Here is a 138,523-nt window from a genome sequence, read left to right on the forward strand (position 1 = left end):
CCTCGGCGTTAGGAGCATGGCGCTCCAACCACCTGAGCCCGGACTAGCCCCTCTATTGCTCCTTGAATCAATTTTGGCACCTTGTGTTTTTCTAGGAATTTGTCTATTTTATCTAAGTTATATAATTTGGGAGGGGCATATACTTGTTTATAGTATTTTCTTATATTCCTTTTTATTTCTGTATTATCAGTAGTAACGTCTCAACTCTCATTTTTAATTTTAGTTATTTGTATTTTCTCTCCCTTTTCTTTGTCATTATACCTAAAGGTTTGTAAATTTTGTTGTTCTACTCAAAGAACCAACCTTTGGTTTACTTAATTGTATGGTTTTGCTATTCTCTATTTCATTTATCTCTAATCTTTATTATTTTCTTTCTTTTCATAGCTTTGGTTTAATTTGCTCTTCTTTGTCTAGTTCATTAAAGTGTAAAGTTAGGTTACTGATTTGAGTTCTTTCTTCTTTTTTAACATACACGTAGGCTATAAATTTCCCTCTGAGCACTGCCTTTGCTGCATCCCATCAGTTTTGGTATGCTCTATTTTCATGTTCATTCTTTCTAAGTATTTCGTAATTTCCCTTGTGATTTATTCTGTGATCTGTTCGTTGTTTAAGAGCATTTGTTTTAATTTCCACATACTTGTGAGTTTTCCAGTTTTCCTTTCGTTATTAATTTCCAGCTTTACCCATTATAGTGGGAGAAGCTAATTTGTATGGTATCATTCTTTTAAAATTTATTAAGAATTGTTTGTGGCCTACCATATGCTCTGTTTTAAAGACAGTTCCATATGTGTTTAAGAAAAACATGTATTCTGCTGTTGTTGGATAGTGTTTTAAAACATGTCTGTTATGTCTACTGATTAATAATGTTGTTCAAGCCCGGTGTGTCTTTACTGACCTTCTGTCTAGATGTCCATCCAATATTGAAGGTAGAGTGTTAGTATTAAAGTCTCCAAATAATATTGTAGCACTGTTCATTTCTTCCTTCAATCATGTTAACAGTTTGCTTCAACTATTTGGGGACTTGGTTGTTTGGTGCATATATGTTTTTAGAGCATACATGTTTATAAGTATGTTTGTATATATCATTTATGTTTATACTTATCTTCTTGATGAGTTGGCCTTTTTCCCCCACAATATCTAGTACCCTTCTTGTCTCTTATAATAGTTTTTGATTTACAGTTTATTTTTTGTATTAGTGTAGCCACAACATCTCTCTATTTGTTGCTATTAGTAGGGGTATCTTTTCGTATCCTATCCCTTGAAACTTATTTATGTCACTGGATCTAAAGTGAATCTCTTGTAGATATCATCTGGTTAGATCATGTCTTTTAATCCATTCTGCCAATCTCTGCCTTTTAATTTGAGCGATTAATCCATTCATATTTAAAGTAATTGCTAATAAAGAAGGACTTAACTTTATTTACCATTTTTCTGTATGTCTTATACTTTTCCCACTTAGCCAAGATTTATTTCAAAGCCTGAAAGCATTGAGATTAATCAGAATGGTACTACTGTAATTTCCTATAATACCTTTATACTTAGGATAAACTTTATTTAAATGTGGACATAATTACCTAACCTCTAGCAGCACACTATAAGATTTACAAAAGCATTTTATTTAACAAAATGTAAGGTGACAGTAAAATAATATATAAAAGACCTTTTACATACTTGATGAGGACATAATTAACAGCAAGCTATTCAAACAAAATCAATACAAATTGTTTTCACAGATTGTTTTCACAAATTGTTTCACAATTGTTGTTTCACAAACAAATTGTATGCTTATTTTTAAACTTTGCTTCATAAAGTCACTGATAATGGAGACATTTTTCTTTCAAATATAGGATTTCTACATATTTTTATAAAAAAGGAATGAAAAAGCTACAAACTGCTTTGTTTACAATTTATACATCAAAAAGTAAAACATAATCCAACTGAATTTATCCATGTCCCTCCACTTCTCCAACATAAATTTTAGGTATTTTCCTATGTACCTCGTAAATATTTTTATTATAATCAGTTCATTATTGCATATAAGTCAGGAAACTCTCCCCAAAGACCTCCACCAAATCTGTTGCTAAGGTGAATGCTGGTACAGTGTACTATTTCAGGAACTCAAAACAATCTGTAATATCAATTTCCAAAATGTGCAATGATTTGAAATTTCTGCTAATGTAAACAAGAAGACTTAAGTGGTCAAAATCATATACTTAGAGTAAAAATATATATAATATGAAGATTATTTAGCTAAAACTTTATTATTTATGCCTTTCCTCCAGACTACAAGCACTCTCTAAACTATCATTATATTGCAGTACATACACTGCTAAAAAAATTTAGATTTGCTCAAGAATATGTAATTACATTAAAATAAATAATTTTCTAAATATTTCGTAGTTTAATTGGCTCTTATATAGTTTCCCTAAGGAGGAAACAAGCATTTTCTGGTTTTTAAGAAACTGGATATATAAATGAACTTCTGTGTGTTCATTTAAATCTTGAGAAAACCTAAAGACTAAGTTTTTTTCCTAAAAATGCAATACATATGTGTGGTAATCACTGTTCATACAGTGAAAGGATAGAAAGGTATAAACAGATTCAGTCTCTTGTAAGTGTAGTTATAAGCTGTTATAAGTGGAAAAAATTGACACTGACAGTCATTTAAAGGAAAAAAACAATCAAAGTGAAGAAAAATCTTGAAGAACAAGGATATCTACACTTAAAAACATTCAGAAATGTTACCCAAAAACAAAAATGAGACCTATAGGTACAAAAACCAATTATTTTACTTTTTAAAGTAAGTGGGTGAGTCAGGCCATCTAGACTATTTAGAGTTGAGGCAGATCTATACAGAAACAGAAAATGGTGTAATGATTTGACCTCATGTAGGAAATGATTAATGAAGTTGAAATTTCACAAGTCTTTATGTCAATAATAAAATATATTAATGCAGAATGCATAAAAAATGCAAAGTCTGGATTTTCCCCCTTAGGTTTATAATAAACTTCAGGACTCTTTTCAATTTATATACTTTCATAAGCCTTCTCTGTTTAGCAGCGTGTACCATACAAGAATATACGTCCTGGATTTTACCAGGAGAAATACAGTTCTCATCTCAGATTACTGACTTGCCTTTTCACCTATACTTACATACATTCTATTTCCATCATAAGACACTTTTAAGACCTTCCTAGTGGTATACTTTAGAAAGCTTTTGAAGTTTTCAATTAACATATTACACAAAAAAATACTTGATTTTTAAAAATGCGTCTTTATAGAACTGTTGCATGATGGTTTTAACTTAACAGTTGAAGCATATGATACATTATACTGTTGAAACAAATTAATGGATATAGGAAAATGTTTGATTTAAAAAATATAACCAAGATGAGATTGCATAGTTATAAGCAGTGAAAGACTAGAAAGCAGAGAATGAATAAATACAATGATTTCTCATCAGTGGCCATTATTTTGCTTTTAGAAACTTGGAACAACTTGTCTTAGCGTTTCAAATGTCCTGGTAAGCCAGTGGTTTCTTAGCTTACTCTACATCCCCTTGAATTGCTGAAATAAGGGACTCTAAAGAATCAGAGTCCTTTTCCTGTCTCAGCTGCCCCAAATGGACACATCGAGGGCCCCGTAGGCGTCTCTTTGGAGGGATGCATATCGCCTTGCGTGTTCACGTTGTTGCAGGAAAGGATCCTCCATGCTCCACCATCTCGTGGGCATTGCCAGCACATACATAAACTAGATCACTGCTCGTCAAGTGTGGGGGTGCCTAGCTGCCTGGAGCCCAGGCATGAGCCCCACTGCCTGACCTGGGCAGTGGTATGACACGCGCCGCACGATGACTCCCACTGGGACCGGTGGCAGCCCATCCCAGCCTCCAGCACAGCCAGGAGGCAGCGGGAGCCTGACCAGTGCCTGGGTGGGTGGACAATGGCAGGTGGCACCAGCCACAGGCCCATCTCACACTTTCCTGACCTTCCTTTCCTCCGTCATGGCGTTCTTTTGTACAGGTACCCCCACTTTCCGAGAGTTTCTGTCACGCCACTTCAGTTTTAGGGGAGACCTACATTATCACCTGTTTTGGATAAATGGATGAGATCTAAAGAGGAGTTTTGCTTTCACAAAAAATCTGTTACTATACCAACGTAGGTCTTTGTTAAAGCAAAGTGGTTTAATGCAATTTTTCAGAAAGCAGGGGATACTCCACTTTACACCATTTCGCTTTACGAAAGACTTCGTGGGAGTCCTCTACTATCAGATAGCGGGGAAAACCTGTGTATCGTTGATATTTTTGTGCTTGGTATAACTTTTAAACTTTAATTGTTTAAATGCAAAGTTGACCATTTTAACCATTTTTAAGTGTGCAATTCGGTGGCATTAAGAACATGCACAATGTCATGCTCCTATCACCATCAGTTGCAGAACTTTCTCATGACCCCAAAGAGAAACCCTAACCATTAGGCGATAGCTGCCCATCGTGCCCTCCCCTGGGCTCCAGTAACCTTGATTCTACACCTGTGTCCATGAAGTTCCCATTCGTGGTGTCTCCTATACTTGGAATCACACAACATTTGTCGTTTTGTGTCTGGCTTATTTCACTTAGTATTTTCAGGGATCATCTATGTTGTGGCCTGTGTCAGAACATCCTTCCTTTTTATGGCTGAATAACGACCCATTGCATCTCTACAACATTTTCTTTATCCATTATCTGTTGATGGACACATGGGTTGTTTCCACTTCTTGGCTGTTGTGAATCCTGCTGCTGTGAACATGAGTGTCCAAGTGTCTGGATCCCTGTTTTCATGTCTTTTTTTTAATGGTTCCTTCCAGCATTTGTTTTTAAAAACTCAGGTTGGAACAATGATGTTACAAAGTGCATTGAAAGTAACATTCTGGTCTCATTCTGCAGCTAGAAGAACTTAGCTCAGCAAATGGTTGGTTGCATGTGTTTGTGCAGCAGACTCATGAGTGCAGTGAACAGAGACGAGTTTGGGTGTCATTTGTCACTTAACTTGAACACATTTCGTTCCTCTTGAAGAATGTTGGTGAGATAGGACATTTGAGGGTTCTGTTATAGATCTGCTCTTACTTGGATGTAGTAACTTCAGAGGTTCTGAGAGCTCAGATATCTGGACTATCTTTACACAGGAAACAGACTTCCTACTCTTAAGCAGGTGGCTTCTGGAATCCACGCAGCAAAGGTATTAGCTGGAGTTGTATGGAGAGATTGTTCTGTGAACCGCCACTGTTGGTATTTCTTTTAGATGTTTTCCACTGATGTTCGTGATGCTTGAAAAATCCAAATTCTGATTGGATAGATTTAATTTTATGCCTGTTTCTGTCTACTTCCCTCTGTCCTTAGGTGCCCACCACATTTTGTTTCTGTCAAAAGTTACTGCCTTATTACCTCACTGATACGAAATCTTAACTGTATTCATTCAGAATGCTTTAAACTTATTTATAAACTACACTTGCTTGTGGGAAAAAACCCACAGAGGAAATATTATCACACACCTGTCAGTATAACTAAAGTTAGAAAGACTGACCATGCCAAGTGTTGGTGCGGAGCTGGAGGAGCTGGAACTCTCATACGCTGCTGGTGGGAATGGACAATGTGGCCACCACGTTGAAAACAGCATTTTGGAATTTGTTTTAGAGCGCTAAACATAGACCTGCCGTGTGATCCAGCCTTTCCACACGTGGGTACTTCACCAAGAGACACGAGAGCACACATCTACGCAAAGGCTCAGCTACGTGCTCAGATCATTGCCGATTCTTTACCAAGAACACTCCACAGGAAACCCCACTGAGGCCACCTGTTTCCACACATTAAAGATGAACTACCTCCATTTTTTTCCACTTCCATTTAAAAATTACTAAAATTGTGTTCATTGAGATGTTTGTTCCTTGCAAATATGAGATTTTACATACTGATGAAATCCCCATTAGAAGCTGCTCCTCTCTAAGTGTCATTGGTGCACGTCTTCCTGACACGCCCAAGGGCACTTTTAGCTGCCGTCAAACCAATTTTTGTCATTGCTCCTGGCATTAAGGCTCATTGTGAATTCTGTTACTGAAAACACGGACCACTTGCCTAACCATCCTCAAGGACACAGTGAGCATGTCTGTCGGGCCGGGACACCCTTCGGTTGGCTCTCTGCACAGCTTGTCATTTCTTCTCTGTCCCCCTCCCCATCTGTGTGTGCAGGAAAATCTGCTCCAGGGCCTGGGAGACATTTTCAAAGTTAAACAGTCTGCAGGCACTGCACTTACAACAGCTCCATTCATAGTTTTAACAATGAAAATTAGGTTGGCAAAGTTTGATGAGTTTGATATGAACCAGTGTGGGCCTGGAGGCGGGAAACTGGGCACACGGAGGGAAGGCCAGCCCTGAAGACTGATTGTTCCCTCCTAGGAAGGATACGCGAAATCCCTGCTGTGCGGCGTAACTCTGACACAGTGGGGCCACATGTGCTCGTATGAAAATATCTCTACATTTGCTGGAGGAGAAAGGAAGCCATGGCTTAGTGTGAACAGTGGAAAATAAGAAGGGGACTCCGTTATGTACAAGTGCATTCTCGTGTGTGGGACGTTCCCAGGAGGACAAGAAGCTCTTGCCTGGACTCTGCAGGCCGCCCCCAGTCTCCATCCTCTCCCATCAGAGTGTTCCTTGAACGTGGATGGGCCATGTCTCCCAGGAAGGTAACCCAAGTGTCAGCTACCGAGGGCTCCCTCAATGAGGGGAGGAGGTAAACGGAGGACAATGGGGGGGCAGTGGCCGGAGAACCCGTTCTGGACCCCGGAAGGCTCAGAGGAGAAGGGAGGAGGGCCCTTCAGGTGACAGGGAGCTGCTGGCGCTGCAGCCCCCCCACCACTTGTCCATGGTCCCTCCGTGGCCCCTGTGGGACGTGAGTGGCTGCCGATGCTGCTTCCGGTCTTCGCACCACCACGTGGCTCGGGTTTTGGCTTCTGTCTTGCTCTGTTGCCAGCACACTGAGTTTGGCTCAGTGTTTAGAGAGTGACTAGTGTCTGGCACCAGGTATGAAGATTATATTCCCAGGAGGGAGATTAAGAGACTGACTTTAGAAGAAGCAGCCCAAAGCCAACAAAACAATCATGTCAGTTCCAGTTTGAGTGGTGCTGGCTCTTAGCCAAGGCAGACAGAAGGTGGTTTTTTAATTTAAGCAAATGCTGCCACACTGCAGAGCTACGGGCCTCTGAGACCCATATGCAATATGTGGCCCAGGCATTTCCGGGGTTGTAAGTGGACGGTGTGCACTGAAGTGCCCCTTGCAGGTAAACTTCAGGTTGTCCAGCATCTCACCACCAGCCAGCTGCAAACAACAGCCCACACTCATGAGCACGAACAGAATGTCAGGCCTGCTCTGAACTGCATCCGCCCTCATCTGACCTCACACCGCCCTCGGCCACATGGCTGCTGAGGTCACCTGAGCAGCAGGTTTGCTCGAGCCAGGCAGACTGACCAGCCCCAAAAGCGCAGCCTCGGGACTGCCTCACCAGCCCGGCTTCCAGCCCCGTCTGGAGGAGGACCAGTCCCTCTGCTTTGTCCCCGGGGCTCCTGCCGTAGGCTCCTGAACCTTCTCTCTAGGACTGTCTTGCACTGGACACACAGACAGCTTGCTTAACACAGGAGAGTGGGTGCTGGCCACAGCGGCCCTGCCTGATCCCAGCGTCCTCTTTCTGGGGCCAACGTCCCCACCCACAGGAGCTAACCCAGCAGTAAAGTTTGACTTTCGCCTGACCACAGTGGGCCACTGACCTGAACCCATTAGGACTTTTTTCTCGGGAATTTGTAAATGGACATGAGCAATTCTGTTTGAGGGCAGACTCCCGACTTGGGGGTTGGGGGCAGCCATGGAGGCTGAGCGTCAGCGGCCACTGTACAAAAGCTTCAGACAAGGGTCACCTGCCAGCCCCTCCACTCGTGGTGTCCGCTGGTCCTTCCTGTCAGTTCTGTGATCCCTTTTTATCCTGATAATACATAAACTACCCTCCTCACTCAGCTCAAACTGGTTTCTGTTCCTTGCAAAGGAGGATCTTAAAATAAGTACTCCCAAAGCTCACTCGGGGGCGTCCTAAATGTACCCCCCATTGTTATTCCTGGAAAGCTTTGGCAAACACTAGTTTTTCTAATTTGCTTGAGTCTGAGAACTATTAGGGTTGGACCACAGACCAGTGACGAGCTTGAAGAGACAATGTTCAATCTACCTTCAGAGCCACAGCAGAGCCGTGTTTTGTGGGGGACATTCATTGTCCTGGGGAACACAGCCTTCCACACTCAATCCTCCTGTGGGTCCTTCCTTTCACAGCAGGCCCCCAGGACACATGGACCCACCGCAGCCGTCTCCAGGGCCCTCACCCATCGTCCTGTGCTGCACAGACACTGAGTGTGAAATAAAGACCATGCCTGGCTGATGTCCCAGTTTTAAAAATCAGGATTTAAAAAAACAAAACACAATTGACATGAATATACTGTCACTTCCACCCCCTGGAGGGTGAAGGAGGGAGGGTAGATTTGAGGTAGGTTTGGGTGGAGTGGGAGAAGGCAAGTAACAAGTCCAGGAAACATCTCTTTGTACGTATTTATTTATTTCATCTCTCTTCTGCCCTGAGGAGTGAAGGGTTCACGGGGTCTGCTGACCATGGGGTCAGATGAGGAGGGGGTGGTCGGTTCTGTGAGGTCTGTGGTCTCCATGTCATCATTGCCTCTTCTGTTGGAAAGGACCTGCCCCCTTAAGGCCTCTACCAGCTGCTCTAGTCGCTTGGCAAAGGAAGGCACTTGGGGAGGTTTAATGGAAGGTGGGGGTGCAGGCGGGGAGGGTGGTGGGGCTGGAGGCCGGGGTCGGGGTGCAGGTGGTCGGAGGGAAGGCCGCTGAGGGGGGCCTTGGAAGTACCAAGGAGGGTTAACAGAGGGGTGTTTAGCAGGTGCTGTGGGAGTCGGGGGGGCAGGAGTGCCCAGCTGAACGCTTTGCAAGGCATTGGACCCGATTTTGGAAGCGATCCAGTTCAAATAGGGCCAGGTAGAGGTGTAGACTCCAGGGCGCTTAGCGCGGGCACAGCCTACCCCCCAGCTGGTGACTCCCACGGTCACATAGGCATTTCCCCCGCTGTCTCTGCACATGAGAGGCCCGCCACTGTCCCCCTGTCCAGAAGAACATAGCAGTCACTCTCGGCCTGGGCCAGTGTCCCCTTGGCCAGAGGACACAGGAGTCACTGTCGGCCTGGGCCACTGTCCCCCTGCCCAGAGGACACAGGAGTCACTGTCGGCCTGGGCCACTGTCCCCCTGCCCAGAGGACACAGGAGTCACTGTCGGCCTGGGCCACTGTCCCCCTGCCCAGAGGACACAGGAGTCACTGTCGGCCTGGGCCACTGTCCCCCTGCCCAGAGGACACAGGAGTCACTGTCGGCCTGGGCCACTGTCCCCCTGCCCAGAGGACACAGGAGTCACTGTCGGCCTGGGCCACTGTCCCCCTGCCCAGAGGACACAGGAGTCACTGTCGGCCTGGGCCACTGTCCCCCTGCCCAGAGGACACAGGAGTCACTGTCGGCCTGGGCCACTGTCCCCCTGCCCAGAGGACACAGGAGTCACTGTCGGCCTGGGCCACTGTCCCCCTGCCCAGAGGACACAGGAGTCACTGTCGGCCTGGGCCACTGTCCCCCTGCCCAGAGGACACAGGAGTCACTGTCGGCCTGGGCCACTGTCCCCCTGCCCAGAGGACACAGGAGTCACTGTCGGCCTGGGCCACTGTCCCCCTGCCCAGAGGACACAGGAGTCACTGTCGGCCTGGGCCACTGTCCCCCTGCCCAGAGGACACAGGAGTCACTGTCGGCCTGGGCCACTGTCCCCCTGCCCAGAGGACACAGGAGTCACTGTCGGCCTGGGCCACTGTCCCCTGCCCAGAGGACACAGGAGTCACTGTCGGCAGTCATATGGTTTCCTGCTGCCATAAACGCAGGTGGTTGTGGTAAGTCTGAGGTGGGGCCGACAGTGAGTCAGGATGTGGAGGGTGTGAATGGTCGTGGGTCTCCTTGCAGTCAGGAGGGGAGACGAGCAAAACCGTGCCCATGCGTGTGGCTTTCTGTGTGCACAGCAGCGTGTGTATACAGTGGGTGTGAAGGTTTGCCTTCTGGGGAAGAGACGTACACACGGGCTTCAGGGGCTGGCGACGTGACCTCCGTGTTCGGGTGGGAGAAGGTTCTACATGCGGTGACGGTTCTGGTCGGGGTAGCTGGTGGGTGTCCCCTCCCTCCTCATCACGACTGCAGATACGGGACCAGGAAAAGGGCAGCCCCAGAGGTGTGGAGCAGAGGGATGAGAGAAAAGGTGCGCAGCAGGGGGCCTGGGCAGTTACCTGGCAGGTGTCGACCTTGCCTTCGGGGTACCCCGCACACACGTTGGTGGAGCGAATGCGGCCGCTGTACCACTGCGTAGAGTTGCACAGGTCCAGGTCAATGAGCTCCACGCGGGCTTCCTGCAGCACAGGCGACGTCCTGTAGTCTACAGCCGGGTGATCAGGTCAGGGGTCACCGCTCACGCCTGGGGAGCCCTGCCTCCTCCCGCCACGGACCCCGTGTCCTTTCGCGCTGCATCCTAGCCCCAGACCCATGAGTCAGCGGCCCCAGCCTGTCCTGTGTACCCGAGGAAATGACACCTGCCGCGTGGGGGTTGGGGTGCAGGGGTGCTGAGTGTGGGAGGACCAGGAGACGCACGAGGGTGAGGGACTGAGGGCATGGGGGATAGGTGGGTCACGGAGCTCATCGGTGACAGGTGCCATTACAGCGGGCTGTGCTGTCACTCCCTAGTGCCACAGCCACCATCTAACTGACTCCTCGAAGCAACCTCACCACTTAGTACTGTCACTCCCTTTCGTCCCATCGGGAGGGTGGGGCACCACGTGCGCAAGGTCACAGTAGGGACAGGGTGTGGCTTGGCCTCGGACCCAGGTTTTCCTCTCTAGACTCCAGTCCAGGGCACACCTTTCAGGTCTCGCACTCTGACTCTAAATCACACTCCCTGCTTGTGTCCCCTGTGAGGACTCTGCTCACTGTGGACAGGGTCCCGGGTTGGGCTGGCAAGTCCCGCCCCCACAGGCATCCTATCTGCTCTGTCACACACTGTGTCAGGAGCCTGTGCTGTGGCTTGAGCCGTCAGCCTCACATCTGGCTTAGACAGAGCCCTGAAGCCCATCAGCTGTCCCCTCTTGGTCAGTTAGCTGGTCCCACAGACAGAAGGGTCTGGCCAGCCGCGGCTGCTCTGGCCCCCCAAGTGGGTGGGTGTGACGCTGTCTGCGGTACAGATGGGGGCTGACAGGTCAGACCTGGTGGGGGGAGGGTCTGGAACCGGATACATACGCCAAACGGGAAGACAGGACCACATGAACCCCAGGGGGTAGGGCTGGGCACTAAGCGGGCATTTGGTAAATGGCTGCTGACTGCGTGTTTGCGTGGCTTTAGGTGCCCGACCCCGTCAGCCCCTCCTGTCCCTGCCACCCAAGCAGTGAGGTGTGCTCATGCACTGCCCTTGCAGTAGGAGTGACGCTGGAATCTGAAAAGAAGCCTGGGTTGTTAGCCATTAAGGTCCTTTCAGATCTGGGGCAGAGCCTACAGTCTTGAGAGCCATGGTTTCATGGTTAAGAACCAGGAGTCCTGAAACAGAGAAGGGTTTTCTCATTCCCAACATCTGGGTTTTAAATAACAAATGCTGAAGAAATCTGCAGGAGCTCTAAAGTCCATGGAAAAAGGGGACCTCCTACCCTAGACCACTTGTCCGGCCCCAGAGCACGTGCGTTCCGGGAGGAGGCAGGAAAGGAAAGTCTCAAACGTATCAGCAATTTGGAGCCTGGAGGTTACTTTAAGACATGGCCTTGGGGGTGTGGGAAGTGTTTAACAAGAAATGATAGAAATCGCACTAAGTTTAGAGATTCTAGAACATTAGAGGTCTTGCAAGGTGTCCACGACGTAGCTGGGAGCCTACACTCCTCCTGAGCAAAAATGGGAGTCGTCTAGGCAGGAACCCTGACATCAGCCTCCCAGGGACTGCAAGGGCCCCCAAAAGCTGGGGGCCGTGGTGGGGCGGGTGGGCAGAGCAGGGCAAGCTGGTGGGGTCAGGGAGGACTGAACCGTGGGATGGGAGGAGTTTAGCACTGGGTCTAGAGGCCACCGCAGTCACAGACATCCACAGCTGGTGACCCTGCCAGCAGCTCAGATCAACCTCTGCGAGAAGGGCAGCCCCAGGGAAGAATCCTGAAATTACTGGGTTTTGTTTACCAAAAAAGACTGAGCTTTAATCTCAGCTGACTGAACTGCCTTGAACTAGGAAGCCTGTTTTCCCTTATCAAGGAACAGACAAGACCGAGAGCTAAGTTAATTTCGAGCATGTCTTCACATCCATTATGTGACTCGGTGAAAATTCACGTGACCGCAGTGGAAGGCTAAGAGGACAGGTCACACACAGAGGACACTCCAACTTGGTCTTGCCACACTGGCAACCCCTTGGTGTCAACTGCTGACCGCAGAAAGCCATGCCCACCACCTGCCCCTCTGCCAGCCTAGAGGAACCTCAAAGCAATTCCACTGGGTGGCATGGGTGGGGGCAGCAGGGCTGGCCTCTGGGACCTCAGAGCCTGGAGACCATGTGATCTGGCCCTTCCACTCACATGGGGAAACTGAGGCCCAAAGAAGGGCAGGACTGGCCTAGAGCCACAGAACATCATCCGAGTGATGTGTCTCCTTTTCCAGAACGTGGCTCCAGGCCCCCAGTACAGACATGGCCTTGACTCCATTGTAAACATGCCAAGGTTGTCTGTACCTGCTGTTCAGCCTTCCCGTAGATGACCACACTGGTCACCAGGCGTGGCCTTGGTCAGGGCGCTCTCGCACTGTTTGTCCAGCTGCAAGAGGGGTAGTGACAGGACCTACCTACTCATAGACTATGCTGGGCCTGAGACGCCCGCGGCCAGGCATCAACATCCTGCCCTTGCAACTCAGAGTCCACAGGGAGTGGCCAGCAATGCCTCCTGGAGCCCCTCCCATACTCACCGTTCTCTTTTAAGAATCCCCAGCCGGCCACCCAGCAGGTCTGGGGGACCCTGGGTGGGCCTGCCCTGAACTGGGGCAGACATCCGGGTCCTGTGACGTGCCCACAGACAACGGGGGGTGTGATCTTCATGAGCGCGATGTCATTGGCCTCTGACCCGGGGGAGTATCGCTCATGAATGATGATTTTCTCAACATATCTCTCCTGTGCAGGCGGTTTCACTGGCTTGTTGCTCCCGTACTCAACTTCCCTTGCCCCGAAAACCAGTCTCCAATCGTACACTTTCCTGTAGGCACCGAGGCCAGCTGGTCATTCTCCCGGGGTAGGGGGCTGCACCTAACCCCCGGTGCCCGTGACCCTCGGAGCCTGCCCGGGTGAGGTCTGGGCCAGCTGCTCACAGTCTGGGCGCCACACGGCCCCTGGAGAAGACACCCGTCTGCAGACCGCCCTCCGGGCGGCCCCACACATACTTTTTGTTCCTGAAGCAGTGGGCAGCGGTCAGCAGCCAATGGGCGTTCAGCAGGGTGCCCCCGCAGGCGTGGTACCTCCGTTTGTTGTGATAGGTGAACACCTGGAGGCTGACCATCCAGGGCCAGGCCCCATGGGCTGCAGCCTGGCCACCCACAATGCGCATGGTCCCCTGTGGGCTCTGCCTGAACCGGATCCCACAGGGGCCACTGAGGAGAGAGCAGGACACAGTCAGACCCAAACAGGCTCAGCCGGGAGCAGCAGGGACATGGGCTGGTAACGTGGGGCTCTGAGAAGGCGAGGGAGCCCGGAGTGTGCAGGGGGCTGAGACAAGGCAGGAAGCCGTAGGCTACGGGAGAAGGTCACCGGTGAGGGGACGCGATTTCCTGGGTCTTCTGGGTGTGGAGAAAGCGGGGCCCTGGAAGTGTGGGACATCCCTGGGCAAAGAGGGGGGCTAAAAGTGGGAGTGGCGAGTGTCATGGCCTGAGGTCTTCAGAACCAACCTTGGCATTGCAGGGTTGGGGTGGACAGTGACAGGAGAGCCAGTAGCTGCAGAAGATACAGGGCCCCCAGGTATGGGGACTGCACTGAGGGCCGTGGGGGGCTACAGGTGGAATAAAGATCCTAGAGTACAGCTGACAACGCCCTGGGGCCTTTGGGGTTGGCCACACGTTGAGGCATCTCATGTCTGTGGGAGGACAGAGACTTCTAAGAATTCAGATTTGTTGTTTAAGAGGCAGTGAGCTCGGCCACTGTACCCATGGGCTGTGGGAGCCCTGGGAGCTGAGGGGTTTGTCTCAGGAGGAAGCCATGGACAGCTGGGGCCCTGGGGCTCTGGGCTGAGGATGCCAGGAGCAGGGGGGGTCTGAGTTGGGGATGTGGGTCACAGGAGCCATGAGACCTGGGGGACTGCTAAGGCCCAAGCATGGCCGCCTCTGGCCCTGGATAGAGGTAGTCTGGGTGGAGGCTGTTATTCAGAAGACACCCTCCTCCCACCAAAGTGTCCCTGACACTTACTCACACATGGTGTTATCTTTGGCGACCACAGACACTGTCAAGACCAGCAGAACGGCAGTTGGCAGCATCTCGACCGTACTCCCACCCAGCCTGGCCTGGAAGCCCAGTGACCTCACAAAGCTCCATGGCCTCCTGACCAATCAGCAGGGCAGCCCCCACCCCCACTGCCAGCAGGCAGGCCAGACGATGACTTCCTGGCTTCATGCAAAGGCTCCCCTGGGGGTGGGGGCTCATATGCAGCCCCCTCCCTCTTTCCCAAGACTCTGCCACGATCAGCATTCCCAGTTGCTCCTCTGAGGTCTGTGCAAGTGTAGGGTCTGCCACCATGCAAGCTGTAACTGTGGTTCCCGTTCCAACTCATGGAGTGAAGGGCAGCTCGGTGCCTCTGTGACAAGGTGGTGCAGGGTGCCAGCAGTAAAAGGGACCGTACTCAGATCCTGAATACCATGTGGTGTTGGCAAGTGGGTGCTAGTAGCACACACCTCAAAGAGCCATTTGGAATGTCCCGAATTTAGGACTTCAAAGGCCACCTTCCTTGGTCCAGTGCTGAGGGTCACAGGTCTCATGTTTTCTACCTGAATGTGTCCAGCTCTCCTTTTTGGGAGCAAGGTGTTGTCCTTCTGAATGTTAAGAGACAGTATGTCACCTACCAGAGTGTGACAAGTGCTCACTGCACATACCTGAGTGTTAAAAACCTTCACCTCCCTTCAAGCATGGGAGGCGGACACACCTCTCCCTGCATGAAGGGCAGTCCTGCCTCCTCTATCTGAGTGTAAGGTCTCAACTAGCTTGTGTGAGTGTCACAAGGTTGCACCCCAAGTACACGACGGTCACAGGCCCCACCTCTCCTGAGTGTCAGGACATGTCCTCATCCGGGGTGTGGAGTGTTTTCAGACTGTCAGCTCGTCTTGAGTCCTCCACCTGAGTACAGTCTCTGACTGAATGTCATACATACATTCTCATCTCGTAACTTTCAGGACGTCACATCCCCTTCAACGGAATAGCCACTAGGTCTTGAGGATCAGGGAGCTGGCGTCTTCTCTCCCTGAGCATAAGGACGTCTCTTTTCTTCCATGTCAGGGCTGAAGGGCTCATCTCCACCCCCGGAGTGGCACTGTCACATCTTCCCTACCCGAGAACAAGGAGGTCTCATATCCTCTACCTGCATGTCAAGTGGTTACATCTCACCTACGTGAGCGCTCTGAGGGTTCATCTGCCTCCTCACCCCAGGAAGTCTCCTGTCCCCTACTTGAGGGTAGTCTCATCTCCCTACCTGAATGTGAGGAGCTTGTATCTTCTACCCCTGAATACCACGGTCTCCTCCAAGCTGTATGTGTGCGAAGTTCTCCCCTCCTGAGAGTCCGAAGGTTTTCCCTCCCCTTCCTGAGTGACTTGAGGTCTCATCTCTCCTACCTGAGGTTCATGAAATCTCCTATCTCCTATCTGAGTGTAAGGAGGTCTTCTATGCCCTACCCTAGACTCACAATGTGTTATCTCCTCCACCTGGTGTCAGGAGATCACGTCTCTTCTGATCACTTCTGGTGGTTCCAGCTCTTCTAAGTGACCGAGGGGTCTCTTCTAAGTGACCGAGGGGTCTCATGTCCCCCACTAGTGTAAGCCTGTCTCATCTCCCTGACTGGAGTGTCACAAAGTCTTGTGACACCGAGTGTCAGGCATTTCCACTCTTGTCTCCAATCGTCAGGACATCTCATTTTCTCTGGAGAAGAATCCAGAGGCCTCCTCTCACATACCTGACTGCCGAGAAGCGATCGTTTTCTTGACCCGAGCAACCCCAGATCTACTCTCCTTGCAGGTCAGATGGTCTCATCTGTCCTATTTCTGCGCCAGAACATCTCATCTCTGTTCGCCAGCGAGTGACAAGGCCTCACCCCCAGCGTGTGGCAGGATGGTTTAGTGCCCTTCCTTGAGTTTTGACATGCATTATTTTCTTTTCTGCCAAGCAAGAGGATTTATTTCCCTAGATGAATTGCAATCAGGTCTTGATAATACCAACTATTGAGTGTCACAGATTTTCGTCTCTGCTGCCCACATGGCAGGAGGTCTTCATCCCTTCCAAGTGTAAGGCTTTGGGGCTGACTAATGGGACCTCTTTCTTCCCATACCAGGGTGTCATGGGGATGGGGATGGGCCTTCTCCTCGAGTTTCAGGAGGCTTTTTTCCCCTGTACCACTGTCCAAGCGCGCTCTCTTGCTCCCTCTCTCCCTCTCACCTTCATATCACTCAGTCTCCCCTGCTCTAACCGAGGGTCCGGCTTCACCAACCTGAGTATCAACAAGCTGCAGTTCGCCTGCCTCACCTGCTTTAACTGAGTGTTGGGTTGTGCCTGATCAAGTAACCAAAAAAGACTCGGCAAATATAGCTCAAGGAATGGCAATAAGCATTCAGGCAGTGGTATTACAGTTTTGCCTATTACAGAAAGGCTGATTTCTACAGGATTTTGATGGCCTACAGGATTTTGTAGGTGTTTCTACAGGATTTTGATGGCCAGATAATTGATATGGTGTTTAGATCCATGAGAATCATTTAACAGAATAATGTAAACATTTATTTGAAATGTTAGTATGTACAATTTTCTTACAATCACAACTTTGCAAATATTTAAACATATGATGAAAATGTTGGCTATGAACCTCAAAATGTAAATCAGTACCTACTTTTTCAAAACATTTATGGTTATGCAAAAATAAAGTTAGAAGGCCCAGCATCTAGATTCTAGAATACGATGGTTGGACTCTGCAAAGTAGCCCCCAATTCTGATTCTAGAAGACGCTGCCCCCGGCCACAATAATGGATGGAGATTGGCACGTGGCCCACTCAGCTTAACTTTGTCATCAAACCTAATGGAAGCAGCAAACATCTCCACACTGTTCCAAGAGTGAGGGCAGGAGACAGAAAGGAAAGTCAGGACTCCCAAGCCAGAGGCTGGGGTCCCAGTTGGCTCAGCCGGTGGGGCGCCCACCCCGCACATGCCCCTCCAGCTGCCACCGTCCTTTCTCACCCTGGTCCCTAACCCCTTCTGGTTCCCACCTGTCCCTATGTCGCCTCTCCCATTGCTGTCACTGCCACCCCACCCCACTCTCTAGCATGGCCCTCTGCGGAGCCAGGTCTGTGCAAGGGCCCCACCCTGAGTTGTCTACTAGTCCTTGGGATGACGTGGGGAGGGAGAGGGCAGCCTCTGCTCCAGGTTGCTCAGTGTTGGAGAGTTGCTTAGGGCCTCTGAGAGGGTAAAGCTGGAGCATTCTGAGGTCGTGAAGACACCAGAGGGGCAAGGGACGTCTAGCCCTGAGTGACAACGGCTCTGCCTGAGGCATCTGTGGGCTGCAGCTCAGGGGGTCCTGAACTTGCAGCTGTGTTTGCTCTGCCATTTCTCCATGTCCTCTCACAAGTTTCTCCAGTCCAGACCTTGAGGGTTCCGACTTGTCTCAAGAGGCACGGGGGTGGCTTCTGACCTGTGCGAATTTCGTCTCCCCCCCCCCCCCGCAACAAACTCCCCTGGGAGCCAGAATGGGCCATGCCATCTCCATGGTGGGTGAGCCACCAGGCTTGTGCTTCCCTTTCTGCATGTGGTCCAAGTCCCAGAGACCCAGGGCTCCATGTGCAGCTCACAGGGACACCAAGCCATCTAATGCCACAGTGCTCGGGCCCAGAGAAAGTCAGGGTCCCACCTCTGTCCCCTGCTCGGACCCTCCCAAGGCCCCACTCCTTGACTTCCTTCATAGTCACTTCTGTATGACCCGTTTCTAGCTTGACAATGAAATGTTGAAAATTTGAAACTGCAGGGCTTTCTAGACAGACTGGGAAGCTCTCGAGGTCCCACTGCCAAGCGGTCACTGTCCCAGCTTCACAAGGGCCTTTGCCGCTTCCTACCAGGCCATCCAGACCTCCAGGTGCTCCCTCAAAGCGCCCATGCCTCTCCACCTCCTCTGGATGAAGCCACCTGAGTCCACCCTCTCCTCCCCACTGACCCTTCCCACTCCCTCTGGGATCTGCAGGCCATCCTGGGTGTCGCCCACTGGCCTCAGCCCTGGCCCTGTGACAACCTGAGTCAAGGTCTGCATTCCTCACTGTGTCCCACTCTCACCACCTCCTGACCCAGTGTGGCCAAGCTCTGCCTCCCCTGCCTCTCTGAAATCCCTCAGGGGACTGGCGCGCGACTCATCTGACATCACACACCTCCAGCCTCAGGCCCTCTGTCGGCCCTGGGCCCAGCCATCTCTACCCTGTCACACGTCCATCTGGGTCTCCTTTGCCCACCCAGAGGGCAAGTGTCCACCCTCTCACCTCACTGTTCATCCTCCTTCCACTCACCGAGGCACCTCTGCCCTTCCTGGGGGCTGGCCAACCACCACCAGAGGCCACACAGGACTTGCCACATCACTGGCCAGTGGCAGCTGGCTGCCTACGTGACGGTCAGCTCAAGGAGAAGAAGTAAGGTGTGAACATGGGCGGCAGCCCTCGGGTCAGCACGACTGGGACAGGCATGAGAGGCTCAAAGACAGGAGCAGCAGAATTTAGAAACAAGTGGGCACTGGGAGGAAATAAGGACAGTGGAGGAAATAAGTCAGAGGACGACCGGACTTCTGGCGAGTGAGCTGGGCACATGGCGGAGGCCCAGCAGGACTCGGGGCCAAGGAGACGCCAGGCGCGTGGGCACGGAGCTCAGGAAAGAGACCGCATCACACAGGGGTCTGCGTCGCCAGTGCATGGGGCCGAATGCTTCAGTCAAGGCGGAGGGTTGTGACCTGGCAGAGGGACAGCAGAGTTTGGGCTCCCGTGTCTCCTCAAGCAGGCAACTGAGAAAGTTTCATTTCTTATAAATTTATTACATAATAATATTATAATAATTATTATCAATAATAATAATATAAGAAACATAGATCTCTGTGGGGTGTATCACAACGTCAGGGTCAGGAGGCCTCAGGGCTGGAGCAGGGGTGAAATTCCCCAGATGGAACTCCATACAAAAGGAGGGGTGAAGCGGAACTGACCCTGTAAAGTTAAAAACCCAAATTGAACGGAACCAAAAACCCACAGGTGAGTGTGAGACTGAGTGTGTATGTGGCAGTCTGTTACAGTGACTGCTGCTGTGTGTGTGACCTGGTCTGTTAGTGAAAGGGTTACTGGGTGTGACTCTGCCCAGGGAATGGGGCCGTGGGCCGGGACGGGGTGGGCGGGCACAGACCGGCGTGCCAGGCCCCTGGGCTGTGAAAACTTCTCTTTTCTGGTTTTTTTTTATTTTTTATTAAAAAAAGCTAGAAATATAAACAGAAACTTGTGAGTGACGTGGATGGAGCTTAGTCCAGACTCCAAACCCTAGGTTTAAAATGTCCCAGAGCCCCCCACCCCACAGGTCATTGCTGAGCGTGAGGAGTCACAGTACGGGGGGGTTGGGGGGTCCTCGGGGTCTTCGCCTCTCCCCAGGGCTTACGGCGGCCTGACTCCAGGGGTCTCCCTAGGACCCCCCAGAAGCCTGAAGGGGGCACTGCCTCCACGGCCGCACGGGCCGCCCCAACAGCAGAGCTTCACCAGGGAAGCCGGCTCCTGCTGGGCTTGGCTCTGGGCAGACGGTCCCAGGGTGCGGGATGCGTCACTTTCTTTGGAGTGGAGACAGGTGCTTTCACAGGCACGCACCCTGAGCACACTTGCGAAGCCCCCCACTAGTCCAGAGGGGCCCTCAGGACCGCTCCCCACTCAGGCACACGCAGGGCTCCGATGCACTCAGGCACACCCAGAGTTTCACACACTCGCACATGTGCACACACACAGGGCGGGGGGCACAGGAGACTTTGGGGTCTGAGGCAGAGAGGCGTCTCTGCTGTAGTTGCCCAACAGTGTGGGAAGGAGGCTAGACCCCTCTTGGGGAGGGGCCCTGTGAGGGAGATGGCTGGGGGCGGGTGCCAGGGGCCTGCCCCACCCAGGGCAATGGTCTCCCAGGCCACCTGACAGAGCTAGTCGCCAGCGGGACTCGCTGCCTGCCGCCCCTCCTCCACGCAGCACCTGAAGGGTGGTGGGGCTCACTATAACTCAGCGAGGGGGGAAGGCGGAGCCAGAGCCCCAGGGCGGGCTACTAGGACCCTGGCCAACCCCAGACCAGCTGGAGCGTCCCCCGCCCCATGTGGGGTGGCAGTGGCAGTAAGGGGCCAGAGATGGAAGACTGGGCAGCCACAGCGGGACCAGTAGGAGGCTGGAGGGGAGGGGAGGGGACGCTATTAAGGACAGAGATATTTGTTCCTTTTCTCGTTCCGAATATAGAGTGGATTAAAATATGCAAAACAGGGGGCTCCTTGGCCCCCACCCGAGAACCCCAATGTCTCCCCCCACCCCCCAGTCACCAAGGAGTGTCCTGACCTTGCATGCTGGACTAGGTCCCCCCTCTGGGACAGTAGCCACCAGGAGCTGTGCGGGAGATGGCCGGCCGGAGCACCCCACGCCCCACCCCTCTCGCTCCAGCCTCTGGCCCGCGCCCTTCCTGGCCGAGTGCTGGGGGGCTCGCCGGCCGGGGAGGGCACTAAGCAATGTACAGGGCAAGTCTCCGAGCGACAGCAAACAGGACGGTTCATGCAACATTCCTGGCCCGGGCGCCGTGGTGGGGCAGGCCGAGCCCGCGGCCCGGGGGGTGGGGTGGGGGCCCTGCCGGCAGGGCGGCCGGGGCGTGGGTGGGCGTGGGGCGTCAGCTGCCGTCCAGCTGCCGGAGCGCGCGCTCGATGTTCATGCGGTGGCCCACGCGCGTGACGCCCAACTCCACGAAGTCGTCCTTGGTGAGTGCCGGCAGATGCGCGCCCTCGATCTCGTGGTCCTCGAAGCGGTCGCGGTGCTCGCCCAAATGGATGCTCTCCAGCCAGTCGCCCACGTCGAACTTGCTCCAGAGCTGCAGCGGCTTTTGCTGGAAGGGCCGGCGCGGGCCGGGGGCCCCGGGGCCGGGGCCGGAGGCTGGCGAGGGCAGCGGCGACGGCGACGGCGAGCGGCTGCGTGCGCTCACGCTCCGCACCACAAAGCGCACCTCCTTGGGCTCATGCGGGATGGAGAGGCTGGACGACTTGAGGATGGTGGGAGGCGTGAGGCCGAAGGGCCGGCCCGCGCCCCCCGCGCCCGCCCCCAGCCCCTCCACCCGCTCCAGCGACGCGGGCTTCACCGGGCTCGGGGCGCGCCGCGCCACGGGGTAGCGGCCGCCGGGCCGCACTGGGTAGGAGGCCCCGCCGCCCGGGCCCCCAGGGCTGCGCTGCGCTGAGATGGAGCTCAGCTCACCGAGGCTGCTGAAGAGCCTGCGGAGGGAGAGGGGTCAAGGCCAGGTGAGGGGCGCCAGGCGAGGTGGGGGCGCGAGGAGGGGAGCGGGGCCCGCGGCCAGGAGGACGCTTGGGAGCTGGGCTGTAGGGTAGCCTTAGGGCCAGAAGAAGAAGGAGGGTGGGACTCCATGGTTACGCCCCCCATTTTGCTTGGTGCCCAGGTCTGAACCAGTGCCCTGCTGAGGGGGATCCTCAGACTGGATGGAATAACGAGAAATAAAACCCGCAGCCCCCTCCTCTCTATGTGGGCGCCAAGACCAGCACGCCACAGCAAAGAAGGCCTCTCACTGCAACGGGCTGACTCCCCATGCCTGACAGCCTGCCCCATCCCCTGAACCCTGGAGGGAAAGACTGGCAGGTCCCCCAGCACTGCGCACACACAGCTCTGCTCTCAGGAAAGCCTGGCCTGGCTCAGGGGTGGCTGAGCCATGTGAAGGCTGACGGCAGCACAAGACGGAACAAGCTCATGACATCAGGGACAGACGCCAGGGGTGTTCATGCCCCACAGAGCAGCAGCAGGCGCAGGACAGGTGTGAGACGGTGACACACCCATGACACTCGGCCTCCTTGCACAGGACAGCACAGCAGGAAAGCACCCACACGTGCCACAGACATGTGGCAGCAGTGGCAGGAGCCTGCTCATGATGGACACAGCAGCACGGGTGTGCATACATGCGTACACACGTGCACAGATGGTGCCTCACTGCCCAACTTTACCTGACAGGACCACAGACCTCCAGTCCCTCGCCTGCCTGGGTGACCCCCCGCCCCCCAGAGAGAGCCCACTGTCATACCCTACCCCAACCCCTACTGTGGGCAAGAGAAGCCTCAGGAGACTGCCAGTGTCACTGAAGCTCCACGAAGCCAGCAGAGTGGACAGCCAAGTGGCGGGTGCCAGACAGTGAGAGGAGTGGGGTGCACACACTTACACAGCCGGCATTCAGGGTGACTGTGCAGCCACATGCAAGTGGGCGGAAGGGAGCAGTGGGACCCCAGCAGCCACAGGCATGGCCACGGGAAGGGCCAGGTGCTGGGAGCCCTCGCCGGCCACCCGGTGCAGCCAGAGCTCAGGTGTGCTGGGCCCAGGCGTGATGGCAGGGAGCCACTCTGGAGCTGCTGGGGGTGGCGGGGTGCAGGCCAGCCTTGGGCAGACTTGGGTGGGCTCCTGGTTTGCCCAGGTGACCTGTCCTCCAGTGTGTGAACGGCAGCCCACAGCGATGCCACCACAGGCTTTACCTGGAACGCTGTGTGGCAAGTGCTCAGCAGACGCCTGGTGTCTGGGAGTGTGTCATGTCCCCTGACACTCTGCTGTCTGGCCTCCCTCACTGCCCTGGGTGCACCCCCACGCAGGGGCTGCCCTCAGCATCCTCCCTCGCACCCTCGAAGCAGCTGTGCTTGGTGTCCCACCTGTGCAGGGGCAGCCCCTCCCACTCGATGTGTCCACCACTGGCCCTCCACTGGCCCTCCCTTCAGCCTCTCCCTGCTGTTCCCTCCCAATGGCTCAAACCCAGAGCACAGCCTCTTGAAGAGGCCAGTGCAGAGGGGCTCCCAGGACACCTGGCGTGGGCCCACATGACAGACACTGAGTGGAGGACCCTCCCTGCTCCACCAACATGGTCTCCGAGCCACCAGGGGGCGGTGGTGAGGGCAGCAGAGGACGATCAAGGGTGTTTGGCGATTGCTAGGGAGGCTGAGGACTGGGTCCTGTGGGACTGGCCCCTGCCAGCCCCTCACACCGCGACCCCAGCCTGGGGCCTGCATCTGGCCCCACCCTGAAGACCAATGTTCAGTATAGCCCTTTCAGGTGTACCTGGAGTCTTGGCTGTGACAGAAGCACACTGACGAGCTGGCAGGACCACAGCCACGCCGTGACGGTGGGGGCTTGGCCTGAGCCCAGGGTCTGGGCAGCTCTCCTGCCTGGTGGGGTGAGCTGGAGGCCTGGCATGAGGGGCTGGTGCCAGGAGGTGCTACGAGTGAGGCACTGAGGGGCCACGTTCCCCTTGGCTGGGAGAGTGGGAACAGTCACACGCCTAAGGTTGCCCAAAGCATGTGGGAGATGGCCTAGCAGAAGAGCCAAAGAAATGGCCCAGGGCACAGCAGGGAGGAGCGGGAGCACCTCGTGGCCCAGGTATCTGCCCTTCTCTGCCTTCCTCTTGTGGAACGGGTCTGCCCCATTGTCCCATGGCAGGAGCCCCAGCGCTGTCCACTGCTGCTCTCAGCTTTCTGACTGCCTCCCCAACCGTGGTATGGCCACGTCACAGCACCTGTCAGCCTCCGAAAGGGCCTCTGGGCCACCACCCGCTAACACACCTCACAGGCACCATTACCCCGCGGCCTCCAGTGGCCTTCCTCCTTGCGGCAGAGCAAGGCCTGGCCCCCACCAATGTCTGACTCTCGTACTGTCTCGCTTCCTCCTCCTGGCTTGGCCATAGGGTCTGGTCTCGTCCCCTGCCCCCAGCTGCCAAGGCCGTCAGCAGGACCCCTTGCTGGCCTGTGCACCTGTCTCCCTTTAAGGTGCCCTCTCCTCTAACCCTTCCCCCCCACATGGGAAGCTCCCCTCTTAGTTCACACTCTCCTGGGCCTTGTCATGCACTCCCACCATTCGCGATGGCCGAGGTGCCCAAGAATGCCACATGTGAGGCCCAGCCAGTGTCTCCTGAGCTGTTACAGGGTCTGCAAACATGCTTTCCCTTCCACAGCCCTTCCCCTTCCAGGGTCCTGGGATCCACCGTCAGCATCTCCACATTTTCGCGCCTGTGACTGACAGGTCACCAGCTCCCAGCACTAACCCAGGCCCTGCTCCTCAGCCCGCAGCCACCTTTGGACCCAGACCCTTAAAGTGTCACTCAGGACCTGTCACCTCACTGTTTTCCTCACTGTTTTCCTTGACCCCTGGTACCTAACACAAACCCAAGAACACAGTCTGCCCTGAAAAAATGTCATCAAACAAAAATAATGTGACATGTCACTCCCAGGCTACACTACTTGTTGGCCCCCTAATACCAATGGGCAAGAAAAGTCCAGCCTCCGGCCCTGGCCTCTGCCTGGGCACTCGCGCGGGTGCCTGAGATGCAGGCCCAGGCCTTGGGTCACCTGAGAACAGAGTCCTGCGCAGGAGGACGGAAGGAGGCGCAGGCTTGTGGGTGCCACAGCGACCTCCGGTGGTGGCGGCTTGCTTCTCACTTCCCTCTGCCGGGCCCAAGCTTGGTGTGCTGCGAACTTCCCTATATCCCCTCTGCGGCCCCCTCCTGCTCCGGGGCAGAGTTCAGGGCTCCTGAAACCCTGGTCACATTTCCTGGGGGTACACCATGTGTCCCCAACTTCGTGTGACCTGCAAGGGCAGGGCACATCCTGGCCCCAGTGCACCATCCCAGCCACACACAGTAGGGTCAGTCCAGGTTCCTGAGGTCCTGGTCCCACAGGCCTTGAGGTGCCCGCGGTTGTGACCAGGACAAGGCCCAAACGGGTCACCAGGGTTCTGCAGTGTTGTTAGGGCTTCTGCGACAGACAAACGAGTGAAGCTGCCTGAGATCCAGAAGGCGTGAGACCACAGAGGCCAAGACACCCAGGCCCTGAGAAGTATGGCAGGAAGAAATCGCTGTACCTATGTGTTTCCAAAGCTACTCCCTGTGACCCTTTCCCCATAAAACCACAGGTGACAGACCGTAAAACTGGGTGGCACGGTGACCTCAGGCCACAACCATGGGGCCTGGAAGACAAATGGAACTCAGAGCAGATGGGTAGTCTGGGGTCAATGTCCCAAAAAGCCAAAGGTCCTGGACCTTGCACCCCCAAACCAAAGAAGGCACCCGTACAGATGAGCCGTCATTTCCACAGGTCACTGAGCTTCAAATCTGTGACATACGGGCAGGTCTACTTGCCCAGAAAGACCTCAGGCAGCAGAGCACATGTGGCTGGAGGACAGCAGGGCCTGGGCTGAGCCATCAGTGGGGAAGGTGGGTGGACAGGGGCGGGTCTCGGAGGATCAAAGGAACACATGGGGACCAGGGACAAGATGCAGAGGTGTGATGCTCCAGGTGGCCATGGCAGCTGCCCTGGGGCCTCTGCCAGGAACAGTGCTAGGAAGGAAACTGTCTCGAAAAGGCAGCAGCAGCACTGTCGTCTCCGAATGAGAGATTAGTGCCAGGCTCTGGCCACCAAGGCCACAGGGACGGCTGACTCGGTAGCACAGCCCTGCTCAGCTCCCGCCTGAGGGCAGAGGGCCGAGGTTTCTCCCAGGTCTGAGGGCGGGAGGAAGGAAGTGTGAGCAGCAGCAGAAGGAAACGAGCAGAGGGAAAGGCAGCCCGAGAGCTCGGCTCACACAGTGATCTCACAGCACGCGTGCACGTTACACATGCCTGATAATGTGTCAGTCTATAGAAGGAGCACGTCTGTGTGAGGGTGTCACAGTGCACAAGCCCAGAGTCTGTCACCAGAAGGGGTTAAGGACAGAGGCTCCAGATGACAGTGGGCAGAGAGAGGACAGAGAGCTGGGCTTGGGGTCAGACAGACGCCACCACTTACTGGATGCAGCGGATCTCGTTAGAACCCATTTCGTCGTCTGGAAAATAGAGATGACAGGACTGTGCGGCTAACAGAATGGGTGTGAGGATGAGGGGGCTGACAGGACAGCCTCGTGTAGGTTCCAGCACGAGGACACTCTAACATAACCTAGGGGCCGCTGAGGGCCTGGCCGCTCACAGCGGCAAAGATGGCACTTGCTCCGGCAGTGTGCCCACCGCGCGGCAGCTGTGCACGATGCGCGTGACCCTCACCATGCACAGGGAGGAACAAGCGGTTTGTCCAAGATCACAGAGCTCACAGGCCACCTGCTGAGGGCAGAAACCCAGGGCCATCTGACCCCAAGCCAATCAGGGAATGAAGTGAGTTGCCCACCTTGGTGCGGCCGTGTCACAAGGGACATCTGTTCTAGGCTGTCCAGCACCTGGCACCTCTGGTCACAGCGCCCAATTTTCCTTGGAGATTCACTGGGGGGGCTGACCCCATGCCCGGTGCCTGCAAGTGACCCAGACCTGGCCAATGACAGCCCTATCTCCCTGACCACAGTGACCAGTTCAGGGGAAAGCAGGGGACCACATGAAGCCAATCAGATGCTGGAATTTTGCAGGAACAACTCAGTGAGAGAGGCTTGCTTTCCAGTGGGATGTGAAGGCCTTGCCCTTCCCGACCTTATGTCCAAGAAAGAGAACAGGCACAGGGTCCTGGCACGACCCAGAGCCAGGGGACAAGAGCTCCTCAGCCTGACAGAGGAGGGATGCTGAAGATGACAGCACGAGGCGTGTCCAGACAGGGGCGGGCTGGAAGATGCCTGCTCAGCATGATCAGCTCCACCGGCTCTGGGACTTCCCCAGCCGTCTCATGGAGCCAGCAGAGTGAGTGACAAGATCTGGGCTCACCTGAGCCTGACTATGGGGGCTCCACACCCAGTGACCCTGAACGTGTGCCTGTCCTGTGGCATTTGTCCTGAGCCGCCTCCCTAGGCCTCAAATCACAAAAGACAGCACTTGCACTGAGCGTCATTCTTTCATCCGTTTAGCAAACGTTTATTGAGGGTCTGCACTGTGCCAGGTGTTGTGCTACCCACATTAAATGGCTTTAATTTTCACCAGAACCAAGGGGCACAGAGGAACAGAGGGCTGGCGGGGGGAGAAGCAGAGAGGATGGGGGCTGGCTGAGGCTGGATCCAGGAACCCCTTCCCCCCGGGGTCTGGTCCTGCAGAGGCCTGGGAACCAGATGGCTCATCCCAACTGGACACCACTTGTCACACCCAGTAATTTCCACTCTAAGGGCTCTTTCAACACTGGGAACAGAGCTTTCGAACTCAGCTGGGAGTTGGAAGAGGCAAAAAGGGGCAAGGGCCGCAGAATAAGCCCCTGGATGAAGGTGGAGGGCTGCACTCCTGGACCACTCAAGGGGCACTGTGAGCTTCCCTAGCCCCCACTTATCTTTTGAGTCCTTAACTGGAAGAAGGTAGACCAGAGAAGCCCTTGTCAGTAACACCTGAATCTCTCACTGCTTCCTAAACTCTGCCTTCCAAGTGGATAGGAAAGAGCCCTCCACGTTAGTCCTCAAGGCAGCAAGAAGGAGTCAGGAGGTGGCACCTCACACACTCCCCGCAAAGCCAGAAGTGGGGTCTAAGGGGCACGGAAGGCAAAGGCAGTTTGAAAAGGCAGACAGGCCTGCCAGGGGGGTGACCAGCTCTGCCTCAGAGCAGCACCCATGGGCAGGAACCAGCTCTCCCATCAGCATCCATGGAGCGTACAGGGTTCCCCTCTGAGGGTGGAGCCTTGGGCATGGGGTCCTCAAGGGACCTGCCCAGGGGCTCCGGAAACTTCTGCCCAGCCAGACCATCCCCTCCCCCCATTTCCAGGGCACAGTGTGGTCCCTTCAAGTCCCCACCCTAGGAAGGAAGGTAGGAGAGCAGGACAGATGGGGGGGTGGGGTGGGGGGTGGAGGTATGGAGAAGGCAGGAGGCCAGATGGGGTGCCAAAAGGTGGTGTGACTTCCATCTAAGATTGGCTTTCTAACACACGTTCAAAATCACAGACAGGAGTCTGTTTCAGGGATTCTGAGATGGTGCCGAGAGAGTGATGTTTCTGGGGCAGAAAGTAGAAATTGATGTGGGTCCCCAAAGGAAAAGGAAGAGAGGCAGAAGGCAGCTACAGAAAGGTGGCACCAACCACACAGGGCAGCCACGAGGGCACAGGGAGGATGGGGGGAGTGCCCAGGACCACAGAAAAGCCAAATAGCTGGGGAGGGGGTGCAACTCCAGAGTGGGCCCCAGAACGACGCATATCGGGCAGGCAGCTTTGGTCGGGAGCGAGGGTGGGAGCTGCAGGAACCCCTGGTCAGCCAGCCTCCAGGCTCACGCCCCGCCTGGGTCTCTGATGGGCGCTCGGCTCCCTGTCAGCACCCACAGGGATGGAGAGGACAGAAGCCCTGGTGTTTGAGGCCCCTGAGCGCCTTCTGTCCCAGACAGACACAGCAAGGCCAGATCAAGGACAGAGAGGTGGATGGGGCACAGGGAGAGGACAGGGAGGGGTGGGACAGAGAGCGCCATGGCTGGACAAGGGAGGCCCGTGGATGTGGGACAGGACCCTCCCCACACCGCTGTGCTCACCGAGCTGCCGCGATGGGCGACTTCTTTGCTGGGTCCAGCAGGCCGCCCAGGCCGCCGACGGGTTCCTCCCCCAGGGAGCGCGTGTCTTTGTTCAGCTGCTGCAGGCGGGAGCTGAGCTCACTGATCACAGTTGGTTTGTCGTCTTCAGGCCCGGGGAGCCCCCGGCTGTCCATGGGGTCCCCCCACAGCTTGGACCTTCTCTGGAAGAGGTAGCGAGGACGAGCAGGCCCAGCGGCAGAGGCGGCGTGGTGCTGCTGGGCCATGAGCTCACTGTCCGAGGACTGCTTCAGCAGAGGGTCCCTGAAGGTCACCGGCCCCTTCCCCAGTGGGGACTTGAGCTTGGGCTTCGGAGGCACTGGTGGCTTCTCGAGTAGAAAAGTGTGTCCATCAGCGAAGGAGGTGTGGGTGTCGGTGAGCTCCCCACTCTCGGAGCTCAGGGTGGACATGCTGGACACCGTGGAGATGGTGCTTGTGGTCTCCAGGTGGGGGTCGCTAGAGCTACGCGTGTCGGCCTCCTCCACCCCTGAGTCGGCTGCAGACTCAGGGGCGGGGGGCGGCTCACTGCTCGGCTTCCCTGAGGCCGGGCCTGGCACCGTGGTGGGTGAGGGGCCTGGGCCGGGCAGTGGGGTGGCCAGCAGGACCCCATTGGCAAATTCTTCGGGGGGTGGGACCAGCCCGATGCGAGCCAGCTCCTCTCTGGTCTCCTCGTCGCTGGAGGACAACTGGGCAGGTGGCAGGTTCACTGCAAATACCAGCTCTGGCTCCTCCTCTGAGCTGCCCTGGCCTGGCCCAGCGTCTGTCGGGGTGCTGCCAGGGGGTTGTGCCCGGGGGCTAGGCAGGGGCTCTGCCACCACGGCTGACTGTGTGGGTGCAGGGGCCAGCTCCGGGGTGCTGGGGGGCTCCTCTTCGGGCCCCAGTCCACTGGGCCCCTGCCCATTGCTGGTGGCATGTACAACGATGAGGCCGGCTGGCCGCTGCAGGGACGTGTCCAGGACACTGAGGATCATGGACTTTTTGTCCTCGGGCGACTTCCGCTCCTCCCGGGGAGCTTTCTCCGGCTCCCTGCGAGCAGGCACGGGGACCCAGGCTGGGCTCCTCGGGGAGAAAGCTGGGGAGGCCAGGGCCCCTCGCTCAGCGTCGCGGGCTTGAACGTCCACAAAAAGTGGCCCAGAGCGATCAGTGTCAGGGCTGTGCACGGGCGTCGGGGACCGGGAGGGCGTCTGGGAGGCCAGTGCCCGCTCGCGGGCTGCCAGGGCAAGAGCCAGGGGCGAGCTGGGGTCCAGGGGTTTGCCGGTGAGTGGGTGGATGAAGGTGGAGCCGGAAGGCCCAAGGCTTGGACCGCTGACCAATGGCTTCAGAGCAGAGACAGGGGAGGGCAGCAGCAGGTCGCGGCCGGTGGTGGCGCCGGCCCCCAAGAGGCGCTCATCGATGGAACGAGAGGGCTGCAGGGAGGGCAGGTCGGCGCTGGGGGGGCTGCCCTCGATGGCTCCCACCGACAGGAACACGGTGGAGCGGCGCCGCTCCTCCAGCCGCCGGTCCTTGCCCGGGCCCGGGCCGCCAAACCCGAGCCCGGGACCGTCCCCGGGGCCGTAGTCGAGGCCGCTCGGCCGTGGCCCGCGGTGCGTCGGGGAGGGCTCGCGGGCAAAGCTGCCGCCGACCGGGCCCGGGCTGCCAACGGCCAGGGCCGCGCGCTCTTGTGCGTCCTCCACCTGCAGCTGCTTCACCAGCGGGCTCTTGCGGCGCTGAGGCTTGGATGGCGCGAAGAGGCTGGCGCTGAAGGCGCCCAGGTTGGCGTAAGGGCTGTCGGGGCCCGGTGGCCTCGGCCGGCGCTTGGAGCGCTCTGGCGGGGTGGCCGCGGGCGGGGGACGGGGGATGTCGCCCGCCTCGGGCGCCGAGTCCTGCAGGATGATCATGGAGCGTGCGCGCTTCTGCCTCTCCGGGTAGGGCAGCGGGCCCAGGGGCGCGCCGGACTCGTACAGGCCCGCGGTCCCCGCGCCCAGGCGCGCTTCCAGGCCGGGTTTGAAGCTGGAGCGCACCGTGTCATAGGCGCGGCCCGGCGGGGGCGGCGGCGAGAAGGCGGGGGGCGGCCCCGAGTCCAGGTAGTAGGGGGCGGGCGGGGGTGGTGGCGCGGTCTGCGGTGGGGGTGGGATGCCGCGGCCCTCTCGTGCCGAGTCCTGCATGGACGTGCTTCGCGGGAAGCGCCCCTCCAGCAGGGACGCCAGCTTCTCATCCTCCCCTGCGGACAGAGGCCCCGGTGAGACCGGCGAGGTGCTGGGACCCGTGCCTTCCAGGGCCCCCTCCGGACCCAGAGCGTGCCCTCCGCAGAGGCCGACCCTGCCGCGACTCCATCCCAGGGCAGCCGCGTTGCCGGTCGCAGGAGTTGCCAGGACGTCCCTTATAAATCAGCAGGGAGGCGCTAGCCCCACCCGGAGGACGGTATAAGACCAGGTGTGGGGGCTGGGATTGAAGAGCAGGAGGCACTCGGGGAGCCGGGGAGCAGGCGATCTGAGCAAGACCCCCAGGCTGGACTCCTCCCTGGGTTCTCAAGACCTGCGCCCCAAGCCCCGTGGTGGTTCAGGAAGGTTCTTGCGAAACTTGGGAGGTACCAGTTCAGACATAGGGTACAGGGTCCCACCAGCGCAGGCTGTGAGAAAGGACCCAAACTGACTCCCCGGGTTGGGGCCAAGACCTGCCCAAGCCTCGGGACATCAAGAGGGTCCAACGGAGACACCCCAGAGCATAGGGGCAGCCCCCAGTCACGGGGACAGAATTGCAGAGGAGAGCTGGGGAGCCTGTGCAGGGCCTCCCACCCAAGATAGCACATCGCAGAACCAGCAGCAGAGCAAGCGTCACTGGGCGGCCTGGTAGCCCCCCGAGGCAGGAGGAAGGGAGATGGTCAGAAATGAGGGGGATTCTCCCACAGCAGGAGTGATGCATTGTGGGTAAGGGGACTGCAGGACTGTGGCCAGTGGAGCCGTGCCTATGGCAGGAGAGCTGACGCCCAGGTGAGGGGTGTTTGGTGCAAAGTGAAGCCCAGAGAGCCACGTGGTTGGGAAGGGACCAGGAGAGGCTGCCAAGAGGCCCTGCGGTTACCCTGAAATGCAGTAAGGTCACATGGAAGGAAGGACAGGAAGGAGGATTAAAATGGAACTGACCATTTTAGGCTGACCACCTAACTCGGTTCAGTTGTACTTCCTATTGGCTGTGTGGCTCCAAGCCAGGTCCTGAGCCCCTCTGAGCCTCGGCTCTCTCAGGGGCAACAGACTTTTGAAGTGAACCCCACTCTGCCTGCCTTGTTCAGACGTCATTAGGGTCCGAGCAAGCAGGGCTGGAGTGCTCAGGGGCCGTCTTCCTGCAGCCTGGCTAGAACCTGGCAGGACTCCTCATGGACACCTGTGCTGCAGGTATGCTCGATGGCCCAGTCCAGGTGAGCAGCTGAATGGCTCCCATCTACACCTGGCCTCACTCTGGGCTGGGCTATATTTTTATGAACTCACCACAACGCAGCTTGCCTGTCCCCAACCACTCCTCCTTTGGCCAGCAGTGCTGTCACCAGGCCTCCCACATCTTTGTGTCTTGTCCTGCACAGAGCTCTTGGATCCCCGGTACAGCAAGGGTGGGCTTTTGTGCAGAGGCTTTGCTGTGTGGTGTCCTTTAACCTCCTGGCACTTCCGTTTCCTCATCTCAGGGGCTGAGTGAACTGGCGCCATTACTACTGAGCACAGGGCCAAGCAGCCCAAAGTGGCCCAGGGGGGCGGCTGAGGTTGTTGTCATCATCGTGAAGTCTGCCTTCCACCCCCACTAGACACAGGGCAGTGCCTGGGCTCCCCCCGCTGCTTCCTGTGCAGCAGATAAACTCCCAATAGCCTGTGAGTCTGCCACACAGCGAAGGCCGGTGCTCCTGGGGGCTGTAAGAGGTCTGGTGTGCCAAGCTCTAACTTGGGGTGAGGACAACTCACTGGCCTTGGGATGAAATGGGGTCTGTCCTGCTGCCATCTGAGGTGGGGTGGGGCCCTCTACCCTGACCACAGCAGCGAGCCATTTCCCCCGTACCTGCTGGGCTGGCCCGAGATGCTGGCCCTGCGTCCACACACAGGAGCAGCCTTGGGGAGCCTCGCAGTGGCCTTGGAGATAAGTTCAAGATGGTCCCCATGTTTATGGGTCAGGTATCCTGAGGTTTCAAGGACTGAATCGTGTGCCCAGGACCACACAGCCAGGACAAGGGGTAGGAGCCCCAGAACTGTGACAAGTCAACATTCGTGTTGGCAGTAGGCACAGACCAAGGCAAGGCGGATTGAAGACGAGCCCCTCTGAGTTCACTCATAGCCCAAGCGCAGGAGGTCTGGGAGGAACGGATGTGGAAGAGCTGCAACCCCCACCAGGGCCCGTCTCCTGCTGGGCATGCACTTAGGTCTGGACCTGTCAGTCCTGGCGCTGGCTGTGGCTGAGGGACAGGCCTGGGCAGAATGAGGGCAGGTGGGCAACAGTGAGTGCTGGTAGAACCAGGTCAGAGGGAGGCAGACACAGATGAGGAGGAACCAGGAGAGGACCCCAAAGCAATGAGACCACAGAGGGTCCCCTGGTGGATGAGAGTGCTATCTGCTCTGCACAAGGCCCCATCTGACCAGAGGGATGGACCAGTAGGTAGAGCTGGCAGGAGGTCACGAGACCAGAGCTGTGTGGTACAGGAGACACGGAGGCCAGGCTGGGCTGCAAAGGTGGTAAGAAGGCAGACCCCCGATTTGTCTGGGGAGCAGAGAGTAACGAAACCATGCAGGACACCCAGGGTTTAGGCCAGGGATGTCGGGGTGGGGGGAGAGTGCCTCTCGGCTCCAAGTGTCATGTTGCAGTGTCATCTACGTTCGTCCCCACACTTCCACCTACAGAAATGACCCACAGAAGCCCAAGGACCATGCCACACACAATGGATGGCAGTTATCAGCAATTCACCCATCATCTTCCAGAACCCCCCCACTTCTCCTCCATGTCTAAGCTCACCCCTCCCACCAGGCTTCCATGACACCCCAGTGGTTGACACCCCAGTGTGGTGTCGTCTCCACCCGTACATGCTCCTTCACACTCACCAGGTAACTGCTGAGCTGCGCTGCCTGCACACGCGTCACCTCTCCCAACTGAGCCCCCACACCTGGCCCGGGGTCAGCCTAGAGTGGGCACCCATCATCTGGGGGCCTGGGATGAATGAGGCATTGAGGTTTGGGCAGCTGGTTGGCCAGATAGGTGAACAGAAGACAGATAAGGCAGCTGTGTGACCTTGGGCAAGTCATTTGACCTCTGCCTCCGTTCCATCACCTGTACATGGAGGCACTAGTAGTGTTACTTCCACAGGGTTACTCTTGGTATCACAGGAAGCAGCGAGCATAACACAGCTGGACTAAGTGCTGAATGGGCATTTACTCGTTCACAGATGACAGCTGGGGTGAGGTGCACATGGCTGGATGGATGACAGGTGGCCGGATGGACAGAAAAGCAAACAGGTCTGTGGGTGGATGGACAGGTGAACAGGTGAGGGGACTGGATGCCTAGAGGAACCAGCAGTGGGCGGGGCTTGTTAGATGGCCAGGCCTAAGGTCAGAGAGGAAATGACCACGGGTGGGGCGTGACAGCAGCCGGGGTGTGATGAGGTCCCCAGGAAACAGGCGCAGAAGGCAGAGACTAAGGACACGGCCTTGAGAAGGATCCATATTGGTGGGGGAAGGACTGGACAGATGTCACTAGAACCAAGGGGAAAACTGGGAGAAGTTTCATGGACCAGGAAGCAGCAAAATCAAATGCTAACTGAGGTCAGAAAGGAGGGCTGCTCAAGTGTCCACCGGGAGGAAAGCCCTGGTGAGTCTGGTGGGAGCAATTTCAGTTTTAGGTACAGAGCAGGTGGGGGATGGGAGACGGCAAGTCCAGGTGACTCCAGAGAAAACTGGCTGTGAAGGACAGGAGAGGTATTGAGCAATACAGGTTCAAGGGGAGGGTAGTTTTAGAACCAGAAACATGGCATGTACTCAGGCATCCAGGATAGAAGACAGAAGACTCAGGGATGGGATGCTGGTGTCAGTGGGAGGAGTAGGAGGGGGTGACCACAGGATGGGAGCAGATGGATGGGGTGACCACTGAAAGTGGAGTAGTGGTTGGGGGAGGAGCGCCCACAGGATGGGGAATGGTGGATGGGGGTATGCGGGGAGACTCAAGGGTCTGTTTCACAAAGTATTTCTGGGTTTGGGGAAAGGCTGACCCCCACATCATGTCCACTAACACATGAGATTCTGAGGCTGGGGCCCGGGGAGGCAGGGCTCTGAGGGAAACTGGAAACCCAGGAGAGGTCGGGGAGGCAGAGGGTCCTCCCGCCCCAGCTCCACCTCATTCCTCCCCGCGGCTTCAGCCCCCAGCCCAGCCCCGCCCCACTCCTCCCACTGCGTGCAGCCCCCAGCCCAGCCATACCTACAGACTTGGTCCGTGGAATGACTTTCCGCAGGGAGCCCGGCAGCTTCTCTGGGCCTGGGAGGCCCTGGCGTTCAAACAGTGACTGTGGGAGTTGGGGAGCGTATATGGAGGTCCTAGGGCCCTGGGGCTCCCAGGTGCCCACCCAGCCCCACCATCCTCTTCCTGAGCCTAAGATCACACACCCCATGCACTAACTCCACGGGTGCTGCTGCCGTGGTGCCCGCACAGACAGCAGGGGCACAGCCGGTGGGGCCTGGGCACTGTTGTGTGGGGCTGATGCAGCCACAGCCAGAGCAGACCGGCCCTGGGCACCACCCGGTAAGGCTGGGGCAGCAGCTCAGAGGCACCAAGTGGGAGAAGTGGGCTGGGGGACAGACACACCATGATGTGGCATGAACAGGGTGCTCTAGCTGGTCCTGGCACAGAACCTGCCTCAGGCAGGAGGCATTGAAAGCCACAGCCAGCGCAATGAGAACTCAACACATGTCCAACTGTGGGCATTCAGGGGGCTGATGAACCCAAGTGTCTCCAGGAGAGGCTGTGGGTCCTTCACAAGCCCACCTGGAGACCTGGAGTGGGGTACAAAAGACGGACCCCCGCCCCAGAAAGTGCCCCGCCCAGCGTCACTCCCCGTAGCCTACGCCCCGCCCCCCAGGCGGCTCACGCTGATCTCCGCCGGGGTGATCCTCCGGCTGGTGGGCCGCTGTTTGACGGTAGCAGCTCTTGAGTCGGCGTCCGCGATGTCTGGCCTCAGTGTGGGCTCCGCGGCAGCCGCCAGGACCTCGTCTAGTTTCTCTGCACAGCCAAGGAGGCGCTGTCTCAGCCGCCAGGACCTGGAGCCCACCACTGCCCTGCAGCCACACCGCAGCGTCCGCCCCGTGCTGCCGAGGCCCCTGGGGCCCAGCTCAGAATCCTCGGTCCCCAGGCATACAAGCCCCTCACACACCAGAATGCGGACCCCGCTCCGGCCTGCCTCTGCGTCCTCAGGGAGGCTCCATGGGACCCCACGGACCCATCCAGGAAAAGCCTGACTGACCATTAGAGGACTGGGGCAGGGCAGTCGCAAGCCCAGGTCTTGCTGAGGATCACTGTTTTCTGTGCCTTTCATTTCTGTCCTCAGCACAGGGCACGACAGTGTGTGTCCCCACTACGCCAGGACGGACCCCGATGTACAGCTGAGGCCCACAAAAGTCGTGAATAAGACAGATGAACTGCAAACAGCCCAGCGCCCCACTAGGCCCCCAACACAGGTTCTGCACAGACCAGGCCACAGAACCTTCATCCAGGATGGGGGTGCCGAGCAGAGGATGAGGGGGGCAGGCTGAGGGGCTTCCGCCGGCCCCTTGGGAAGCGGTCGGGGGAGGGGCAGGAAGACCCAGGGGGAAAGCCACCAGACTCAGCGAGCCTCTCAAATCCATTATTTGAAAAGCTTTTTTGTTTTTAAATTAAAGCGGTTTGATGCTTTTAAAAGCGGTTTTTAATCATTAACGTGACTTGGTAATTTTGCTAAGCAAACACGTGTGTCTGAGAGCTCTCGGCTCTGGTTGGATGACTGGGGTGGGTCCACTCGGGTCCAGCACGTGGGGCACAGCTCCAGTGTCCACCTGGCTGTCACGCTGACCCTCAGCAGCCTCACCCACTCCACCTGTCAGTCAGGATCCAAATCCCAAAGCCCTTGCCGACTCTTAGGGCTGTGCCGCCAACCCTGGCGGCACGTGTGTCACGTCACCCTGTCCCTTCAGTCTCCATGTGGGAGAACTGTGGTCGGCAACTGCCACCTGCCCAGCAGCTGCTGAGGTGAGGAAACAAACTCCTCTGAGTAGTGGGAGGCCCAGACCAGACCCACCCCATACACTGACTGTCCTGGCCTAACATCTCTGTGACATTGTTTCCTCATCTGATGGAACAGGCATAAGTGTCCTGAGAATCGGCACCGACAAACGAATGCTACAGCTGTGCCTGCCAGACACGGCCGTTCCTGACCCCAGCGCCTACAGGCCTCCGGTCCCAAACAGCTGGTGCCCTTCCCTGGGGCCTGAGCACAGGAGCGCAACACGCTCCAGCGCACCAGCAACACGTGCCCAGCCAGCCCATCTCCAAGCCCCAAGGGCACAGCAGGTTCATGCAATAGAGGGTCCTCGTTTTGTAATGAAATGACTGCCCTTTGGAAGCCAAGGTCACCAGCACCACCTGTTAAGTCCTTGATGACTTCCGGGTTACAGAGCTCTACTGGGATCCTGTGCTCTCCGCCCACGGCAGCCACATGAAGACAGTGCCACCACCCCCATTCTACCCAAGAAGCGCTAGGAGACTGAGTGCCAGGATCACAGGCCCAAGATGAAGACATCAGACTGGCATGCAGGCAACACGCCCACGGGTCTCGGGGCACCAGCTCACCTGAGCTGTGCATTCAGAGGCTGTGTCTCTGGGCCCAGAACTTGGCAGAGACCCGACAGAGCGACCCTGTGGGGGTGGCGCAGCAGATACTGTTGCCACCGGGGGCAGTGCCCAGGCCAGATGAGAATTGTTTTCAAGGGAGAAAGAACCGAAAACTCTGAACTACAAGCCAGTGAGGGCAACACCAACCCCCAACAGAATCAGGGAATACCTTCTGAAATAAGCTCTTTAGACACTTAGAGGAGGAAGTGAAGCCCATTGGGAAGCAGGTCTGGGCACCACCCTCACGGACACAGCTGTCGGGACACGAAGTGTGTGTGCACAGGCAGACCCACTGTCTCAACAAGAGGGGGTGAGGGCCTGCGGGGAGATGACTCGCCTGTCACTGCCCCTACCCTGGGGGAAGCGTGCAGGCCACAGTACAGCACCCTGGGAGCCCCGCTAATGAGCAGAGGACAAAGCCAGTGTGTTCCAGAAATAGCTTGTGTGCCAGCCTCAAAGGTGTGCAGCCAAGTGTCCCTAGAGGGAGACCTCGTCACTGGTTTTAATGCCTGAAAAGACACTAGGGAAAGCACTTCATGTGGGAAAGGAGAACTCACAGGGCTGCAGGTCGTGCAGGAGAGCATGGGCTGCAAGATGAGGTAAGCATGTGCCCGGCGGGCCTCAGAGGTAGGGACGCACGGGCACCAGGCACATCGACAAAGGAGGGGCTGCAATCACCTCGGGCTTCTGTCTGGCCCAGACTCCTGTGCAGGAGAGGTGGACGAGGCTGGCCGAGGCCAGGCCCCAAGTGCTGGACCCGAGTCCAGGCCCAGACTCTGTCCCCACATGGATGCTGGACGAGGCTGGACACACGGGAAGGAGCCTCGGAGGACTTGGGGGCTGAGGCCTGAAGGGAGGAGCGAGAGGTGCCGAAGACAAGTCCGGACAATGTTGGGCAGGGAGCTCCAAGCCCCCACCCCAGGGCTGCGGGGCCCAGGCTCCTGCTCGGAAGGGACTGTCACACTGGGCTTGACTCCGAAATAGATCTGACACCAGGCACAGGGGACGCCAGAGCATAGGCAGCAGGAAGCAACACAGGGCAAGTCAAGCACCTGACACTCCCGTGCCCACCAGCCGTCGCCGCCTTCCACGGTCAGCATGTTCCACAAGCAAGTGCCACAGCTGGGCCCTCTGGACCCCCTCCCCGGCTCCAGTCTTCCACGAGCCCCTAAGCCCCAGGGTCCATGACTGAGCCTCACTGTCACACCCCCAGGTGGCCACACCCCTGGGAACTCCCTGTCTGTCTTTCTCCAGGTCCTACTGTGCCCCCACCAGATCCCAGGGAGAAGGTCACCAAGAGGGTACAGCCCAGGCTCCCAGACCACCGGGACTACAGCTGGAACCTCTCACACACCAGTACTTCCCTGCATAGGGTCAGGCGAAGCTGGGGCCCTGGGGACACAGCAGGTGACTCACCCCCTTTCCTTCTCCGAATGGAGGCTTGGAATCAAGAAACAGAGCAAAGGGGGTAAGAGGCAGGCTTCGTCCCTCAGCACCCGGCCCCCTTCCCCAGCCCTCCCAAACACCAGGACCTCCCAGATCCCTATAGCCCCAAACCTACACACGCCCATCAGACCACAAGTGGCAAATACACCCAATGCCAAGTTGACACACGGCTTGAAATGCAAGATGGAAACAACCACAAGCAGGGACATATGTTTGTGTGTGTGCACACACGCGTCTGCAGTCCACTCACAGATGTGACACATGCTCTCACACACACCTGTGCACATCCACACATCTACACGTGCACACACACGCACGCCCACTCCCACACATGCACACACGTACAGCCACCAATGTGCACACGCATATCCACCCACATGCTTGTGCACCTCCACACGCATGCACACACATATGGAGACATCCATGCACAACTAAATCATATTCAGTTCAAGTTTTTTTAGAGGAAAGGCAAAGCCCATGAAAACCAAGTTCTGAGGCCACTGATGGCTTCACTGGTCACTCTGGGGCATTCTGTGCAGTGTTTCTAACAGAGGGCAGGTTCGTGTGTTCACCAGGCCGCGGCCAGTTAGGCTACACACTGGCACGGCAGCCGCCCTGACATTCTCATCCCTAAAGACAAAGGGACCCAGAAATTCCAGGTTTATCGTGGGAAAGCAGACGGACAGGAGGGGCTTCGGACCCTGGCCTGGGTCCCCACTGGCCTCTGCAGCCCAGCACACCCTTGTTGAAGCTGAGTAGGTGAGCACGTGGTGACCAGAGGCACCCCAATGCAGGAGGGCACTGGGGGTGCTCTGCCCTCTTCCTCCTGCCACCTGTGTTGGAAGGGTCCCTGCCCGGACCCTCCCTCAGGGACCCTTCCTCTCCTTCCCATTTCTGCCAGCCTCCTCAACCCTGCATTTTGCGGGCGCCACCTCTGCTCACACCATCCCGCCCCAGGGGGCCCTTCCTTCCTGTCCCCTGCAGGACTGTGCTTCTCCCCGACCTTGTCAGTGGCAAGCAGCCACCCTTGCCACCTGGTTTTTCTGTCATCACACTTTTCTTTCTTTCCAGCCGTTGAGGCCATCTTCTCTCTAGACTACAGGACCCTGAATATCCGACTAGCTCTCGCCAGTGTGACATGCACCTGACACAGCAATGAGGCAGCACGTCTTATTTCTATACTTGCAGATACAAACGCTGGATGGTGGGCTGCCTTAGGAACGTGGGGAAATCCTGACGTGTCCTAGCTACCTCAAACCAGGTGTTTCTCAAGAAGGTTGGCAAGTGGGCTGGATTCCCAGGACAGCTGTCCCCTGGGAGTGGGAGTGACTCCCCACCCCTCAATGGAGCAGCGGCGAGCTAGTGCCCAGCTTCAACCAAAACTGTGACCTGGCTTAGCAGGAACGAGGCTCTGTGCTAAGCTGTCCCCTCGTCATCCTTCCCCACTCTGCTCAGGAAGAGCTGGTGAAGATGATGCTGACCTGAGCTGCAAGGCTGAGCCCCTGGAAGATGAGGGTCATGCGGCAGCAGAGGGAATACCCGACACGGGGCAGATAGGAAAGAGGCTCAGCTGCTCACTGGTTTCTTCAGACAGCAGCAGCCCAGAGGCCCTGGGTCCCTGGATTACAGACCCAGGCTGCCCACGCCCCCCTTCGCCCCTTCTGAGCGTGGCTATATGATAGCCTCTGGAAGGAGACTTCTGGGACTCACCCACCAGGCCCAGCTGCCTAGTGGTATGGGGGCATCCATCAGAGTGATGCATCCGCTCCCAGTGACAAGCCTTACACCCTTGGGACCCTGGGGCCTGAAGTGTGCTAGCTTCTCTGCCTCACTTGTGAATGAGTGGGCTTAGCTACGTGGCAGAATTCCCCACCAGGTGGAAAAGCATTTTCACATCAGTTTTTGCAGTCATTGTTCCATTGTCTTCTAGGATCTACTGTCCTTGTGACAAGTCTGCTGTCAGCCTAACCATCCTTTCTAAGTTCATCCAGCTTTCGCTGGCAATTAAGATTTCTTTTTGTCTACAATGTTGTGAAGTTTTACTGTGACAATTCCAGATGTAGATTCGTTTTTTATTTCCTCCTTGGGACTTACCCTTCTTCACAGTGGAGCCTCACATTCCTTTTCAGTAAATCTTAGTCATTTGTTCTTCAAACATCACCTCTTCCCCAACCTTTTAATTCTTCCCCTCTGGGACTACCATGAGGCTGGGATTTTCTCACTTGTCCTCCATACATACCCCTTAATGGCAATTTGCTCTTTTGCATCTCTTTATCTTTCTCTGTTGTGTTTTGAGTAATCTCCTCACATTTGTCTTCTAATTCCTATTTTTCACCGCTGGGTCTGCGGAACAACCAGTCACACTGCAGCGGAGGAATCCTATTTATCCCAGACACAGATTTTTTAACTTCAGTGGCTACACTTTTCACCTTTTGTTGTTTCAATAACAATTCTTTAGGGATCCTTTTAAAATTAACCTTTACTTTTTTTTTTTTTGGTATTGTCCTGTTCTTTCCTTATGAGTTCTGTTATTTCTCTTAGATTTCGTATTTAAGCACCTTATTTTGTCTTTTTCATTTTCTCTTATGGTTTCCAGTTCTACTGATGCTAACTCCACTTCCTGAGCTTGGTTCTAGCTCTCACCTCTCATGGGTCCACAATCACATCTCTTGGCTTTATGGGGCATCAGAACCCCAACCGCCAGACCTTAGACTCGAGATCCTGTCCTGGACTACGGAAGCACCAGCTTCCTCTCACTCTCTTGGCTCTAATTTCTCTCATTTTTGAAACCTGGGGAATTCCTCTTCCTTTGTTTGGAGTTGGCAATAAGTTTTTAAATTTTTTTTCTATTCAGTAGAAAATCCTGTCCGTGTTGGTAGCTGTCCTCCACATTAAACAAAAGTGCAGTCAGGCATACCTCCTTGAAAGAGGGAGGCTCAGCCTGTGGCCAGGACAAAGGTCAGGGCTCAGCCAAGGACCAGGCTCAGGGCTAGGTCCATGAGTAAGCTCAGGAATAATTTTAGGGGGCAGGTAGGGATTCTTTCTATGGTTGTGTTGTGGCTCAATCTGGAACCAGGATCAGGGCCTTCCTGTGGCCAGGACTAGTGTCAATCAGCCCAGGACTGGTATCAGCCTTCCTTCTATGGCTGAAGCAGAGCAAATTCTGGGACTAGGATTGGGTTTGAAGTATAGAAGGACAGAGCACGTGAACAGTCACGTGTATCGGGACATGCTCAGGGTCATGTATGTCAGGTCATGTCATGTATATCTGCACATACCTATGCTCAGGCTATTAACAGTCACATGTATGGAGACACGCCCGATCAGGCTACTGTGAGTCGCTGCGGCTGCGCCCACACGTGCCTGTCAAAGCCTGACACACTCGTGTGCCTGCTGCAGCTCACGAGGGCCTGTCCCATCCCTGTGCCAGTGACACTCACAGGGCCCTAAGGGGTCAGCGGCCCACTGTGACCACCTGCTTGACCATGAGCAAGCAGGTGCTGAGAGGGTAAAGCAAATGCCAAATGACACAGCCAGTGCCGTGCAGAGCCCAGGGCCCTCCTCTGCTCTTTTCTTACTTGGATGAAATGAAGGCGTGAAGTCAGACTGGAGAGCCACGGGCAGCACGTGCACACGCATGCAGACACGGGTGGGCCAGGCCCTGTCCATCAGTCCTGGTTGTCCCACAGTCCATCTCCAGCCCCTTGACCCTCACGCCACCCACATGTCGTCTGCCTCCTCACCCCACAGACACCCAACCCTCCTCCCACCACTTCAGCACCCACCCATTTACCTGTGACCTATCATACCGTCTGTCTGTCCGTCCTTCCTCCCGACTCGGCCTGGCTTTGGCGCCAGCTCACTGCGCCTGGCCTCCCACCCCGGCTGTGTGCCCGCCGCCCGCCCCCGCAGCTCACCCAGTTCCTCGAGCTCGGCCGTCATGGACTTGGAGCGCAGGGTCAGCGTGGTGCTGGGGGCCCTCTTGGGGGGCTGCGGGGCTGCAAAGAAGAGGGAGGCCTTGGACCTCCTGTCCAGCAGGGGGCAGCGCGGTGCGGCCAGCTGCAGGTGCCACTTGCGCTCCACCGCCTGGATCTCCTCGTACTCCCGCGAGGACGAGTCGCACTGCGCCAGGATCTTGTTCAGGGCTGCGACTGTGATGCAAACTTCTTCATGCGCTGGGAGCTCAGGGGTCGGAGGGCCAGGCCGGCCAGTCGAGGCCGTAGCAGGTGGTCAAGAGCCCCAGTAGGGGTCCTGGTGCTGGCCAGCTCCAGCCTGAGTGCCCACCCTGTAGGCTCCAGAGGCTGAGCAAGGGGCACCAGAGCCATGGGGTGGGGGCTGGGAGGGGTCTCCCGGCAGGCTGGGCTCTTGCTGTTCCAGGGCTCCCCCCAGGCCCTGGAGGTCCACTGCCCCTCAGGGGACCAGGGTGTGGTCAGCAAGCCCCGGCCTGGCGGGCGGGGCCGGCAAAGCCTCCTGAGCCCAGGCAGAGCCGAGACATCGCGGGGAGAAGACGCTCTTCCTGTTCCCTCAGGTGCCGCCTCCCCCTTCCCTCCGACAATAAGCGGAAGGCAGCGTCAACCTCACAGTTGCTATGGCAACCCCGGCCTCCAGGCAGCTGCTGGCAGTGCAGGGAAGGAGGGCTCTGCCACACCAGGGGCTAGGGGGGACACCAGGAAAGGAGGGGGCGGGGATCTGAGGAGGGCCAACCTGGGGTCAGGGGTTCAGAGGCTGGGGGCCAGGGTCAGCAGTCCAACATCAGGGGTTTGGAAAGGCACCAGGCCAACAGGGCGTTCGCCTATGTTCAGGCATCTGATTGTCAGCTGTCTGGGGTCTGGGGTCAGGGGTGGGCAGAGGAACACTGGCCTGGGGTCAAAGGTCTAAGGTCAGGAGCCAGAGGGCACAGAGGTCTGAAGCCTGAACCCCTCACCTCTGGCCGAGCCCCCATCTTCTTCCGGCTTCCTTGTCACCGACACAACCTTCATGACAAGACGGTTCCCACCCTGGCGGATCAGCGCCACCACCTGCTTGTGGCCAACCTTCACCACGTTCACCCCGTTCACCTGGGACAGACAGACAGGTGGGTGGGGAGAGGAAGTCCAGGTGTGTCCTCAGGCACAGAGAGCACCCCGCCTGGCCGCACAGGTGAGGAGGAGCCTCACCTCGATGAGGAAGTCTCCCGTGCGCAACCCGGCCCTCCAGGCCACACCCTCCACGTCCACAGACTCGAGATACTGGAGCGCGGGGAAGGCCGGCGTGGGCGTGAACTCCTCGATGGGGGTCTCTGCTGCGGGGTGGGGGGCGGCAGTTAGGGAGGTGCTTCACCACCGTGTCCAGGTGCAGGCGGCTGCCACGCAGCAACCACCCACGAGTGGTTTACATGCTGAACAGACGACAACTGGGGCAAAGTGACCTGAGGCTGGGAGCAGCAGGCGGGGGCTCAAGAAGAGACAGCCCGGGAATCTGGGACATATCCTGGAGAAACTCCCCACTCCCCCCACCAAAGGCCCCCCACTCAGTGAGGCCCTCCCTCAGTGAGGCACACGCAGTAGGTGTCCTGGAAATCTATAAGGAGAAAGAATCACTGCTTTGTAGGGAGACATTCCAGACCAAGAATACAGCAGAGGGGCAAGGAATGGTGGGGCAAGAAGGAGAAGTGCAGGAGAAGTGTGAGGCAGAGAGCAGGGGGGAGGCAGGGGCCGGGGGGAGACGGGGTGAGGTCGATGCCATGGACACAGGCAAGGCAGGGGACTGGGGAGAAGCAGAGAGCAGGGGTGAGGCGGGGAGGAGAGCAGAAGGGCAGAACAGAGACAAGACAGAGAAGACGCCCGAGCAGTTTTCAGCAGTTTTCCTGTCAATTTGACATCCCATCCCCACACACTCACGCTGCCCCCGAACCCTTCATTACCTTTGGCCCCCCGGAGCACGAAACCAAAGCCCTCGTGGTCCCGTTTCTGCAGGACAAGCCACCTTGTCGTCAATGACATAATCGCTGACGGAGGAAAGCAGGGAGGGGTGAGGAGAAACCTGCCAGGGAGCATGGCTGCCCGCGATTGACCTGGACCACCCCTCCACCCTCTGACCTCTCTCCCCCAGGCCTCCCTCCACATCTCACATTCCCATGCACGCCCCCCTGCCCACCAGTACCTTGTGAGGTGAGGCTGTCGTAGGAGCCCACCGTGTAATGGCGGAAAAGTCGCTTTGTCCGGTCCTCCCGGGTTTCTGAGGGGAGTGCAGTTGCTAGTGGAGGGTCAGGTCCTCCAAGTGGCCTGAAGTGCCCCTTACCATACTGGTCACCAGCCTCTGCCCACAAACACACTCCTGGCCTGGTTGTGCCACGTGAATGGGGGTGCTGGGCTTCAGGTCCTAAGGTAAGAGGGCTGAGGGGACCACATGGGACGTTCTTGGTCTCGGGGTCAGGGTCCAGGACGGGCGGGGGCTGCGGCTCACCTCTGTTCGATGCACAGGGCAGACTGGACAAGGCCAGGGCCATCCACAGAGAGCCAGAAAGGCCCAGCGCCACGAGCAAAGAAGACATGTGCATGCGTGTGTGTGTGGCCCGCACTTGTGTAGTTCTGTGCTCACACATGTGCCTGTGTGTGACCAGTCCTGTGCCCGTGTCACACTATATACCCGTGCAACACTGGCACGGAGGTGGCATTGTGTCCTTCACTGAACCCCTCACAACGGCCCACTGATGGTCTATCTCATGGGTCTCCTGCTCCAGACCCTGCCTCTGAGTGCGCAGGGGGTCCAGGTATGGGGGCTGGGTCCCCTTCCCTGATGTCACTGCATCCCAGAGTAGTCCCATCTGATCTCAAATTCCCCTCACAGCCACCGCAGAGCTGGCCAGCTCTGTGCCTGCTGTCCCACCCCTGGCCTCACCTAGAAGCCTGCAGGTTCTAATCCACACCTCCAGCCACTGCCCTTACTGCCCACACTCACTTCTCTGGTTCTCCAGGACCTCGAGAGACCCCGAGATGCTCCTATCACCTCACATTTCATCCCTCAGCTCCTCCCCTCATTCGCTATCATTTTAGCATTTCTCAAGATTAATTTATTCATTTGACAAGTATTTATTGAGCTCCTAACTACACACCAGGCATTGTTTCTTTTTGGCTCTGAGAATCCAGCAGAGAACAGAAGAAAACCCCAACCGACCCTGTGGCGTTTACAATCTATTCGCACAGAGAGCGAATAAGAGACAAGAAACAAGTACGCACCTAACCTGTCAAATGCTGGTGCTGGGAAAAAGGCAGGCCCGGGTACAGAGAAGTTTACATTGCTAGGGGTCACATGAAGGCCTCCCCAGGAAGACAGAGTTGGAGCAAAGGCCATAGCCGTGAGTGAGGCAGCCATGGTCATGTGGGTGAAGGGCTTCCTGAAAGCGGGGAGCTCAGACAAAGCAACACGCAGGTGTCGGCTTGGGGTAATTTGGTGGGACAGTGAGCAGTTTGCCCAGCTAGAGCAGAGGGAGCGAGGCAGAGAGGGAGGAATGAGATCAACCAGAACCTATAATTTCTGATGACCTGTGAGCTCCTTGTGGGTAAGGAACCACATCTCACTCACTCTATTTCTCTGATCCTAGCACCTAGCACAGCACCTAGCACATAATAGACAGTCCAAATGCTAACTGGACGGACAGATGGGTGAAACAACTGGCTCGGTTGAGTGTGGATGGGTAGATATATGAAAGATGGATGAAATGAGATAGACAGATGGAGGGAAAGAGAGCAGGGGCCAAAGGGTAGTAGATGGGTGAACAGATGGATGACTGAGTGGTTTGATTGGACATGGGTGGGTAGGTACATGAGTGGGTGGGTGGGCAGATGGATGAGTGAATGCATGGGTGGGTATGTGGGTGGGTGGATGATGGATAGATGGGTGGGTGGATGGGTGGATGGATGGATGGTGGGTGGGTGCATGGGAGGGTGGGTAGGTGGATGGATGGTGGGTGGGTGCGTGGGTGGGTGGATGGATGGATAGGTGGGTGGATAGATGGGTGGGTGGGTGGGTGGATGGATGGATAGGTGGGTGGATAGATGGGTGGGTGGGTGGGTGGATGGATGGATAGGTGGGTGGATAGATGGGTGGAAAGATGGGTGGACAAGTGGATTGATGGATGGATGGTGGATGGATGGATAGATAAGTGGATGAGTGGTTGTATGGATGGAGAACATATAGGTGGATGCATGGATGGTGGGTGGGTGGGTAGATGGATGAATGTGTGGGGGGGTGGATGGATGGATGGTGGGTGGGTGCATGGGTGGGTGGGGAGATGGATGGATAGGTGGGTGGATGGGTATATGGATGGAGAACATATGGGTGGATGGATGGATGGTGGGATGATAGGTGAATCAAAGGAGGGATGGGTGTAAGAGTAGATGGAGCAGTGGCTGGGTAGAAAGAAGAAATTGCTCCTGGAATATCAGGAGACACCAATGCCAGGAAAGTACTGGTCTGGATTTCAGGACCCTGCCAATAAACTTGTGTGAGTCTCAGTAAGTCAACAGTCCCCTTTGAGCCTCTGCTTAGAGTAGGAAATTCACCTTGGAGGGTCGCCTAGGTTCTGATGGGCTGTAATTCCATCACCTGGGCACCCTCCCAGCGTCCCTCTGTGCTCTTCTGTCCTCTTCCCATACACGGCCATGGTGACGAGACCCTCTGCAACACACCCATCTCCTGCCACCCAAGGCCAGAACAGGCCAGGCCTCAGCACCGCGCAGGTCAGACAGCAGACCCTCCTGCTCCAGCATGCCATTCTCCATGTGGACCAACTCCAGAAATGTTCCCTGCACAGTGCTTGCACAGTGACCCCCAACTCCACAGTCTCAGCAGCCCATTTTAGATTTTGTCGACCAAACAAATTGTATTTATTACATAACACAAATTCATTTTCCAGTTTCATTAATCAGACACATAAGTCAGCTGAAGTAAAAACACACAGCATGACCCCCAAGTACTGGAAAGAGAGAGAGGGAGGGAGGAAAAGAGGAAGGGGGGGAGGACGCCCCCACAGCTGCAGCTTCCGAGGGCCCCACAAACCAGCCTCCAGAATGTTCACGGCTCCGCCTCCCAGGTCCTCCCTCACAGCCCAACCCTCTCTGCTGGCAGCTGCCCCTTCACCCCTCATGCTCCAGACGGGCTGTGGGAGGCACGCTCTCTGCTGACCCTGGGCATCAGCCTTGCCCACACGTGCTGGCACAGTGTCCCTTCCTTGGCCTCTAAGTCCCTCTGTCCCCACTCCAGTCTCAGAAACATCTTTCTTGGATCTGGGCCTGTTGGAAGCCGGTTTCCCATTCCTGGGCTGCCCTCTGGCCTCTGGCAGAAGTCAGGCCCTGGGTCCCAGCTCAGAGACTCTGCCCAGAGCGGGTGGCAGGCCCGGCCTGCAGCTGAGGACCGAGGTGACTCCCGCCTCTTCCCAGCAGTCAGCCTCCACCCATGAAATGTTCCTTTCTACCAGGTACCTTCTGACACTGTCTCAGGTGACAACCCCAGAGCCACCCCCATCTAGGAGCCCTGCAATTGCTCCAAGGCCTACAGCCCCCTTCCCCAGGTTACCCTGCATCCCCCCTCCATGCCTGAGCCCTCCCCTGCTGGCCCCTGCCCCTACTCACTCTGCCCTGCCTGGGCCTTCACACCAACCTGGAACTCAGCACAGCACCATGTCCTCAGACACTCACAAACTTCACTACCACCATCCTCCCCGTACCCACGGTCACCAGACCCACCTCATGCTCTGGCTCAGCCCTGCCACCCTCACTGCACACACAGGCTCACTCATGCAGAGGACATGAACTGGCGGCCACAGCACAGACCCTGCAGTCACTGCTGACATCACAAGCAAGACTCTACCCCTTGGGCCATGAGACCTGCCCTCCTAGAAATGGACCAGCATCAATCCCTGCCAGACCTGCTGGGGGAAGTGCATTCCGACATGTAAAGCGCTTAAAACCACACCAGGTGCCTGGCCAGCTGGGCACACAGAGAGAAAACAGTCACACCCCAGCAAATGGCTATGCCCCCAGCCGGGTACTGGGCGCTGGAGGGCTCCTAGTAACCCGCCCCGGCTCAGGTCAGACGCCTCTGCTTTGAAGCCCTCTCTGCCTCCTTGGGCAGCCCAGAGCTCACGTTCGCACGCCTCCATGACCACCACATACAAGCGCGTCTGCTGTAACCACTGTGCATGCCTGTCCCTCCCTAGGCAGAGGCAACCTCTGTGATCCTGGCTCCCTAGGCGGGGACCAGCCCATGTCAAACACCTAACAAACACCTGCTATTCTCAAACTCTGATTCCAGTCCAGACCTACCTCCCACCCTCCCCAGCCTCAGACTCGGGTCCAAGTGCCCCTACAGACATCCAGTTCTCAAATCAGAACCTTCACTGCCCACCTGGGGGAACAGAGAGCATACTCCCAACTCCACAGATCTGGAGGACCTGTCCTCCACGCTCCACACAGGGCAGCAGGGGTCCAGGCCACACAGGGGTGGGCCCCCTTTAGGAAACTCTGAACCCAGCTTAAGGGAACACTGTGAGCCTGGACCCAAGCTCTGTGCACAGGGACAGACAGCACAACCTGGGTCCAGAGATGCCACTGGTGACCACCACTCAGGAGGGGGCTCACTCGTCCCACCAGCATTCTGGGCCAGAAGTGACGCTCGTGTGTTTGGGTGCCTCCTACCCCCGAGTGTTCATTGCAAGGGTGTGCCCCAGACATGCAGGTGGCCTTAAAAGGACTGGCCACTCCTTTCCACTGGCAGGATCACCTCAGATCCCTACATCCAGAGGGGTCCCTCCTGGATGCCAAGGCCATCCCCACCTGCTGCCCTCAGACCATCCTGCCCCTCCAGGCCCAACTGGCCTCATTTCCTCTTGGCTGACCCAGACCTCCCTGCACTGCCCACTTGGACAATCTGTCCACTTTGGAAAGACGCCTCTTTTCTCATAGTGACCTCTTTACTTGTCTGCCAGCCATGCAGGAATCCCACACTCCAAGCACCCGGTATTTCTATGAGGACTATGTGGGGGGCACGGCCACTGGAAGGCACGTGTGTGATCACAGATGCACGTCCATACACGCGTGTCCCCATTGCTGTGAAGTGTCTGTAAGTATGTACAGGGTGTGTGAGCGCCGTGTGTCATGCACGCAAGTTTGCGGCCGCTTGGAATGTGTGTTTGAGTTTACCCTAGTCTTTTCTCTGAATATCCACGTGTCTTTAGGTCCAGGCAGCCCAAGGGGAGCAGGGAGGGCAGTGTCCCCACGGAGCCGCCCAGGGATTGTGGGGTCACTCACCATGCCTCGTGTCATACTGTCTCATCTGCACCTCCTCCACGCAGTCGGCCGGGAACCAGCCTGTGCGGCCCTTCACGGTTCCCTCCCAGAAACCGCCCTCCCCAATGCTGAGCACTGGGGGACAGAAGCCAGACAGGCTGTCAGGGCAGTGGGGACCCCACCACCACCTCAGGCTCTGGTTCTGCCCACCCCCCTCACCCCCTTTCTATTCTTTTCCCTCCCCTCCCCTTCCTTTCCCTCATCCTCCTGGCTTTTTCCCTGGAAAGATTTGGGGATCCACACTGAAGAGAAATGAACAGATGGGCACAGCACAGGATGGGCATGTGGGGGACAGAGACACACAGATGGACACACTCGAGGGGGGACAGGAAGCAGAGGCAGGGGCCACCGTCCTGCTCCTGCTCTCACAGGTGACCCCTCTCCTCCCACCTCTGAAACCCAACCCAGTCCTTGCTTGGTCGCCCACCCCAGGGGCCACTGCCAAGAGCTCAGGGTCACTGTGCTATGGCCAGGCGATTAGGCCACAAGATGGACCAAGGAGAGCTGACCCTCACAACTATTTCTTCCTTGGGCACCCCACCCACAAAGACAGGACCCCTGTGATGACAGAGAACCCCATAATGAGAGGAGGCTGTCGAGGCACAGCAGCCCCCCAGAACAGAGGAAGCCCCAGTGACAGAAGCCCTGGTAATACACAGATACCCACATAACTGTCACAGATATCACCCACACTGGCACAGGGTCCCCACAAAGCACAAGGTTTTCCAATGAAGTCCCAGAAGTGACATAGGAACCCCTTCATTCTAGGAAACTCTGTAATGGGACAGGGTCCTTCAAACACACAGAACCCCAGTGACACCAGCCCCCATGACACAGAAACACCCCAATGACGAGAGGAACCACTATGGTGACACAGGGAACTCATAATGACAGAGGATTGACAGGAACCCCATAAAGACAGACACCCCTCCCTGACACAGAGCCCTTCACAGTGACACAAGGAATCCCCAGTGGCAGATGCATCCCCCAATGACCACAGTGCCTCGGAGTTCCCAGGGTTGCCCCCACTGACAGGGACCCACAGAATGGCATCAGCCTCTCCGCGGTCGCCCCGGGCCCCGCGCCCCCTCACCCTTCACGGCCTCGCCGCGGTGCAGCGGGATCTCGCCCTCGCCCTGCGGGCTGTGCGCCTTCACGGCGATGAACTTGCGGCCGGGGACGGCGCTGTAAAGTTTCCGCTTCGGGCCCCGGGGCGGCGGCACAGGGGGCGCGGGGGCCGCGGGGCCCTGGCCGGGCGCTGGGCCGGGGCCGCCGGGGCCGCCGGGCCCACTCGGGCTGTAGACGAACACGTAGGTGACGGACGCGATGCCGGGGGGCAGCGGGCACGCGAAGCCGGCGCCGGGGCCTCCATGGCGCGCGGCCCGGCCCCGCCGCCGGCCTCACCGCAGCGCCTGCCCGCCGCCCGCCGCCCGCCCGCCCGCCGGGGGCCCGGCCCGGGGCCGCTCCATGGGCCGCGCCGCCGCGCCCGGCCCGCTCCGCCAGCGCACGAGCCGCGCCCGCTCAGGGCTCCGGGGCCGCGGGGCTGCGCTCCCGGGCGCGCCGGGCTCGCTCCATGCCGCGGCCGCCCCGCGCCCCGCCTCCTGCGCGGCCGGGCTCCTCCCTCTGCGGGCGCCGGCCCTCCCCCGCGCTCCGCCGCGGCCCCCACACCGCGAGGCCACCGGTGAGGGGACTGCGGTGCGGGAGGGCGGTGCGGGAGGCGGGGAGAGAGGAGGACGGCGAGGGGGAGGGTCAGGCCGGCCAGGTGCGAGCTGGGCAGCGACTGGTGGGCTTCAGACATCAGAAAAGCCGCGTAGCGAAGGTTCCCGCCAGCTCGGGCCTTGGCCTCCAAACACCCTGACTGCTGCCATGTGCTGGGCCTCTGAATTCCCTTCGGGACCTGCGTCCTCTCCTCCTTGGACACCTGCCCCTGCTGTCCATGACCTCTCCGTGCTGACTAGCTAACCCAGGCCGCTCCCTGACCCGAGGCCTCGGTCTTCCCCCTTGCCCTGCTCAAAAGCCTGCACTGGCTCCCTAGTACCTAGGCCGACCAGCTCCACGTTCTCAGCCAATAGCTAGGCTCTCTGGGACTGACAATTAGACTACAGATCAGTCACATATTTGGTGCCTTCCTCTTGTCTCCGGGCTGTGCATGCTGCTGTCCCCAACACCTGCTCCCGCCAGTCACAAGACTGTCTCTGGGCTCCACACCCACCTTTCTCTGCCCTGCTGTCACGATGGCCGGCGGGGACTCTGCCAACACATTCCTGGGGGGCTAAGGCTACATGCCAGGCTCTGCCAACAGGGGGCGCTAGGGGCTGCACCTCCCTCGTAGCCGGCCACCTGCCCCCATCGCAGCTCAAATGCCACTCTCTCTCCTTGGACCAAAGGTGACCTCTCCTCCAGAGGCCCTCTCCTGCCAGGTGCACCAAACTTCCTTAGCCCCTCTTGGCCACTCACAGGAAGGCCCCTTACCTGGACCACTGCACACCTGTCAGCCCTGTACCCCAGCGGACAATGTCTTTCTGAGACCTTTAGGACCTACTGCTGTTAGCCTCCACCACATCCGACATGCTAGGAACCTACTAAATGTTTGTAAAAAAAAATAATTCTGCTATCCCCACAGAGCAGTGAGCTCGAGCCCCCCACACACCAGGTCTTAGTTTTGTGTTTGCTGAAAAGTGAATGAATGTCCAAAACAAATGGAAGCAGGGCATCCACACACCTCCATCTCAGGAGCAGCCCTCTGCAAAACCAAAACATCCCAAAGTCTGTTCTTTTAGCCACTGTACTGCTCCACCCTTAGAAAAATCCAAGGGACATGGAAAAGTTTTGGGGAGAATTGAGGTGATTTGGGGCAGGACAGACAGCCTTGGAGTCTGGGCACAGACACGGAAAGGCAGAGGCAATGTGAAGGCTGCAGGAGCAAGGGCAATGGCAGAAGACAGAATGGCTTTTCCAAGCTCCTGCTGAACACTCAGGCTTAGAAAGTTGGGGAGTCAGGTCTGCCTGGGCCCAGTTACGCTGCTTCCTCGCCCTGTGACTTTGGACAAGTCCTCACCCCACCTGAGCATCAGGACCCTCATCTGTGAAGCGGTGTTAACAGAGTACAGCCTCCTACAGGGTCACGGCTAAATGAGATGACACAGCCCAGCTGTCCTCATGCAAACAGGCTGTTTGTGTGACTCCCATGCTACGTGTCCCAGGCATCTTCTGTGTGGCACTGGAGAACCTGTAGGAAACGTCCCCTCAAGCCCTCAAGGTAGGCTGTCCTGTGCTGAGGGCGGGGTCCCAATAGCGACCCCTCACCTGCCCAGGTTCCGGAAGAAACGGCTTCAGTGGGATTAGTCCCCTGTTGCTGATGAGAACCCCAGGCGTACAGTGGTTAGCTGACCTGCTCAAGGCCAGTCAGCAGAGGCAAGGTCTGCACTGGACCCGGCCACCTGTCTGCAGAGCCAGTGCCCACCCTTCCACCGCCCACAGCACAGCCCACAAAGGCTGGGGCGCTCTGGTCAGGAACCTGCCCTACGTTCTGGGGATGCAAAGTCTCTCACAGGCCCCTGGTTGTCAGGGCCCAGCACTCATGGTAAGGAGTAAAGTAGAGCCACAGTGTCCAGTGCTAGAGGAGCAGGAGGAAGACCAAGACACCCCTTTGAGGACAGTGCTGGGGTTCACCTGTAGGGTTCAAGCACTCACAGACAGGAGGCACCATTCCCTAACGCCATGCACATGTGGCCCAGCCCTGCCTCAGCCCAGCTCTCACCCTCCTCCCTGGCACCACAGGAACCTTTCTAAACCAGGGGTCTGACCGACCCTCTCCTCCCAACAAGCTCCCTCAGCTGCCCACTGTCCTCAGAACAAGTCCAGTTCCAACCAGAGATCAACGTGGGGGAGCCTGTCCTGGCCCACAGGACGTCACCTTCTTCCCTTCTCCACTCAGGGAGGTCAGTTTGGGGGCCTGGGAGTCCCCCCACCCCAAGCCTCAGCCCATCCGACAGCCCTCGGCTTCTCCCTGCCTCTCCTGTTGGCTCCCCCTGGCTTGTGCGCTGGCACCCTACCCTCCTGGACCCGGCCAGGGCTTCCATCCTACCTGATCTTGCTCTGGCTGCCCCAGCCTGCTGCAGGGCCACTGACGTCATTCTCTTGGTCACCGTCCCGTTCCCGGTCTCGGTCTTTCTCCTCTTGCAGCCGCTGGAGCAGCAGCTGGTGGGGGAGGCTTCGCAGCGACGGCCCAGGTGAAGCTGCCGGCTGCACCTCACCCTTCAGGTTGATGTCGCTGGCTGAGCGCTGCAGGGGCCGAGGGGAGGCCAGGCCACTGGGGCCAGCCAGTCGCCGCCGTTTTGCGTAGGTGGGGGTTTCCCTGAATGGTACTGGGGGGGGGCATTAGATGAGACTCTGGGCAGCCAGGTGGGTGACCAACTCGTTCCAGTTGGCCTGGGCTTTCCAGAGTTTAAAACTAAAATCCTATGTCCCAGAATCTGCCTTAGTCCCAAACAAACCAGGACAGTTGGCCACCCTCTGAGTGAAGCCAGCATTGGAGGTCACATTCCAAACTGGCTCCACTCTAGATTCGGGGGTAGAGCCACTCATCCTGTCTGCCACACTGAGGTCCTGGGGAAGCTCAGATCTGCGCCTGGAAATGCCCATTTACAGGCTTCAGGAGACAGAACAAACAGGCCCCAAATTTGGGAGATATGGTGACAAATGTCACCAGATTACTGCTGCACGGGACCATTTGCAGTGGACCATAACCGGGGAAACCGCCAAAGACTGTCTAGACCAGGGGTTGGCAAACTTCTGGAAAGAATCAGTAACTATTTCAGGCTTTGTAAGCCATGTAGTCTCTGCTGCAAGGACTCACCACTGCCGCTGTAGCACAAAAAGGGCCACAAACGATATATAAGCAAAGCGTGTGGCTGGGTTCCAATAAAACTTTATTTAAAAACACGATCCAACTATATACTATTTACAAAAGAATCACTTATGATCCAAAGACACAAATAGGTTAAAAATAAAAGGATAAAGAAAGATATTTCATGTAAACAGCAACCAGAAGAGAGCTAAGTAGCTATATTAATATCAGACAAATAGACTTAAAGACAAAAAGTGTTACAAGAGACAGAGAAGGACATTATATATTGATAAAAGTGTCAATTCATAAATAAATTAACAATTATTAACATGCATGCATCAAACAGAGTATCAAACAAAAATATGAAACAAACATTGACACATTTAGAGGAATAGACAGTTCTATAATAATACTTAAGACTTCAACACCCAACTTTCAATAATGGACAGAACATCTAGAGACAAGATCAGTACGGACAAGGAAGGACTTGAACCCATTAGACCTAAGAGACAGAGAGGGAGGGAGAAGACACTCCGCAAACAGTAGCAGAATACATGTTCTCCTCAAGTGCACAGGGAACATTTTCCAGGATAGACCATATGCTACACCAAAAAACAAGTCTTAATAAATTGTAAGAGACTGAAATCATATAAAGGAACTTCTCCAATCACAGTAGAATGAAACTAGAAATCAAGTACAGAATAAAAATGGAAAATTCACAAATATGTGAAAAATTAAACAACACACTCCTATACAACCAATATGTCAAAATAGAAATCACAAGGAAAATTAGAAAACACTTTGAGAAAATGAGAACAAAACCAAACACCAAAACTTATGAGGTGCAGCCAAAGCAGTACTAAGAGGGAAATTTATAGCTATAAACACCTATGTTTAAAAAGGATAGAGGTCTCAAATCAATATCCTAATTACACATCTTACGGAACTACACAAAGAGAAGCAAACCAAACACAAAGCTAGCAGAAGCAAGGAAATAATAAAGGTTAGACAGAGATTTAAAAAAAATAGAGAATAGAAATACAGGGAGAATCAATGAAACCAAAATTGTTTCTTTGAAAATATCACCAAAATTGACAAACCTCTAGATAGATTAAGAAAAAAAAGATGGACACAAATAACTAAAATTAGAAATGAAATGTGGGATGTTACTACCAATCTTACAGAATTAAAAAGGAACATGAGAGAATACTATGAACAATCATATGCGAACAAATCAGATAAGCTAGATGAGACGGACAAATTTCCAAAACTCACTCAAAAAGAAAATAGAAAATCTAAACAGACCTACACCAAGCAAAGAGACTGGGTCAGTAATCACAAATCCCCCAACAAAGTCCAGCATCCTAGCACATTATTGATGAATTCTACCAAACATTTAAAACAGAATTAACACCAGTCCTTCTCAAACTCTTTCAAAATACTGAAGAGGAAGGAACACTCCTAACTCATTCCATGAGTGATTACAACATGAGCAAAGGACGTGACATTTCTCCAGACATCTGAGTGGCCAACAAGCACATGATCAGATGCTCACGTCATCAGTCACCAGGGAGATGGGAGTCGGAACCCCGATCAGATCCCAGCGCACACTGACTGCAATAGCTCTAGTTTTTTAAAAACTGATAAGAACAAGTGTTGGTGAGGATTTGAAGAATTTGGAACCCTCATACACCACTGGTGGGAACATAAAATGGTGGGAAACAGTTTGGCAGTTCCTCAAAAAGTTAAAAATAGAATTATGATGTGACCCAGCAATTCCAATACTAAGTATATACCCAAAATAATTGAAAACAGGTATTCAAAACAAATACATTTCACATATGTTCATAGCAGAAACAACGGCCAGAAGGTAGAAACAACCCAAGTGCCCATCAAAGGATGGGTGCACAAAGAAAATGTCACGTATACAAACAACAGAATACTATTCAGCCGCAAAAAAAATGACGCAGTGACATATCCTGCAATCTGGACAAAGCTTGGAGTGAGCTGAGTGAGTGAAGCCAGACACTAAGGGCCACATAGTGTGTGATTCTATTTGTATGAAGTATCGGGGCTCGGGGAACGCACAGACAGAAAGCACGTGAATGGCTGATGGGCTGACACAGGAAATGTGGCACAGAGAATGTGCACAGGCCTTCCTTCTCGGGGGACGAAAACGTTTTGGAATCCAATAGAGTTGGCTGCACAACATTGTGAATGTACTAAATACCACTGAATCAGTCAATTTAAAATAGTTAATTTTATATTATATGAATTCCATTTCACATGAAATTTAGATCCTCAATTTTAAAGTCTCAACTGAAAACAGAAAAAGCTGGCTGTAGGCTGGACGTGGCCGCGGCTGTTTGCCAAGCCCTGTTCTAGATGCCTGTTAGGTGGAACGTGGGCCGCTGGCCAGCGTGCTGGGGCTCCCCAGGTGCTGGGGCTCGGTGCAAACGCAGAACCCAGGCTCCTGACCTGCTGAGTCCCACGGTAACGCAATCCCTGTGTGACTCAAATGACATTAACATCCCTAGTGTACTGAGGGACAGAACATGTGCTTGAAAGTGTGTGTCAGGGAGGGGGGACCCGATGTGGCCCAAGGCGACAGGTGAGAGAGCAGAGACACCAGGGGCCCTGCTTCAGGCCTATCACTCTAGAGGGTGCAAGTGGGGCTGTCAGGGGGCTTCAGGGTGTCTTGTCCCTGAGGGTGACAGGTCCCAGCCTATCAGACCCCTCCAGGTGGGCTCCTCCCGTGAGGAAGAGAAAGGAGGGTGGATGGGCAGAGGCTCCCCCCAGCTCCTCCTGTGTGCAGGTCCCACCCAGGGTCCTCAAGCTGAGGTGGGACATGGCAATCTGTGTCTGTCACTGAGGGAGTCTTTGGAGTGAGTGCCAGGGGGTGGGGATGACAAGGGCAGACCCCTGGATGGCCTAGGTCTGAGGATAGGCTCTGCCATTAACCCCCCGCGTGCCTCAGTTTCCTCCTCTGTAAACATGGACTAACAGTCACTCGGGGGGGGTTGCTGAGAGGGTGAATTAAGATAACAGGACATACAGGAATTACTCATAAACACATTACCATGTAGCTCAGGCTAGATCACCTGAGCATATGTGACACCTGAGCAGGTGAGGTGCACGGCCAGCAGAGTAGTGACCACAGTGGGACCTTGGCTCAGCCACCGTCTGCCCAACCCCCACCAGGTGAGTACACCCTGAGCACCTGTCCACATCACAAGATGAGAGGCAGCTGAGGCCTTCCTGCCTCTCAGTCTGGGTCACAAACAATTGGTCCTGCAATCGGCTGGACCAAGGCCACCTGCCAGACCCACAGAACCAAATCCCTCACCAGGCCAGGGGTGAGAAGCGGATGCAAATAACGCAAAAGACCATGTTTTATTTAAGAGAAACTGAGGCCCTAAACTTTCCCACGGATAGACGACCACAGCAGAGAAGAGAGCCCTGCACGTCCACAAGCCTGGGTTCCCCTGGCTGACGACCACCTCCAAGCACAACCCAGTCTGAGCAGAATGGAGCCCTCACTCTGTCTCTTGCCACCAAGTCAAGCTCAAACCTCATCAGAGCTCTCTCCCAGCCCAACCAGGGCCCCAACCCTACACCACGTCATCAGCTCACTCATTCACTCAGCGCCAGCTCCAGGAACTGCTCACGCCCTCAGATGCTCCATCTGTGATCAGGGTGCCCTGACCCTGCTTGGGGCATCAGGGGCCCAGATCCCAGTCTTACCAGAGGGAGGTCTGCTCAGGGAGACTCTATAGAGGAAGGTCCTCAAACACGAACTTGACCTTAATCTCAACCCCCGTCCAAAATCCAACCCCCGCCCCAACAGTACCCTCACGTCAGAGTAAGACGGACCCTAACCTGAGACCACCCCTCGCTGCTTGCTGCTCACGCTCATTTTAAGTTTTCTTAAGTGGGAGATTCCGCACTCATGACAGAAAGGGGAGCCTGGGACTCTTGTTCCAGAGAGAGCCATGGGCAGAAACACCTGGGCCAACCAGGACACAGAGGGTGCTGAGAAGGGAGCCCGTGTGGCCAGGTGGCTGGAGGGCGGGCCTAGGGCCAGAAAGTACTCTTTCCAGAAGGGGAGGCCCATCCACTCCTGCAGCCCCAGACACCCCACACCCACCAGTGACATGGGATTAGGTGGGGACCTCCTTGAGGCTACAGGTGACAGCTGTGTCCATCTTCCTGCCTGCCTGGGAGTTGAGACTAGACGACATGTCCTGGTTTTCCTTCTGGGACCACACACGAGAGCTCCGAGCCCCTGGTCCTGAGGACAGCAGTGGCCTGTTCCCATATGCACCCCACAACCGTGTTGTCCTGACATACTCTCGTCTGACCGAGGCACGCTATGGGCCCCATAAACTAGTTCTTGTTCCAGGCTGGAGCAAAACGCTGAAGGTCAGTGGCTGAGATCCACTGCCCCTGCCGACCCTTTGCGTGACCTAACGGGAAAACAAACCTGGAGCCTAACTTCAGCCCCCTGCCAACCTCAGTTGATCCCTAAACCCAGCACTGGCCCCAACCAACAGCCCTAACCTAACCATGCCCTTGACCTTGACCTGACACTTTGTCCACTCTACACAGGCTCTTCCCTCAACACGTCCCATATCTGTAGGGTCCATGACAGGCCACTGACAGATCCAAGCACAGCTAGCAGCGAGAGCTGGAGAAAGAGGCTCAGGACACAAGGGCTGCCTCATAACATCTCCCCTGAAGCCCTATACCTGTCGGGCCCCTGACAACCCCCACAAACCCACAGTCAGCAGAGACCTGGAGTGGGCGGAACTCACCAACGTCCGAGTCTTTGTGGGTCTTGATGACCTCCGCCAGCTCAAAGTTCCCGGCGATGATGGCCACCTGCGGTGGGGGCCGGGAGGGAGGCTCAGCTGCAGCAAACTCACCGCCCCCTCGGCCCCTGGCAGCTCCTTCTCGGGCTCCTGTGTGGGGTCTACCATGCATGGTTGGCGGCCCAGGCTCAGACCCAAGCCCCTGTCTAACCTGCCAGCCCCGTATGCCCGGGACTGAGGAGTATCCTGGGAGATGAGACTCTCAGAGCTAAAACCGAGACAGTCCTGCACACGCCGGGCCCAGCACGGGTCAGCCGGCTTGTTCTGTCAGCGGCCCCTCCACACACAGCATCTCTCCTGTCTCAGCCATGGCCCCGCGCTGTCTTGTGCCTTCACTGTCCCTCTCCCCTTCCCGAGCCCCTGCGTCTAGTTTTCCAAAGGGCCCTTCCAGACAGGCCTCCACTGCCGCCTCCACAGTGGCCTGGCCTGCACTCCGCACATCTCCTCAGAGGCCTCCAAGGCCCTCGCTGCCACTGAGCACAGAGTCCCAGTTCCCTCCTTGGTCCCAAAGTCCCCATGGCCTGGTCTCCAACTCCTCCTGCAAACTCCAGGCCACATGGACACCCGTCCACTTTGTCAAGCCAGTGCCGAGAACCAAACCCACCCAGAGAAAAGGCTCAGAAACATCACCTAATTAAGTCAGGGGCTGGGACCACCCCTCTCACCCCGTTCAGCCTCTGGACCCCACCTGTCTGTGGAAGGTCAGGCCCATACCTATTCTCCTCTGGCCCCAGAGCCCTCCGGGCAGGCCCTCTCTCTCCCTAGAAGTGATTGAGTTCACTATCCTCAATGAACACCACCGGGAGCCCACCTCTACTGGCCTACCCGTCCCCCACCTCACCCTGGGGAGACCCTAGCATGAGTTTCCTTATCGCCTCAGGTCCGCAAAACAAGTCACACAGAGACAGACAGACAGATGCCCCTGGAGCAGCTGTCGCTCCTGTAAGCCACTCCTGTACCTGGAAGGCCGTCTGGCTGTTGTAATTGCGGACATCTTTGTTGGCTCCACGGAAAAGCAGGACACGAGCACAGCTCTCCTGTGGGAAGGGTTGGAGTGGGGGTCAGGATGTTACAGCACATGCACACCCACAGGTGCACAGCACAGGATGAGCTGCTCAGGCGCACACGTGCAGGTCCTACCTGGCCAGATGCACACAGTTCACACCTGGCTGTTTAGAACACACGTGTGTTCAGGGAACAGACGTGCACACAGATGCTTACAAGGCCATAGCTCACTGCAGGACACAGGACATACACTCATGGAGTGACAGGCTCAGGCATGCACGTGCACGCGTGCACACACCTGGTTGTAGAGAGCGCAGATGTGCAGGGCTGTGTTCCCTGAGGCGTTCTGAGCCCCCATGTCGGCCCCGTAGAACAGCAGGTGCTCCAGGTGTTGCACGTGTCCGAAGCGGCAGGCCTGGGGGAGGGGCAAGGCTGCTGGGTCCCTGGACAAGCCCAACCTCTCCCCCACACAGAGGCGGGACTCCCCACCTCATGACCCCTGCCCACCTGGTGGATCTCCTGCCAGCCATTCTCATCAGTGGTCCCCAGCTGGGCATGGTCGTGCAGGAGAAGCTCACAGCAGAGGGCGTCCCCGCCCCCCAGGGTGCTGTGGTACAAGGGCGTCAGGCCGCGGCTGTCCTTATAGTCAGGGGAAGCGCCCAGGTCCAGCAGGGTCTGAGGGTTAGGAGCTCAGTGTCTGTCCGTGCTGGGTCTGGCTTCCCCATCCTGGGCCACGTGCCCCTCCAGGCCTGGACCCCCACACTGGACTGACCGTCAAAGCTGCCGCGTTACGCTGGCGTGTGGCACAGTGCACAGCGGTGAGCCCATCACGAGTGCGGAAGTCCAGGTGAGCGCCACCGTTCCTCAGCGCCTTCAGCAGGTCGGCTGCATTGTCCAGCTGGGCCGCGAGGCTCAGAGGACACTCTGGGTTCAGGGACAGAGGAAGGTTACAACCCAGTCACTCCAGCGCCACGCCCCTCCCTGCTGTGCTGCTCACCTCCTGAGTCAGGATCGTGGAAGTTGGGGTCCAGCCCCTTGTCCAGCAGGCGGGCCACCTTGTCCGTGCTGTGCAGCTGGACGTAGTCCATGAACTTTTTCAGGGTCGCCTAGAACACCAGGCCACACTGGTCAGCCAACATCACAGCCACTGTCATCTGACCGTCACCTACCTTCCACCAGCCCCGGGCCACCTCTGGGGCATCTGCTGCCCCAGCTTCTCTCCCTGCCCCAACTTGCCCTGCATCCTCATCACTCCCAAGATGGCCTGTTCCTTCTCTGGCCCATCTTCCTCACGAGCTCACCCCATGGCAGACCCCCACTCCAGGGGCCCTTCTCCACCCCTAGCTGACCCCATCTGTGACATGACTTTAACTGCCCCGTATGCATTAATTGACTCAGCAAAGCCTCACTGAGCCCCTGCTGGTGCTACAGATGCCAGAGTCCCCAGGCCTTCTAGAAACACTCAGAGCACACCAGGGACAGGAGAGGGCACCACGGGAACCACTCCACAGGACGTGGCCTCCTCAGGTGGGTGAGGATGATGAAGCAGGAGGAAGGGCTGACCACTGAGGGGACATCAGCCGGACCCAGGGTAGGCAGTATGATGATAGGGGCCAGCTGGAGCCCAGGCAGCAGAAACACAGGGCTTGGTAAGGAGTAAAACTCATCCGAAAAACAAGGGAGATTCACTGAAGGTCAAGAGTCACCAGTGTCCTGTAGGTCACTGAGGACAGCTTTGGAGGAGGGGTAACCATGGGAGGAACCCAGGGTGACAGGGTCACACCAGGGCAAGTGGAGGGAGAGAGGAAACTTTCCACAAGTCTCTGCCCAGCCACAGTCGTGTCTGCTGACCACCAGTGCTCTGGGGCAGCAGAGAAGTCTGGCATGGAGGATCCAAGGTCACAGAGGGGTCACTGGGGCACAGGGGTGACAGTGTTCGGAACCCTCTCCTAGACTCCAGAGAAATGTCCAGCAAGCAAATGTCCACTGGTCCACAGGAGCCTGAGGGGGGAGCTCAGGGAGTCCACCTGTGGGGAGGGATCGTAGCACCCACCCTGCCCCTCCTACGTTCCGAAAAGGCAGCAAGGTGCTCCCCAGAGAGCATTTGGGGTCAGTCCCACCTAACAATGGTGCCCTGCAGTCACCCCACACATGTGCCTGGGCACAGAGCCCCAGAGTTAGACAGATGTGGGTCCAGCTCCAGCTTTCCTGGCTGCACAGCTGTGAGCAAGTCACTTAACTTCTCTGGGACTCAGTGTCTACAAAATGGGATAAAAACAGTCCCTCCCAGGAGAAAACTGATGAGATGCCTAATTCTAAGTGCCCAGCGCGGGTGATCACCAAGTGAGGGCTCCTTGCTCTCCCCACCCCTGCCCAGCTCCTCCAGTGACCACATCATGTACCTGTTCACTTGTCTCCCACCAAGATATGCTCTCAGACCCCCCCCCCACCCACGAAGCCCACCAGAGAGGTCAGCAAGAGTCTCATCTGACTGGAACCCATCACCAGACCACCCACCCCACGGCCACGGTGCCGAGTCGGCACCCAGCCCTCCAGCCACCCCCAACACCCACTCTGGGCCTCTGACAACAGAGAAAACAGGCCGAGCCAAAGTTGAAGGGGCTGTGGTCAGCCCCTAGCTGGGGTGGGGGGGTTCTGGGAGCAGAGGCAGTGCCTCAAAAAGGAGCTTTCAAAGGACAGTTTTGACATCACAAAAGCCAGTCACGGTTGAGGTGGGGGAATGTGGGCCGCCAGGCAGGAAGAAACTTCTAGGGTCCCCTCCCTGTGGCTACCTCCTTACCTTAGTGTGAAGCTTTGCAAACTGCTTATCATCGATCAGGTTCTGGGCGTAAACTCGCCTCTTGTATCGAAACTGCTCAGGCAAAGAAAAGGCGGGGAAAAAGCACCCCCCTGGGCTGAGTGAGCGAGTGCACTGAACTAGCCTCTTCCCGCAGCTCAGGCCCCACTGCTCACCCACCCCCAATTACAGAGGCACTCCCTGAGCCCCCCACAAATCCCACACACACTGCCATGGACACAGAGCAACACCAAGCTCGAGGTGATACACCCCTAGCAGTCCGGGGCTTGCAATGGCCTGTCTGTCCCCTTCCTGTCTCCAGGACTCCCTGGAAAACCCCACTCCTTTTCCAAGACCTGGTTCCAGGCCTTACCTTCCCATACACCCTTCTCAGGAAGGACTGACCCCACGTTCTTGTCCCACTACAGAGGCCGACTTTGAGCTAAGCTGCCATGTGCTTATTCCACTGCTCAACGCGTTTGCCATCCCCTGCCACGACTCTGTCCCCAAGCCTAACCCAGCATTCCAAGGCTACATAAATGGGCGAGCAAATGATGAAAGACAGCTTTGGTCTGCCTTGACAGACTCCCCGCCGGGGAGGGGGCCGACGAGCACACAGATACCGTGCTGCTTACTCCTCATGCTGCTCTGGGCGCTCCGCTCACACCCCCTGCAGGACCAAGCTCAGGGCTCCCACCGCACCTGCTGCTGACTGCAGGCCCTGCACACCGGGCCGGCACACAACCCCCCACCGCTTCTGCACTAACTCCTCGTGTCCGTGTCCGTGCCCTTCACCGCTCAAGTCACGGAGCTCGGCTGGTCGCGCCCTGCGCGTTCTCCTTCCGCCCCGGCCGCGGCTCACCTCCAGGTAGGGCAGGGGCGTGTCCAGGTTCGGCGGGTAATCCTGCAGGAGCCGCTCCTCGTCCAGGAACTTGCCAGCGCGGCCCCGGGAGGGCGGCTGGAAGAGCCCGTAGTTGAGCGCGTCCTGGAGGCTGTGGTTGAGGGCGCAGAGCACGCGCTGCTTGGCGGCCCACACGGGCGCGGCCGGGTCCAGGCGCAGGCACTTCTGCGGCGGAGCGGGCTCATGAGCGCCGACCGGCCCTGCCCGGCAACGCGCAGGGCATCAAGTCCCGGGGTCCCCGCGGAAGCCCCGGGCTCAGGAGCCAGGGCTCGGGAGCCCCGGGCTCGAGCCCACGCCACGGACCCCGCTCCTCTGCGTCCAGCGGGCGAGGCCCCGCCTCCGAGGGCGGTGCTTCCCCGGACCCCGCCCCCGGCGGGAGATGGGGAGGGTCCCGGCGGAGGTGGCGGGGGAGGGGTAAGTAGCCGCTGGCCCGGGATCTCCCGCGCCCCGCTCGGAGCACGCCGGTGGGGGGCTGGGCGAGGAGGGCGGGGGAGCTGCGGTGACCGGGGCGGCGGGGCTCACCGTCTGCTGAAGGTCCGGGATGCCGACGCGCACGACCACGGCGCTGGCCCCGGGGCCGTCCATCCCCACGCAGGGGCCGGGGCCCGGGCTGCTCGCGGCCCGGAGCGGGGCGCACGGGGATTCCGCGCGGCTCCCCGGCCCCCCCTTGCCCCCCGCCGGAGCCCCGTCGGCCGCGCTGTGCGGGAGGGGGCCGGGGGGGGCTGGGGCCGGGGCCGGCGCGGGGGACAGCGGCGCCGAGGGCTCCGCAGGAGCGGCGGCGGCGACGCGGCTCAGCTGCATGGGCCCCGGCGCGGCGCGGCGCCTGCCTTCCCCGGGGGCGGGGGAAGGGGGAGGGGGCCTTCCCGGGGGCGGGGAAGGGGGAGGGGCTGCGGCGGGAGAGAAGCGGGGGTGGCCCCGGGCTGTACCGGGGGCGGGGGACGATGCAGGGTCCTGGGGTCAGGTAGGAGGGTTGGTGCGGGAGGGTGTACCGGGGGCGGGGGGAGCCCTAGGCCTTGCTTTGGGGGATGGCTGAGCAGCGAGCCTCCGCGGACCACCGGGGAAGAGGAGGCGAGGAGAGTCCCCGAGCTGGGGTGGGGGCCGCGTCGGGCACGAGGATCAGAGGTAGGGCAGGAAGGGGAGAGAAAACCAGAATGAGTTTCCGGGGGTGGCGGCCTCTGTCCCACTCTGCCGACCTCCCCACCCTGCCCCACCCCACTCGAGGCCCGGGGGACGTGAAGGGACCGATCCTGCCCCAGTCCTGGGTTAGGACGGTGGAGACCTCGGGCGAGGTTGGGGCTGGTGCCCGCCCACTGCTAGAGACAATGAGCCCCACCACGCCGAACAATGCTCAGTGCGGCGCCCCCACCCCTAGCCGAGTTTGGGGAGTTCGCTCCGGACACTGAGGCCCGCCTCTCCCTGTCCCCCTTCTCCAGGCTCCCAGGTCCGCCTAGATCCAACGCCTGTAGCCCCCTCCTCGTCACCTTAGCGACGACAGGATGGGGGCGCGACCTATGAGGAAGGGCTTAGAGGAGGGGGCGCTACTAGTCTCCACCTGCGACGGGGAAGTGAATTTTAGTTTTATGCGTTGTCGTGGCAACGCGGGAGGGGGTGATGAGTGGGCGGAGGACAGGGGAGCGCAGTGAAGAAACTAGCTCAGGCACCACCACCCCAATGGAGCGTGCCAGGCGCCCCCAACCCTGGTGAGCCTCCCAGAACTACCCCAGTGCTGCGAAAACAGTGCTCCCAAGACTCCTGAGAGCAAAGCAGCCACAAAACATCGCAATATCCCTGATCTCTGGAGAAACAGTCTCTGACTCCCACAGAACTCTCCCAACGTGCCTTGACTCCCCCCAGAAAAACAGGCCCTGGCCCTCCTAGCAGAGCTGCTCACCCTCCCCGAGGACACACTTGGCAACCTTCAGGGAACAGCTCAGCACAGGGACACCCTCTGGAGCCTGGTGGAAAGCTGCTGACCCCAGCTTCCCCCCACCCCAGCCCCCCTGCAACAACAACCCCGGATTCCTGAGCCTCCCAGGAATAAACTTGAATGAACCCACATAAACCTCTCCACCCTTTCCCAAGGCAACCTAGAAACACCCTAGCCCCATGGGGGACAGTGTCGAACAGCTCACTCCCCACAGCCGCCTTGATCCCACCTGGTCACCACAACCGCCCGCATACACATCCCTGTGCCTCCACCCCAGAGCCAGGCCCCCTTCCCAAGGACCTGCTCTGACCCCTAAGGGTGCCTGGTGCTCTCCTCCCCCCCCCCACCACCACCCCTTTAGGAAAAATCTCTGCATCCCAGGACCCCACTGACCACTCAGAGCCGAATGTCCAGCGCTGTCTGTGGGCCTCGTCCTGCTTTCTCCCCAAGCCGGGTGGACCCTCCCTGCCGGGAAGTGTGGCCTGATGCCCAGGCCTCCCACCCCTGTCTAGGCTCTTCCCAAGGCCACTGGCTTGGCATGAGTGAGGGAGCTGAGGGTCCCCTGGGGGCTGTGACAGGATGGGAGGGGTGGGGAAAGGGGGGAGCAGGAAGGGGCTGTTGGAAACCCATTTATCAGCAGGAAGCACCTTGGGAAGCACGAGGGTTGGATTTCCTGGCCCAGCCCTGGAGAGGAAACGTGCTTCCCGCCCTCAGTGTCTCCACCATCTTCCTGCCCCTTCCCTGCTTCCTCCCTTCCCCAAGTCAACCACAGCTGCCCTGCCCCCCCTCCCATCACCACCTCCACCTGCGTTTACTCTCTGTCTCCAGCCCTTCACCCCCCTGGGACCGCTGCCAGGCTGTGGACATTCTCACCAGAGTCCTTGACTCTGAGGGAGCAGCAGGGAGGAGGCTGCACCTCTCCACACCCGGACCTCCCTGCAAAGCTGCCCAGGGCATGGATGGCCACCCGCCTGCCTGCCCACCCAGCCTGGACCTCATGGGGCCCTTCAGCCCGCCCAGGCCTCCCCACTCTAGCCCTGCGTGGCTGTCCAGCCTCTCTCTCGGGAGAAAACCTCACATCTTTGCTGATAAGCAACCAACACACTCGTGTCTCCAGGCTCAGCTGGGCTCAGCGCTGGGTTCCACAGAGAGCCTGGCACATAAGATGGGCTCATAATGAAGGAATCCGAGCTGCACACTCCCCCGGCACCACCACCTCGGCAGCAGCAAAAATAACACTCCCAGAAGCACCGTACCCACATTACGGCCTCCGTCCCTGCAACGTGGTGGATTTAGAGGCGGAAGCCAAGGGGCAGGGCGTCTGTGCACTTTATTTTGTGGAGAATAAAGACCCCGGCCTCCTCCTCACCTCCCCCATGTGCCCTGAGCAGCCCCTGGCCACCGCTCCCTCAGTAGGTCCCCCAGAAGCCACCTCCCAGGCACAGAACCCTTTGCCTGCCCCTGCCTGCCTCCCCGGCCCAGCCCTGCTCCCTCTGCTCTCGAGTCTGTCCTTGAAGATGAGGGTTTACCAGGCCCCATGGTCTCACTCCTTCCATCAGGACCAGGATTCCAGAAAGATCCATCCTTCTCACCAACCACGCTTGCTCTCCGTATTCTCCCACCACATGGATGCAGACACAAACAGGCTTCATGGGGCCTGGGGGAGTTCATGTGGGCAAAACACACAACAGTGCCTGGTACAGGGCAAACCCAGGCCTGGATACCCCAGCCCACCACCCCACAGCTGCCCCAGACCCACAGGCGCAGCAAAGGTCCAGCATTCACTCGGCCGCCCTTGCTGCCCCATACCCTCACTGGATCCAAGGCCTGGCCCTCCTGGTGGACTCCTGGCAGAGTCATTTGCCTCAGTTGAGCTCAGATGTGTCCCCCTTCTGCATCACACCTTGCTACACCTCTGGGGCCCACTTCCTCACCCATGGCCCTCCCTCTCCTCCCCTCCCACCCGCCTCAGCCACAGTGACCTGGCCCCAGTCAGCCTTATGCTTTCTCTCCTGTCTCACCTGATTCCCCTTGAACCCTCACTCCCCTTGGTTTCCATGACAACTCGTGGGAGGTGTGTGGTTCTCCCTGTCAGGCCCTCCCCACCTGCGCTTCCCCTTCCCCCAGTCTACAGTCTTTCCCCAAGTGCCCCCCACCCCCCACCCCATGGGCCTCCACCCCACACTCTGACCTACTTCTCTTTCTTTCACAGCACATACTGTCTTGTAACCCACTGTAATTCACCTGTTAGTTGTTCATTGTTCAGTCTCTGTCTTCCCCAGCAGAAGGTAGGCTCCCTGTGCTTTGCCTGGTTCACGGATGTCCGAGGCCCTGAGACAGGGAGTGCCTGGTGCACAGTGGGTGCTCAATGCACAAATCAAAGCTTCCACCTGCATTTGTAAGCTGTTCACACCCAGCTTCCTCTCTTCAGATCAGACCCTCTTCCCAACTCCAGAGCACTTGGCATGAGGCAGGAATCCTGGGTGCTCAGTTGACTATAAAGTCTGGATCAGGGGTCTCTCATGTGGGTAAATTTTTTTTAATTTATTTATTTATTATTTTAATTTATTGGGGTGACAATTGTCAGCAAAATTACATAGATTTCAGGTGTACAATTCTGTATCACATCATCTATAAATTACATTGTGTGTTCACCACCCAGAGTCAGTTCTCCTTCCATCACCATATATTTGATCCCCCTTACCCTCATCTCCCACCCCCCACTCCCCTTACCCTTTGGTAACCACTAAACTATTGTCTGTGTCTATGAGGTTTTTTTTGTTGAAAAATATGGAACGCTTCACGAATTTGCGTGTCATCCTTGCGCAGGGGCCATGCTAATCTTCTCTGTATCGTTCCAATTTTTAGTATATGTGCTGCTGAAGCGAGCACGGGTAAATTTTTTATTGCTTCTAGTTGTTAGTATCTATCAGTGTGTGTAGGTCCTATCTCATCCTGAGTTTGACTTGTTAAATTTTCTTTTTCTAGGAATAGAAATCTATTTCTAAAGAATCAGCTTCTCATTTTGTTAATCATCTCTATTTTATTGTGTTCTGTTTATTTTTCTGTGCTTTTCTTTTTATTTTGTTATGATTCCTTTTCTAATTTCTTGAAAACACACACTTGACTCTCCTTCTAGTCTCTCTCTTTTCTGCCAATGAGCATCTAAAGCTGTAAATTACCAAGTGCCACTTTAGTCCCATCCCTTAAGTTTTGATGAGTAGTATCTTTAATTTCATCTCGTTCTGATTTTCTAACATCAATATATTTTTTTGGCTTGGGAATTACTGAAAAATATACTTATTTAAATTTTCAAATGTATACTCTTGGAGGGAGGACTAACCCTAAATACTGATTTCCTATTTTATTGCATCATGGTCAGAGGAGATGGTCTGCTCAGTGCTGGCTTTTGGGGATTCTGTGAAGACTTTTCTTTGTGGCCATATGCATGGTCTTATTTTTGTAAAGCTGTCCTATCTGTTCAACAGCAATTATTGGATGCAAGGATGTACATATTCCATTGATAGCTTGTTAATTGTATTATTCAAATATTCTGTGCCCTTTCTAATTTTCCATCTGCTTGACAGTGGCTTTAGCAATCTCTCCATGAAATTTTGCCTATTTGGGGACTTGTTTTTAAATACTAACAGGTTTAGGATTATTATAGCTTCCTGACAAACTTTTTCTGTTATCATTATATGGTACCACTCTTGATCCCTCACAATTCTTTTTGCCTTAATTTTATTCTTTCCAAAAATTAATATAGCCACACCACTTTTTTATATCAAATATATATATATATATATATATATATATATATATATATATATATATATGTATTCCCCCATTATTTTCCTTTTATGTGTTATATACTTCGGTGTGCTTCTGGTAGGTAATATATGTAGCTAGATTTAAAAAAAAATAAATCTTACAATTTTTAACCTTTAATGGTGTGTTTATTATGGCTAATGATATGTTTTAAATTATTTTTACCATCTTATTTTGTGTTGTCTGTCTTTTGCTCTATGCTTCTCTTTTCTCCTTTTCTGCCCTCTGTTCAATTCACCAAGTTTTCCTTATTCCCCTTTTCCTCAACTTCCATTGGTTTGGAAGTGATGCATTCTCTGTCAATCATTTTCATAAATACACTTAAATTTTCAACATGCACAATTAACAAAGGCTAGACGTCATTAACATCCTACCTTCCATGTAATAGTAAGACTTTAGAATACTTTAACTGTGATCACTCCTCATCACAGGTTTTTGCTCATGTTGTGTTTGACCTCCAAATTAATTAGTCTTATTGCTATCACTATCACACAGTGAATGCTTGTTTAGATTTAGCCACATGTTAATCAGTTTCTTTACTCACTATTTCTTCTTCTTTTTTTTAACTTTTATTTATTTTAAGGGTGTTTTTCCAGGACCCATCAGCTCCAAGGCAAGTAGTTGTTTCAATCTAATTGTGGAGGGTGCAGCTCACACTGGCCCATGTGGGGATCGAACCGGCAACCTTGTTGTTAAGAGCACAATGCTCTGAACAACTGAGTTAACCGGCCACCCCCACTATTTCTTCTTACATGTCATTCTTTCCTTCTGGGTTGAATTTCTTCTTCCTGGAAATACATACTTTAGACAATTTTTTTTTTTAAATGAATGTCCAATAGTGACAAATTCCTTCAGCCTTTGTAATGTCTTATTTCACACCAATTCTTGAATGATAATTTAGCCAGTGTAGAATTATACATTGACAATTATATTCCTCTCAATACTTTGAAGATTTTTCTCTCTGTGTGCGGTTTTCTGGATAATTTTCCTAATTCTGACTTCCATCTCACTAATTCTTTCTTTGATTGTGTTTAATCTGCTATTAATCCCATCCATAGGGGTTTTGTTTGTTTTGTTTTTTGTTTTGTTTTCTGTTTTGTTTTCCTTCATAGGGCTTTCAATTTCAATAATCATAGATTTTGTTTCTAGCAACCCTATTTTGGTCCGTTATCAAATCTGCCCTGCTTTTTCTTTATATTGTCTTTATTAATTTAATCAATTTTAAAATGTCTTCTGTCTTTAATCATTTCAAAAATATTTACTTTTTAATTCTAGTCAATAGTTCCATTGTATGAAATTTTTGCTGGTCTAATCCTGCTCTCTGTGTTGTCTACTGGCTCTCACTCATGTAGATTGACTCTGTGAGAATTTTGTGATTTGGATTGTGAACTCATTTGGGGCTGCAAATCAGGGAATCCTGAGCAGCCAAGTTGTGTCCCTTCTGAGGAGGACCACTAGCCTGGGACTTCTTTTATGTTACTTTCTTGTTTTGGTAGCCGTGGGGACTACAAAGGGTAATATAACTCAGACTCCAGAGATGATGGAGACAGGCAATGGTTATTACTCCACAGGGAGACCACCACAAGACTTTGTGAAAATTGCTTAAATAAAAAAGCAATATGCAATCTGAGTTAATGAAAATAGATCACTCACTAAGGTTTTTGAGTGCTACATGTCATTCTAAGTGTATGACATGTATTAACTCATTTAGTCATTACAGAATCACTGAGCAAGCCCTGTCATTTGTCCTCATTTAACAGATGAGGAAACAAAAGCAAACTAGAGCGAGTAACTTGTCCAAACTTACATATGGCTAGTCAGTACAGAAACCAGGATTTGAACCATGGCAGTTGGCCTGTGACCCCAGCAGGGCCAGTAAAAATCCTGCTCCTCTCATAAGTAGGAAAAAAAAACTCTTTTTCCAGTCTTTGGATACGTAGAAGAGATGTGAACTTAACAGCTACTGGTGACCAAAGAGCAGCCTTGAGAAGAAAGCAACACTGAGAGAAATATAAATATGGGAGAAAAGGATGGTTCTGAAAGGGGTTGAGTCCCTAAATTTAGTCCCTAGAATCTGATACCACTTCTGATTTTCTTGCATTTGGTTTTAAGAGCCAATAAATATCCCTTCTCTGTTGAAAGCCCACATAATGCAGAGACTGAAGGCATAGCTGTGGGGCAGCTGCCTGGATTAGAATCCCAGCTCAGCCCCAAACACCCAGGCGGCCTGGGAAAGCTTCTTAGCCTCCCTGTGTCTCTGTGTATGCTCTGTAAGTTGGGGACAATGGCAGGAATTGCTTCGTACCCTCATTCATTCTGGGTAGGAGGCCAGGTGCCTGCCTTCTGGGCTCACTCACATATGCCTGGCCTCCTGGGGCATTGTGTGGGGTAGTTGAGCAACGTGGAGGGAAAATGCTTACTGTACACCTGGCACATGGTAAACCTCAGAGGAGCACCTCCAGCCCGGGACTGCTATTGGAGTAAACACTCAAGTTTTTATTATCATCATAAAGTGGTTTCTGTCCTCTCCACCACGAAGCGCATTCTGATGAGTGCCCTTCACATGCAGTGATGGAGCAGAGTGAGGCTGAACTCGGCTGTCCTTAGGAAGACCATTACATTTCAAATGCTGGTTTTTTTGTTTGTTTGTTTGTTTTTTTAATTTATTGGGGTGACAACTGCCAGCAAAATTACATAGACTTCAGGTGCGCAACTCTGCATCACACCATCCACAAATCACACCGTGTGCTCACCACCCAGAGTCAGCTCCCCTTCCATCACCATACATTTGATCCCTCTCACCCTCATCCCCCACCCCCCAACCCCCTTACGCTCTGGTAACCACCAAATTACATTCCCCAGATTAATTTTCAAGCCCGTGGCCATCCTATGGTCACCGACTGCCCTCCAATCCCCTCCCCCTCCCCCCCACCCCCCACCCCCCCGCCCATCTAGCAACCCTCAGTTTTTCCTCTTTGTCTCCAAAACTGTTTCTGATTAGTTCATTCACTTATTCTTTTCTTTAGAATCCGCAAATAAGTGAGATCATATGGTACTTATCTTTCTCTGTCTGACTTATTTCACTTAACATAATGTTCTCTAGATCCATCCATGTTGTTGCAAATGGTAAGATTTCTTTCTTCTTTATGGCTGCATAATACTCCATTGTATAAATGTACCACAGTTTCTTGATCCAGTCATCTACCGATGGGCATTTTGGTTGTTTCCATGTCTTAGCTATTGTGTATAGTGCTGCAATAAACATAGGAGTGCATAAAGATTTTTGAATTGAAGTTTTGGATTTCTCCGGATAGATACCTAGGAGTGGAATTACTGGATCATAAGGTAGTTCCATTTTCAGATTTTTGAGATACCTCCATACTGTTTTCCATAGTGGCCGCACCAATCTGCAATCCCACCAACAGTGCACAAGCGTTCCCTTTTCTCCACATCCGCGCCAGCACTTGTTGTTTGTTGATTTATTGATGATAGCCATTTTGACTGGGGTGAGGTGGTATCTCATTGTGGTTTTTATTTGCATTTCTCTGATGGTTAGTGAGGTTGAGCATTTCTTCATATGTCTGTTTGCCATCTGTATGTCCTTTTTAGAAAAATGTCTCTTCAAGTCCTCTGCCCATTTTTTAATTGGATCGTTTGTTTTTTTGGAGTTGAGTTGAGTGAGTTTTCCATAGATTTGTGATATTAATCCCTTATCAGATATATCATTGGCAAATATCTTTTCCCATTCAGTAGGATCCCTTCTTGTTTTATTGATGGTTTCCTTTGCTGTGAAAAAACTTTTTAGTTTGATATAATCCCATATGTTTATTTTTTCTTTTAGTTCCCTCGAGCGAGGGTATATATCAGTAAAAATCTTACTCCGGGTAATGTCTGAGAAGTTTCTTCCTATATTTTCTTCTAGGTATTTTATGGTTTCAGATCTTACATTTAAGTCTTTAAGCCATTTTGAATTTATTTTTGTATATGGTGTAAGGAGGTGGTCCAACTTCATTTTTTTGCATGTGTCTGTCCAGGTTTCCCAGCACCATTTATTGAATAGACTGTCATTACTCCATCGTACAGTTATCATTGTATGCAGATGATATGATGCTATATATAGAGAACCCTAAAGACTCCACCAAGAAGCTATTAGAGCTGATAGATGAATTTAGTAAAGTAGCAGGATACAAAATTAATATTCAGAAATCAGTTGCATTTGTATATACCAATAATAAAACATCAGAAGGAGAAATTAAAAAAACAATCCCATTTACAATCGCTCCAAAGACTATAAAATACCTGGGAATAAATTTAACCAAAGAAGTAAAAGATCTATACTCAGAAAATTATAAGACACTGAAGAAAGGAATGAAGGAAGATATAAATAGATGGAAACACATATCATGTTCATGGATAGGAAGAATTAATATAGTTAAAATGTCCATACTGCCTAAGGCAATATACATATTCAATGCAATTCCTATCAAACTGCCAACGTCGTTTTTCACAGAAATAGAACATATAATCCTAAAATTTATATGGGACCATAAAAGACCCCGAATAGCCAAGGCAATCTTGAGAAATAAGAACAAAGTGGGAGGTATAACAATACCTGACTTCAAATTATACTACAAGGCTACAGTAATCAAAACAGCATGGTACTGGCATAAAAACAGACACATAGATCAATGGAACAGAATAGAGAGTCCAGAAATAAATCCACGCCTATATGGCCATTTAATCTACGACAATGGAAGCAAATGCTGTTTTAACGGCAAAATGAAAAGTGAGGAATATCTGCCTGGTTAATTTCACATTTCGGGTTACAATTACTTTTTCTTTCAAGACTATGGTTTTCTCTCCCATCTTTCCTTCCTCCCAAAGATCACTTCCTATTCAAGAGGTTTGGGGTTCATTATTATTATTATTATTATTATTATTGTAAAAATACATAACATAAAGTTTACCATCATGGCCATTTTTAAGTATACAATATGTTAGTGTTAAAAAGAACAAAGTATATTTTTAAATAAGCCCACCTTAGTGCTGGAAGACAGGCACATGGATTATGGAGTAATAATTTAAAGGAACCTCTGGGAGACGATGCAGATGGGATCAGGAAGTGGAAAGGCCAATAGAAGCTGAAGACTTGGCCATGCAGCCCAAATGATATGGAGGCTGCTGGGGAAGGGACCGGCTCAGCACAGTGGGTCCTGCTGGAGTGCAGGCGGGGAGGGGGGACAAGGGGTTCTGCTGACGCTCCCGCAAGGGCACACAGCTGTCCCCAAGTAGATGAAGGGGCTATGGAGGTGGAGCTGTCCCTGCAGCAAAGGCTTAGCTCTTTACAAAAAGGTGGCCCCTAGCCCCTCCATCTGGGCTTTCTCACTTTCCGCCAGGGAGCCCCCAGGCCCACCCTCGTCCCAAAGGGAAGCCCTCCCAAGGACCAGTCCCACTCAATCTGTTCCTTTTGTTCGCGTGTATTCCTTTATCAAAATACCACATTTTGCTTATCAATTCATCTGTTATGGGCATATTTGGGTTGTTTCCAGTTTGGGACAATTATGAATGAAACTGCTATGAACATTGTGTACAGTTTTTATGTGGACTTATGCTTTCGTTTCTCTTGGGCGTCTATTTAGGAATAGAGTAGCTATGTCTTACGGTAGACGTGTGCTAACTTTTCAAGAGATTGGCAAGCAGTGTTCCAGCATGGTAGTACCATTTCATTTCATCTTTTGCCAGGTCCTCCACATCCTTGCCAACACTTGGTATTGCCTGTCTTTTTTATTGTAGCCATGTTACTGGATGTGTCTGGGTATTTCTTTGTGTGTTTAAATTTGCATCTCCCTGATGACTAATGAAATGGAGCCTCTTTTCATGTGCTTATTGACCATTTACATGTCTTCTTTTGTGAAGTGTCTGTTCAGTCTACTGCCCATTTTTTAAAAACTGGGTAGTTTGACCTGTTGAAATTTAGGAGCTCTTTATATAATCTGGATACAAATTTTTCGTAAGATATGTGTACTGCAAAAGTTCTCTAATTTTGTGGCTTGCCTTTTCACTTTCACAATAGTCTCTTTCAAAGAACAAGAGTTTTTCATGATTATAGAATCTATTTTCCCCTTTATTGTTCATATTCTGTGTGTTCTAAGAAATCTTTCCCTACCACAAAAGCACAGAAATTTTCTCCTGTGTTTTCATGTAGAAGTTGTAGTTTGTTTTAAAACACATGGACTTTGGGGGAGGGGAATATTGGGGAACAGTGTGTTTCTGCAGGGCCCATCAGCTCCAAGTCGCTGTCCTTCAATCTAATTGTGGAGGGCGCAGCTCAAACCAGCAACCCCGTTGTTCAGAGCTCGCGCTCTAACCAACTGAGCCATCGACCACCCCAGAAGTTGTAGTTTTAACATGTACGTTTAGGTCTGTGATTTAATTTAAAGTTAAATTTTGTTTGTGATGTTCAAAAAATGTTGATGTTTGTATTTTCCCTTTATGGGTGTCCGATTGTTTCAGACCACTTAAAAATTATTTTAAAGTATTTTTGTTGTGGTGACATATATATAATAAAATTTACCATTTTAACCATGTTTAAGTGTACAGTTCAGTGTCATTAAGTACATTTACATGCTGTGCAGCCATCACCACCATCCATCTTCAGATCTCTCTCATCTTCCCAAACAGAATCTCTGTGTCCATTCACTCACTCTCCTCCCCCTCCCCCAGCCCCTGGGAACCACTATTCTGCTCTCTGTCTCTATGGATTTGACTCCTCTAAGGACGTGCCAGCACCATTTTTGAAAAAACTTTCCTTTCCCACTGAATTGCCTCTGCACTTTTGTTGAAAATCAGTTGACCACATACAGGTGGGTTTATTCCTGAACTTTCTATTCTTTTCCCGTTTATCTATATTTATATACTTTCTCTAATACCACACTCTTAGTTTCTATAACTTTGTAGTACATCTTGAAATCAGATAGCATAAATCCTACAACTTTGTTCCTTTTAAAGAACTTTGTTCTTTTTAAATTTTGTTGGCTATTCTAGGTCATTTTCATTTCTATGTAAATTTTAGAATCAAGCTGTCAATTTCTACAAAAACAACCTGCTGGGAACTTGATTGGTATAGCATTTAATCTATAAATATATTTAGAGAGAATGGACATCTTAAGAATATTGATTCTTCCAATGTACGAACACAGTATATGCTATCATTTATCTTGGTCTTCCTTAGTTTATCCCAGAAAGGCTTAGTAGTTTTCAGGGTAGAGTTCTTGCACATTTTTGTTACATTTATTCCTAAGAATTTTGTTATTTCACATTACTGCAAATGAAATTTTTTAGTTTTATTTTATAATTTTTGGTTGCTAGTACATAAAAATACAACTGATTTTGTATATAAACTTTGTAGCCTGTAATCTTGTGAAATTCACTTAGTTCCAGCAGCATTTTTATACGTTCCTTAGTATCCTCTACATTATCAGGTCATCAGCAAATAGCACAATACGTCCTCCTTTTGAAATTTTTATGCCTTGTATTTCTTTGTCTTGCCTTATTATATTGGCTAGTTTTAGTTATCCTCTTTGGGATTTGTTGTGATTCTTGAATCTAAGGAGTTATGTCTTTCAGCAAATCTGAACATTCTCTGCTATTATCTTTTTGAATATTATGTCTCCTCAGTATCTCCTATTAAACATATATTAGACCTCATGGATGAACCTTGAAAACATTACGTGAAGTGAAATAAGACATTCACAAAAGGACAAACATTATATGACTTTACTTATATGAAGTATCTGGAATACAGTTTCATAGCGACAGAAAACAGAATGGAGGTTCCAGGGGCTTGGGGTGGGGGAGAGAATAGGGAGTTACTGTTTAATGGCTAGGGTTTCAGTTTAGGGTGATGAAAGAGTTCCGGAAATGGAGAGCGGTGATGGTCCCACAACATTAGGAATATAGTTAATAAAATTGTAAAGTGTGAAATTGTTTTCAAGATTATAAATTTTTCAATATGCTAGCCCTTCTCATTCTAACTTCTGCAAAGGGTTCTCATCTCCCAGTCTATCTATTTTGTATTCGGAGTAATTTCTTCAGACTCATCTTCTAGTTCAATAATTCTCAGCTGTGTCTAGTCTGCTATTTAACCCGCCCATTGAAATTTCAACTCTTATATTTTTCATTTCTAAAATTATGTTTTCTTCCTTTTCAAATCTATCAGATGCTTTTCTTTTTCTTTTCTGATTCTTTCCAGTAGTTTCTCATTCCTTGTTCAGGTTTTCAATCTTTTATCTCTGTATTTTTAGCATACTTACATATTTTGTGATTTTAGACTGTGATCTCATGTTTGGTGAATCCAGTCTGTGGGAACCTGGAGGGACTAAGCTGAGACTGGAGGCCTCCAGAGAAGGTGTGCACGTGCTCCCGCCAGGCACCTCACTGCTGCCAACCTGCAACTACTTCAACTAATTCCAAACCACCCAGGTAGTATGTATTTAAAATCCATACCCATTTGAAGGTAAATCTATACTTATGAATTTTGAGGGAGATTCGATTTCCATCTGTGGTGAGGCCATTACAAAATCTTTCATTTCTTTCCTACAAAGCAGGGTTGTTTTCCCTAGTCTTTCTAGCTTTGCACTGAAATTATGGGTCTTTAAAAGTCCTGACTTTGTGTGAGAATCTAAATTGCTTACTCTGTTGCCTTTCGTTTCCACTTCATTGTGTGTCTCTGGGGATATCTCTTGCTTTCTTTCAAGCTCAGCTGTACATTTAAAAGAATGTTTATTATATTTTTATCAGCATTTCCAAGTGCTTTGCAATAGAGGAGTTTTAGATTATATTGGTGGAATTGTTTTTCTTATTCAGTTACACAGCCAGCACATATAATGATTTTTTTTGCTGGAGAGATATTAAATGAATCCATAAATGAACAGAAGAATATACTGCATTTGAAAACGTTTATCACACACACGCACACAACCCCCAAAGTATGAGGCACTACCAATAGAGCAGTGATCAGATGGGTCCCACCTGGTCAACATGTTTTCATTCCCTGCGGACCTTGGCGCCCTGCTCATGGGTCACCTGCTCATCCACATCCTGACGTCACCCATCTCCATTCCTCGCACCATGGCCTCCCAGTTCCGTGACCTCTCATGTCACTGATTGTAGAAGCTAGGATTTGGGTGTAGATTACAGACCCTGTGTGGCTAGTCTTAGCAGAAAGGGATTTAACACATGGAATTTTTGCCCACAAAATCATTGGGAGGACTGAAACATGTAGTCTGAGCTTCTAGAAATACACTCTCCCCCAACACCACCATAGAACTGGTCCCTGGGGAGTTACTCTTGTTGCCAGAGTCAGCAAACGGAGGTGTCAGAAAGCTGATGGCCCAACTGCTGGCTCCAGCAGACCACATCTCCTAGCCTAGCTCTGTACTCCCCAGTCCCTTTTGCGTCTAGGTCGGGCCATGTCACAGGGTTCTGGAATCGACTTGGGCAGAAATGACGTGCGCCACTCCCAGGTCTGACCCACAATGCCTCTTGCCTATCCCTGAGTGCACGCTCTTCTCCCTTCCATGGTGACCTTAAATCCACATGTCAAAAATGGCAGCACTTCCTTTGGCCTGGGACCCTAAATGACTGTGTGAAGCAGGGAGTCCCTCCCCCATCCCTGCTCACATTGCAAACTGGACTCTCTGTGAGCAAGAAACAAACATCTATTGTACTCAGTCACTGACATTTGGGGGTTAGCTGTCAAAGTAGCTGGTGTTTTCTCAACACCAGAAGGGGAGGGGAGCTCGGAGCCTCCACTGGGCTTCCCAGCTGGAGAGACCTTGCCTGGGTCAGCAGGAAGTGTCAGCCATCTGCTCAGTGCATCTATCCAAATGATATGTGAACCGGAGAAATTAACACGATAGTCACATACCCACTGTGTCTGTTGTGGCCCACAATGCATGTCTCATCTGACCTCCAAATTCCCCCTCTGATCAGCGGACTGGGGAGGGGTGGGGATCAGTCTGGGAAGTGGCACTAGCTCAGAGCCAGAGACCAACAACCCCTGAGAGCCTGAGGTGCCTTGCCGCCCCCTGGCAGGGAACAGCCATTCTGGGCAGAGTCGCAGCGCCCTGCGGGGGAGGCCAGGGGAAGACAGTCCAGCCTTGGGTGTTTCCGCCAGGTCTTTCCCTCTGGTGGGGCCTCTGGTCTGCGAATGAATCACGTCCAGGAACTGGAAGGGGAGCTGACTCTCCTGCACTGTGAGTCAAGTCCGGGCCACGTTCCTGAGACGAGGATCTTTCCGCCACCACTCCCATCTGCACTGACACTGCCCTGTTTTTGTTCCAAGGGTGACTCCACGGCCAGTGAGCCAAAGGTCTCTGAGACCACAGCATTCTTCTTGACCATCATGGTGACCACGCCTGCCTGGCCACATGGCCTCTGCCACCCCAGGATCTCTTCACTCCATTTCATTCCGCCCTACACAGGCCAGCCTCCCAGAGCCTTTCAAAGCTGTTGCTGCCCCTCACTACTCCAAAGTACGCCCCTCATGTCTCAGAGGACAATAGGGGGACAACTGAGCACGTCAAGTACAATATACTCCTGTCTCTCTCAGCTTTTGGATGCCATTTTCTCCATTAAACCAAGGAGTTTCCAGCATGTCAGCTGCACTCACATGGGTTTTAATTAGAGCACAGACGGTCAGCACCACCCAGCCCCCTGGATCTAGAACCTGTGCTCACCATCAGGTCAGCTGGATGGAGGACCAACTTCCCCAAGCCCTGTGCCTGCACGATGCCAGCTGCCTCCCAGCCCGCCACGCCAGGCCACACAGCTGTGCAGCAGACGTCCTGGCTGACTGAGTCCACGGTCTGCTGCCTGCAGCCACTTCAGGGAGCAAACATTGGATCTGCTGGAAAAGATGCGCTTTCCAAGCTCTTGTTCCTTGAAAGCACCGGAAAGGAAACACTGTCCCACACCTGGGCTGGGCAGAATTCCTTCTGGGACGAAATTAACATTCCTGATAAAATGCTCATGTGATGGACGGATGAGCTTTAATGATGTATGGATGGTTTTGGGGACCAGTCAGCCACCCACCTGGGTGTCATTCACAGGAGTGATCTGTCCGCAGAAGTGGTTTCTGTATCTGGTCTGAGACTGATACTCCCTCCTACCCTGGGTGGTCTTGGGGTCCTCCCCTTTACATGCACCTGTCATAACCTGACCTGCTTGTGACTCCACCGTCTGACAAGCTCTTCACCTCTACACCCTGTTGTCACCCAGGTAATCCCTGTCTTCCCCAGGCCTCAACTAAGATGCCCCCTGTGGGAGACTGTGGGGACAGAGTCCCAGAGAGCAGTTTCCAGGCTCTCGGCCTCACATGGAAAGGTGCTGGCTCGGGTAGTCAATGGCCATCAGTTGTGGCAGTGTAACCAGTGAGCCAATTAGCCACTGATATTACTGCCGAGGCTGCGCTGGTTGGTGAGTCGAGAGTGGTGTCGAGTAAGGCGGTCGGTTGACAGGCAGAGAGGCGGACAGCAGGTTGCAGGTCGTGTGACTCCAGCCTCCAATGAGATGATAGTGGTATGACTCCCCTACCTATGGCTCCGTGGGTGTTCCTTTTTGGCCTAGTCACATCCTGCGTTCTTATGTGGGGAGTGGGACCAGAGACCCCGCAGGCTGCCCCAAACGACAAATGGCGGAGCGAGCAAGGTCCCCCACACAACAGAGACCCTCCCCGCCTAGAAGTTCTCACGGCCCCTGCTCAGCACTACCCATCCCCCACACACTGACAGTAACAGTAGTACACACTTGCCACGTGCCAACTGGGCTGTCTCACCGGTGTCAATTAGTTGAAACCTCCCACCAACCAGGATGAGTGCATTCGATTATAAGCCTCCACTTACAGGAGCCCAGCTCACACCTGGGCAGAGGGGAGGGGGCAGGGGCAGGGAAGCACTGAGAAAGTGACATCCCAGTGGACTTGAAGATGGGAACGGAGCCATGCCATGGGCTCAAGACTTCCACATAAGGCACAGTGAGGTCAGTGCCGAGGCCAGAGGATGCCACTGACCTGCAGTCAGGGGGCGGAGCTGAGGGGCAGCTGCACACCGTGCCACCTCACACAGCCACACCGCTCCTGGGCATTGCCCTCCCATCTGCTCGGAGCTGCCCCCCCATTCCATGGGTGCCATCGGCAGACTTTATTCAGGGCCGTCACATTACATGTATGGACCACCGCGATGACATTTTGCAGTGGGGAGAGGTGGACTCAATTCTGAGCACGGGCAACTGGGGATAGACAGTGATGGGGTTCAGGACACATTACCCCAAAGGATGGCACCTGGGCATGTTTTAAGCTGAAGGAGTTTGAGAAAACAGCAGAAGCAAAAGGTCACGGACCCCCCCCACTCCCCTGAAACAGGCCATCGAACCCTCATGTGAGAAGCGCCCCCCATGCCTGGGGCAAAGGAGAATCCTTCTGCCAAAGACAAAGGGAAGAAGCAGGGCTGTGAGGAGCACCCACTGCACATAGCAACCTCACACGCCTCGACCTGGAACACGGGGAGGGGGGTTATCACTGTGTGGGGTCATAAATGATAAATGTCTAGTACATTGCTTTGTACACCTGAAACTAATAAAAAAGAAAAACAACCCTGAAATATTCAGGTTTAACTGTTTCTCTGGGACCTCATTTTCTTACGAAGGCTCCCATGTCACGTAAAACATAACATTAATTTGTATGCTTTTCTCCTGATCATTCTTCATCAGTTTGATTTTCAGACTCAGCCATGGATCCTATGAGAGTCAAGGAAAACTTTTTCTCCCCTACAATAGCCAAGGAACATGTTGGGTCAGTGGATGGAAAATGACTAAGAGGAAACATCAGGGGTGAGGGAGGTTCTGGCTAAATGCACCCAGCAGGATTATTGCTGAAGGCAGGCCAGTGATCAGACACCACCTGTGGTGGGGGTGGGGGAAATCAAGAACCTTATCAGATACTGAGGGTGGAAGGTTCTTGTTAAAGCTGGATTTTACAAGGAAGGGCACAGATGGGCTAGCTGAAGGTGCAGGAGCTTGACTGAAGTTTGGTCAAACAAGGAATCTTTGTCACCTGCCACCCTCTCCTTGATTGAAGTGTGCAGAGCCTGTATGGATTTGGGACCAACCACACCCCTCTGGGTGCCTGAGGGGGAGGAAATGCAACCTGGGTGGGCCAGGTGGCAGAGCAGGAATGGTGGTTGCTGAGGGCAAGGAAGACTGAGCAGAGTGAGGGGGCAGGCAGGGGCCTGAGCAGATGGTCTCTGATGTCCCAAGTATCCACATCAGCCAGGTCCAGGAACCACTGCAGAATCCCTTCATGTGGGCTGTGTTCTCGATGCAGCTTGCCCACCCCCAGCCACCCACGCAGGACAGGAGATGGAGGCCTCTCTCACACCGGGTCCTAGGTGCAGAAAGACAAACCCGCACCACTCCTTGCAAGGTCCCTCTGCCAACTGGGGGTGGTAATTCCAAATTAGCAATGTCCCAGGTGTCCAGACCCATGTCCCACACCCTAGAGGGTTGCCTTCCATTGGGGCTCTGTCCCAAGCTGACCCTCTTGCCAGCTCCTGCAGCAATGCCAAAAAGAGCTCACATCTCCAAAAGACCAGACACCTGCAGAGACTTCCCTTTGAACAGCCAGAGTGGAGGCACAAGCACCTCCCCCCTCCCAGAGGTCACGGCTGGCCTGGCTCTGAGGTCCGTGTGCACACACCTGAGCTGGCCCCAGAAACCAATCACAGGGGAAAGTGACAGCCATTCCTGTAACATCACAACCGCAGGCAGGCTCTTTCTGAGAATCGGGTCCTTGCTGCCTGGGGTAGTTCCCAGTTTGCAGCAGAAATTGCTTTGGGGTTGGTTCCTTTAAACTCCAATTCACAGCACTGACTGGCTGTGATCGCTCCAATTATAGGTTCAAAGATTTCTGGGCCGCAGAGAAACTTTCTGTGCTGGCCACCCACCTCATACCACTCCCACGCACAAGCCCAGAAAACACGCTGGAATGTGACACAAGGGGATGGCTCCTGGAGACTGGCCCCTTCCATTCCCCATGAGGTCCGCAGCCCCGTCTCTGGGAGCCCCTGCCCTTCAGATTTGGCTCCCCCACACTGCCCGCCTTGAGCTTCCATGTGGCATCAGGAAAATTCCAGCTCCCCAGCTAGGCCTGGGCTACAGTGGAAGCTGTGTCCTGACCCCCCACCCCTGTCCCAGAGGCATTTCCAGGGCCCTGTCCACTCTCCCACTGGCTCCAGGGTCAGTAACCCCTGGAAGCCCTCCCCAACCAGGAGCCCAGGTCCTACTCCTCCTGAGGTCCCAGGTCCCAGAGGCTGCCCTGAACTTGTGGAGGAACTTGAGGCCTGAGAACTGCCCTGGGGAGGGTTGGGGACAGGGGAGTTGCCGTAGGGAAGCTGCTGGGGGTGTGGGGCAGTTACTACACTGACTTTGGGACAGTCAGTCACACTGAGTACATTACCCACTTAACGACCCTCCAGGGCCCGCTGTCTCACTTTGAGACAGCTAAACAAACTGGGGACCAAACGATGAAGTCTAAGGCTGTCCAGTGACCCAGCCAGGCCCAGCCATCTCCTCTTCCCATGGCTCTTTCCCACTGGTGTCCCTGGAGGCCAACCAGACCCTAATGCCTCACAAACACACACAGACATGCGCGGAGCGAAAGGTTTGAAGAATTCGCTATCTCCAGTTTCAATCAAGCGCCACAAGCACTGTTGAAGGAAACGCCAGCAGTGGTTTGCTGGTCCACCGAGCACGCAGGTCCTCTAGGGACCGACCCCCAGACCCCAGCCCCGGAGGTCCGGTCGGCCGGGCCAGCCCCGCGCACCCGGCGCGAACGCCGGAGGCCCATCCTACCCGCGCGCCGCCGCCCCAGGCCCGCGCCCAGGAGCCAACGGCCTCGGGTGCACAGTGGACGAGCTCGCGCCCTTCTCCACCCGGCCGCGCCCCCGCCGCGCAGCACCGCCCCGGCCGCCCCGCCGCGACCCGCGCACCCGGAAACCCAGACGGGCCCTGGGTGCGAGCAGGCTCCGGCTCGCCCGCAGGCCCGGGATCCTCCACCTCGCCCGGCCACGCGCCCCTCCCCGCCCCAGGGCCGCGCGCAGCGGGTCACGGGACCGCGGGGCGGGACGGGGCGGGAGCGGGGCCAGGGCGGAAGTGCCGGTGGCAGGCACTGCTGCCCGCTGCCCGCCTGTACTGCTCTGGACCCACTGCGCCAGACCCCGCGCTTCTGTGTCATGTGGCTTCTACCCCTGATCACGAGCCGGGGCCGGGACCTCTAGGTGAAGATGGTCAGATGCCAGCCGAGAATCTGTAGGTGTCCTGGTTCAGGAGGGTCACAGGGTGTTACATCCCAGGTTACTGTCTCCTGGATTCTGCTGGGGCCGGGAGCGGGGCTGTGGGGGGTGTCTCCCGTTACGGAGACCGCTGGGAAGGACTTCAGAAAGGCGTTTGGCTCCTGGATTATTTGGGTCTGGGGTCTCAGGGGGAGGGTAGTACCTGGGTCTCAGGGTCTAAGGGAGAATGGTACCTCGGTCTGGGGTGTCAGGGGAAGGTAGTGCCTGGGTCTCAGGGTCTTAGGGAGAATGATGCCTGGTCTGGGGTCTCAGGGAGGGTAGTGTCAGGTTGGGGTCTCAGGAGCAGAGCTTGCTGGAGCCAGTTGCCTTCCCTCCCAAGGGTCTCTTGTGACAAGCCAATCTTTGCCGTGTGCCATGGTGGTGCTGTGGGCACTCGCTCTGGCCTTGGCTGCAGGTCTGGCCGCTGCCAGGCCACCTAACATCGTGCTGATCTTTGCTGATGACCTGGGCTATGGGGACCTGGGCTCCTACGGCCACCCCAGCTCCACCACCCCCAACCTGGACCAGCTGGCCGCACGGGGGCTTCGGTTCACGGACTTCTACGTACCCGTGTCTCTGTGCACGCCCTCCCGGTGAGCAAGCGCACCCACCCCAGCCATCCAGCTCCACCAGCTGCACCCTGGATTGCAGTGGGGTGGAAGAGGGTCTGTCTCCCTGGCCTCGCGCTCGCCTCACCTTGGTTTCTCTCTGCTCACCGGCTCTGTGACTTACCCTGCAGGGCTGCCCTCCTGACCGGCCGACTCCCAGTTCGGACGGGCCTGTACCCTGGAGTTCTGGAACCCGGCTCCCGAGGGGGCCTACCCCTGGAGGAGGTGACACTGGCTGAGGTCCTGGCTGCCCGAGGCTACCTGACAGGGATGGCTGGCAAGTGGCATCTTGGGGTGGGGCCTGAGGGGGCCTTTTTGCCCCCCCATCAGGGCTTCCATCGATTTCTGGGCGTCCCCTACTCCCATGACCAGGTAGGAATCGCCAGGGCCCTCAGCTGCCCTCCTGTCCACCCCTGCCAGCCCCCTCCCCTTGACCTTCAGCCCCACCCCACAGCCCAGACCCCTGAATGAGGTCGCTCCCCCAGGGCCCTTGTCAGAACATGACCTGCTTCCCGCCGACCACCCCCTGCGATGGCATCTGTGACCAGGGCCGAGTCCCTGTCCCGCTATTGGCCAACCTGTCAGTGGAGGCGCAGCCCCCATGGCTGCCCGGACTCGAGGCACACTATGTGGCCTTTGCTCGCCACCTCATGGCTGACGCCCAGCGCCAGGGCCGCCCGTTCTTCCTGTACTACGCCTCCCACGTGAGTGGCCCGGCCCCGCCCCCTGGGCCGCCCTGACCCCGCCCCCTGCGCTGTCCGGGCCCTGCCCAAGACTAACGCCAGTCTTCGCCCCCAGCACACCCACTACCCCCAGTTCAGTGGGCAGAACTTCGCCAGGCGCTCAGGCCGCGGGCCGTTCGGGGACTCCCTGATGGAGCTGGATGCGGCTGTGGGGGCCCTGATAACGGCCCTGGGGGACTTGGGCCTGCTTGGAGAAACACTAGTCATCTTCACTGCAGACAATGGGTATGGCGGCAGGGGGCTGGCGAATGCCAGTTGGTCCCTTACAGGCCTGGCACTGGGTCTCCCCATCTTGACTGTTGGCGAGGACAGCAGGATAAGGGAGTCTCAGAAGACGCTGGCCATGTTCTGGTGGCTTTCAGGTGCATGTGGGAGGTGGGAGCACAAGAGCATACAGGTGGTGGTCTTGGTAGGACAGGGAGGGGACAGGCGCGTGCTGGCGGGTTCTGGGCATGCTGTGTAACTTAGACATCGGGCTGGGCCACCCTGCTCTCCCTGTGGCTGACGACCTCCTGTGTGTGGCAGACCGGAGACCATGCGGATGTCCCACGGCGGCTGTTCTGGCCTCCTGCGGTGTGGGAAGGGAACCACCTTCGAGGGTGGTGTCCGAGAACCTGCCGTGGCCTTCTGGCCAGGCCACATCTCTCCCGGTCAGTCTTCCGGCCCTCTGCTCAGGGAACCCTGCCCCCTGGCCCCCACCCTGATGGTGAATGCAGTGACCACACAGCCCTCTGCCCCCAGGCGTGACCCATGAGCTGGCCAGCTCCCTGGACTTACTGCCCACCCTGGCAGCCCTGGCCGGGGCCCCACTGCCCAATGTCACCTTGGATGGGGTCGATCTCAGCCCGCTGCTGCTGGGCACAGGCAAGGTAGGGCCAGCGACCCGGCTCCTCGCACCCCTTCCTTCCCTGAGGGAGCACATCCAAGTGATGCCGCCTCTGGGGCTCCTGGGTGGGCATGGCCAGGGCCAGAGGCGAGGCTGGTCAGTGCCTGGGGCCCGCCCCACCCCATGACCCTGCCTTTGCCCCCAGAGCCCCCGGCAGACTCTGTTCTTCTACCCGGCCTACCCAGATGAGATCCGGGGCGTCTTTGCCGTGCGGAGCGGGAAGTACAAGGCCCACTTCTTCACCCAGGGTAACTGCCCCCAGCCCTGCTGAGCCCCGCGGCCCCAGGGCCTGGTGCCTTCGCTCCCTGGTGTCCTGAGCACAGGTGTGCCCCCTCCCCAGGCTCTGCCCACAGCGACACCACAGCAGACCCTGCCTGCCATGCTGCCAGCCCCCTGACTGCCCACGAGCCCCCACTGCTCTTTGACTTGTCTCAGGACCCCGGTGAGAACTACAACCTCCTGGGGTGTGCGGCCCAGGTCACCCCAGAGGCCCTGCAGGCGGTGAAGCAACTCGAGCTGCTCAAGGCCCAGTTTGATGCGGCCATGACCTTCAGCCCCAGCCAGATGGCCCGCGGGGAGGACCCTGCCCTGCAGGTCTGCTGTCGGCCGGGCTGCAGTCCATGGCCATCCTGCTGCCATTGCCCAGAGCCCCAGCCCTGAGGGCACTGGCAGAGGCCAGCCCAGGCCCTGCACCCCAACGCGTGTGGTGGCCATTGCTGGGGCACAGGTGTGGATGTGGTTTGTACCTGGTGACCAAATAACATCAGCTGACACTGAATAACACCAGGTGTGCTAATCCATCTAACCCTTGTGACCGCAGAAGGCAGGTGTATTCTGCCTGTGTCACAAAGGAGGAAGCTGAAGCATGGCACGGTCAGCGTCTGGTCTGAGGTCAGTAAGAGACTGGGCTGGGATTGGACCCAGGCGTCCGGGCTCTGGGACCTACCCCCTGCTTGGCGATGGTGTGTCCACTCATCGGAGCTGTGCAGAGTGCCTTTGTGCCAGGAACGGGGTGGGGAGGGACAGAAGACCCCAAGGTGACAGCGGCCATGAGAGCCAGGTTCTCCTGGAGGCCCAGGGCCAGACCTCCTTGGCTCTTATCAGGAACCTGGCTGCAGGTGGGTGATGAGCTGCAGGGTCCAGGTGGGGATAAGGGGGCCGGGCCCGCCAGCTTCAAGGAAGGCAGGTCAGCAGATCCTAAAATAGCTCCCCACCCCCCAAAGCTCTGCATTTCCAGCCTGCATACACTTCTGTCCCCTGGCTTCACCTTTGACCCTGTGTGAACCATTCTCCATCTGGCAGACAAAGTGATCTCTTAAAAACATGTCAGGTTTGGGTCCATCCCTGCTCAGAACTCTGCAGGCTCAGGATAAAGTCCAGACTCATGCAGTGGTCTCCATGCCCTCGCCCCGAGGGCTGCCTGACCCCTCATCGTGCCCTCTGCAGAAAGGACCTCTTGACTGCCTGCCCACATCCGTGCAGCCATTCCAGGGCCTCGTGAACTCCCCGCGTGTGCTCCTAGGGCACAGGCAGATCCCGCGTGCTCCAGCCGCATTGGTTGAGTGAGGGGAGTGCCATGTGGGTGCCAGGGGAGTGCCAGGCCCCAAAATGGGGCGTCTATCCTTGTGGCAGACCAAACAGCCGTCCCCTTCCTCACTGGCAGTCCCCGCCTTTTCAGTGATGGTCCATGGCCAGTCAGTCCAGTGATTGGTCCAGGAGTGGCATGTGACCAAGAGTCCTGGTCAGTGGACAGTCAGGGCAGTGTGCTGTGGCCCCTGGGCCATCCGGCGGCTGTGAGAGTGGGTCCGTGGTGTCACTGGGCCTGACCAGACATCGTGCAGTGGCTGCATTGTCTCTGGCCCTTTACCTTCAAAGCTCAGTGTAAGGAAGCAAACGCTGCTGTTTAAGCTGCTTCTGCTGCGTCATCTCTTCCTTGCAGGGGAAAGCGGTCCTCTTGGGATGGGGTGTGTGATGGGCACATGCAGGTGCCTGAGTGGGTCTGTGCTGTCACATTGCGCTGAGGCCCTTCTGTGCCCTTCATATGACTCTCCCATCACATCTGGTCTGCTTCGGGGACTGCACTGACCATGCCCCGAGTCCCACAGGGCGGTGGTTCCCTTCAGGACCCCTGCAGCCACTGATGTGGGTCCCACGTGGTCTGGGCATGCCCCCCCGCAGCCTGCAGCTTCTCTCCGCTGGGACCAGTCACGTCGGGGTGCTTTGGTTTCAGGGTAAAGAGAGAGGACCTGAGGCAGGTACACATCTGTGTGGGATCTGAGACAGAAGCTCCAGCAGCCCCCCAACCCCTGCACCACTGCAGGCACCTTCAGGTCTGCAGCCCCACCTGCAGAGCAAGCATCAGTCCCTTCCTTAGTTCCACATGTACTCACCACCCAGTGCCCTGTAGTGCCTGGGCACAGGATGCCAGAGGGCCCCACCCCACCCCTGCTCCGTGGAGCTCACCGTCTAGTGAAGGACAGGAGACCACCCCTGGGTCTCACACACACGTGGGCTTTCGTGATAGAACCAGCACCTCATGGGTGGGCGTGTGTGGACGTTGCCTGGGGAGGGACACGAGGGGACCATCGGGTGCTGCCAGTGGTCCCCACCTTGACGAGGGGGGAGCATGGTGCAGACGTGTGTATGAAGCAATCCAGCTGCACGCTTCAGCTGTGTGCACTTTATGACGGCATGTGTGTATCTCCTACTTCAGTGGAGATAAAAACGGAACCGTGATGAATGCCACAGAGGAAGAGTCCTGTCTCTACAAGAGCACAGACTTGGTGGGGTGTGAGGTGAGACCAGACAGCATGCTTCTCTGCCGGCTGACATTCTGTCCCCTGAGTTCAGACCCACCATCTACCTGCAAGAGTCCTCCCACCCTTCCCTTCCCCTTGGTTTTGCAACAATGCTTTTGGGAGTGGAAAAGCCCGTTTGTCATTTTAGCAGCTTTAGTGCAGTGCCCCGCCCTCATACAGGCACTGGAGTGTGCAAACATCCCTGCACACATGCACACACTCCTGTCGTGTCCTGAATACTGTCCCCAGTGGCCCCGCACTCCACTTTCTCCTCTGCTGCTGACGCTACGGCCGCTTGCCTGCGAGCCTGCCCTCATCCTTCACCTGCCTGGCGGGTGGAAGGAACCGAGAGTGCTGAGGGCCGGCAGTGAACCAACAGGGCGGTGCCGTGGTTCCCCTCAGTGTGTCAGGAAAAGAGCCGGGTGACCCGCAGGTAGGAGGGCAGCCTGCCGGGAGACTCCACCCCCTCCCCCTCCCCAGAACCCTCTTGCTCATTCCCCCACTCGCCAATCCCCCAAGTGACCAGAAGGGGGAGCAAAAGGGACGTTTCCGTGGAATATTGAAATCTCAATCTTTTTGAATGTTTTTAATCACAAAAGTAAGGGGAGTTTGCTGGAGCGCCCCAGGCAAGGCCTCCGTCCCGGGTAGACCACGCCCCCAGCGTCTGCATTTCACTCGGTTCTAATCTCATCCTCATTTTTCACCCTGGACACTGCCTTTCAGATGCCCTGGGATGAGTCCTGTCACCTCCTTTACCCCAGGCCTGGTGTAGGGGCAGCAGTAGGAGGTGGGGGAGGGGGGAGAAGGAGAGGAGTGCACTTATTTATGCCCCTCAGCCTGCTCCTTTGTGTGAAGACCCCTCCTCAGGGTGGTCACAGCCGTCAGGCCCTGGGCATGACGCCCCAGCACAAACCTCATCCTCCTAGGCAGCCCCCCCCCCCCCCCCCCCCCCCCCGCAAGCGAGGAGGGAGAGCTGAGCCCCTCCCCTCTGGCATCTCTGGAGAAGGGACCCAAGGGGGAGAGGGGTTGGGGGGTCATCTGAGCCAACAGGCAATGGGGCCCTGGAGGGAGGGAGCAGGTGGGGGTGGGCGGCCCAGGATTCCACAGCAAGAGTGGGAACACTTCACAGGGAGGAGCCACTGCATCAGACGCTGAGGGTCCAGAGCCCGCCCTCCCCAGGGAGCCCCCAGTTCCTTGTTGGGGAGTATCAGCCCTCCAGCCTGGAGGGACTGTCCGTCCAGCTGCTGCCCCCGCCCAGAAGTGGGTCTCTAGCAGGTGGAGACCCACTGAGTGGGGAAGGGCCCGTTCATCTGCTACAGCAGACCTGGGCTGCTCGTCATCAAGGTGACCACCTGCCCTCTGTAGCGCCCTCATCTTGCCTTCTTTCTCACCTGGGAGTCCCCAATAGCCTCCCAATAAATTCCCATTTGGTTAAGTACCCAGAGTCACTTTCTGTGGGTTGGCTGTGACAACAGAATGATCACTGACAGAGAAGAACATTATATACTAACCCCCATGCTCCCAATCCCAGCAAATGTGGGCTGGGGGCAAGCAAAATGAGACATGGCCCCTGCCACAGGGGACGGATGCTGCCACAGGTTGTGTGCTGAGTGTTTGCGATGCAGGATGGGGCACTGCTTCCAGGAGACACAGAGGCAGACCCTGCGGGTCCTCCTGTGCCCATGCTGCCACCCTCTCTGGGATGTTTCCTCCTGGTGGAGGGGCCACGTGACCTCCTCCCTCTCCTTTGCCACCCCAGACTGGACAAGTCACGTGGACTGAGACACTTCTCCATGTGAGCTGGACAATCCAGTCCCTCACTGAGGAGCCCCTGAGGGAGGACAGCACAAGGGCCTGGACACTGGTGGGGCTGAAACAGCAGACTCTGCTCTTCCCAGAGGCTTCATGACCCTCAGCTGAACTGGAGTAAGAGCAAGGCTGCAGACACTGGGAGTGGTCGGCCTCCTTTCCAGGTAAATCTCATGCAGGATGCCCCAAAGTGGTGCAGGTGGGTCGTGTGTCCCGGGTACAGGCTATATAGATGAAGGCTGCTGCATTGGTGGCCTGTGGGGCAGTGAGTGGATTCCTACAGGGGTTTGCACCAGGCCCCTATGTGCCAAGGACTGGCCACTCCTGTCTGCTCCAGATTTGCACAAAGGAAATAAGAAATGAAATCAAAGTTGTTCTTTTGTCGTCAACTCAAATAATGGCCGAGACAGCTTTTTGAACCCTTCAATCCTCTCTGCGAGGGTGGGCGTCACTCACAGGTGCTCGCAGTTGACTTTGGCTTCCTGTGAGATGGGCTGTAAGCCGGATTTTATGCCAATTCCATAAAACACAACCCCAGGGGGTGGGAGGCACATTCACAGAGAGACCCATGCCGGGCACCAGCTCCTGTCCCACCCACGCACCTCACACCTGCAAACCAGTGGCGGCCCCAGGGGTAAGGACCCGGGATAGGACCCAGCTCTGCTGGGTACCAGGCAGTGAGCCTAAGGTCCCCTCAGGACGAGACGCCCGGTGCTGACACCAGTGACTTCATAGCACCGGTCATTTCATTGACTACTTAGCTTTAGTCTTTTTGCCTTGACTTCGTCCTTTATCCCCCAGTCTCCTTCTGCCCTCCAGCAGAATAAAATAAAACCCAGGTATAGAAAGGAGACTGGAAGAAAAATACACCAGAACATTAGCAATAATTCTTTGAGTTGAAAAGATGTAAGGATTTTTTTTTTAATTTTCCATTTTCTGCACTTTCCAAAATTTCTATAGTGACCACGTGCTACTCTTTATCACAGAGAAATTCAACTTTGTGTGGTGTCTATAAAAACGGTGCCGAGTACGAACTAGGTGCAGCTCTGCTCTTGGCCTAACGGCTGAGCTCCTTCCAGCCTGGTAACAACCCTATGACATGGCTGCTTTTGCTGTGGCCAAAATAACTTTTTTTGTTTGCATTTAACTAATGTATCTTTACTTTTTAGTTTTAGTTTTTCTGTGTCTGTTTCTATTCGCATTTGGGGTCTGTCATGCAGAATGTCATGTGGGGTCTCTGGTCCCGCTCCCCACATTAGAACGCAGGATGTGGTGAGGCCAAAAAGGAACACCCACGGAGCCATAGGTAGGGGGAGTCATAACACTATAAACTCACTGGCGGCTGGGTTGGACACACAGGAGGCAGGAGCCACACAATCCGCCATCCACTGTCTCTGCCAACCAACCTCACTTGCTAACTGCAATCCGCCTCTCTGCAATCCGTAATCCACACTCTATCTACCACGCCACACCACTACACTACCACCTTGCTAGCTTAGCCGCGGCAGTTATATCAGTGGCCAATGGCTCACTGGTAACAGCCGATGGCCAACTAGTCACAGCTGATGGCCATCTACTACCTGAGCCAGCACCTTTCCACGTGAGGCCGAGAGCCTGGAAACTGCTCTCTGGGGTTCTGTCCCCACAAGGTCTCTAATAAGCAACATGTAATACTTGAAAGAAGACACACTCAGTCACAGCCTGGCAACAGTGGCCATTAGCCTCCTCTGCCCCCATCCAGCCCTCAGCACGCTCCGTGTAGCACAGCTCTGCAGATTGATTTTCCCGTAATGGCACAAGAAATATTTTCTGTATTATTACTGAATATTAGTAAGCTCACTTTTTCACATGTGCCCAATTAGGTAAATGCACCTTAATTTAATTAACCCAACTAGTCAAAATGTAGATTATTTTTGTGTTTTCAGTATTCTGGGTTTTTTGGTTGTTGTTTCCCCCCCCCTTTCTTCCGCCTCCTCTCCCCACCTCCAGTTCAAGCTGTTGTTTCTCAGTCTAGCTGGCCGCTGGTCACTCACGCTGGCCACCGGCCACCCATGGCGACACATAGTAGCCCACAGCAGCACACAGCAGCCCATGGCAGCTCACCACAGCACACGCCAACCTCTGGCTGCTCACGGCAGCCCAGCTCCAGGGAGAGCTGTTGTTCACAATCTTAGCTGTAGAGGGCGCAGCTCTCTGGCCGATGTGGGAATCCAACGATCCGCCTTTGGCATTAGGAGCACCGCGCTCCAACCACTTGAGCCATCGGGCCAGCCCGTTTTCGGTATTCTGAACAACACTGTGTAGAAAGCTTTGGTTTAGGATACCATCTGAGCTCGCCTTCCAGAAGCCAGTCCTGGCAGTGGAGGCCAGCTCGCTCAGCACACTGGGTTCCAAGGCCTCCGGCTGGCATGCCAGACGCTGCACAGCTCCGGGAGGACCGGGGATGGGGCTCCAGCCACGGCCCTGCACGGACTCTCCCACGGCCTCTGCCGGGGCCGGCAGGAGCCACCTGAACCACCTCCAGGCCCCCAGCGCCCAGGACAGGAGGTGCCTATGGGAAGCTCCGGGGTTCCAAGGGCAGAAATGGAGGCGGGGGAGAGGGGCCAGAGAGGCCGGGACAGGCCAGGCTGAGGGTCAGCGGGAGACAGGACAGATGAAGAAGTGGTGGCCTACTCGGGTCTGTTTAAAAGCCTTGGTCTGGTTGCAGGCGCAGCTGGATTCAGGCACAGGTGGAGGCAGGGAGCCTGGAGGAGGCTGTTGCATCCAGGAGGAAAGTCTAGGTGCTTTGACCCTGGCAGAGGGGAGGTGATGATGGCTAAGGGTCAAGGTGACAGCAGGGGTGTGTGCAGGGGGACTCCAGGACTCCGGCTCAGGCGACTGGGACAAATGTAAAACGCAGAACACGGAGAAGTCTGGGCAGGTGTGGACACAGCTCATGAGTTTATAGGATCTGGCAGTTTAGGCCCCAGCACCTCAGAACCTTGTTGTGAGGAAGCGGCCATTGTGTTTACAGAGCTCTACAGAGCACCAGCCAGGGACTGGCCATGGGAGTGCCCTGGAGATCAGCTGGCTGGCAAGCTGGGGGCACAGCTCATGGCTCAGCCCGGTCTGATCAGATAGACCGCCAGGCCCTTGGCACAGGGAAGTCCCAGGCAAAGAGGACCCAGGACTGAGCCTCGGTGGGTCTGGAGCTCAGCTGAGCTCAGAGTCCCCAACGTCTGGGAAGGAGCCTGAGATGGACGAGGGCAGTGGGAGGGCGACTGGGGAATTCCCACCCCAGAGCAGGTGAGGGTAGGTGGGTGGCAGGTCCCCACAGTGGGGCAGCCATGGGGTCTGAGGGCCCCGCCCCAAGCCCAGGTGCAGAGGGGGTGCACATTTCAAACACACACGTCCTGGGGTGCTCTCTGCCTCTTTACAACTTAAATCAGTTGGAATCTTTCAGACGGTCTGCTTGACGTTCTGCGGTGTGGTTCACAAGCTGCCTTCCACTGGGCTACTGGTCTGGGGGTGTGCCATCCATCTGCTGAAGGGCTGGGTCATTTATTGACCCTTAAGACTGTGACTATATTTCTGTTAGTTGGCTGCCCTTACTTTGAGTATGGGTGTATGATTTTTATAGACAGAAGTTTCCAATTTTTATGTAATGTACTTGTCCATTTTCTTCTCACCCTCACTCATAGCCTCCACCTGTTTGTCATCCTGCTGTTGCCCTTGTTCCAGGCTCAGGGGGTGGGACCCCAGCCACGCTCAGGAGGGCACTGACCGCCACGATGCCCTCAGCCCCTGACCACGGGGGTTCACGGGGGGCAAGGAGCCAGGAAGTCCTTTGTCCAGGGGCAGTATCTGCAATCACCCAGAGTCATAATGGAAAATGCTCGCCTCTTTTCTTCTGGAGTTCCATGAATTTTTAAAATACCAACTTTACAATCTAAGCAGATTGACCCATGCCCTCCCCCAGTGCACATACACTTGTGACACACACTCACAGCGTCTCCCCAGCCCGGTGCTCCGTGAAGGTGGGAGGCACACGCCTTGTGTGGCTACCTTGCGTGACCAGCGCCCTTTCTGTCTGGCCCATCAAGGCTGTTTAGGGAGAAGCCCAGGGGGCTGGCATGATTTCACAGAGCACTGGAGGATGGAACTGACCATGGATACCTCACAGGGGTCTTGGTGCCCACTGCCAGGGTTGCACCTGGGCCCCTGGCTGCATATCTGTCCCCACAGAAACACACACGCTCACACCAAGCAGATAGTTTATTCAGGTGCTGGACTGTGGGCAGTTTGCAGCGGCAAAGCGGACGCTGGTGTGGGGGGTGTGGGCGGGCCCTCCTCCAGCAAAGTCTGGGGCTTGGGGTGAGCTTCAGGGACTACTAGTGTCCACAGGCCCCTCTGGGGAACCCCTCGCTGCTACCCCCTGGGCTCCGTGAGGGGCACTGTGGGGTCCCTCTCTGTCCCTGTGGCCAAGGATGGGGTGGCCCCTTGAGATTCACTATAAAAATTAAAATCCTTTTAAATCACAGGCGAGGGGCGGGAGGGGGCCACCTGGGAGCCTGATGTCACCAGGCACCTAGAGCCTGGCCTTCCCCCACACCCCCTCCCGGCTCTGACCCCAAAGTAAAGAGCAGAGGGCAGAGTTTGCAGGCATGGAGGGGCAGGCAGACACAGAGAAGGATCAGAGGGAAGCAGCCCCTGCAGAGCAGGGAGGAGCCCTGGACAGCAGGTCCCACGTGCCCCCAATCCAGTCCTTGCCAAAGCCGCGTGGCCTGAAACACCCCAGGCCCAGCTGTACCCAGAGTGGGAGCGTGGTGGGCGGCTACTCCAGGTAGATGTCTTCTGTGGGGCAGGCGTACTCCAGGTGCTGCTGGTAGTACTCCAGGAAGGCGCGGCTAAAGGAGACAGCCGGCCACCAGCACTGAGTGCCGCGTCGTCCGGGTCCTCGTGCCCCCTCCCACCCACCCAGCCTGCCCAGCACCCCCAGACGGCAGCCCCCAGCTGTCCTTTTCCTTACTCTCTGGCCTCACGGCCTCACTCTTACCCCAACCCCGCACCTGCACAACGTGCCTGCAGTATTTCCACCCCCAGTATGTCCCCCCAGTTCCTGCCTCAACTTTCCAGCCACCATCTTGCTGCTCGCCGACCTGCCCTCTGGCTTCTGCCCAAGCTCTCCTCCCCACTCCTGTCCCCAGTGCCCCAACCTCACGTCAAGGCCATTTTCCCAGCCCCGCTCACCCACGGCCCTGCCTGCAGCTGCACCCCTCCCAGCCAACCATCCCACCTTAACCCCTCGGCCCCCACTCACCCCACACTCTGGGCCACGGGCCGCATGGACTCCTGGGACACAAAGACGTGGCAGGCAAAGCGGCTGAGCAGGGGGTGTTTAGTGATGAAGCCGAAATAGCTGCAGGGGAGTCGGGCACAGAGTGTCAGGGTCGTGGCACACGCCTCCGCCCCGTGATTTGGAGCAGACGCAGGAACAGAGGCTGGGGGACTGGTGGGGACAGGAGATGTGTGGGTCCCACGACTTAAAGATTCAAAGGCGCCTTTTTGGTTCTGGTCCAAACACAGTGCTAGGCACCTATGAGGGGCTAGGTCTGCTCATCTGTCCACAACGGGCTGTCCAGTGGCACCTCCCTCCCCGAGCCACTGCCTGTGCCTGGACCATGGACCACAGCGAGGCCCCTCCCCACCTCTGTCTCAGCTGTGTTACACCTTGCTTCTGTCAGCTGGAACCCTGAGCCTCCCCAGCTCCACGTTTCCTGAGCTCGACTGCAGCCCCTGATCTGTGAAACCCTCTTCCTGCAGAAGAACTTGGCTCTGTCACTTGTCTAGTCACTACCTGATGCTGCTTCTCGTATGCCTTTCACAAATCCACCTTTCTCCTCATCCAAGGCATCAGGGAAAGTGACTCCAGACCGTCCCCCAGTGTGGGACTCGAGACCCCCAGCTGTGACCAATGTGATCCATGTTGATCGGCCTGGGGTTTTGTGGTCCCTCCACATGGGAACCAGTCTCATCGCCAGCACAGCTCGTGCTCTCCATGAACGTCAGACTCATCTCCATCGCCCCAGTCAGGTAATCACCTCCACAGTCACCACACTTAGTGCCGCTTACCAAGGACCAGCACCATCCTCAGCCCCTTATGTTATTAACTCACAGAAGCCTCACAACAGCTGGTGAGACGAGGCAGTTAAGGCACAGAGGGGGTTGTTAACTTGCCCAAGGACACACAGCCAGCCTGTGGCAGCCTGCGATCTTAAAGGCCACCCTCCTACCTCATCCAACATTCCCAATCTTCCTACTTGAGAGTGAAACGCTGTACGGGCTGCCTAGCACTGTTTCATTCGTGCCTCCTCCCTGAGAGGGGTGGGCTGCTCCGGAGTGACAAGTGGTCGGGGGTCTGGGCCAGCACAGCAGCATCTTGTGCCCCCCAACCAACTCCTTTTCATCTGGGACCCCTCTGACTATCCTGCTCATGGGATGCACCTGGGTCACCGTCCAGCCTACAGGCTTGAGCTTGTAGCATCCAGTCCCCCTCTTGAGAAATAATGGCATTCTTTGTCTCCCATTGGCAGTGCCATCCCCAGCCCACTGTCCACATGGGCTGGGGGCCACTGTGCAGACCAGGCCTCATGGTGCCAGAGCTGCCTGCTGTCTGGTTGTGCCCGGGCACTCGACCCCAGCTCTGCACACATCAGCAGCATCTGAACAGGGTCCTGTCACACCAGTTCCGTCCTCACTGGACAAGCAGCCAGCTTGAGCTCTGGCCTCCTGAGGGTTGACACTGCCCCCAGACAGCCGACAGAGCCCTCCTTATTCTCTGAACCACGAGTGTCCAGATGACACACACGGGCCTCAACCTGTCCCCAGCCCCAGCCCCAGCAGCACTGTGCTCGTCCTGCATCCTGCGTGCCCTTGAGGACCTACGTCCGCCCTGTAACCCCATCACGTCCTTTTGAGCTCGTGGGTGGCCCTGTCTATCTCTCTGGTCACCTCCTCGTATCTCCTTCCGCCAGGACACCGGGACCGGCAGGCAGGCGTTGGGCTGGGCAGGATGCCTGGAGGCCCCACAGCCGCTGGTCACAACGCTGGCCTATCCCTCCCCTTCCATGCCTGTCCCTTCTCGCTTTGCCTGGCTATGCCATTTGCCTCTTGGCCACAGTTATCTGCCTGCTCCCAACTGACACCTGCTCTCCGGATCTCTCCCACACTCCAGATCTGTGGAAAAGACGCCACTTCGGTGTCACCACATCTACAATCGAACACTGCGTCTTCAGGCTATCAGGTCCTCCACTCTGTGCTCCTCTTGGTATGTGGGTTCCTACCTGTCCTTCACACAGATGGCATGTCATCCAGGCCAGCTCCTACTGCCAATCTACCTCCTGTCCCACCTCCCAAATGCCTCCAGGACACGACACCTGGATGACCTCAGCCTCTACCTGGGTCCATCCGCTGTGCACAGCGGCCAGAGCCAGCGTGTCAACCCGACTGTCACACTCCAGCCGCATCGCCAATGGGATGAAGCTCCTTGGCACAGTCAGAAGGGCACAGGTACCCCTACTGTCCCTCCAGCATCATCCCAGCGACTCCCTGAGACACAAGTGCCCTCACCTGCAGCTGGGGCTCAGCTCTCTGAGGAACACCCACCTGTCACCTACATGCCTTTCGAGGTGTGCATAGTGGATCCCAGGAGAACACCCGGTCTCGCAGGGACTCACTGGAGCCCCATATAGACGTCTACCAGACCCCTACGGATACTTCTAGCACTGACTTGTCTGTGTGTGCACCAGTCCAGACAGGTGCCTGTGTGATCTGTGTCTCCTGAGCCCAGAGTAGGCACCACGTGAGTGCAGGTAGGCGCCCTCAGGGTAGTGGGGACCTCGGGGTGGTGGGGACGCCGGGGTGGTGGGGACCCGGAAGGTAAGGCTCTTACCAGCTGTTGCGGGGGTGGCAGCCGCAGAAGGAGATATTCTTCATCTGGAAGAAGTGGCTGCAGTGCTGGAACTAAAGCAGAGGCAGAGGTTAGACGCAGGCTGCTGGCCACTCCTGCCACCCCTGCCTGACGTCCACGAGTCAGACCCTCCCAAGCCTCCCCTGTGCCTCTGGCCCCCACACCCCCACCTCGGGTCCACCACTTAGACTCAGCTTGACCCCCCGCAGAGAAATCTCGAGGTCACAGGAGGCAGGAGGACGCAGGTGGACGGTCAGTTTCCGGGCAGTGGCAATCTGGGGAAAAAGCCAGAGGAGAGCAGGTCTCAGGTCCTACAGGGTCTTTCTCTCCTTGGGTGGACATTTCTGGTCATGTCTGAAGGCTCCTGGCACTGATTCTGGAACATGTGAGCTGGGGCCTGGCAATTCGAGTGTCACACCTGCCGGTCACCTCTGAGCACTCAGCATGCCTTGTTTCCTCTGGTCCTCCAGCCAGGCCCATGGCCCCCACTGACCCCAACCTCCTCTCTGCCTTTCCCCTGAGCTCGACAGGGGATCTCTGCTGCAGGGCTGTCCTGCTTCCTACTGAAGCCACAGGCAGGTGACTCCCAGGAAGGAAGTCTGTGAGACACAGTCTTGATTTTCAGACAAGAGGACGATGAGAAAAGGGAAGGAGAGGCCTATGGGAAGGTGGAGGCCAAGAATCCCCAAGGTGATGGGGGACAGCTTCAAGCTCTGCCCAGGCCCCTGAGTCGGGGCAGGGGGCTGCCCCTGTGGAGGTCGGGGACCCCCACCCCCAGACTGACCTTCTGCATGGCTGCACACAGGATACCATTGCCTTGGTGACAGGGCACCTCCACGGAGCCCAGGAACTGCACGTCGAAACGCTCCACCCAGCAGGGGCCGCGCTTGCTCCCTGGGGGCATAAGGGGCTGTGTCAGGGGGGCAGCGCCTGGGGTGGCAGGATGGCCCTGGACACGGGGCCTCACCCAGCAGGTCCTTGGCAGGGCCAGGCACCGCGTGTGCGTAGAAGGCGGGGAAGACTCCACGCTCGCCGGTGCGCATGTTGAAGCCGCGGGACCAGAGGTCGTCACCCTCAGCCTCTACCAGCACCGGGTCATCCACGTCCAGCTCCAGCTCATCAGGATGCCGAGGGATGAACCTGAGGTCAGGGCACAGGTGGAAGGTCAGGGGATGCACAGGACCGTCAGGCCGTGTCCCCCAGTGTCCCATAGTATCTACACTGAGGCTGGGGTCTCTGACAATGAGGGACAGGCTGTACCTGAAGACAGCCCGATGGGTCTGCTCTCGCTCCTCCCCGTTGACCAGGCAGGAAAAAAGGCCAAAGGACTCAGTGCCTGAGAGACAGGTGGGGGTCACAGACTCAGAGGGGAAGGCAAGTGCTGGAAGGCCTGGCCACGTCTTCTCCCCTCCAGTCTGCGGTGGGTTGTTCTGAGTTAGGGAGGGAGATGCAGCAGCCTCCAGGGACGTAGGGAAAGCCCCAAGCCTTTTCCTGGGAATAAGAGGGCAGTGCCCAGCCCCAGCCACCCCTGGACCCTCAGGCTGCCCTGGGCTCTCTGGGGACTGCAAGGGACCTGGGGCCACCCTCCTCCCACCTCCCACTCACTGGAGGACCTAGATGTACTGTTGACAAAGACGTTGAGGAACTTCTTGGAGAAGGTGAGGTCGGGGCTGTCCGGGGAGGCGCCCTCCAGGCCCTGACCACCACCCAGCAGTGCAGCCCCCGCCTCGTCCTCGCTGGCCTCGCCACCACTGTCGTCCTCACTGTCGTCGCCCAGGCCGGCGCAGCGCCGCAGGCTCACCAGCTCCAGCTGCGTGTGCTCGTCCACCACCAGCGTGTACTTGACCGCGTCGTACACCAGGGAGGCGTCCAGTGCGGCCGCGGGGCCCTCGCCCCTGCCCCCCCGGGGGCCTGCCTCGTCCTCAGCGTCCTCGTCATCCTCGTCCTCTTCGTCCTCCTCCGAGCAGGCGGCGGAGCAGGCGCGGCCGGGGCGGGCGGCACGGCCCGGGGCGGCCCACAGCGGTGTGATGGTGTCGCGCGTGGGATTGCTGAGGAAGAGGCAGGGCCCAGGCTGTGCGGGGCCCGGCCGGGGCGCGGGGGGCACGGGGGGCGGAGGCCCGCACAGCGTCTCCATGTCCACCAGCTCCACGCCGCCCGGGCCCATGGCATCGGGGCCTCCACCGGCCGGCGACGCGAGCTCCCCAGGAGGACGCTGCGAGGGAGACAGGCACTGGCCGGGGCAGCGGATGGGCGAGGAGCCCTCGGAGATCATACGGCTGACGAGGTTGCTTAGCAGCCAGGGCGAGTCGGCGTCCTCGCTGACGTCCGGCTCCGACTCGGAGCCCGACTCGTACTCGCTGTTGGTGTCGTCGTGGCCCACCGGCAGGAAGGCGGGACGGCGCGGGGGCTCGCACGCGGGCTCGGGCTCGGGCTCCGGCTCCGGCTCCGAGGCCGGAGACGAGGCCTCCTCGATGGAGTTGGTGAGGTGCGAGGAGCGGCCGCTGCTGCTGCTAAGCTCCAGCTCCGTCTCCGAGATGGATGAAATCATGCGTCCCAGGCGCGCGGCCCCCACGTCCTCTGAGTCCGAGCCTGGCGAGGACAGCTCCTGGCTGCTGCACTGGCCCCCGCGGCCCCCACTGGAGCCACTCCCCAGGTCGGCTACGATGCCTGGGTCGGAAGAGGGCGAGGCCCCACCTGGCACTGGGGGTCCCGTGGGCCTGTTCCCTTCGCAGTCGCAACCTGGGCCCACAGGCGACTGCTCCCTGGCCCTGCCCCTGCCAGGGCCAGCATCCGCCAGTGGGAAGGGGGCGGGTGGCTCTGCGGAGCAAGGGGGGTGGTGTCAGCTAGCCCACCCTCCTTCCTCCCGCCCTCCCTTCCCAGACCCCTGTGCCCCCATCACCCGCTCACCTCTTAAGGGCTCCTGGTGCGGTACACACAGCACTGTCTCCTGCCAAGAGGCTGGAGGCATTGGGACAAAGCCTCCATTGTTGTTCAGGGAGTCCTGTGGGGTGGGGACCACAGAGCTGTGCTCAGGGGGCTCCAGCTTTCAGGGCAGGGGCCAGGCTGCGGTCGGTCTGGGTGCTCACCTGGGCTCCCAGTGCTGTCAGGTGGAGCGTGGTGGGCCGGTGCTTGTGGGGCTCCTCCAGGGAGGGGGAGGGGATCAGGGGCTCCAGGGCAGGGGTCTGGGAGCCAGGGCCTCCTCCCAGCTGGTCCTCCCCTTCCTCTTCCTCGTCATCCTCCTCGTCCTCCTCTTCCTCCTCTCCGTTGTCATCGATCATCTCAAACTCCTGGAGGTCATCCTGGAAGGAGCAGATGTGCTGCGGCTGCTCCGAGCGCCCCAGGGAGAGGCCATCCTGCAAGAAGGGGGCACACGGCAGAGCTGGGCAAGAGTGTGGCAGTGACTTAGGGTCCCAGGTGTCAGGAAAGGGGAAAGCAGGAAGCTGTAAGTCAAGGGAGAGAAACCTCCAGGTCACTCTGCTCCCCAGCAGAGCAGTTTGGTTTGTCTTTTGTTTTATTTTAATCTACTTAAGATACATAAGGATCACTCTAGTTCTTGGTAAGAGCCCAGACTTCTGAGCCTGGGTGACAGAGATTCTCAGAGTGGCCCCAACCCAGCTGCCAGCCTCATCTTACCCCTAAACCCCATCACATTTGATACCAGCACTCTTTCCTTCAGTTTAATGAAACTTACAACCCCTGGATAGTGTTTGCTCTGTCTCCCTCACCAGCTGCAAGCTCTGCCAGGGTAGCGCGTCTGTCCATACTGAGCCTTGGTGTACCCACCCGAGAACAAGACCTACCCATGGCAGACGCTCAGTAAATATTGAACAATGCATGAAGCAAGAGACGGCAGGCAGCAGATTCACCAAGCTCGAACCGACCTCAGCACCTCCCACACAGTTAATCCCTTCAGGGCAAGTCCTCTCCTTCATTCCCTCCTACCTCTCTGGCTCCTCTGCCCAGCTCCTGCTCTCATCCTGTCCTCCCTAAGGGAAGGTCGTGTGCCATTCCCATTGGAAAGTCTCCCTGCTGGCCAGCCCAGTTGGGTTCCCTTCCCCCTCACTGCACCTGTGTCCTCGGTTGGAATCCAGTCCTTGACACTGAGGCAGCCGTGGCCTCTTACCAGTCTTTCTCCCCTACTAGGTTATAACTCCTGAGGACAGGGCACACCTGTCTTGTTCTCCTCCCAAGCACCTGGAGCCCCCCGCACTTGCCAAGTGGCAATTGCTCAGAAATGTTCTTGAATGAATGGGAACAGAAACATGGAGAGATGGAGAAGGAGAAGCAGGAGATGGGGCGGAAAAGGTTTCAGGGGTGGAGACCTGAGGCAGAGCGATGCAGGTGGATACAGGGCTGGGAAGGAGAAGAGGTGACGTGGCAACTGGAAGGGGTTAGATCTTTCTGGGAAGTGATCTGAGAATAGAGGGCACCCAAAACCTAGGCATACCTCTGCTCCCCCAAGCTAGCCCGCTAATGGGGGTCAAACAAGGACTGCTGGGGAAGGCCCTCAGTGGAGGGCCTACAGTCTGTTAGGAAGAGAGGTTTGATGTCCAGGAAAACCCCAGGCCAAGAGGCCAAGGGGGAGGGGGCAACCAGAGGATTTCTTGTTTCAAGGTTGAGCTCAGATCCACCCTAAAACTCCAAGTGAACAGTAAACAGAGCCTAAGTGAGAGGGTTCTGCACCCCCGCCCCGCCCCACCTTCTCGCAGTGGTCCGAGTCGTAGCTGAGGCCCAGGCCACAGTCGTCGGTGATCTCAGACAGGTCTTCATCATCAAATTCTTCCAGACTTATGTCCTGGGGAGGCCTATACAAGAGACCAGGTCAGAGAGCAAGGACAGGGCTCCTGAGAGAGCCAGCAACCCTGGATGCCCTGCCTGGGAGCTGGTCCTGAGGAGACCCAGCTGTTAGGCCCCATGGTCTCCATAGCCCCCAACCCAAGACCTGCATCCTGCCATCATTTTGAACCCCAAGCTCTGTTCTCCGGTGGATTCCCCCCAAAATTGGAGCTTTGAACAGCCAGAGGGGCCGCTTGTCCTCTCAACGCTCCTCTCAGTCCTCCTTCGGCAAAGCCAGCAAGCAGCTTCTAATGCCTCCATGCTACCTCCAGGCCCCTCTGGGTCACAGCCTCAGCCTCAGGGGAGTCAGGCTGAGCAGAGCAGGGGGGAGGGGAGCTGAAGCTGCAGCAGCGGGGGGAGGGGGGAGTCGAGCCTGTTCTGGGAGCAGTCTGGCCACTTTGTCTCCCCTCTGCAGCCCAAGGCAGGCCTACACCCAGAGGTCCAGCCCTGTCCCCACCACGGTCCCTTCCCCCAGGGTTCCAGGCTGATTCCAACTCTCCCTCCCTGAGCCCTACAGGCCAGGCCTCTACAGAGGAGAGGCCCAACAAGGCCAAAAGGACACTGCCAAGCACAGAGGGTGTGCTCGCGTCCTGCCCGGCAGGGTGCCCCTCAGAGGCTGGGCCCAGGACCTCCACCCTTGAAGGGTCAGCTTGCTCAGGCTGGGTGCGGCACTGGATCCCAGCGGGAAATGGGGGCGGGGGTGTCACTGGGGCTGGAGGAGGAGAATAAAGGGACAAAAATGGAGAGAACCTGAACGGAGGGGTGGGGGGTGGGGAGCAGAAGTCAGAGGCCTCAGGACCACAGAGAGGCCGGGGGCTTGGGTCCCCAAAGGCGATGGGGGTGGGGCGGCAAGGCGGGTTGGAGGAGTCTGGAGACTGGTCAGATTGGGGACAGCAGGAACGGAAGGGCCTGCCAGGGCCCGGGGCGCCCAATGCGTACCTGCAGCCCGGCGGCGACAGCGAGTGGAAGGTGGAGAGAGAAAACATCTCCGCGCGGTCCGCCATCTTCTCCGGGGAGAGGCCGCCGGCTCGGCGGGGGAGGGGCAGAGCCTCGGCCCCGCGTCCGTCGTCGTTCCCCCCTCGGTCCTCCGCCCTCCCCAGTTCACCTCGTGACACGCCCTGCGACACCCCGCCCGCCGACACACCTCGACACCCTGCAGGACACCGCGGCAGCGAGCGGGACGCCGCAGGGGGAGCGGAGGAGGGGAGGAGGATCCGGGAGGGAGGAGACAAGGGAGGGGACAGGGAAAGCAGGGGGCATGCGGGGAAGCTGGTTGGAGGAGAGAAGATGGTTTGACTGAGAGGCTCTGGTTGGGGAAAGATCGGGTGCGTGGTTTGGTGAGAAGCGGATTGGCGGGGGTGGGGGATCAGGTTGGTGTTCAAGAGGGTCTGCGGGTGAGGACAGATGAGTGACAGCTTTAAGTGAGGAACCTGCGGTGGGGAAGTGGGAGGAAGGCAGCGGTCTGGGTTCTCACACCTCTGGTTAACTGGGGTTTTGGGGGGAGGGGCTCGTGGAGGGTTGGGTGCGGCCCCAGGAGCTGCACTGACGTCTCAAGGAATCAGAAGACTTATGGTCTCAAGTCTCGTTTCCAAGTGACTTAGGTCGAGTCTAGGCAGTGCGTGGAAAGGGGCTGGGGGAGCTGTCCGCCTGAGGGTGCTGAGCGGGGCTGGGGGAGCTGTCCTCCTTTGGGTGCTGACCGGGTTTGGGGGAGCTGTCCGCCTTAGGGTGCTGAGCGGGGCTGGGGGAGCTGTCCGCCTTAGGGTGCTGAATGGGGTTGGGGAAGCTGTCCGCCTTTGGGTGCTGACCGGGTTTGGGGGAGCTGTCCGCCTTAGGGTGCTGAGCGGGGCTGGGGGAACTGTCCCACAAAAGGTGCTGACCAGGGCTGGATATGGAGTGGGCCATAAAAAGGATCCCGACTGGAGCTAAAACTGAACTTTCAGCACACAGTACAGACTACGCAGGCCAGAGAGAGGTACTCACAGGCATTGGCTGTGTTCAATTAATTGGGAAAACTTTCTCGAGCTCCAACTATGTAACTGGCACTGTTTAGGGTATGAGCTGTGTGGCTGACATTGGGCTCAAGAGTCAGATTCTGTCAGAGTCAGCTGCCTTTGGAGGCAGGGAAGGACAGGTCTCGGCTATGAGCACAATTGATAAAGAAAGGTTGGAGGGAGACTATGGAGATTTGGATAAAGCAGGAGGCTGGAGTTTCAACAAGAATGCAATGAAATTATCCTTTTTTCATTTGATGGAATTTATGTGCCCTGACATTTCTTTGTAAATTATTTCTGTGGAAAATCATTTCTGAGGGAAGGAGGAGACACTTGAGTGATAAATGTCTGGAAACCACAGGGCTGAGGAGTTCATGCACGCTGGAAAGAGCAGCATACTCTTTGGGTGGCGATCATTCCAGTCCAGAGACAAGGCCTATGGCCAAGGGCAGAGCATGCCGTGTTTTGTGCCCCAAACACAATCTACGTTTTATCTCAATTACAATGTTTTCCTACAAATGGCATTTATTAGTTTATGTTTCCCTCCCTAATGAGTGAGAGCTGCAGGAGAGCAGAGACACTATCTTATCCATCTTTGAACCTCCAAGCTCCAACCACAGAGCCTGGCACAAAGTAGGTGCTCAGCAAATATGTGAATAAATGAACGAATGGGAGGACTTAAGCGTTCTTCCAGGTCTAGGGCACTAAGTTCTTGTCAATATGAGGAGCACAAAGAATATTCCCAATTCCTGAGATTCATGGAGTCTGGACATATTAACCACTCCCTGTCTATCCCCCACAAAACTCCAGATCTCTTCCCAGAATTACGAATTTTGGCCCCAACTTCCCAGATTTTCTTTTGATCCTGAGTCTTGTCATCAAACCGGTTAATATGGACATCCACATAAAGCCAACACCCTGGTCAGTCAGTTCCTTAACTTGTGATCAGCCAACGGTCTTTGACTCTCAACTCTAGTGACCTCTCCCATAAAGAGTCTCAGGATTTTTCTCCCCCTGGAACTGCACCGACCTTGAAGACTTATATTCCTAAATCCCATCTCAGATCAGTCACTCCAGAACCCTCCTGAAGCCTTTCCCCTTCCTTCCCTGATTTGCCCCCAGATTCCAGGAATATAAAGGTCATAAAGTGGGGACTTCCACCTCCCATTTTATCTGTGAAGTCTTTCATCTGTCCCAAAGCACACAGATAGGTCACCAGTCTTAGCGTCTGAGAAACTCTTGTACCAATCTTCATCTTCCCATCAGTTTTCTGAACAGGGACAAGTTATCCAATCCTGTGGACCTCAGTTTCTTCATCTGTGCACTGATGCTATGAGGATCCTATGGAATGGCATGTGAAAAGCCCAGGCACGGCCTGCCTCTCATTCATGATCATTCAATGTCCCTTCTCTCCCTGATCCTTACACGAGGACCCACCTCCTCCCAACCCCTCAGCACTCTGCTCCTTCCAGCTCAGGGACACATTGATAAAAAGGCAAACTCTCTTCCTTGAAGGGGTCTATGCTCCTTACATCTTGCACATTTCATCAAAGTTACATGTGCTACCTCATGTGAACCTCACATATCCTTCTACGGATAAAGGACATATGGTCCACAGGGAGATGTCCTCCCTTCCCCCAACTTGTGGGCCCATGTTCTCTGGTTTCCCTCCTGCCTTCCTGACCACCCATGGCCAGTGTCCTTCCTGACTCGGCTTCCTTCACTTAAATGAGAAGTCAAGATGTTTTGACTACCATTTTAATACTTTGGTCCACTAATGGTATGGACAGTTAGTACAAAACTGACTGGACCTATATGGGAAAATTGGAATAGCAACAGAGTTTCAGCAATCTTGACCACAGACCAATCCTAAGAAGTCAGAGGACATTTTCTGACAATTTTCTCATAGGTTAGAAAATAAATAAATGCAAACTGTCTGTCTTTTATTCTACTCATACAGCACAGAAATCACACACACAAAATAAAAATGCCAATAGCTAAAACTGAACAGAACTATATAATAAAAATGAAAAGCTTAAGAGCTGTATCTCGTTGGGAAAGCTGTCATAACCACTTCACACCTCCTGAATCTTGATTTGAAGCATCCAATTCTCAAGATCAGCACATTTTATTTCTCTTGTTTTCTTACTCTATCACCATGATACCCACAATTCTTTGACTCCGTAAGAAACTTGTTCTTGTTACCATTGCTATGTAGCTAATTACTGCCAAATTTAGTCAAGTAAAACAAGTATTTTACTCTGCTTACAGTTTTGGGGCCATACATTCAGGAAGGACTCCCACGGAAAGTTCTTGTCTGGGGTTTCACCTGTGGTTTGGCTGCAGTCAGAGGTCAGCTGTGCTTGATATCCAAGATGGCTCACTCACAAGGTTGGCAGTCAATACTGTTGACTGGGAAAGCCACTGGAGCTGTCGAGTAGCACTAACACCTGGCCAGCATGGTGGTCTCAGGGTAGTCAGACTTCCTACATGGTGGCTGTCTTCCCCCAGAGTGAGTGTTGCAGGAGGGCCAGCTGGAAGGTGCATGGTCTTTCTGATCTAGCCTTGGAAGTCATATGGCATCACTTCTGCCATACCTATGGTCAAAGCCATCACATGCCCATCCAGATTCAAGAGAGAGGTTACACATGTCACCTCCCAATGGGAGGTGTGTCGGAGAATTTGGGGTCCATGTTATAAAGCCACCGCAGATCTCCATTCCATTGATCCCCTCACTTTTTTTATTGTCCATTCAAATAAACTCTCTTGAGACTAACACTCTCTCTGGCACCAGCAACTTCTCCTCTTCTGGATCATTTCCATCAGCAAATGAGCATAATCTAATATTAAAATAAATGGTATATTCTCATCTCTGTTCATATAAGGAATCCAAAGTCATGGGGTTTATGCTTTTATGCGTTAAAAGAAAGGGTAATTTTTTAAAAGTCCTTCTGGTTTAAGAAAGCAATCTCACAAATATTTATAACTTTCGGAAAACAGACTTCTACCAATGAGGAAAACTATTACAACAATGAATCTGAGTTGAAGTTTTTTGAACGGATTGTTACTATTAGGAAATTGTAACAATGTCTGAGATCTAAATGTCTTAAAAGACTCCTTCATATAAAGTATACATGCAAAGACAGTAATTGGATACAGAACAAAATCGACATTTTCACAAAAGTCTGCACTGGACCAGTGTCATAGTCCCAAATGGGACTGCACGGGGGCCTTGACCAAAATTAGCCCTCTGACATATGAATCCTAGAGACTTTTCTGTTTACTGTGACAAGTGCAAAAGGAACACCCAGCAAAGCATTCCAGGAAATACCAGGCTGGGGAATGTTTGGCAAGAATGGCTTCTCAGGTTCCCCTAACTCCTCCCAGAGGTGAACTGGAGTTGGTGGCTGTGGTGCTCTGCCTGACCAGGGAGAGGTCCTGGTATGATGTGGAAGTCCCCACGGACAGGTTTACCAGGACTCTTACAGCACACTCTTGTTGCCCCGGCATTCTAGTATAATTACCTTATTCGATTAACAGAACTACCTTTATCGAGCTATGTCCCCTGGACCTAACATCTGAGTCCTGGTACAATCTTGTTACATAGATGACAGGTTAGATAATAATGATCAGAAAGCTGGCAGGATGGCACATCTTCCCTTCCCTGCCTCACTGTCTCACCTGCCCACCTGTATTTCCTGCACCTCCAAATAAATTACTTGCACTTGAATCCTTGTCTCAGCCACGACTTCTGAAATACAATCTTGGGCACCCTCTTAATTATGACACCCACGTTACACTTAACAAATCCTAAAGTTAATCACTATCCCAACGCTCTTCCTGAAAAATACAGGACCCTAGAGGAGTTTAACTCTATTTACTCCAGTCCCAACTTAAATTCTATTACTATGTATTTAATTTTTTCTTTTAAAGACCAACAAGGAATTGTTATTGTTCGCTTTAAACAGCCAATGTTTACTCAGATTTACCTAAATGCTCACCTCTGTGTTCTTTATTATTTCTTGCATCTCAGACCTTCCTATGATACCACTTTCCTTTTGCCTGAAATTCTTTAAAATTTTCTTTATTGAGAGCTGTGGGTGCAAAACTCCCAATTAGTCTAAAAATGTCTTTATTTTTCCCTGACTCCTGCAAGATACTTTTATTGAATACAGAATTCTAGGTCAGGTAGTTGTTCCCACCATCTCAAAGGTGTCATTCCACTGCCTTTCTCTGAGCTGCCTGTTGCTATGAGAAGTCACCTTCAGTCTCTGCTCCCTTGAAGATCACTGCCCTGCACTCTCCAGCTGCATTTAGAACTTCTTTCTTTTGTCTTTGGTGTTCTGGCATTCCAGTGCAGTGTATCCAGGTGTGGGTTTATTTTTCTGCCTGAAGCTCACTGAGCTTCTCAACTGTACAGATGTCTCTTTCAGCAGTTTAGAAATTTCACAGTGATGATCTCTTCAAAGGTTGCCTCTGCTCTGTTCCATCTGTTTGCCTTCTGGTTCTCCAATTAGCTTCCTGTTGGACCTGCTTGTTCTAGCCTCCATATCGCTCAACCTCTCTTTCATGTTCCACATCCCTATGTCTTTCCAGGCAATCTTTAGGATAATTTATTCATATTGATTTTTTAGTTCACTAATTCTCTTTTCAGTTGTTTATAATCTGTTGTTAGGGCTGTATACTGAGTTTTCAATTTAGTTGAAATTAAAATTCAACTAAATTAAAACTTCCACTTTAGACTTCCATCGGGAACTTTTCAAACTGCTTGATTATTCTGTAAACTTATTTATTTTAAGTGAGTTTTTCCAGGACCCATCAGCTCTAAGTCAAGTAGTTGTTTCAATCTAGTTGTAGAGGGCACAGCTCACAGTGGCCCATGCAGGGATCGAAGCAGCAACACTGGCGTTATGAGCATTGCGCTCTAACCAATTGAGCTAACCGGCCACCCTTGATTTTTTGTAAATTCTTAGTTTCTGCACATATTTTCAACCTTGCTTTGACTACTTTAATTCTATCGGACATAGGCATTTTATAATGCTTCATAATTCCACTATCTAAGATGTGCTCTGTGGTTACTGCTGACTTGCTCTCGTTTCCTCATTATCTTGCTGCTTAATTACTTTTTTTAAACTTAGAGATGCTTGTTAATCTTAGGCTTGTATTTATGGGAAACTTTGAGGCCTAGGATGAAGGTGGGGACCTTCAGAAAGAACTTGTGTTTTTTCTTCAACTGGTCACATGGTAATGGTCACATTATCAACCTGAGATCACTCTATATTCAATGTGTCCCTAAAGGTTTCTTGGACCATCTGACCGTCTGAGCAGCCAACCCATGTGAGGGCCAACTTCTTGTTCTAAATTTTCAACCTCTCTTTTACACACACACACACACACACACACACACACACACACACACACACATTGTTACTTTGCCCCCAAATTTGAAAGTGAATTTTCTTTTAGTCCCCAAAGGACAGAGTACATCTCTAATTCACCCTTACACTGAGCATTTACCCCTTTTAAGTCCCAGCTTTGTAGAACGTTGGTCTCTCCCTAGACTGTCCTTTTTGAGCAGGCTCTATGACTTGTCTCTGTTCTCTACATCTCAAAGGGCACCTATTCATTTCCTAGGGCTTCCATTAAAAAGTATCACTAACTTGGTGACTTAAGACAACAGGATTTTATTCTCTCATAGTTTTGGAACCTAGAAGCCCAAAATCAAGGTCTCGGCAGGGTCACGATCTCCCCAAAGGCTCCAGGAGAGGCACACCCCTGCTTCTTCCTAGCTTTTAGTGGTTGCTGGCAATCCTTGGCTTATCGAGGCATCACTACAATTTCTGCCTCCATTGTTACATGACCTTCTTCCTTATGCTTCTGGGTCTGTATCCAAATTTCCCTCTTCTTATAAGGATACCAGTCATTGAATTGGGATCCATTTTTACGGCCTAATCTGAACTAATTTCATCTGCAAATACCCTATTTCTAAATAAGGTCACATCCTGAGGTTCTGGGTGGCTATGAATTGTGTGTGTGGGGGTGTACCATTCAACCCAGCATAGGCTATAAAACCCTAAGTCCAAGTACTCTCAGTTCACCAAATGCCTCTGATCACAAGCACATGCAAGGCTCCATTAGCCCCTCTGGGTTCCTATCTTATTTAGTTCTTTATTTTCTTACTAGATCATCAATGATTTTAGAAAACACTTCTTTAGAAAATAGTTTATCCTGGATTTTAACTGTTTTCAGCAGGAAGTTCTATGTAGAAATCCAGCTTGTTATATTACATCTCCATTCATTTTATGAAGCTACAACATGATAAGACTAGCTCAACAAAATTAATGAATTATGTGTCAATTTCCCTTATAAGCATGTACACAAAAGTTCAACAAAATATTAGCTAATGAAACTCAACAGTTTAGTTTTGTTAATGCATTCTGATCACATGGAGTTCAACACAGAAATCCAAGGATGGCTCAACCTCCCACTTTCACTTTCAAAGATAATCCAACACATTCATGGACTAGGAAACAAAAATTGCATGATCATCTCCATAGATGTGAATTTTATATATCCAACAATTACGAGTTTTTAAAATGGCTTCTAGTCATTATGGAGTAACAACTACAGGACTTGCCTTCCTCCAAAAGATGGGGGAATAGAAAACTGGACAAAATAAAGGCAGCAACAATTTTCAGATGCTGGACAAAGGACAGCACAGGGCTGTGGTCCCTGAGAGAAACAAATGACACAAAGCCTCTAATCACCCTGGTTTTCCATGCAGGGCCATTTCCAGACTGCAGTACAGGGACGGCAGTCCACTCAGAGTGTGGCAGTCTTAGAAGACGGAAGTCAGAGTTGGGGGAGACCCAGGTATTTGGAACTTTCAGACAAGAATACTGGAGGGGCGGCCAGATGGCTCAGTTGGTTAGAGCATGATCTATGAACAACAGGGTTGCCGGTTCGATTCCCACATGGGATGGTGGACTGCACCCCGCAACAAAAGGTTGAAAACAGTGACTGGACTTGGAGCTGAGCTGAGCCCTTTACAACTAGACTGAAGGACAATGACTTGGAGCTGATGGGCCCTGGAGAGACACACTGTTCCCCAATAAAATTAAAACAAACAAACAAACAAAAACAGGATTCTATTTTAAAAAGGTACTACAGAGAAGGGATCTATTCAGAGAAAGAATTTCAGAAATCTACAATAGGATCCCCCAAGTTTTGGTAAACTGTTTGTGTGGAATACAATTCTATAAGGCTGGATAAAGAAAAACTATTGGGGAACTGTAAGCTGGAAATTCCCTGAGCTCGTGTAGGACTGGGAGATATTTGAGATCCAATACTTAAGTGGTGGGACCATGTGGAACACCTGGCACATTCACTGGGGCTAAACTAGCCCCAGAGTAAAAGCCACTTTAGACTGATGCTAACAAAGTTTTAAAAGAATCCTCAAAAGAATCAAGATGATCCACAAGAAACTTAAACTGACTGCCAAAACCAACTTCAATACTCTTTAAAGGAGAATAACAAAATCCAGGCATTCATGTCCTGCATCTAATAATAATAATAATAACAAATAATAATAAATACTAGAACTGCAATGAAGCAGGAACAACCTGAAGGGAAGAAAACCAGTCAAAATAGACTCAGACAAGACAGAAATGATGGAATTAACAGACATGGACTTTAGAACAGCTATTATAAATATTCTCATGGATTTAAAGAAAACATGAACATAGTGAGCAAGAAATGGAAGACTTAAAAATGGAGACCCAAATGGAACTTTTAGATATGAAAAATGCAGTATATGAAATAAAAAATTTACCAGATGGGATTAACAGTAGATTAAACACCAAGGAAGAAAAGATCGGTAAACATGAAAACAGAGTAGTAGAAACTATCGGAATTGAAATAGAGAGGGGAAGAAAGACTGAAAAAAATTTACAAAGCCTCATTGATCTTTGAAAAAATATCAAGCAGTCTAAAAACTGTGTAACTAGAGACACAAAGGGTCAGCAAAAAAAGTATTTCCAGAAATTATGGCAGAAATTTTTCCAAATTTTTTGAAAACTATAAATCCACAGGTCCAAAATACTCAACAAGTCCCAAACACAAAATATACCACTCCAAAGCACATAATAGTGCTGAAATTAGTCATAACAAAAATATTAAGAACAGCCAGGGGGAAAAAGACATACAAATCAGGAAACAAAGATAAGAATTTTTTGCTGATTTTTCATTAGAAACAATGCAAACCATAATAAGTGGAATGGCATCCCTAACCTGCTGAATGAAAAAAATGTCACCCTAGTATTCCATATGTGGTAAAAATGTCAAAGTGAAATAAATACAGTTTCAGACAAACAAAATCTGAGATCATTTTTCAGTATCGTATTGCAACACAAGGAACATTAAAGTAAGTTCTTCAGAACGAAAGAACACACCTGAAGCCAACTGGGGTATACACAAAGGGATGAAGAGGCCTGAGGGTAACCCTAAAAAGACTTTCACTTATGTTTGAATTTCTTTACAATATAATGGCTGTATACATTTAAAAAATCAGCAATGTATTATAGAGTTTAAAACATGTGTAAGTAAAACATAATAACGGCACAAAGGGTAGGAGGGATAAATGGAAATATACAGTTGTAAGGTTCTTATATGTGAGACAGTATATTATTTGCTAAAAAGGCATACTATAAACCTTAGAGAAAACACTTTAAAATCACAAAGAGACATAGCTAATTAGATAAGAATGGAGATAAAACGAAATACTAAAACATACTTGATTAATACAAAAGAAAGCAGAAAGAGGGGAAATGGAAAAACCTTCCCACAAAGAAAATTCCAGACCCATATTGCTTTACTGGTGAATTTCTAACAAACATTTAAGGAAGAAACAATACCAATTCTCCATAAACCAGTTTAGAAAATAGGAGGGAACACTTCCCAACTCATGTTGTAAATCTAGAATGAGTAATTGTGAAAATTTTGGAAAAAAAACTGTGTCGCCAAAGAAACTACAATTGTAGTTTGCCAAAGCCCGTGACTATTCGATTCCTAAAATTAATCCCTACAGAAGCCAGGAAGCACTGAATCCTCCAGGAAGGGTGTGCTCTGCAACGCCCTTCTTAGTGAGGACACCAAGCATGACAGACAAAACATCCCAGAGGACAGAGCCAGGAGCTGTCAAAACAAGGAACTTTCTGTCCTGTCAGGGAACTATGCATCTCAATAGGATTGGGAGATTGCCACACACCAGAGACTGTTATGTGTGCCCCGTGTTTCTTCTCAGTGTTTATCCTGTTCTTACTCTCTCATTGTATGTTTGGGACACATAAAATATTTTCCCATCTAGGTCGGCTCAGGTGGGTGGAGCGCCGTGCTCCTAACACCGAAGTCACCGATTCGATTCCCACATGGGCCACTGATCTGCGCCCTCTACAGCTAAGATTGTGAACAACGGCTTCCCTGGAGCTGGGCTGCTGTGAGCAGCTGGAGGTCTGCATGAGCCGCTGTGAGCTGCCGACCGACTGCCTCAGCCAGGGGGAGCGCAAGGCCCATAACACCAGCATGGGTCAGGGAGCTGTGTCCTACACAACTAGACTGAGAAACAACAGCTTGAACAGGAGTGGTGGAGGCAGGAGGTGGAAGAAAGGGGGGAATATTTTCCCATCTATAAATCACTGGATTTAAAAACTATTCTACATTATGTTGGCAGGTCAAGGAACATTATCTTTTCATTAATAAATCACTGGACCACAAGGACCTTCTAGAACAAACTGCGTAGAACTCAGAGGACCTAGATTTTGAGCTGCATGGAACTTTTACTAATGGTCTCCCTTAAGGGTAAGGTGAGGGTGCTCCACAGAGAGTGCGTGGAGATAGGGATTGTCAGAGGAGCGGACTTGGCAGACGCTGCTAGTACTCTCCCAATATTTATTCTCCCATCCCCCATAAGTTTAGAGTCCCCGACTTTTACTCATCCTTTTAGCCCTCTAACATGAATACATTCTGCAGTCTCCCGTGCAGCTATTGGCACGTGGCAGCTGCCAGGTACACCCTCCCGTAAGAGACTGCGGGCACACGACATTCCATCTTCTTACCCAGCCCATCCTTATCGCTCCCTGCTGGCTAAAAACCGGACGTGCTTACTGGAGCAGCCATCATGGAGTAGCCTTGGGAATGGAGGGCCTAAAGGCAGAACAAGATGAAGGAGACCCCGGGTCCTTGAAGACTCCACGTAGCATAGCCTCCATTCAAGCCAGGGCTGCTCCTCTAAACTCCGACGTGAGACAAATAAACGTACCTCGCGTCCCCTGCCTCAGGCTGCACAGTGGCTCACTGACACCACCAGGGGTCGCCCTTGTTCAAACACACAGCCTCCCTTTTGCTTAAAAGTCTGTTTTTCTTGGTCTTAGGGATTGTGGCCAAATAGTATCCGAATTGCTAGAGTACAAATTGAGATAACCAGTTTGGAGAGAAATCGGGCACTATTTCATAAAACTGAAAATGTGCACATCCTATGATCCTACAGGGTATGCTATAGCAGTGGTTCTCAAAACCGGTCTGCGGACGCTGCAGTCTCCAGAGGTCAAGGTGGAAATTACTCGTGTAACACTAACGTGCCATTTTCCTTCCGCTGTGCAGGGACGGTGCAAAAGGCATGGTGTGCACAACTGCTGGCTGCTTCATACAGACTGAGGCTGTGGCCCCAAACGGCAGCAGTCATCAAACTCTTCACTGCCAGATGCTGGGGGTAGGGGTGGGGGGTGGGGCAGTTTCACTTAAGAATTTCCTTGATGAAGCAATTAAAGTCATTGTGTTGTCTTGACACTTAATTCTTAATATTCAGGGTGATGAAACAAAGCACTGGATGCTGAAGTACAATGGCTGTCTCAACTAATTACACAATTGTTTAAGTTGGCAGCTGAACTAGTCACTTTTTTCATGAAACACTATTTTTACTTGAAAGAAAACTGACAAACTCTGGTTATTCTGACTTGGGTATTTGGCAGAAACTTTCTCAAAAGTGAGCATGTCACTCAAGGAAAACAACGAATCGTATTTGTTGCCGATGATGACATTTGAGCTTTGAAGCAAAAATTAGAATTTTGGAAAGCCTGTGTCCATCAGCAGGAGCTTCAAGTTTCCCAATATTTAAATCATTTTCCGATGAGATTGTTGCTGATATTAACAAGTGTAATTTTTTGACATATAATAAAATGTGCCAAAATTTGGAAGATCTATATAACTCAGTGAACCAATATTTTCCAAATGACTGATGAATGCATGATGCTTCAGAATTATTCATGAGTAGGAGGCCCGTTCAGCGTTTGAGACAGACCATTGGATTTTAATTCCACTAAACAGCCCACTGATAAGGATTCAAATTCCAAATTGCAACTAACCAGTAAGAAACTATTTCTTGTCCAGTCTTGGTGTGGCATCAACAAATATGCAGTATCTGAAAAAGCTACTGAAAACACTTCCAACTACAAGTCTGTGTGAGGCTGGATTTTCTTCATATATTTCAACCTAAAAAACATATTGCAAGAGGCTGAGTGTAGAGACATGGGGAACCAGCTACCGTCAACTGAGCCAGACTAGAAAGAAACTCCCAAAAATGTAAAAGCAATGCCGCTATTCTCATGAAATTTTTATAGAAGTTATTTTTTATAAGATATAAGTCATGTTAACATGGAAGGGTTTACTAACATTTTAAAGGAATAAGTAAATCCTTCCCTCCTGACTGTACCAGACTTCAAGTATCCAGACAGAAAAATCAAATCACGTTCAAGGGGGGAAACTGGGCTGGAGTCAGAACTTTTCAGCTGCAATATTCCAGGACCAGATAGTGTGGCGGGGTGAAAGTGAAAGCTGTGGGGTAGAATTAGTGACTGCAGGAGGCTGAGAAATGGCCCTCCCAAACATACCCACATCCTAATCCCCGGAACCCGTACATGTGGCCTTATCTGGAAAAAGGGTCTTTGTAGAAGAGACTCGGCTAAAGACCTGAGATGAGATCACCCGGGGTTGTCCAGGTGGGGCCCGAGGGCATCACAGAATCCCTGTGAGAGGCAGAGGGAGGCTCAGAGGAGGACGCCACATGGGCCATGGAGCCGGAGGCGGAGGGAACACAGCCACATGCAAAGGAAGCCCACAGTCACATGGGGCAGGAAGGGGCCTCTGCAGGCCCCAGGGGGAGGCAGCTGCTGACACTGATTTTGGCTCCCGGCCACTTCTGGTCTCCAGAACTGTGAGAGAATCAATTTCTGTTGCTTTAAGTAACCAAAGTTGGAGTCGTTTGTTACAGTGGCAACAGGACGCTAACAGTGACCCTAGAATTGGTGTCCCAAGGACATGGATGCTGGCAAAGTCGTGGGCTAACAAGGCCACTCAGGCTCACAACCCTGACAGGCCCTCACTATCCTGGAAAGAAATTCATAACGTAATCCAGATCGCATTTCCTTAAATGAAGGCAAACAGAGGACTGGCGGCCAGGCCGTACCCAGGACAAACCCACTGCGCAGCGTCTCGTGTTCTCATCCGTGCAAGCGGTCAGCGCACCCAGGCCTTGTGCAGCCACGAGAGCAGCCCCAGCAGCTCCCGGCGCTTTAGCAAAACGTCGTGTCCAGAATCCCTCTGGAGAACACCCGTGTCAGTAAATCTGAACTAATCTGCACTTAGCTCTTGGCTGTGTATCGTCATAATCCATTCCCACACATATTCCCCGGATTTTTTTTGCTGATGGAAATTGGCAAAAAATCTTTCTTTTAGTTTGTGTCTACTTCGGTCCTTCTGACAGCAGAGCCTGACACACAGTGTTGGGTATAGGTGGTTTGTTCAGGAAGTGATCTCATCAAACAGAGAGATGGGCGGGATGACCCAGGAAGGCAGCAATCCAAACATGGGGCTGTGTTCCTGAAGTCACTGTGCTGGGTCACAGAACCCTGGCTTCACCAGGACCTCCCGAGAAATGCACAGAACCTCCTAGGATTGTCCTATATTCACCCACTGACCCCTGTCCCCAGCCCCTGTGGCTGCCCCCAGAGACCTAGGCTGTGCCGGTAAACGGGCCAGGTGGGCTCCTGTGCTGACAGAGAGGGCCTGGGGCAGAGGGCCAAGATACACAGCAGATGCCCGAGAGCAGCTGTAAGTTCACTGCAGTAAAGGTGGGCTGAGGACATCAGCCAAGACACCAGCTCGGGCACCCCTCAGGCCCACTGAGGCACCACAAGTGAGGGCCGGTCACCCTTACAAAAGCCTTCATGTGAGTTAGAACTGCCCACTGCTGCAGCCGCGCTGTGGCGGTAACTCATATCCCCCATCTCCCTCCTCCCCGCCCCTTCTCCGTCTCCTGCCCATGGCCAGCGCTTCAACTGGCCCATGTGGCTTACCTAGTGGGGTTACCCAGACCTTCACCCCTGAGGGGTCTGACCCCTTGGCTGCCTTGCCCTTGACAGACTGTGGCTGCCGAAAATACTCTTAAGTTGGCCTGGGAGCAACCAGACAGACCCAGGTGAATCCTGCAAGTGCCAAACCAACTCCTATCGCCCAGTAAGCAGCAGCAACCCTATGTCCCCGCAATCACCAGGGTCAGCGCTCCCCTCCTTTTCCTGCTGCTGCGCCGACATGAGGAGCTCATGGTCACCTGGTGGGATTTGCATGTTCAGGGGCAGTGTTGGTGCCCTCGTCGAGGTGTTCCCTACCTCAGAACCAGGGGCTCTAATCCAGCACAGACAGAACACACGAATTCTACAAGGGGGTCACTGAGGATGACGGTGACAGAGCTAATCCCAACCCCTGCTGCGTACCTGTCTTTGTTCCTGGATCCACGTACTGTTATCTGCTGGGGGCACAGATCTGTAACCTGGGCTTTGATCCAGTGTGCGCTCCAGCTGTGTGACACTGTCCCAGAGCGGGGACCTTAGTTAGCTAAGTCCCTAAGAGGTCATTCCATCTCCTGTTAGGTGGGCTGCATGTACATAATGCAGGTCAGATAACACTGCATCTGCGGCAATCTGTACACTGTAAACCTGTCACTTGGCCAGAGGTGATGTTCTATGCAACCCCGTGCTGACAAGCCACCCGTTCTCCAAACCCCTGCATTGAGATGCGACTCTGAGACATTGTTCTTTGGGGTGGCAAGCATATCCCCAGAGCTGTCAGTTCCAGTAAGGATGAATGGACACCCCCTCCTGGGTGGAACAGGTCGGCTGTGACCAACCTGTCACCGAGGGGCGCTACCACGTCAGGAGCTCGGCACTTGTCTCGGCTGCTCATGGGTCAGAAATGTCCCAGCAGTCATAATTAGGCGAGACTTGCTAAGACAGCGTGGGCAATGTGGGCGTAACCAGCACTCCACAGGGTGGCCTTGGACAGAAGCTGGCTCACATCTACCTCTCCAGTTTCCAGGGATCCCTCTGTGGGTCTTCACAGGAGGCACAGAGAGCACACGCTGTGACCACTACCACAGGCCCATGTCTCCCTAGACCGCCTTGTCTCCAGTATTGCCTCTTGCCCTTTCCAGGTCCCTGACCAACTAGCAAGCTGTCACGACCCAAAGTTCACGTGCACTCCTTCCTTAGACCACTGCTCGGCCCACTCCACTTGCTCCCTACAAAGTGGACGTCCATGTGCACTGCTTGAAGCTCTGGCCTCTGCAGGACCTGCCCTCATCACTGTCCTTCAGAGCCACCCTAGGGGGACTTCAGTGCTTCGCTCCCACCCCTGGCGAAGGCCCATCTTCCCTCACCGGGGGCACCAGCCCCCGAGCACTCAAGCCGCTCCGCTCCCTGCACACCGGCCGCTTCGTGCGCTCCTCCCCGTCCACGTGACTCGTCCACGCGCACGCCGCCGGCACGACGCTCCGGATTGGCCCACGCCGTCTCCTCCGTTCCGGGTCACGGTCCAAACAGCCGCCTGTTTTTCGAGCGGCCCCGCCCAGAGAGAGGCCATTGGTATTCGCCCTGAGCCGGGGGTACCGCGGGGACGCCCTGAATTTGGCCTTCCGAAGGGGCACCCCGTCCAGGGTCCCGGAGAGAGCCGAGCGGCGCCGCACGGAACCGAATAAAGCCGGAGAAACCCGAACACGAGCGGAGAGGCGCAGGCGGCCGGAAGCGGAGCCGAGAGCAGCCGGAACAAGCCGAGCCCGCCCGAAGGGGCTGAGCGCGCTGGGCGTTGGGCCAGTGGAGCCCGAGCCATGGCGGCCGAGGGGGCCGCCGTGGCCGGAGGCGGTGCTCTCGGCGGCCGCCTGGCCAAGGACAGCTTGCGGCAGTCTGAGTGCCCGGACACGGCCCCGCACCGGCGGCGCGGCTCGGCGCAGTCGCAGGACGCCCAGCGCCGAGCCTACCAGTGGTGCCGGGAGTACCTGGGCGGGGCGTGGCGCCGACTGCGGCCGGAGGAGCTGAGGGTGGACCCCGTGAGGTGGGAGGTCAGGGGCGGGACGGGGGCAGAGGGCAGGCTCCCGCCCTCCGGCGCTCCTTGTTTCTGCGGGCGGGGCCGGGCGGGTGGAGCGGACGGCGGCTGAGCGCGCCCTGGTGTGGGTCTGCAGCGGAGGCCTCAGCAACCTGCTGTTCCGCTGCTCGCTGCCGGATCACCTGCCCCGCGTCGGCGAGGAGCCCCGGGAGGTGCTGCTGCGGCTGTATGGGGCCATCCTGCAGGTGAGGAGGGAGTGAGGGCGCAGCGGCCAGTGGCTTTAGGACTTCTCACTTCAGCGTGGCCGGTGCTTTTGTCCCCGTCGTAGTTCAGGACGCTGAGGCTCAGGGGCTAGTGACTGGCCCGAATGCTACTAACGGCACTAGAACAAGAAGAACCCCCTGTGGTGGGAGGAGCGAGCAGACCCTCCTTATGTGTCAACGTGCTTTGCCGCTGGCCGCCTGACGCCTGCCCCTTGCTGTCCATCTTCCTTCAGGGCGTGGACTCCTTGGTCCTTGAAAGTGTGATGTTCGCCATCCTTGCAGAGAGGTCCCTGGGGCCCCAGCTCTACGGAGTCTTTCCAGAGGGCCGTCTGGAACAGTACATCCCAGTAAGAGCCAGAGCGGCCCTGACCTGCCCGACCCCCACCCCCTTTCCCGGTGTCTGCCCTCACATCTCGCACCCGGAGGGAATTCCCCCCACCCTGCCCCCTCCTGCCCCAGCCCCCTCACCACCCTGATAGGTTCCTGGGTGCAGAGCCGGCCACTGAAAACGCGAGAGCTTGCCGAGCCCGTGTTGTCTGCAGCCATTGCCACGAAGATGGCCCAGTTCCACGGCATGGAGATGCCTTTCACCAAGGAGCCCCACTGGCTGTTTGGGACCATGGAGCGGTGAGTGCGTGGCCTCCTCGGGGCTCCGGCACACCGGGCTGAACCCTCATGCTGGCACCTACTACACTGGGCTCTGACTGAAGGCGGCCACCAGCTGAGTGGATCAGGTGTCCCAGCATCTAGCGCCGTCTCTCACAGGACAGGCTTCCTCCAAACGTTTGCCAGACGAGTCATACAGTGACAGGAAACGGGTAGGACAGCCTGGCCTCGGGTAGAGAGCAATGGTGGGCAGGGATAGCAGAGTGTGTCCTGTTCTCTGGGCTTTAGGTACCTGAAGCAGATCCTGGACCTGCCCCCCACCGGCCGCCCCCAGATGAACCTGCTGGAGATGTACAACTTGAAGGACGAGATGGGCAACCTCAGGTGAGGGCAGGCAGGCCGGGGGAGCAGAAGGGCACGAGAGGTGCTGCTAGGAACCTAATGCTGTCCTCTCCAGGATTTCCTGAGGGGCTGTGAACCTCCTCTAGTCACTCCTGCTCAGACACGTGCTATTGTTCCCCTGCAGGAAGTTGCTAGACTCTACCCCATCACCAGTGGTCTTCTGCCACAATGACATCCAGGAAGGTAGGAGAAGTCATCCGAGTCCCCCAACCTGAAGTGAGGGGCCAGAGGGCCCCAGAATGACCAGAACACCCCTCCCCCCCACCCCCAGGGAACATCTTGTTGCTCTCAGAGCCAGAAAATGCTGACAGCCTCATGTTGGTCGACTTTGAGTACAGTGGTTACAACTACAGGTGAGAGTGGGAGATGGCACCCCCAAGGGTCCATCCTCACAGTGCCCTGGAAACAGACCAGGCCTTATCTCTGCCTCCCAGGGGACTTGGGGACTAAGTGCCCACGCTATTCCCCCAGGGGCTTTGACATTGGGAACCATTTTTGTGAGTGGGTTTATGACTATACTCACGAGGAGTGGCCTTTCTACAAAGCGCAGCCTGCAGACTACCCCACCCGGGCACAGCAGGTATGGGGGCCAGAGGCTGGGGAGCGGGACCTGGCATGTGAGAGGGAGGAGGACGTTGAAGCCTGGAAGGAATGGCGAGAAAGGGTATTAACTGGGAAATACTCCAGAGTCTTCCCCATTTCCTGACTCATGTCTGTTGACCTCAGCTCCATTTTATTCGCCATTACCTGGCAGAGGTAAAGAAAGGTGAGACCATCTCCCAGGAGGAGCAGAGGAAACTGGAAGATGACCTGCTGGTAGAGGTCAATCGGTGAGGAAAGATGGCTGGGGTGGGGCAGAGGAAACGGGGCTGAGGAAGAGGCAGACAGGGACAGGTGCAGGTGCAAAGTGGGGGCTGGGGTGGGAAGTCAGGACAGGGTGGGGTCGGATCGTGGGGCAAAAGTCAGAGCTTTGGGATCCAGTGATGCCACGTGTGCTCTGAACCCCCTGCTTGCCCCGCCTCTCAGGTATGCCCTCGCTTCCCATTTCTTTTGGGGTCTCTGGTCCATCCTCCAGGCATCCATGTCCACCATAGAATTTGGTTACTTGGTGAGTAACCCTGTTGGGCGAGTTAGGTGGGGGAGGAGGGGAGCAGGGGTCTGGTGTGCTCCAGGACAGCTGTGGGCAGACTGGGGGCTGTGGGTGCCGGCCCCAAACCTTCTCACCACTGTGTGGGGTGGGTTTCCTCCTCAGGAGTATGCCCAGTCTCGGTTCCAGTTCTACTTCCAGCAGAAGGGGCAGCTGACCAGCTTCCACCCCCCATCCTGACTCTCCACCCCAACCCCTCGGATTTTCCTGGAGCCTCCAGGGCAGGACTTTGGAGGGAGGGGCAAAGGACAAGGGGCCTTGGGGACTGGGCTGAGCCCCTGTGACATGGGCTGAGGAGACTGACCCTCCCAGAGTATGAGCAGGTCCCCACAGCAGGCTCCTGGGCTGTGTACCTTAAGACAATAAACGAGCTTCTTCCTGCGTATTCTGTCCTAGCCTTACTCAGTGCAGCAGAAAGTACCAACCAAGGATGCACATGGATTGACAAAATGCCCACTGGTCTCAGCCTCAGTTTCCCCTCCTAAAAAGCATGGCTGTTCAGTGCTCTGGGCTTGAAAGTGGTTAAGAGTCCATTCTGCCAATTGGAGCCCCTTGCCTTCCCTCCTCCCTGGCTCCAGCTTAGAAGTGATACATACTAGGAGGAATGGGGGCGGAACTGGGGAGTAATGGGGGTGCAAAGAGGGCCCTGGGGTGGGGCTTCCCTCCCAACCCTGCACTGGAGATCAGGGCCCAGGCAGCACAGCTGACAAGCTGATGACCCTTTCCCTACATTCAGCTATTTTTAGCTCTAATGCCAACATCCTCACGTGAGACCCTTTGCCCCCCCTTCCCCAAGGTCCCCAAACCTTTAAGCAATCTACAGCTTGCAGAAACCCTGCCCTCCCCTCCCACTCCGGATTCCCGCCATGGAGGGGTGGGGATTCTGGTTGCCGCCCCGCATCTGTTTTCTCAACCCAAATTTGGGAGTGGGTGTCAAGTTCCCGGTGAGGGCGGGGCGGGGCGGGGGGGGGGGGGGGTGGCCGGCCTGAAGGACATGGGGACACGGGCCAGAGCGACTGGCCCCACACGCCGACAGGAGTGAACCCGAGCTGTGAGTGGACTGGGGGGCAACCTAGGGCCACCCGCTTGCCTCAAGAGTGCAGTGCAGGGGCGAGGACAGCACCGGGGTCCCACGCGGTCTGGGCTGGGGGAACCCAGACCCTGCCTTGCTCCAGACGACAACGCTCCCCGGATCACCTCTCACCCCCATCCTGAGGCCGCCCTTCACTGTCCTCGGAGATCCTGAAGCTTCCAAGGCCTTGACCCCCTTCCCGACTCCTACACCCTTCTGGCCTGCCCCGAACGTGGGCGCGAGGGTTCCCTGGCTGTTGGCCGGGCTGGGTAGCCGTGTGGCTCGGGCTGGCCTGGGGTGCTGGTGGGGGAGGGGCCGCTAACCGGGTGGGGGGCAGCGGCAAGCTGGGGGTGGGCCCTCGGCAGGGGGCGGGGCTCGCCTGAGTCCGTCAGCGCCCCCTCCTACCCCCTCCCAGGTCGGGCCAATCCCCAGGATGGCGGAAGCCCATCAGGCCGTGGCCTTCCAGTTCACCGTGACCCCAGATGGGGTCGACTTCCGGCTCAGTCGGGAGGCCCTGAAACACATCTACCTATCTGGGATCAACTCCTGGAAGAAACGCCTGATTCGCATCAAGGTTGGCGCAGGGGTTCTGGCCTCTTCCTCCCAGCAAGTGCAGGATAGAGCCTTCTAGAGGCAGAGACCAGGTGTCAGCTGCTGCCCCGCACTGTCACGGTCCACCCCTACCTTGGCTGGCCGTTCTGCAGAAACCAGAGGGGTGCTTCAGGTGTTGAAGGGAGACAGCCATACAAGAACGGCAGTGGGACCCGGGAATTGGGTGCTGCAGGTGTGGGAGTGTGGAGGAGGGGCCGACCAGACTTGGAGGAGTAAGGGTACAGCAGGTGACCAAGGGAGCATGCCTTCTGGGCAGGCCAGGACCTCACAGGCGCTGGCTTGCTGCGCCTTCCTCTCCCTAAGCATGCCTGTCTGCCCCACAGAATGGCATCCTTAGGGGTGTGTATCCTGGCAGCCCCACCAGCTGGCTGGTCGTCGTCATGGCTACAGTGGGTTCCTCCTATTGCAATGTGGACGTCTCCATGGGGCTAGTCTGTTACATCCAGAAATACCTCCCTGAGGGGTAAGAAGCGGAACCACAGGAGAGGGCCAGAGAGGCTCCAAGGCCAGGGTTTTGAGCTGGGCATATAAGGACAATAGCCGTTGGAGGTCGTAAGGGCAGCCCTGCCCTGGGTCACCGTCACCTCAGTCCCCTGTCCATAAGTCCATATGTGTTATGCTCGGTTGTAAGTTTGCCCAGGGAGGTCCTTCTTTGGTGTCTCCCACAAGGTGGCTCACCACCACTGAGACTGCAGCCCTCTCCCGGCCAAGGCTGGCCTCCAGGGGACCCCTGCTGCCCTCTCCTCCCCCAAGGCGGCCTCCAGGGGACCCCTGCAGCCCTTTCCCCCCAAGGCCGCCTTCAGGGGACCCCTGCAGCCCTTTCCCCCCAAGGCCGCCTTCAGGGGACCCCTGCAGCCCTTTCCCCCCAAGGCCGCCTCCAGGGGACCCCTGCAGCCCACTCCCTTCTCCGACAGATATGGCCCCTACCGAACCCCACAGACCCGGGCACTTGTCAGCATGGCCATCTTCTCCACGGGAGTGTGGATGCTGGGCATCTTTTTCTTCCGCCAAACCCTGAAACTGCTTCTTTCCTACCATGGCTGGATGTTTGAGATGCATGGCCGGACCAGCCGCTTCACCAAAGTCTGGGCTGTGAGCAGAAGCTGGTGGAGGGCTTCAGGCATCTGGTTGAAGACCCTGGGGGCCTCATTTGGGGTTCTGAACTGGAGGGGAGAGGCAGGCGGGCACTGGTGCCTGGCACGTGGGCTTGTCCTGGTTCTGAGGGTTTGGGCCCAGCACCTCAAGTGTTCACTAGTTTGTTTCCATCGATTCCCCTGGCTCCCAGCCCAGCACTCTCTGCCCTGTACACACAGATCTGCGTTCGCCTTCTGTCTGGCCGGCGGCCCATGCTCTACAGCTTCCAGACATCTCTACCCAAGCTCCCCGTGCCCAAGGTGTCAGCCACGATTCAGCGGGTGAGGGCCGGGATCAGGTACCCCAGTGGGCAGGGTGGGCTGGACTCAGAGGACTTGTCCAAACAGGAGGGACTGTCCCCTTCAAAGAGTGTGTTTGAGCGCATTGGGGCTGGGGTCAGAAGAGGGTTGGGACAGAGGCAGCCATTGCTGTCCGGCTCCCACGCGGATGGTAACCTGTCTGGACAGTACCTGGAGTCGGTGCGGCCCTTGTTGAACGACGAGGATTATTACCGCAAGGAGAAGCTGGCCAAGGAATTCCAGGAGAAGACTGCGCCCAGGCTGCAGAAGTACCTGATACTCAAGTCGTGGTGGGCGACCAACTACGTGAGTCCCCTCCTGTGCTTCCCCTCACCCACCTCTGTCCCAGCTGCTCACAGCTCACCTGCGCCCAGCTCTAACTGCCCCCCCACACACAGGTGAGTGACTGGTGGGAAGAGTACATCTACCTTCGAGGCCGGAACCCCCTCATGGTGAACAGCAACTATTACGTCATGGTAAGATGGGGCACCTGTGTGCTCAGCTCTGTCCTCAGGTCCGGGGCTCAGGGCAAAGGACCCGGAGGACACCCCAGAGCCCTGGTGGCGGTTTCCAGAGGGAGGTGGGGGTTCTGCAGTGAGGCCTGAGGGAAAGGGAAGATGGGGGAGATGCTGGAAGAATAGTCAGGAAGCAGCCTTGGGGCAATGGGGCAACAGCATGCAGAGAACCCTGTAGCCTCACAGCCTGACACTGTCCCTCTCGGTGTCCCTCAGGCTCACTGCCCTGCACAAGCCCCGTCACTTTCTTCTTGGTGCCTCTCTGGCCATGGGTTCCCAGCCATCCTGACGCCATTCCCAGGGGACTTCCTTAACCATACCTTCTTTTGTGGATCCAGAGCTACTTCTCTTAGCACTCAGGAAGTCACTTTGGCCCTCTGCCATGTGACGAGCCCTCCTGCCCCAGTGCAGGCCTGACCCAGTTGCGGTCTATGCAGCACCCCTCAATCGTCTCCCGCTGTCCAGATCACATTCTGAACAGCTTGCTGCATTCCCCCCCACCGGGTTGTCCTCCCAGCCGTGTCCCTCCTCCACTGGCCTGACCTCCCGGCCGCGTTTCCCCCTCTATCAGCCTGTCTTCCTGGCCACGTCCCTTCCTCCACCAGGCTGTCCTCCCAGAAGCCTACACACGAAGTGTCCCTACCTGAGGTTGTCAGCTGGTTTTTTTCGTGGTGGAAACCACTTTCTCAAAGCAAAATAAACAAAACATGAACCAAGTAGTTATGGAAAAGCAGCTTGGGTCAGAGCTGAGACCGAGGAGTGATGTGGTCATTTCATGTTTGGCAATTCATCTGACAGCGAGTATGGGATGGACTGGGGAAAAGGGACAAAGCAAGTCTGCAGGCATGGAGAGCCGGGGTCCCAGGCGACCCTGGGCCTGTTGTGGCCGCCTGCAGACTCCATCCTCTCCCACAGGACTTTGTGTTCACCAAGAACACGGACGTACAAGCAGCCCGACTGGGAAACATCGTTCATGCCATGATCACATATCGCCGTAAACTGGACCGGGAACAGATCAAGCCTGTGAGTTGTGTTAAGGTTGAGGGCGTGAAGGGAAAGGGGGCCACATCTGAGCCGTGCCGGGCCTTCCTCCCAGGTGATGGCACTGGGCATCGTGCCCATGTGCTCCTACCAGATGGAGAGAATGTTCAACACCACTCGGATCCCGGGCAAGGAGACAGGTACCAGGCAGTCACAGCCTTGGGCCCACGTGAGGCCATCGTGACCGAGCCCTTCCCTCCAGCTATGGGCCCGCCATGGCAGGCATCCCACTATCTGTTCGTCCCCAGTGCCCTCGGTTTCTCAGGGTGGTGTTACTGTCAAAAACAGCCAGTTTCTGGCAGATATTAGACTCCCAGTGTGTACAGGAAATGCTGGTGCTGGGACCCTGCACCCCCTCCAGGGTTCACGTGCAGGGTTGGGGAGTCTGAGTACAGAGCATCCGGAGAAGCACTGCTGCCTCTGGACAAGGGCCAGGTCCCGAAAGTCTGGCAGGGGCAGCAGCCTGCGTTTGTGACACTGAGATAGTTTGTGTCATTTCCTCGAGCCATGGCATTACGCAAGAGGCATAGAAGCACCCAGCACAGGCCCTGGTTTAGTGCGGGGTGAGGGGAAGCCTGGCAAGCCAGGGGTCACAGGGGCACCGTGCAAGTGCAGTGCTGGGCATGGGGGTGCTCCTGCCACCATCCTGCGCCTCAGCCCACCTGCGGCCCCCACAGACGTGCTGCAGCACCTGGCCGAGAGCAGGCATGTGGCGGTGTACCACCGGGGCCGCTTCTTCAAGGTGTGGCTCTATGACGGCTCCAGCCTGCTCAAGCCTCGGGACCTGGAGCTGCAGTTCCAGAGGATCCTGGATGACTCCTCCCCACCTCAGCCTGGCGAGGAGAGGCTGGCAGCCCTCACTGCAGGCGGAAGGTACCGGGCTGGCGGGCAGGGGCTGTGCTGGCCGAGGCTCAGGCCCCGTAAGGAGAGGAGCCTGGCCCTGTATCCACCCTGGAGCTTGGGGCCAGAGACATGACAGAGGGAGGGGTGTGCCGGGGCCGCTAGTGAGGGCGCTGGTGGCCACGGCAGTGGGGTGGCTGCTGTAGCCCTAAATGGAGGGCGGCCCAGTAGCCCCACCTCAGCCAGCCCCAGACCCTGCCAGGTCCTGGGAGGTGCCCTTGGCCACAGCTTGCGGTGGCCGCCGCTCACCCTGCCGTGATGCCTCCAGAACGGAGTGGGCACAGGCACGCCAGACCTTCTTCAGCTCCGGCAAGAACAAGGCTTCTCTGGACACCATTGAGCGTGCTGCTTTCTTTGTGACCCTGGACGAGGAGTCTCACTGCTATGACCCCGAAGATGAGGCCAGCCTCAGCCTGTATGGCAAGGCTCTGCTGCACGGCAACTGCTACAACAGGTCAGCGCCCCTGCCCTCGGCCCCGGGAGCCCCCGCCCGCCTCGCCTCATCACCGGCTCCTTCTGCAGGTGGTTCGACAAGTCTTTCACTCTCATTGCCTTCAAGAATGGCCAGTTGGGCCTCAACACAGAACACTCCTGGGCAGACGCCCCAATCGTAGGACACCTCTGGGAGGTAATGGGTCCAGACAGGGGGCCTGTTGCCGGGGTGGGGGTGCAGGGGGCAAGGACGGCCCGTCAGCCTGACCTTCTCCCTGCAGTTTGCCCTGGGCACTGACACCTTCCACCTGGGCTACTCGGACACTGGGAACTGCCTGGGCCAACCAAACCTCATGCTGGCACCTCCTCAGCGGCTGCAGTGGGACATCCCTGAGAAGGTGTGCAGGCCGAAGGCAGGGACGGGCATGTGAGAGTGACAAGTGCCTGAGACACTCTGCTGCCTCCTCCCTCTGGCTCAGCCCCGCTCACAGGGGGAAGTGACAGGAGCCACTCATGGTCCAGACTGGCCACAGGGAGACCAGACATCCTGGTGCCATGTGGTGGTTAGATAAGCTGGGAGGTGTGAGTCTCGTGTCCACGAGTGTGTGTCAGTGCCTCCTTCCTCCTGAAGATGTGGAGGGCACCCTGAGACCGGCCGTCTGTCCTTCAGAGAGCTCTCCCCCCAGCAGACCCTTTCCCTGTCTCGGCAGTGCCAGGCGGCCATCGACAGCTCCTACCAGGTGGCCAGGGCGCTGGCAGAAAACGTGGAGCTGTACTGTTTCCAGTTCCTGCCCTTTGGCAAAGGCCTGATCAAGAAATGTCGCACCAGCCCTGACGCCTTCGTGCAGATCGCGCTGCAGCTGGCGCACTTCCGGGTAGGAGTCCCGCCGGCTGCTGCGCGGGCAGGCGGCGCCAGGGCACACCCGCCAGACTCACCCTCTGTGCTCCCCAGGACAGGAGCAAGTTCTGCCTGACCTACGAAGCCTCCATGACGAGGATGTTCCGTGAGGGGCGCACCGAGACGGTGCGTTCCTGTACCAGCGAGTCCACAGCCTTCGTGCAGGCCATGGTGGAGGGCACCCACAAGGTGAGCCCCACAGGCACACGAGCTGACCCCTCTGCCTCCTCCCACCGTGAGGGTCGGGGCTACCCTTCACTGCTCCGCTCCTGTCCCCAGAAAGCAGACCTCCAGAACCTCTTCCGGAAAGCTTCTGAGAAGCACCAGAACATGTACCGCCTGGCCATGACGGGGCATGGCATCGACAGGCACCTCTTCTGCCTTTACGTGGTCTCCAAGTACCTGGGGGTCAGCTCCCCTTTCCTGGCGGAGGTCAGTGTTGTCAGCAGGGGTGTCCTCTGCCCCGTGGCCTCACCTGGTGGGTCTCGGCATGTTTGCCGTCTGGCCAGCTCCCCTGACGTTGTCCTCAAGGGCTGGGGCCAGCCTTCCTGCTCCATGCGCCACCCAGGCCTGTGGTCCTGGCGCTGAGCAAGAGACCCCCGTCCCACGTGGAGTTGGAGTTCTTGTGAGAGGGATTGGCAGACGAAGGCATGATGTGTTGGGTGGTGACTCCTGAGAAGTCAGGAGGCTGCGGGGACCAGGCAGAACACCCAGTGGAGAGGGCCTCCAGCTCCCAGACACGGAGGCAAGGGTGCACGGTGCCTGGGACAGCAGGAGGGGAGGAGCGGAGGCCAGCGGGACAGGCAGGCCAGCGGGACGGGCAGGCCAGCAGGCCTTGAAACATGACTGAAGGTTTTGTGCAGATGCTGCTGGTGAGAACAGACTGGGGGACGGGCAGCAGTCAGGAAGGCCCCCCACTGGCTCCCTTCTGCACGCTGGGCCAGGACCACACCTGGCTCACGTGCTCAGGCACCACCCGTCAGCAGGTGTGTGCGGAGTGCACGGCGTGTGACGGCGGCGGCCTCCCTGTTGCAGGTGCTCTCGGAACCCTGGCGCCTCTCCACCAGCCAGAGCGCTCAATTCCAGATCGGCATGTTTGACCCAAAGAAGTACCCCAATCACCTGGGCGCTGGCGGTGGCTTTGGACCTGTGAGTGCCCTTGCGGGGTGCTGGGTGGGTAGGACTGGGGCCGGGGTTTCAGTGGAGAGCGCAGGGACTCAGGAGGTCAGACCAGAGGAGGGAACACAGCCCTGGGCCTGCCCTACGTGGAAGCAGAATGGGAACTACCTGCCGGCAGACAGGTGCCTGGGACCAGCCCCCACCACTGGAGCGCACCCATGTCCAGGCCTGACTTCCCTCTGAAGGGTGCTTAGTGGAGAGTCAGCTCTCCCGCTGGGACATTCACACGGGCTTGTCTGTCAGGGAGCTAGAGATGGTGCCCTGGACAGGGAAGCCTAAGGTCCTGGGGCTCTAGGTGGGCCAGACTGCACTGGCAGAGCTCTTTGTTTTCACATGTTTTCTGGGGGTTGTACTGACTTCAGAAAAATGTAGCATCTGGGGGTGGAGCCCCTTCCTGGGAATCTTGTGGGGAGAGCAAGGGTAGCCTCAGTTCAGCTTTCACGCCCTCCCCCGACCTTGTGCTGCCCTCAGGTAGTGGATGATGGCTATGGGGTCTCCTACATGATCGCGGGTGAGAACACCATCTTCTTCCATGTCTCCAGCATGTTCTCAAGCTCAGAGACGGTAAGTTTGCTCCTGCTCAGGCCTGAGGAGGGGCGCCACTGGGCCCGTCTGGCTGGGGAAGCGTCCTGGTTAGTGGGGACAGAAGGGCAGGGTCTTGCCTGGAGCTGGGTCTGAGCTCTTGGCTTCCACAGAATGCCCAGCGTTTTGGGAACCACATCCGCCAAGCTCTGCTGGACATTGCTGATCTTTTCCAAGTTCCCAAGGCTGACAGTTGAGGGCCAGAGAGATGCCAGCTGCCCTCTCGCTCCCACGTTTGGAGGGCTGGGCCTGTGGTCAGGTCACAGGCACATGTGACCATGCACAGGTGACCAGGCTCCAAGGACAGCTCTGGCAGTAGGTGCTCCTGGGCAGATGCTCCCTGATGGCCCCCATGGCAGAGGTGGAATGGGAGCACGGAGGGAATTTTGACTTTTTTTCTTGCTAGATACTAATAAAAATAAGGCTATGTAATTCTCTCTTAGCCCTTAGGTTTCTGTGTTTTGTTTGGGAAGTAGGAGGCCGTCCCCTGGCCCCAGCTCAGGCCAGAGAGGTGGCAAGAGAAGGGCTGGGGCTGAGAGACCAAGAAGCTTGTAACTTGCTTTGAAATGTCTCTGCTGAGGTCACTGTCCATACCCACTGTGTGCACGTGGAATAAATTCTTGCTTCAGAACCTTCACCTGTTCCCTGGGATCACTTCTGTTTGTCTGTCTGCTAGGGAGTGGAGCCCACTGCTTCCTCCATGCAGGGGTGTGCGCTCTGTACCCCTCTGGGCTGGAGCGTAGCCCTGTGGGGGCCCTTGGCCTCCTGGACATTGGGAGGTGCTGCAGTCCCAGGCCTGCGGTCCAGGTGTCAGGTGGTCACGGCTAAGAGGGCACATGGGGTAGTCTGGAGCAACACATGTCCCTTCCCACAGGTTGGCTTTTCTGTGGAAACACATGCAAAGGAAGCAGAACATTGGTACAGAGCGTACGTAGGCACTCGGTGACTATTGCTGCATCCTTAAGCGAGTCTAGGCCTCAGCACACTGCCAGGTGCTGAGAACCCAGAGTAACTTAGGGACAGTCCCAGGCCTTTTCTTAGGAACCACCTGCCATCTACGTGGCCCTGTGCTGGGGACTCAGGGCTGAACAGGCACCACCTGCCCACATGGAATTCACTATGCGGAGAGGCAGGCATGGGTCAGGGTGGAGCGGCTGTCAGGGAAAGCAGGAGGCTTTGGGAATAATCCATTTAGCAGGTGCTTACTGAGCGCCACAGTGTGCTGGGCACCAGGAGACAGCCATGAACAAAACTGGCAAACGCCATCCCTCCCTGTGGGGTTTCGAATATAGTGACGAGACGGGCCATAACCAAGAAGAATGAGTAAGTTACCTAGTGGATCAGATAGTAACACGTGCTAAGGAGAAAAGTAAGTAAGGGAGGGAGCAGTGGACAGGTGGGTGGCAATTTCAGACAGGGTGGCGAAGGCAGGCCTTCCCGAGGGGGGCCGTTTGACTGACACCTGAAGGATATGAGGCACAAGCCATGTGGGTACCTGAGGGCATAGTGTTCCTGGCCAAGGGAACAGCGAGAGCCAGAGCTTTCAGGTGGGAGGGGCCTGCTGCCACAGAGGAAGGTACCGGAGGGCCGTGGATGGCATGGAGTCAGAGGCGGCAGGTGGAGTGGGGCAGCGAGGGCTCGCAGGCCAGACTGGCTTCTCTAAATGATGGGGGAGCCCTTGGGGTTTGAGCAAACGGTGACATAACTGTCTTAAGTTTTAATGGGATCACTCTGGCTAACCGGGATGATACTAGAACAAAGTGGGGTACAGTAAGGATAGAAGCAAAGAGACCGAGCAGAGGGGACTGCTCCTGGTGGTGGCAGAGTTGGGAGAAATGACGGGACTTAAACTAAGGAATTAATAATCAGAAAGCTAAGAATGTCAAAGGTAGGACTGACAAACCTGACAGGGAAGCATCGAAGATAATTCACATTTTCTATTTTGGGTGATTAAATGAGATTCTTAAATGACGAATTTGATGTGCCTATAAGGAATATTCATGAACATGTCTCAAGGTTCTTGAAAATATAAATTAAAAGCTGAGGAGATCTAGGGTCCTGATAACAGATTGGAAGGTGATTAAAACCCTGAGAGCACATGAAAGGACCCAGGACAGAGGCTCCCGAACGCCTCTGAGTGTCTGTGAGAAGCTTATGACAGTACATCTATTCTCACAAACTGTTACATAGCCATCAGAACTTTCCCTGGCTCCCAAAAGTATCTTCTCAGACCTCAGCCTCTCGGGGTGCCTATGTAGCCTACTTTGGGAAAGGGGCGGTTTGGGTAGGCTTCTAGGCACAGCTGCTCACTCACTGGCAGAGCAGTTAACAGACTTTCCAACTGGCTGGCTTTTAATTAATGTTGAGATTCAGCCAAAGTTACCTGATTTGTTCTTGGTTAAAGTAAGTACGAGAAACCGTCGTGCTAAGCCAAGGGAATACACCTCTGGTGACACCCTACCAGACACATAGAGGCTCCTGGTGCCCTGTGGCTTTACAGATCTGCACTATTCAGGCTGGCAGTCATGCAGATAAACCATGAAATCTCAGTGGGAGTTTGATTCCTGCTCCAGAGGCTGAGACAAAGACTGCCCCATACCATTACTCAGAGGTCCTGCCTTCCTCAGGTAGCGAGCTCCCAAATGGCCTTGGACATCAACATGAGCCAGTAGATGGAGTAAGAGGGAGAGGACCACTCCTGGGAGGCTTTTCTGGACCTGGCCTGATGGCGACACAGAGAGCTCCCATCCACATCCCAGTGGCCAAGTTCATTGCAAGGGAAGCTGGGAAATGTAGTCCAGCTGTGTGCCCAGGATATAAAGGAAGCGTTTGGTGAACAGCGGGTTTCAGAAGCACAAGGGCGTGGGCAGACCAGACTGACATCTCTGGGCTCCCTGAGAACCCCTCCTTCTTGGGCTGGGCTCTGTGGGATGTTTGAGACAGCCCACCTCCATCTGCTGGCAGGATACTCCAGGCCCCTCACATTCTAACCCAACTGACCTCTGAGTCTCCTCTGCTGCTCCCCGAGAACCCGGAGCCCAGCCACACTCTCCATCCCCTAAAGATGGCAGGCTCAGCCACACCCCTGCCTTTGCCTTCACTGAAACCTCCACCTGGAATCCTGTGCTCCCTCAGGCTGGCAAACTCCTACACCTCCCTGAAGCTGCCTTGCTTATCCATTAGAGTTATTCCTGATGCATGCTTTTCTGGGCAGTCAGAGCAAATGGCGCAGTGATTGAAGGTATGCAGGGTGGCTCCCAGGTGGGAAGGGACAGCCAGAGAACCACGTGTAGAAGGGGCAGGGACCTGGCAGCAGACTCCTCAGGAGATGGGCAAGGACTCGCTGTGTGTCCACAACTGCCTGGCTGAGCTCTAGCTCTGCAAGCAGTCTGCTAAGGATGGGAATCCCTGAGAGAACATTCAGTGGGTCCCACGTTTGTCAGGAATCTCAAACACAAGGTGTTTAAACACAAAATGGACAGCCTTCCAATGGCTTCTATCCCACTCTTCCCCATCTCAGCCAGTGTCCTCGCCCTCCGGCCACGAACCCATTCCTTCTTTCTCCCTCACTTCCCACATTACAAGCCCTGTCAAGTCACCTTCTAAATGGCTTCCCTCCCCCATGACCAACCCCCACACCTCCAACATCACTCAAACAACAGCAACAGCTGGTTCCAACTCTATCCTCCCTCCAGCAGCCAGAGAGGCATCTTCGCCATGTCACTGCTCTGCTTACCACACCTGTAAGGTGCCTGTCACCTCCTAAAGACCGAGCTCTTTGGACTGGACTATAGAGGCCCGAGTGATTGCTCTAGCCTCCTCTCCACCACAGCTGTATGTGCAGCCTCTCTAATGGCGGAGCTACTCTCACCTGTCCCTGCTCAGTGATTTGTGTTTCTACTACCTGGAGGCCAGCGCCACCTGGCAGACCTGGGCTGGAAGCGGTGCTTGCACTTCCCAGTTGCATGTACTTGGGCCCCTGCCTCATCTCCCTGAGTCTCAGTGTGGTCCTCTGTTTAGACAGACGCAGCAATGTGGGCCACGCATGGTGGTTGTGAAAACTAAATATTCAGGCATCCAGTTTCTCATCCAACAAATGTCCACTCGCACCTGCTGGGCCAAGTGCTGTCCTGGACACTGGGGACACAGTGGTCAAGCAGAGAGAC

At 55.0% G+C, this 138,523-nt stretch overlaps 6 protein-coding genes, 1 long non-coding RNA gene and 1 other non-coding gene across 14 annotated transcripts; 4 read left to right on the forward strand and 4 right to left on the reverse strand.

The window, feature by feature from the left end:
• Positions 1–6,820: 6,820 nt before the first annotated feature.
• On the reverse strand, positions 6,821–14,623 carry ACR (acrosin). Its single transcript, XM_033116601.1, has 6 exons — positions 14,556–14,623; positions 13,541–13,747; positions 13,073–13,356; positions 10,387–10,532; positions 8,675–9,175; positions 6,821–6,991 (listed from the first exon to the last, which is right to left on the reverse strand). Exons 1-6 carry the CDS (start codon positions 14,621–14,623, stop codon positions 6,821–6,823), a joined length of 1,377 nt encoding a protein of 458 aa, XP_032972492.1.
• Positions 14,624–19,362: 4,739 nt separating this feature from the next.
• SHANK3 (SH3 and multiple ankyrin repeat domains 3) lies at positions 19,363–65,890 on the reverse strand. Its single transcript, XM_033117551.1, is given in 23 exon segments — positions 19,363–21,838; positions 29,002–31,237; positions 35,452–35,536; positions 36,119–36,249; positions 39,310–39,333; positions 43,257–43,337; positions 44,264–44,396; positions 44,496–44,620; positions 45,242–45,296; positions 45,298–45,328; positions 45,483–45,555; positions 50,628–50,741; positions 51,760–51,962; positions 54,754–55,033; positions 60,330–60,396; positions 61,346–61,423; positions 61,690–61,806; positions 61,899–62,066; positions 62,164–62,315; positions 62,389–62,497; positions 64,192–64,263; positions 65,051–65,254; positions 65,612–65,890. Coding segments are annotated over 23 exon segments (5,409 nt in total). The 3' UTR covers positions 19,363–21,246.
• LOC117028690 (uncharacterized) lies at positions 64,973–82,641 on the forward strand. 3 transcript variants are annotated; one of them, XR_004424153.1, is made up of 3 exons: positions 64,973–65,056; positions 79,174–79,325; positions 81,190–82,641. It is a non-coding gene; the product is annotated as an uncharacterized LOC117028690 (long non-coding RNA). The 3 variants fall into 3 exon arrangements; XR_004424151.1 differs by lacking the exon at positions 64,973–65,056 and adding an exon at positions 65,248–65,503; XR_004424152.1 differs by lacking the exon at positions 64,973–65,056 and adding an exon at positions 77,577–77,707.
• LOC117029515 (U6 spliceosomal RNA) lies at positions 69,801–69,908 on the reverse strand. The gene has a single exon (XR_004424252.1). It is a non-coding gene; the product is annotated as a U6 spliceosomal RNA (small nuclear RNA).
• A 3,294-nt stretch (positions 82,642–85,935) lies between the features above and the next one.
• ARSA (arylsulfatase A) lies at positions 85,936–89,245 on the forward strand. Of its 5 annotated transcripts, none has more exons than XM_033118546.1 (9): positions 85,936–86,207; positions 86,646–86,823; positions 86,970–87,210; positions 87,324–87,542; positions 87,637–87,806; positions 88,107–88,231; positions 88,323–88,450; positions 88,613–88,715; positions 88,808–89,245. In XM_033118546.1, the coding sequence occupies exons 1-9, from the start codon at positions 86,183–86,185 to the stop codon at positions 89,125–89,127; spliced, it is 1,509 nt and encodes a 502-aa protein (XP_032974437.1). In that variant the 5' UTR covers positions 85,936–86,182; the 3' UTR covers positions 89,128–89,245. The 5 variants fall into 5 exon arrangements, 4 of the variants coding, with proteins under 4 accessions (XP_032974437.1, XP_032974438.1, XP_032974436.1 ...); XM_033118547.1 differs by having other exon boundaries at positions 85,937–86,207; positions 86,571–86,823; positions 86,970–87,078; XR_004424207.1 differs by having other exon boundaries at positions 85,941–86,207; positions 86,571–86,823; positions 88,613–88,790; positions 88,903–89,025.
• Positions 89,246–97,310: 8,065 nt separating this feature from the next.
• Positions 97,311–107,089, reverse strand: MAPK8IP2 (mitogen-activated protein kinase 8 interacting protein 2). Its single transcript, XM_033118487.1, has 12 exons — positions 106,798–107,089; positions 105,722–105,827; positions 104,109–104,375; positions 103,930–104,023; positions 102,628–103,839; positions 102,283–102,358; positions 101,990–102,162; positions 101,807–101,916; positions 101,193–101,297; positions 101,005–101,075; positions 98,374–98,472; positions 97,311–97,960 (listed from the first exon to the last, which is right to left on the reverse strand). Exons 1-12 carry the CDS (start codon positions 106,860–106,862, stop codon positions 97,888–97,890), a joined length of 2,451 nt encoding a protein of 816 aa, XP_032974378.1. The 5' UTR covers positions 106,863–107,089; the 3' UTR covers positions 97,311–97,887.
• Positions 107,090–122,761: 15,672 nt separating this feature from the next.
• Positions 122,762–126,071, forward strand: CHKB (choline kinase beta). Its single transcript, XM_033117549.1, has 11 exons — positions 122,762–123,284; positions 123,412–123,520; positions 123,772–123,885; positions 124,032–124,165; positions 124,433–124,528; positions 124,671–124,729; positions 124,818–124,899; positions 125,018–125,126; positions 125,273–125,376; positions 125,573–125,654; positions 125,799–126,071. Exons 1-11 carry the CDS (start codon positions 123,061–123,063, stop codon positions 125,871–125,873), a joined length of 1,188 nt encoding a protein of 395 aa, XP_032973440.1. The 5' UTR covers positions 122,762–123,060; the 3' UTR covers positions 125,874–126,071.
• A 599-nt stretch (positions 126,072–126,670) lies between these two features.
• CPT1B (carnitine palmitoyltransferase 1B) lies at positions 126,671–134,994 on the forward strand. Its single transcript, XM_033117550.1, has 19 exons — positions 126,671–126,744; positions 127,181–127,339; positions 127,701–127,840; positions 128,292–128,469; positions 128,691–128,792; positions 128,979–129,116; positions 129,209–129,286; positions 130,241–130,348; positions 130,422–130,506; positions 131,044–131,239; positions 131,535–131,720; positions 131,789–131,894; positions 131,980–132,096; positions 132,409–132,573; positions 132,651–132,785; positions 132,876–133,028; positions 133,632–133,745; positions 134,247–134,339; positions 134,471–134,994. Exons 2-19 carry the CDS (start codon positions 127,199–127,201, stop codon positions 134,552–134,554), a joined length of 2,319 nt encoding a protein of 772 aa, XP_032973441.1. The 5' UTR covers positions 126,671–126,744; positions 127,181–127,198; the 3' UTR covers positions 134,555–134,994.
• Positions 134,995–138,523: the final 3,529 nt, after the last annotated feature.

The sequence above is a fragment of the Rhinolophus ferrumequinum genome, chromosome 10, assembly GCF_004115265.2.
Source record: "Rhinolophus ferrumequinum isolate MPI-CBG mRhiFer1 chromosome 10, mRhiFer1_v1.p, whole genome shotgun sequence".
NCBI lineage: Eukaryota > Metazoa > Chordata > Mammalia > Chiroptera > Rhinolophidae > Rhinolophus > Rhinolophus ferrumequinum.

Bases quoted from the DNA above. Each gene is read 5' to 3' on its own strand.
- ACR (XM_033116601.1), bottom strand. From the start codon at position 14,623: ATGCTGCCAACTGCCGTTCTGCTGGTCTTGACAGTGTCTGTGGTCGCC. The intron at 10,533-13,072 runs GTGAGTATGGGA...ACCCGGCTGTAG, and splicing joins GGGATTCTTAAAAGAGAACG to ACTACAGGACGTCGCCTGTG. The intron at 6,992-8,674 runs GTCAGCAGACCC...TGCTGGCAACAG, and splicing joins CCTCCTCATCTGACCCCATG to AGCAAGACAGAAGCCAAAAC.
- ARSA (XM_033118545.1), top strand. From the start codon at position 86,183: ATGGTCAGATGCCAGCCGAGAATCT. The intron at 87,211-87,323 runs GTAGGAATCGCC...TCGCTCCCCCAG, and splicing joins TCCCCTACTCCCATGACCAG to GGCCCTTGTCAGAACATGAC. The intron at 87,807-88,106 runs GTATGGCGGCAG...TGTGTGTGGCAG, and splicing joins ATCTTCACTGCAGACAATGG to ACCGGAGACCATGCGGATGT.
- MAPK8IP2 (XM_033118487.1), bottom strand. From the start codon at position 106,862: ATGGCGGACCGCGCGGAGATGTTTTCTCTCTCCACCTTCCACTCGCTG. The intron at 104,024-104,108 runs GTGAGCACCCAG...CCCACCCCACAG, and splicing joins TGACAGCACTGGGAGCCCAG to GACTCCCTGAACAACAATGG. The intron at 97,961-98,373 runs GTGAGTGGGGGC...TGTCTCCTTTAG, and splicing joins CCCGTGGCCCAGAGTGTGGG to CCGCGCCTTCCTGGAGTACT.
- CHKB (XM_033117549.1), top strand. From the start codon at position 123,061: ATGGCGGCCGAGGGGGCCGCCGTGGCCGGAGGCGGTGCTCTCGGCGGC. The intron at 123,521-123,771 runs GTGAGGAGGGAG...ATCTTCCTTCAG, and splicing joins TGTATGGGGCCATCCTGCAG to GGCGTGGACTCCTTGGTCCT. The intron at 124,730-124,817 runs GTAGGAGAAGTC...CCCCACCCCCAG, and splicing joins CCACAATGACATCCAGGAAG to GGAACATCTTGTTGCTCTCA.
- CPT1B (XM_033117550.1), top strand. From the start codon at position 127,199: ATGGCGGAAGCCCATCAGGCCGTGGCCTTCCAGTTCACCGTGACCCCA. The intron at 128,793-128,978 runs GTGAGGGCCGGG...CTGTCTGGACAG, and splicing joins TGTCAGCCACGATTCAGCGG to TACCTGGAGTCGGTGCGGCC. The intron at 132,574-132,650 runs GTAGGAGTCCCG...TGTGCTCCCCAG, and splicing joins TGCAGCTGGCGCACTTCCGG to GACAGGAGCAAGTTCTGCCT.